This window comes from Castor canadensis, chromosome 15 (assembly GCF_047511655.1).
Source record: "Castor canadensis chromosome 15, mCasCan1.hap1v2, whole genome shotgun sequence".
In the NCBI taxonomy this organism is placed as follows: Eukaryota; Metazoa; Chordata; class Mammalia; order Rodentia; family Castoridae; genus Castor; species Castor canadensis.
Window position 1 is genome coordinate 3910495 of NC_133400.1, and position 142293 is coordinate 4052787.

The following is a 142293-nucleotide window of genomic DNA, read 5'->3' on the forward strand; positions in this document are numbered from 1 at the left end:
TATGCATAACTCTTAGGGTCTCCATCCTTAGGCTTGCACTGTGCACCGTCCCATGTTCTCTTTGGCTTTTCTTTAGCTTTCCTAAGGCCCATGTTCTCTTTGGCTTTTCTTTAGCTTTCCTAAGGCCCACGTTCTCTTTGGCTTTTCTTTAGCTTTCCTAAGGCCAATGTATGAAGTTCTTTTTCCACTTTGTTTTCTGAAGCCTATGTTAAAGTTCTCAGTGCAGACTTTCTATCAACCCCTCTTTAGCATTTTCCCTTCGATAATTCTTTTCCCTTCTAAAAGCTTCCCACACCAAAAGGCCCAAAGTAAAAGATTCTTCCCAATATTCAAAGTAAAAAGCCAAGCAAAAAGCCCAAAAGCCCAAAGTAAAGCCCCAAAAGGCAAAAGCAATAAAGCCCCTCTTCCTCCTTCAGGGGTCTTTTATAGCAGCAAACAGGTGGCGCCACGGGGAGGGGCGTGACATTGCAACAGGAGAAACCTGCGTTCCTGCTTCTCTGAATGCCATTTAGGAGACACAGCTGTTCTGCCTCTCCCTGTTTCGTGGCTGGGGCTGTGCCTATCTTGGCCTACAGGTAAAAGCAATTAACTGCATCTGTCTTGCTTGCATCCAGTTCTTGTAGGATTTAATCTGCTCCCCATACCCCCTCATGGCACCATCAGGATTGGTATTCTACTCACACCAATGTCAGCTGTCCTGAATGGCGAGGGGGCCCCAAGGTGACTCTCCTCTCCGCCACAGTTAATGTCATCGCTTCCCTTCTGTGCTATGCTTTGTATGAATGCCTCAAAACCCATGTGCTAAGGGCCTGGGCCCCTGCACGTGGCACTCCTGGGGATGGTGGGACCTTCAGGAGGTGGGGCCTAGTGGAAGGAAGTTAGGGGTCATTGGGGGCATGACCTTGAGGGGGGTAGTGGGACTCTAACCCCTTCTTGTCCCTCTTTGCTTCCCAGTTGTCAAGAGGTGAGCAGCCTCTTTTGCTACGTGTTCCTGCCATGCTGTCACCATGGACCCAAAGAAACAGGACCAAATGATTGGGGACTGGAGCGGGAAGCTCTGTGTAAGTTGTTTATCAGGTATTTTGTGATAGAGGTGGAAAGCAGGCTAACACACGACAGGCCACAATCCGCCTCTCTGAGGTCCCTTCCACGCCACCCTCCACTTTCCCAGTGAAGAACAGAACTAAATTCTTCCAAAGCACAAAATGTGGACTGAGGCCAGGAATGCACACATGCCCACAAAAGCTCAAGTCCTACAGTGGAATCTAAGACGTAAAGGAGAACAGCTTCTGAGAGTTAACTCTGATGGCTGGGTCTCACAGTGCCAGGAGGTGCTGAGTTTTGCCAGACCACAAGGCCGCCGGCTGTCTCACAGTCACTGCCTTTAAAAAAAGAAAAGACATGGGCCGGGTGTCAGGGGCTCATGCCTGTAATCCTGGCTAACTGGAGGCTGAGATAGGGAGGATGGAAGTTCGAGACGCACTTGGGCAAATAGTTCATGAGACCCCATCTTCAAAATAACCAGAGCAAAATCGACTGGAGGTGTGGCTCAAGAGGCAGAGCACCTGCTTCACAAGCATGACGGCTTGAATTCAAAACTCCAGTCTCAACCAAAACAAAAAACAAAAACAAAAACTTTGGAGCATGGGGCTGGCTCAAGTGGTAGAACACCTGCCTAGGAAGTGCTAGGCCCTGAGTTCAAGCCCTAGTACTGTAAAAACAAACAAACAAAAAAACCTACGAGCCAGGAATGATGATGGTGTGTGCCTGCCATTCCAGCATTTGGGAGAGGCCAAGGCCAGCCTGGACTACACAGTAAGACCCTGGGAAGAGGAGAGAAGGATGGAGGAATAGAGGAAGAGTGGCAGTTTGGATGACAAGTTGGAGTAAGCACAGTACATCCTGTCTCTCCTACCACATGTGCCCACACACGCACACACACGCGCGCGTTAGAGGGAACCACTCTGTCTGTGGACACTGACAAGCAAATGCAGCTGACAGGCCGGGAAGCTCCAAAATCAAGAGCTACTGGGAGCCAGGAGCCACTGGCTCACGCCTGTAATCGTAACTACTCAGGAGGCAGAGATCAGGAGGATCATGGTTCAAAGCCAGCCTGGGCAAATAGTTCGCAAGACCCTATCACAAAAAAAAAAAACCCATCACAGAAAAGGGCTGGGAGTGGCCTGAAGTGTAGGCCCTGAGTTCAAATTCCAGTACTCCAAAAAAAAAAAAAGCTGCTGGGGTCAGCAGGTAACCGTGTCTCGCCCTCCACGGTCTCCTGGTCTTGACTGAGACAGCGGGAAACCTTCCAAAAAGGAACCTTCAGGCTCAGAGAGTTTCTGGTGACTTGTGCTGACACTTCAAGGAGAAAAGGCAGCACTCCACACAGTGAAATCCAGAGAACTAAGAGGAGGGGATGCTTCCCTGTTCGTTTCATGAGTCCAGTGTTACCCAGATGCCAGATCGCACAAGGTATGAAAGAAAAGCATGCAAATCAAAGTCCATGGGAGGCATTCAAACCCACCAATATGTAAAAAGTGCAGCATGCCATGACAAAGCAGGTGTGTCCTAGGCATGCAAGGCTGGGGGAGTCTTTTAAAAGCGAATCGGCACGGGCATATTAATGACGGACACTGAAAACTGACACGGTCATGGCCACTGGAGTCACATTCTGTGACTCGCCATTCCTGACAAAAGCTCTGGGAGGCTGGTGTGGTGGTGCACTGTAATCCTAGCACTCGCAATGCTGCGGCCGGAAGGTGGCAAGTTTGAGGCCACCCTGGGCTAAAGAGTGAGGCCCTGTCTCAAAAAGCACAAGCAAGCAAACAAACTCTGGGAAAACAGGGAGAATGGGAGAAGAAATATTTAAGTCTGATCAATGGACAGCGTCTGTGAAACCCCAGCCAGCAGTGGGTTCACGGGCAAAGACAAAGCCATTCCCCAAGGTCAGGAACCGCCATTTACACGCTCGTCCCCTTCCTATCCGGAGTTAAACGGTTAGGCCTAGTCACTGAAATATCCAAGAAAAAGACCAAAAGCATCACTCACAGAGTGGACAGGGGAAATAAGACTCTCTCTACTTGCAAGCAACATGGTCGTCTCTGTAGACTATACATATGTATTTTTTTTTTATTGTTTTTGGCTTTTTGTTGGTATGGGGGTTTGAACTCATGACCTTACTCTTACAAGGCAGGCACGCTACCACTTGAGCCACTCCACCAGCCCCTGTGGAATGCATTAAAGATGTTAATTACACTTGCTCTTAGCCAAAAGGCCAAAGTGGAGTAAAATATATTCAAGAAACTAATAAAATTGGCTGGAGGCATGGCTCAAGGGGTAGAGCAGCTGTCTAGCAAGTGTGGACGGAGGGAGGGAGGGGGAGGAAGGAAGGGAGGAAAAAACGTCAAAAAACACCTAAATAAATGGGGTAATAAATTCTCACGGACTGGAAACTCAACCATACTTGGGGATAAATTCTCCCCAATCTGATGTACAGCTTTAAAACAGCTTCAGCTGAAATTCTTGCCTGAGAATTTCTGCAGACACTGAGGATGGAGGTGGAAGGGACCAGGCCCAGCATCGGTGAACTGAGGAGGAACAGAACAGGGCTGAATGCATGCGCTGGTCAGCCCCTGCTTTGGCTGCAGTCTGGGACTTGAACTCCTGCACTTCCTCCCCAGAAGCTCTTCAAGACAGGAGTGGTCAAAACTCCACCTCCTTTCAGTGTTGGACTCCCCACAAGTATAAGAAAAACCTGGCAGTCAGTACTGGAGAACCATTTGATGAATGAATAAATAAATACACTTGAAATTGGCCTGAGACCTGATTCTAGTAGCTGTTGACAGCAGACTGGGGTATTTCTTTGTGTGCAGTGGAGAGAGCCTGTTGAATGTACCACTGGTGGTCTCAAAGCCAATTTGTACCCCCTTAAGCTCTGAGGACAGATGTCAGTCACTTACATAATGACTGGTCTGTTATTACTGTATCAATTAGGGCTCAGACTGGAACCATGGAGGGTTTGGAACTGTTCTCAGATTATTTTCTGAGTGTTTGATGAAACCCCAAGACATTTTTCCCAGGCATACTTTCCCCTGAAGTTGGAAACCCAGATGTATTTAAAGGAGAACTTAATCCTTAGGTTAAGGGTCTGTTTGTGCTGAACTCATCTGAATGGAACGGCCGGGCGCCCAAGAAGTCTGTTCTGTGGGCTTTCGACCAGGATTAATTAGACTCAACCTCGCACTCTCTCTCAAGCCAGTGCTGGAGTTTCAGGAGGGTACCAACTTGGTGAGTGCCTTCTCTGTGATGGGTTCAAGGTAAGCCTCTTGGGTTGTCACCCAGCCAAACCACAGGTCTTGAGTCTCCCGTGAGCAGAAGGAGGCTGGAGGGAACAGAAGCTGCACCAGCCGCCCTGCAGTGTGGAGACACAGGAGACAAGGTTTGCAGATCTATAAAGTGAAATGTGTCCACCGTAGAAAACTTGGAATACACACACAAATGGACTGAAAATAAGCAACCAGAGGTGGCTGTGGGGGCACGCCTATAAGCCAGCAGTGAAGAGGCCGAGGCAGGACGATGGAGAGCTGAAGGCTAGCCTGGGCTGGGCTACATAGTGAAAACCTGTCTCAAAAAACAAAAGCAAGCCAGGCGCTGGTGGCTAGTGAGTATAATCCTAGGTGCTTGGGAGGCTGAGATCAGGAGGATTATGGTTCAAGGCTAGCCTGGAAAAATAGTTTGAGAGACTCCATCTCCAAAATAAGCAGAGCAAAATGGACTGGAGGTGTGGCTCAAGTGGTAGAGCACGTGCTTTGCAAGAGTTCAAATCTCAGTTCCATCCCGCCACCACACCCTACCCCCTCAAAAAGGACAAAATACACAAAGCCCCAAAGAAAACAAGGAGCCAGGCCACCCCACAGAGACACCCGGTGCAGTTTCATGCTGGGACCTTACCACTGTCATTTCTCCCCTGCACTCTGGGAGGTTGCTCTCGAGGTGGGGGGTATGGGGCTGAAACGAAAGGCAGGGTTGTGGTTAATCAGCCGTAGCACCTCCTGGCAAAGAGTTGGAGGTGTAGAGAGAGGGGCTGGGTGGCCCATGTGTGTGAAGACGGGGCCAGGGCTTACCAGGAGTCAGAATTCCCACATTGACTGACCTGCCACCCACGCCGCCACCGAGCCTTCCCCAGGAATGCGCCTCATTTCGGTTCATGTCAGAGGTCACAGAAGTGACGTGGGGGTGAATGAGGGCAGAGCTAGGACATCACGGTGGGCAAATGTGGTGACTGAAAACCAGCACACCACACACCTGGGACCAACTGTCCCTCCCGAGACTGGTGAGCGTCAGGAGGGTGCTGTGCAGGCTCGCAGTGCAGCCCAGCCAGGCGCGTGATCACTGCCTCACCACAAAGAAGGGGCATCTGACAGAGGGGATCAGAACCGAGGGCTGCCATTTTGGGGTAACTTAACAAAACTGCTCTTATCAAAACTGGTGGGTCTGGATGTGTTTCTGATGGCATGCCCTAGTCCTGCAGTGGTACACTTGAAGTTGTGACTACAGCTCACTCCTGGCACCTCTCACAGGCTGGCAGAAGTGGAAACTGGAGACACTGTGTGACAGTGCTACCCCAGACCCTGTGGGTCCACTCCTAAGCATGTGCCCAGGAGAAACGGCACGCGTCCCACAGATGACACACATGCCTTGAAAGCCAGAGCGTCCATCAACACAAAGTGCACAGACACCCTGTGGTCTGCATGGAAACCCACTCAGCCATGGATGAACAGGATGGGGAGAAAAGAAACCAAGCAGACGCACTGGGACCTGACTACAAGTTCAAACTGAAAACCACGTCCGTATGACTGTGCTTCTCAACCAGGGCCACTGTGTCCAGGGGGATTGGTGATGTCTGGCAATACTTCGGGTTGTCTGTTGCACTGGAGGTGCTTCTGTATGTGTGTGTGTATGTGTGTGTGTGCGCGCAAATGCACAACTGGCTTCTAGCAGTCCCAAGCCTGGGATGCTGACATCTCACAATGCACAGGATGGCCACTGCCACAGAGAGGCTTGGCCTCCACTGCCAGGAGGGCCCAGCTGAGAGCCTAGCGTACAGTACTGAAGCCAGACCCACACCTCCATAAGGCACCCGAGCATAGGCTCATGGCTCTGCCGTCTAGATTTTGCAGACAAATACGAACCATATGGACACGCTCCACTTCATCTCTTTCACAGTATTTTCCAATCCACGGCGTCACACAAGCAAGCACCATCACCTAGCACTTAACAGGCAGCCCTACCTTTCACCGCCCTGGCCTCCTGCCTGCCAAGAGCATCTTTCCCGTGGAAAAAGATGCCTGCTGCCCGGCCCCTGACACTCAAGCCAGCTGCCAACCTGTCTCAGGGGTGTTAGAGACTGGTCAGTATTGTAAGAGCAAGCGAGTCAGTTCTGAAGAGCTGCGGTCGTGGCATGTGTGCGCACTCCGAGCGAGGGCTAGGGCACTGCTCAAACCAGCATGAGGCAACGTGGCGTGTGGGAGGCCCTGCCGCTGTAACTCCTGCTCAGTGAGGAGTAATCAGGCCTCCAGCTGAGTGGGGAGCTGGCCAGCCCTGTGTTCTCATGCTGCCTGTGGGTCTTTCTTCTTCTTGGTTCGCATTTCACGCCATGACCATCAAGACTAATGCAACCAAGACACTGGGCCAGGATTGGTTTCAGGAGTCACAGACTGAGTCTGTGATGGGTTTCACAGTGTAACGTCAGGCCCCCAAGTCCTGAGCAAGCCAACACCCCAGGTGAAAAATAAGGCACTCACCAGATGTCAACACCCAGCGGGCCTTCAGGCCAAGTGGACAGACACCTCCAAACTTCTAAGATGAATTTCTAAAGCACATGGAGACTTCTGGAATTCAGGAGCAAACTGTTTTAAAATATGAATTCCAAAAAAAGAGTAACAGAAGAGAAATAGTGACTAAAAGAGTAAGTAACAGAAGAGAAATAGTGACTAACATGTCCCAGTGGCAGTCAGAGAGTTAAGGAAGCCGATTCCAGCAGTTGGTGATGACCACGTGTGGCTTTTGCTGTAGAGCCAGCCGCCTTCAGTAGGACCCAGGCTGGACCCAAGCGCCCCACCACACCCCTGCTTCACTTTCTTCCCTCTTCTCGGCTCTTCCTTCTGCTGTCCACCCAAGCCTGGCCATCTGCTGTTTCTGCCCACAGACTCCAGCCTTCTGTCCCCTCACGTGGCCTGTGTAAGGACCACAGCATATTCCCCGGTGTTCCACACATAGGAAGCACACGCTTCTCCTCGGCTGGAAAGGCAGGCAAGCCAAAGCTGTTTCTGGTGCTGTGCCTCCAAATCTTAGTCCAAGGCACACTTGCCTGGTTTATTCTAGTCTCCAGAAAGCTCCCGCTGTGGCTGCAAAGGAGAGTTTGTCACAGAACACACCAGGGAAGTGAGCTTCCATCTTGACTGTGCATCTGCAGGAGAGGAAAGTAGAGGAGCCCTAGAGCCTGGTAGGGCTGCCCAGCACACAGACCCTCCCGTGGCAGAGCGCTTGCCTAGCATGTGTGAGGCGCTGGGTCCCATCTCCAGCACTGCAAAAAGAATTGTGTTTGAAGATTGTTTTTTTTTTTTCAGAAATTCACCCAGCAGCCAAGGTCAGTCTCTCTACCCTGGTGGTCCCAATGCTGCCCCAATGCTGACAGACTTCAGTGGGAGTACTGAGAACAGACTGCGGCAGGAACAAATGAGGCAACAGACAAGCAGGGCCCCAAACACCAAAAAGCCAGGTGCCGGCTGCAGGCGCCCCAGCTCAGGTCCTGTGACGCACGTGCTCCCAGCAAGGGTCAGGCCATAGCCACCACTCCTGCGCCACTCGTGAGCTAGCCGCTGAGGGCCCATTGTTCACATGAGAGCACACACCAGTGCCTGCGACGAACCACGTGCCTTTGCAGTGGCATGTTGTCTCCTCTGCTGAATGAACTGACACTACCGTCACCGATGACTCACTCAGTGAGACTGGCCTACAGGACAGTGTCCCCCAGGTGCGAGTGCAGGTGGCTTCTGAAGAATGAGGAACATGGGTGTCCAGGGCCCGCCCTGTCCTGGTGCTAACAGGTAACACTACCTGCTTGCAGACCAGGAGGGCGACCCAGCTTCTGAGCACGTGGTGGGGTGAGGCTGGGGTGCTGGCAGTATGGCCTCTGCACCCATCTTTGGAGGTCTTGTTTGTTTTGCAGTGCTGGGGGTGGAACCCAAGGCCCTTTGCATGCTAGGCAGGCACTCCGCCCCTGAACCACACTCCTAACTGCACTGTTTTAAGTCATTGCTCTCCCTGCTGTTTCTGTGTTGGCATGTCACCCTCATGTCCTCCTGGTTCCTCTACAGTACCGGCTGGCTCTGTTTGCCACGTGCTCACTCCTAAACACCAGTGGCTGCTTGGTCAGCGGGGCAGGCTATCGGCCTGAAGGGTGTGGGCCCCTGCCCTGTGCGTGGCCCTGAGTGGGTGCCAAGACCCCACTGCACACTGTGGATGGCAACTGCTCAATAGGCTGTCAGGGAAGAAGGCCAAGAAAGAGTTCAGAAGCATAACTGGTCTGCAGGAAGCTGGGGGGGTCTCAGCAGTCATTAACATCCCTAAGGTGTAAGCAAAGAAACAATGTCCTCAAGAGGAGAGGGGACACAGGGATGCTAGGAGATGCTGGGGAAACAGGCAGAAACCCACTGTGGGCAGCCAGAGGACACGAAGGTGCATCATGACCCAACATCCCAACCCCCTCAGCAGTGGGCAGGGTCACATCCATATGACCAGGGTATTTCAGGTCACAGGAAACAGAATGTCTTCTTACCCACTTACTATGAAAAATGTCCCATGACCATGCCACTCGCTTGCCCCCATGGTATCAGAGGTACACATCTCACTGGGAAGCTGGGGCCAGAAGAACTGCGGAGGATGAAGTAAGGCTAGCAGGCCAAAAGCTTTTACTAGGCCAAGGCTATCAGAAGCTGGCTTAAGGAGTGATAAGAACCTGTGCAATAGACCGTGTTGGCAAGGTGCTCTCCATAGAGAGCAATAAGGAACTGGTGCTTCCCAGGTCACTAAGCAAATCCACGTCTCACACCATAGGCTTTCCAGCTTCGTTTTATAGCAGAGGAATAATTTTGACTTAAATCAAATAGCAAATATCAAGATATTCAGGAAAAAATACAAAGAGAGCTGCTTTCTTTAAGGGGCAGGTTTACCAGACCCAACCCCAGAAATCCAGGGCTCCATGGACAACTCTGAAAGCTAAACATACAGTCAATGTCAGAAACCGAAACACGCTCCAGACGGCCTAAGGAGGTTTGAAAAACAGCAAACCTGCTGGGTGCTGGTGGCTCATGCCTGTAATCCTAGCTATCCAGGAGGCAGAGATCAGGAAGATTGCGGTTCGAAGCCAGCCCAGGCAAATAGTTCAAGAGAACCTATCTCAAAAAACCCATCACAAAACAAGGGCTGGTGGAGTGGCTCAAAGTGTAGGCTCTGAGTTCAAAAGCCAGTACTGCAAAAAAACAAAAAAACAACAACAAAAAAAGAGCAAACTTCCAATTCCTTTCTTTAGAAAGACACAGGGTAGGAGCCTCTATTCAGTTCTGAGATGCGTAACAGGCACCCAGGCATTCCTGCAAGCGATGGCCGGGACTTCCACACACGAAAATTTCTTGCATGCTGGCTTCATGCAGGTGGGTAACACACCACCACCCTGATGCTTCCACGTGTTACAATACCAAGCGATAAATACACTGTTCTCAGTGATCAGTAAGACAGAACAAGCACTTACAAAGGGAGTGGGAAAGAGAAGTTGGTAAAAATCTTATTTATTTTTTTGGCGGTACTGGGGTTTGAACCTACAGCCTTAACCTTGCTAGGAAGGCACTCTACCACTTGAGCCATGCCTCCAACCACACAACTGATGTGTTTCCTGTAGGCTAATGCAAACTGAGTACAATTTACTCCTAGTTAGCTTGCTTAATTCAAGTAATTCCAAAGCAACTGACTTGGGCTGAGTGCAGTTTTCTAACCAGTCTGTTCCCAGCAGTACCAGAAATGTCACTCAGGAAAAGGCTTTCCTGCTCATGCTGCCAGGCATTAGGCCATGATGACATTACCGACAAGAGCTGAGTGCCCTGTGAGCCGGACTCTTGCCATGGTTTTCCAGCCGGGATCCAACCCACAGTGGCTGATGATCCTTGGCAGATGGCACAGCAAGCAGGCAAACCTCAGCAGGCTCTGCCCCTGTACAATGTGTCTAGCAACACCTCAGCACTCACTTCCATGTAAAAGCCACCCATAGATGTGGGAAGGACAATGGAGGACAATCATGAGACCCGCAGCCCTAACACCAAGGTCGTCCAGAGTGAATGGCCTTAAGCCAGGGAGCCAGCACCATGATGCTTACAAGAGCACCCAGTTTGTGGCACAAAATACAAACGCTGAGTGCAAAATCTCAAGAACTGACAACACGGACAGGCCGCAGTTCCCTTGGGACCCTGGCAAATTCTATTTGCTAGAGACACCCAGTTCTCTACTATGGGCCAAAGACTGCCATCTTCTTGGCACACACTGCCATTCAGGGCCTTGCTCTTCTGTCTGCAGCTGAATGTGTGCTGCTCCTACGTGGGCAACATGAAATTGAAGAAGCTACATCTCCACTGCAAATTCTATTTCAAGTTAACTGGTGTGGGGGCTACCATAGTTAAGCACAACATGCATGTTCACCCAATATTGACATGCTGAAACCCTCACCCTATGGCTTGGTAATAGGAAGTAGGGCCACTGATGAGTAACTGGGGTTAGATGAGGTTAAGAGGGTAGAAGACAGCCAGGCATGGTAGCTGATGCCTGTAATCCCAGCTACTCAGGAGGTGGAGACTGGGAGGATTGGGGTTTGAGGCCAACCAGGCATGAAGTTAGCAAGACCCCATCTCAACAAATAAGCAGGGAGTGGTGAGGCAAGCCAGTAAATGTGAATGGGAAGGAGGAATGTGGCTGTAGGTCAGCTCTGAGTAAAAATGTGATGCCCTAAAAATAAAGCAAAAAAAGGGCCGGGGGGTGGGGGAGCACGGCTCAAGTAGCAGAACACCTGCTTAGCAAGTGCAAGGCAAGGCCCTGAGTTCAAAGCCCAGTACGGTCAGAGAGAGACAGAGACAGAGACAGAGAGAGAGAGAGAGAGAGAAAGAAGGCTCCAGGGTGGGATCAGAGAAGATGATGAGAACACAGTGCCAAGCCCAGAGGCACCTTGGCCTTCAGCCTGCACTCACCTTTCTAAAAAACAACACAACCACATGAGAGGTGACAAAGGACTCCCTTGCTGGATGGAAGGTGAACTAACAACCCAGGAATGCCACACAAGGGACAACAACCTGAGAAGCAGATCACAAGGTGACCAAGACACCCAAATGCCTACTGGATCTAACTCATCTCTAACCACTCTTGAAGAAGACCTGCAACCCGTCAAGAGGGGTTTTCTCCACATCTAGTCGTTCCTGACCTAGCTGCAGCTTAACAAAATACACTCTGCAGGAGCGCTGAGATTATGTAGAAGCTGCTGAGTGAGACACAAGAGGAGGGTTTTCTTGTCTGGATACACAGACTATATTTTAAGCCTGTGCCCCCAGTATCTGCATCTTTGTTCTGGCTTCCTGCGAAAAAACACTCCCACATCTGAAGGCCTTGCTCCTGGGAGGCCTCAAAGCCACTTCACACTGCCAAGGGTGAACAATCAACTACAGTTAGAGTGGGCTGCACTGAGGTCAGGATGGATCCAGCACAAACAGCACAACCTAGAAGTGGCACCTGCTTTAGATTGAAGCCATCTCAGCCATCCCAGCATTCAAGGCAGGAGCCACTCATGTTGGAGGCCAGTCAGCCTGGGCTGTGTACCTCAAGACCCCATCTCAAAGCATGGCTGCTGAATGACAGCAGGGCTCGCTTCACCTGCGGCTGTGCAGCTATGGATAGGAGTGGCTTACTCCAAACCTGACTTAGCTTCCAAACCCTGTGTGTCCCATGGGAACTGCACAGTGTCTTGATGAGAAGCTGTGGCTGTGATTCAGCCAAGCAAATCAGAACACAACTGATAGCAGACTTGAGAGGGTGGCCTGAGAACTATGACCTACCACGTAAGCTCTTCCACAAAGAGTAGGCACCAGGTGGTAAAAGGAAGAGCTTGAGGAAAAGGCTCCCATCACTTGGAAACCACCTCTCTGTAAATCCTGGCACACAGCTATGAATTGTCTGCACAAGGCCAGATGCCAGGGACACACGTGGCAGAGACCCCACTGTGGTGGCCTTTCTCTGGCACATGACTACCTTCCTTTCCAGCAGCTAGGGTGGCACAAGAAGGCACTGCTAAGGATGCTCAGCCTTGACTTGAACCACTCTCTCACCGTGGCGACTGAACACTGTTGGACGCAGGAGGACTCCAGGACTCGTTACCCAGGTCGGCACAGTCTTCAACTTGGGAAACACGACTGGAGCAAGCCAACATCCTGGCTCAGCTTCCAAACACCAGGCTGCTCGCACACCTGCTTTAACTCTCACAGGCTGAAAAAGGATTCACAGTCCAAGAAGCACACCAGGCTTAAACCAACTTTGTGATTTTTATTGATGGGCGACAACTTTATACTGTTAAGCATCGCATCACTGAACTGCACAATCATAACTGCAGACTGAGGGAGAGGAGCGGGCAGCAGACTCCAAAAAACCGCAGCTTCCCCGTTCTGTCTGTTCTCCCGTGTGGACACAGAAGCATGAATGCAATTTGAAATCTTTTAACGGCAATAAAGTCACAATCACCCATCTATGTAGACTAACATCTTAACTCCAAACATCTGATTTGCAATGTGTGTGTAAGCAGTTTTCCTTTGCACAGTTATTAAAATGTGTTTTTCCTGTTAGGAACCAGCAACATATTTTTAATGTTTGTTTATCTTTTTGAAGTAAGAACTATTTCTTCTCTGATAACTGGCTCATTTTTATCATTTATCAAAAACTAAAGGGGGGGGGAGGAAAGTATGATGGATTAAAAAATTTAATTTTTCAGGAAAGATAAAATTCATTTTCACAAATTTACAGTGTTGCTGGTGCAGGGTTCATTACTAAGCAAGTAGAGAGTGGGATTGAATGCCACTTTCCTTTTCTCATCTCAGGAGTCAACACCATCTCGCGAGAACGGGTCTTAAATCAAGTGACAGTCTATTTCCTATTTCAACCAAATGATTTTGATTTGGAAGTTAGAGGTCAGCGTCAACTGGCTGCACACAAACCCCAGGCGTCTCCTTTTCATTCTAGCCCATTTGCAAGAGGGAGAAGTTTCTCTCTAGAGCACTAAGAGAGGCAGGAAGTTAGTGAGTCGGGGTCTACGAAGCGGCGTCAGGCACACACATGGCGCACAGCTACAGCAGGTCCACACGGCGGTAGTACAGGAGGTAGGCTGTGCGTTCAGCGGTGGGCTTCACCACCTGGTACTGGTTAATCACCTTGACCGTCTGGTCATCGATGCGCAGCCAGCCATTCAGCCCAATCTGGAAGACATCTGTAGTGTAGTGGCCGCCCGTCGCACTGTTGCCGTGGTGATACACCACTGGAAGAGAGCACCAGGCAGATGGCCCGTGAGAAGAGCCCTGCACACAGTTAAAGGTGCCCACCTGATCCCCTCCAAATGCAGGTACCTCGTCTGGAGCCTGAAGCTCTGACTTAAAAGACAGACATGCTCACTTCATGTGAGGCCTCCCTCATGCCAGGCCTAGCTCAGGGCCCAGTTGACAGTCTGTCAAATCCCAAGTGTGCCAAACTTCAGGTAAAACACACTTTCTCAAACGCTTTCCAGACTGACATGCTCCTTTGGATCCCAAATAGAGTGAATGGTTCTGTGACAAGTGTATTCCAGCACAGCTGTACACAGCAGAGCATACACTCACTCACTGTGTTAACAGAAGAAAAATAAATGCACTCACCTGCAAATAGCCTGTAGGTTCTGTGACATTTAAAATTCTTATTTTTAACCCCCGGAGAAAGCAGTTCTGAAAAACAAAACACCAGCTCTTAGAGAAAGGCCCTGAGTCACAAAAGCAATGGCTGCTATAGCCTCTCCCCAAGCAGCAGCCATAGGGCAAGAACACAGTGGAATCCCATCACCTTGGTGGGTCCCTGAGGACAAGGAGCTGTACAATGGGATGCAGACATTCGTGGATGCCCAATCCAGCTGCCAAAGAAATAATCCAGCTGCCAAAGAAATAATGAGCAACACAGAAGCAAGGAAGCTTGTGCTGCAGAACGCTAAAAACATAGGCTATAAAAATGGAAAAGATAACAAGTGTAAATCAACATACAAGAGACACCCGCACACCACGTTTATAGCAGCTCTGTTCACAATAGCCAAGCTGTGGGATCAGCAGAGGTGCCCACCAACTGATGAATGGATAAAGAAAATGTGGTATCTATACACCATGGAGTATTACTCAGCCATAAAGAAGAACGACCTTATGTCATTTATAGGAAAATGGGTGGAACTGAAGATCACCATGATACACAAGATAAGCCAAGCTCAAAAAGACACTCATATGTGGAATCTAGACCCAAAATTATGATGATGACAATGACGATGATGATGGGACGTGAGTACAAAAGGGAAACTGTGTGGGGAGCAATTAGAGAGGGGATGGGAGAGGACAGGCCACGACAAGGATCAAGGTGCAGTAAGTACATACATCTGTACACACTAAAGAGAGTGAGATGAAACCCACCACCTACTGCTTGAGAAAGGGGAGGAAGGCGGTGAAGGGAAGGCAATGGAGTGAACATTTTCAAAGTGCACCCTGTATGTCTCTGGAATTGTCACAATGACACGAAACCCCCTTGTAATATTAACGTATGCTAATAAAAATAGTAAAAGAAAGGAAGGGCCGGAAGAGGTGGGGAAGAAGGGGGAGAGAGAGAGAAAAGGAGAGGAGGAAAGGAGGAATGGGGAGGGGAGGAAGAGAGGAGCACCAGAGTCAGCACATGGGCTGATGGGCAAAGTGAAAGGCAAAGGTGTGAGTCACAGCATTCTGCATTCCAGGTTTCCTGACAGACAAAATGGTAAGAAGGAGCACTGCGTGACTCTTTCTAGCATCTTCCTTCCCCTTTTTGGTCCTCAAATGGGATCAGACCTCACTGCTGATGGTCAATGCCACACCATAGCTGAGTGCAGGAGCAGAGGTTGGACCAGTGCTGGCCAGGAGGCTGAGCTGGGAGTTGAGCCTGACTGCACATAGCACTTGCACTGGAAGGAAGGGCCGGGGCAGACCGGGCCTGTTGGTTTCCCAGACTCTGGGGCATTCTGAGGCTCTCCGGGGCCTGCCCTATGCAGCTGCATTGGTGCCCTGCCACATGCTCTTCTCACACACTCACCAGCTCTCAACCAGGCTTTCAGCGCGGCGGCTCTAACTCGAGCTCTTTAAAACTGCTTTCAAATGTGCCGCACTGCTGAGCACAGTGACCTGTGGAGACCTGGTGACACAGGAACACAAATGCATGTTCCTGTCATGGCAACTGGAGGCAGAAGATACCCCACTGCCGTCAGCCACAATGGGTACCACAGCTGTCAGTGCTTGGCTGGAGACAGGAGGATCTGCTAGTAATTCACACGCACATACAGAAAAATGACACTCTTTTGAATGGACAAAGCCTCCTATTTTTCTCATCTAGTAAAGTTAAGGGTTTATTTGCCTTTGCCTCTATTTTAAAGGGCACTTTAACAAGATTTTTAACATATGTATATCACTGTCAAGAAATTTAAAATGAAAGAAGCCAACAAAGACTTTGCTGGCCCTGACAGCATGCAATGGGCTGCAGGAGGCACTGTGGCAGTCCACAGCCTCAGCCTTACCTTTGCTAATTTCCAAGTCCACAGGATAGTCGATGTTTTTGATCAGCTTCTGACAGCCGCCTGTCTTCTCATAGACGAATCGCTTCAGGTGCAGCACAAGGACAGGGGGCAGCTTTTCCAGAGTCACTCTCCGGCTGATCTCCACCTGGGACACAAATACTAGCACTTGCTGTCCATCCAACTGAGCGGCACCCATCTCTCCACCTCCGCTCAAGGCTTCCTGAGCTGCAAAGCCCGACACAGCCGTCCTGTGCCCTGGCCAGTGCTGAGGTGGACCGCCTTGGGAAAGTGCATGTGGCTATAGAGGCAGCTGCAGAGGACCCTGGGTCCTGAAGTCCATCTCTGATAAATCAGCCTACGAATAAAAGCTAGTACTTGCAGCTGGCACTGGTGGACTCATGCCTGTAATCCTAGCTACTCAGGAGGCCGAAAATCAGGAGGATCACGGTTCAAAGCCAGCCTGAAAAAATAGTTCACAAGACTCTATCTCGAAAAACCCTTCACAAAAATAGGGCTGGTGGAGAGGCTCAGGTGTAGACCCTGAATTTAAGCCCAGCACCACAAAAAAAGAAAGAAAGAAAAAGCTTGTATTTGAACTAGGGATGTGCTAACCTGCTTCTCCGTAACTTTCACAGTGTCAACCAACTGGTGTATGTTTCTTTAATCATGATCTGAATAACCCGAAAGCTGTCTGCCATCATCATGAGACTGCAGCCGTTAGGTTTATCAGTTTTAACATGCCCATGGAGCACTTTCACAGCTGTAATGAATGATGCTTTTAAGTAACACTAGGTTACTTTCTTATCGTTAACAGGAAGCAACTGTAAACATCAACAGGACTCACGGTGCAATTCCCAAATGTGCACATGGCGGGCGTGCAGCCATCTGACCCATCCTCCTCCTGCCTTCGCTCCCTGGCCCTTCCGGGTCCAAGCTTGGTGCTTCCTTTTTGTTTCTCCCAAAAAATGCATCTTCAGTTTATTTGCCATTCCCCTTTGACACTTCCCAGTATTTATTTGGAGAATACTATTGGTAGAAATCTTTTTTCTTAAGAAAAGCAGAGCTGCAGAGGCTATAGCCACAGGAGGCTCAGTGCAGCCTATCACGGCTTGCATTCACAGATCCCCAGTCCCTCCACATTAGCATTCCCCGAGACAAGACCTCAGGTGCACAGATGACCCGAATTTAGATACTGGTCTAAACAGAAGCGGTGAGCAAGGGCAGGTCTATCCCAGCAGTGCAGTGTGGCAGTGTGGAGACAGGTTTTCTGTGTCAGGACTGTTTTTTTCTTTTCTTTTCTTTTTTTGACGGGGGAGGATATTGGGGCTAGAACACAGGGCCTGATACTCATCAGGTAAGCAGCTCTGCCTCCTTAGCCACACCCCAGTCCTGCATTAGGACATGTGTCACCACCATACACTGCCTGCTATTCAGGTGCTCTTTTGGTTTGTGTGCATGCGGCGGCAGGGGCGAGGGGGTATGGGGAATGGAGGGGGGTGCTGGGAGTCAAGCATGGGGCTATGCCCATGCTAGGTTAACTGCTCTATAATTGAACTACATCCCAACCCCAAAGACTTGCTCACAAGACTACTATGAACTGCTCAGACAGTGCCGTCCTACCTAGCCCACACCCTATGAACTCACTGCCACAGTCTGACACATGGAATAGAGACATTCTCTACTGAAGAGCCAAAGACAGGAAGAGCCGGGACAGAGGGAGAGCCAGGAACCAGAGACCTCTCACACAGAATAACACAAACCTCTTCCAACTGAGCCGTAACCTACTTACTCCTAACTCCTGAAAACAGAAAGACTCAATAGCTCACCCTCCTCAGTTCAAACCAAAGAGCAACAGGAGTCTCAACAGTGACTTCCTGTCTCTGTAACCTTGGAGAGCTACGACAAATGCAGAGCAGATGTGCTCAGAACCCCTTTCATGTCCTAAGTGACCTGAGAAAACTGTGCTGCACACCATGAATACAGACAAGCTATGGCCTCTGCTAGACACAGCACTGACTCTGTGATGCCAGGACTAGACTGCTCAGGACCAACGACAACAGGTGGATCCTTTCCTGGAGTAACCTGTTTGTACCACTCCATCCTGGAAAGGTAGACATTTTCAGTCCAAAAAAAGCTAAGCAACAGAAGCGAGAGGCAGAATTGAAGTCCATTTCCCCTCATCCCGATCCCACACTCTTTCCTGTCGTGAACGTACCTCCTGCCTGGTTTTGGTGGTGTAACCCTGCACAGACTCTCGGGCCACCAGGCTCTCCAGTGCATCCTGAACCGTGCGAATCTTGTCAGACTGGATGTCCAGCTGCAGCGTGAAAAATGGCTGCAAAGTGGCAGATTCTTTTGAGCTTTGTTGGTAAACCACAGACCTGAAAATTGAAAAAGAAAAAACAAAAACTTAAGACACCACTACCGGCCACTTTCTCCTAAAATAAAACAAAAGAAGAGGAATAAAACAATGATACTTGATTCACCTTCAGAAGACCAGGTAAAACCAAAAAGCCAAAACCATACAGAATTCAAAAATGACTCTGCTAACACCATCTCCCAAGCATTAGCAACTAAATTGCGCAGGTGATGCTGCCCAGCTCAGCACTTCACCTGCATACCACACCATTATTTAAATGCCCCGGGAGTAAGGGTGACCATCTTGCCATGACTTAAATTTCTGACATGCATTGTTTTTCTCAAAATATCACAGTTTGTTCTAATGACAGAGGTAATCCCCAAAGTAAGCAGAGTTTTGTTTTTTTTTTTTAAAGTGGCACTTCCTCTACAAAACTGGCACAGATAAAGAAGGGTAGTGGGGACTGGATAATAAAAACCAAATACGCATTCCAGGAAGAAGGACCACCACCCTTCCCAGAAGGGCACCAACTGAACATTTTTTCTTGTTTCTTCATTTTTCTTTTTCTAAGTTTCCTGAGTGAAATTTTTATGTTTGGCCCACATCTCATTTATCCACAGGAAGGAAGCATTCCAGGAGTTCAACAAAGGTTTTCTGCAGTTGGAGTGACCTAGTTTATGAACGGAGTAAACCGGGTTGTGGACAGGTTCTCAGACTTCATGGCAGAAACCATGGAGAAGTGGCAGCGAGCTTTTCCTGCAGGTTTAAGAAACATGGCCACCATCCTCCTAGGCACAAGGGTTTCAAGGGTCAGCGGTCAGCGGGTTCCAGGGGAGAGTTGTGAGGACCAGGAATGGAGGTAGTGAAGGAACCAAGGATGGTCCTCTTGGCTTAGAAGTCCGGGTGTCAGTTAAAAAAGGCAGATGCTCGTTTTGAAAGCACTTAAGTTTCGAGAAGACTGTCAACTGGTCAGAATACAGAACCCTGTTTACAGATGGCTAAAAAATTGTTGCTACGCTGTAGGAATTCCTTATCTTTACCTTTTTTCAAAAAAAGCAGCAACGGTCAGCTTCAACACAAATACCCCAGAGACCAGGGCCAGCGGCTATAACAGCCACGCAGGTTGAGCCAACAGTTTCTCCAGATTGGATTCTGGTATTTTTTTTTTATAATTTTTATTTTTTTATTATTCATATGTGCATACAATGCTTGGGTCATTTCTTCCCCCGTCCCCACCCCCTCCCTTGCCACCTACTCCACCCCCCCCCACCCCTCAATACCCAGCAGAAACTATTTTGCTCTCATCTCTAATGTTGTTGAAGAGAGAGTATAAGCAGTAATAGGAAGGACAAAGGGTTTTTGCTGGTTTAGATAAGGATAGCTATACAGGGAGTTGACTCACATTAATTTCCTGTGAGTGTGTGTTACCTTCTAGGTTAATTCTTCTTGAACTAACCTTTTCTCTAGTTCCTGGTCCCCTTTTCCTATTGGCCTCAGTTGCTTTTAAGGTATCTGCTTTAGTTTCTCTGAGTTAAGGGCAACAAATGCTAGCTAATTTTTTAGGTGTCTTACCTATACTCATATCTCCCTTGTGTGCTCTCACTTTTATCTTGTGATCAAAATTCAATCCCATTGTTACGTTTGCCCTTGATCTAATGTCCGCATATGAGGGAGAACACACAATTTTTGGTCTTTTGGGCCAGGCTAACCTCACTCAGAATGATGTTCTCCAATTCCATCCATTTACCAGCGAATGATAACATTTTGTTCTTCTTCATGGCTGCATAAAATTCCATTGTGTATAGATACCACATTTTCTTGATCCATTCATCAGTAGTGGGGGTTGGCTGTTTCCGTAACTTGGCTATTGTGAATAGTGCTGCAATAAACATGGGTGTGCAGGTGCCTCTGGAGTAACCTGTGTCACAGTCTTTTAGGTATATCCCCAAGAGTGGTATTGCTGGATCAAATGGTAGATCAATGTTTAGCTTTTTAAGTAGCCTCCAAATTTTTTTCCGGAGCGGTTGTACTAGTTTACATTCCCACCAGCAGTGTAAGAGGGTTCCTTTTTCTCCGCATCCTCACCAACACCTGTTGTTGGTGGTGTTGCTGATGATGGCTATTCTAACAGGGGTGAGGTGGAATGTTAGCGTGGTTTTAATTTGCATTTCCTTTATTGCTAGAGATGGTGAGCATTTTTTCATGTGTTTTTTGGCCATTTGAATTTCTTCTTTTGAGAAAGTTCTGTTTAGTTCACTTGCCCATTTCTTTATCGGTTCATTAGTTTTGGGAGAATTTAGTTTTTTAAGTTCCCTATATATTCTGGTTACCAGTCGTTTGTCTGATGTGTAGCTGGCAACTATTTTCTCCCACTCTGTGGGTGTTCTCTTCAGTTTAGAGACCATTTCTTTTGATGAGCAGAAGCTTTTTAGTTTTATGAAGTCCCATTTATCTAAGCTATCTATTAGTTGCTGTGCTGCTGGGGTTCCAGTGAGAAAGTTCTTACCTATACCTACTAACTCCAGAGTATTTCCTACTCTTTCCTGTATCAACTTTAGAGTTTGTGGTCTGTTATTAAGATCCTTGATCCATTTTGAGTTAATGTTGGTATAGGGTGATATACATGGATCTAGTTTCAGTTTTTTGCAGACTGCTAACCAGTTTTCCCAGCAGTTTTTGTTGAAGAGGTTGTCTTTTCTCCATCGTATATTTTTAGCACCTTTGTCAAAGACAAGTTGTTTATAGTTGTGTGACTTCATATCTGGATCCTCTATTCTGTTTTACTGGTCTTCATGTCTGTTTTTGTGCCAGTACCATGCTGTTTTTATTGCTATTGCTTTGTAATATAGTTTGAAGTCAGGTATTGTGATACCTCCTGCATTGTTCTTTTGACTGAGTATTGCCTTGGCTATTCGTGGCCTCTTGTGTTTCCATATAAATTTCACGGTAGATTTTTCAATCTCTTTAATGAATGTCATTGGAATTTTGATGGGAATTGCATTAAACATGTAGATTGCTTTTGGGAGTATCGACATTTTTACTATGTTGATTCTACCAATCCATGAGCATGGGAGATCTCTCCACTTTCTATAGTCTTCCTCAATCTCTTTCTTCCGAAGTTTATAGTTTTCCTTGTAGAGGTCATTCACATCCTTTGTTAGGTTTACACCTAGGTATTTGATTTTTTTTTGAGGCTATTGTAAATGGAATTGTTTTCATATATTCTTTCTCAGTTTGTTCATTATTAGTGTATAGAAATGCTAATGATTTTTCTATGTTGATTTTATATTCTGGCATTTTCCATTGGTTATTCTTAGCCACATTTGGGACCTCTGGGTACCTCATCTCGGGGGGGTGAGGGTTCTCACTGCCTGCACCACCCTGCAAGCATGCTCTCATGGTCCCACACCAGGCTGCGGGGCTGGGTCATAGAGGGCGAAGTTGCCCCTCACTGCCCCTTGCCAACACAGCCCATCCCAAGGACAGGACTGCCAAGACACGTCACAGTGGCAGAAGGGTGAGCCGTTCCCCAGACCATATGGCTTGGATCTAGCTAGCAGCAGTGTGGCAGTACTCCCCTCATCCTTCTCTTTTGAGCACATGTGGCTTTCTTGTCTAAACTCCTCCAATCCATCCACAACCATCACCAAGACATGGAACAACATGGAGAAAGACATATAGAAACTCGGTGCGCACATACAATGGAGTATTACTCTGCCTCTAAAAAATCTCAGCATTGGCCACAGCATGGCCATTTACTGAGTGAAATAGTCTAAACACAGAAAAACACTGTGCTTCATGCTATTTATGAAATCTTTTTAAAAAAAAGTCAAATACAGGGAGACAGAGAAGAAAGCAATGCTAACCAGGGGCAAGGTGTGGGGAAGGAAATGGGAGCTGCATAGGCAGCAGAAGCACACGGTGAACAGGTGTAGAGCCCTGACTTTAGTAATGGTGCACTGAACCCAGAGTCTCGCTTAATGAGTAGATGAAAGCTGCTCTTGCACAAGAAGCGCGTGACTGTGCGAGATGAGGAATGCATGTGCTCGCTTGCTTCTCTATGTGACCATTATACTAACTGTACTTCCTAACGTGCTGTGGACTTCAAATACATACAATAAAACTTACCAAGATAACTAAACAAACACAATGTCCCAGCCAGGCGCATTCATTCCTCTTAGCAAAGCTTAGCTGGCTTGCCGTGGAGTACTGAGGCACACAGAGCCTGGGGACAATGCCCTGCAGAGGTGCTCAGGAGCAGAGGGAGCGCACGGATACCCCTGGAAGGGCAAGCACAGGGCAGGGCAGGCAGGGCGTGCCAAGGCATACCAGTCTGCAAAAAGTGTCTGGACAGAGCACACACCTCCTGCTTTAGCAGTCAGGGGAGCCCAAAGGCAGAATTATTCCAGAAAACCACAAACCTGATATGTCCACCAAAAATGCCAGTGATCGGCGTCTGGACGAAGTCCGCCTGGCGGGTGACAGAGGTCTTGTTCCTGGGACCCACCTGCTCCCACTCATCCTCACTTCCTTCGCCTTGTTCTTCCTGCTCCTCGTCGTTCACCGAGTGGCTTCTGGGCCCGTTGGAAATTGAAAGTTCTGAAAAGAAGAGGATCTGCTATTCACAAGAACAGCAAAAAATAAAAACAGCCAAGCTTCTCCATGAACCACTTCCACAGCTCTGCCAACCATACTTTTAAAATAAAATTTGCACGTGTTCTACAGCAACCAGTTGCAACAAACTCAGCTTCATCGGATACTCATTTGCATTAACTTGCAATAAAAGGTATTCTTTGGGAAAGCTGGGCATGGTGGTGCCCACCTGTAATCCCAGCACCTGGGGAGGCTGAAGCAGAAGGACCTAGAGCCCCAGCTGGCCTGAGCTACACAGCAAGCCCCTGTCTGACACCTCCTCACTCCCACCCCCCCCCCCAAAAATCATTCCTGGAACCCCTGGAGCAATTTGAAGGTGCTCTGGAAAGATGTGGCTGGGGGGTGGGAGCGCTCATTGATAGAGCGATACCTAGCATACATGAGATCCTGGGTTTGATCACAGACAGTGGGGGAAAAGAAAAAAAGCAGAAGGAAAAGAGGGGCTCTGGAGAAACCTAAGCTTAGGTAATATGACAGTCGTGGGCATGTGAAAGGCAGCGTGAAGGCCATGAGTGAATGAGCGATCCCTGTCTCTAAGGAACGATGACTGTGGGAAGGAGGGGCAAGTCCACGGAGCACACACTGATGGAAGGAGGACCCAGGGAACCCAGTCCCACCGGTGGAGGCCAGCAGCCCTTGACCTACTTTCGTTGTCTGGGGAGAGGAGCTTCTTTAGGTTCAGCATCTCCTCATGAAGTCCGTTGAGGATGAAACCTAGGTACTCCTCGGCATCTTCCTGTCGGCCCTGAGGAGTCACACACGACCGCGTTAATTTTAGTCACTGCTGTCCAGACTGCAGGAGCCACAGCTCCCACATGTTAACTACACCTCTGCTGAAATTCTTAAGACTGCATGTTATAGGAGTTACAAAAATAGAAGTTTTTCTTTCAATAGTTGAGATCCTAGGGCACTACAGAGGATGGGAGAAAAAGATTACTTATTCTCAAGAAATAATGACGACTTTTATTTTCTTATGTATGCTGTGCTGGATTTTTCCAAACAAAAAAAAAAAAAGAAGGGGGAAGAAGACGTGGAGGAAGAAGGGAAGAGTGAGATTATTTAAAACTTGGTTTCAACCAGGCATGTTGTCACACGCCTATAATCCCAGCTGCTCTACCAGCAGAGGTAGAAGAATCAAAGTCTGAAGCTGGCCTCAGCAAAAGTGAGATCCTATGTGAAAAGCAAACTAAGAAAACAAAAAGACTGGGGCATGGCTCAAGATGGTACAGCGCAGGCCCTGCCTGGAGTCAATCCCCAATACTGCCAAAAGAAAAAGGTTGCTTTTTGTTTTTTAAAACAGTACTGGGGTTTGAACTCAGGACTTTATGTTTGAATTCAATCCCCAGTACTGCTACCCACCAAAAAGAAAGAGCAAAGGAAAAGGAAAGGTTGCTGGGTACGGTGGCTCATGCCTATAATCTCAGCTACATGGGAAGCAGGACTGCAGTTTGCAGCCAGTCCAGGCAAAAATATCAGTGCGACTGTATCTGAAAGAATAAGCTAAACATGTGGTGCACAACTGTAATCCCAGCTACATGGCAGACAGGTAAGAGGATCACAGCCCAACCAGGCAAAAACATGAGAAATTATCTGAAAAACAACTAAAGCAGAAAGCTTTAGTGGTAGAGTACCTGCTTAGCTGAATCCAAACTCAGTACCATCAAACAAGAAGTGGGGTGGCACGGAGTTCATACAACAGACTGGGGCTGCTCTCCCAGGAAAGGCCCACAAGCCAGCTTGGCCCTGGGCTGGCTGGGATTTGGGAAACTTGGATGTCAGAAAGATTTCCATCAGTCAAGAACTGATAAGGGCCTGTGCCTAGACTCTGCAAGCAAAATAGTTTATGCTGAAGACCTGGGCATTCAGGATTTCAGCTGGAGCTCCCATGGAAGCCCTGGTGCTGGAGGCTCGAGTGTGCTGTGCCGCAGCCCTGGGGTTAAGAATCAGCATGTTTTCCCTGGACTGTCTTGTCCCTTTCCTGAGCTTGTTCTGGATCCTTCTGCCACCATGACCCAAGCACACCAAACCTGAGGCTGCTCTTGGGGGCCTCAGCCCCCTCAATGCTAATGTAACTTCAGAACAAGTCCTGAGAGTGATCCTCGAGGGGCTGGGCTGCAGGAAGGCCTCCCTGGACGGCCTGTCCCTGCCTCCACTGCAGCGGGGGCCCTCCAGGCCCTCAGCGCCTGCACACCACCTGCCTTTACTGATCTGTTGGCTTGGTTATGAGTCTAAGTCTCACATTGGACAGTGAGTTTTTGAGGGCAGACAGCACAGACTTCACTGCCTTTCTGCATCCTAGTGCTCTGCAAACCTGAGTCAACACCAAAGCTGTATTACAGGCATTTAAAAAGGTCAGAAATCAAGCTGGAGGCGCGGCTCAAAGAGTAGAGCACCTGCTTAGCAAGGGTGAAGACAGGTTCAAACCCCAGTATCTCTGAATTGCTGCCACCCGACATGGACAGCAGGACACTCACCCCTCTTCAAAGCACTGCAGCTGCAATATGACTTTACTTAGTTTATTTTAGGGTGGGTTTGAACACTATTGTTGTTTTAGTCTTGGTTTTTTGAAACAGGGTTTCACTGTGTAGACCAGGCTGGCCTTGAAGTCTTGATCCTCCTGCCTCCACCTCCCCTGTGCTAGCATTACAGGTGTGTGCCACAACACCAGGAGAACTTTACTTAGTTGAAATAGCATTTTCTTGACTTTTTCTTGTCTGATTAAGTCTCCCTCAGTATCACTTCAACTGCTGTACTGATTCACTACAAATGCAGGCAAGGACAAGGAAATTCCAGTCAGCTGTGCTGAGGGTGCCCCGGGTCACTTGCTCCCTTGGCCTCATGGCTGCAGCAACAAGTATGAGAAACACCGAGGTAAGAGCCAAGGACGCTGAATAGCTACCACAGCCCAGACATGAAGAAGACAGAGGCCCCAGGAATTTCATCACCATGCCAACTCCAGGACCCAAAAGCAGTGCAGTGCACGACCTTGAAAGCCAGGCTCTGCCACTGGGTAGCCACGTGACCTCCCTTTCTCAGCGGTGACGGGGACAATGGTTCTACGTTACTCCCAGGGGTAGCTAAGGTAGCTAAGGTGGCAAAGCTCAGTGCGCAGAGCAGTGCTAGGAGCACTGCGGAAGCTCTATTAGCCAGGTCTAAGGGGACAACAGTCACACTCTTGAAATTCATCCAAACAGCTTGACCCCAACATAAAGCCGGGTCTCATCCTGAACACACAAATCCCAGTGCTGGAGAAAGAGGCAGGTGCCAGGTCAGCAGCAACTGCCAACACAAAGGCAACATTCTCCCCAGGCTACACAGAGCGCTCCACACCTTTTCAGACAGGCTGGACTTGATAACCGTCAGCAGTCTATAGATGTACGTGGGCTCAAAGGCAGCTCCCGGCCGGATATCCCTCACAACTTTGTCCCCGAGAGCTGCAAGAGAACAGGACACAGCTTTGTGTAACTAAAAGGATGTAGCTAAGGATGGACAGCAGTCACCCCTCACCCCTCACCCCTCACCCCGACCAGGCTGGAGACTGAGGACAGCACAGGCATAGTCACCTGTATTTAAAGACACCTCTCTGACTTCCCAGTATGACTCACCTTGCCGGGGTTTGGGAGGTACTGGCATGTTAGTAAACTCATTCATTAGCCGGACACTAAACATGGAAAGAATAAAAAATGAAGCAGTGCATTTTTTAAAAGGTATATGGTATTTACATCTTGGTTTTTTAATCACCATCTTAGATGAGTTATTTAGCAGTTGTCACACATCTGTTTTCTTTTTGATATTCTAATGGTGGTGCGGTGGGGCTTGAATTTGAGGCCTCGCACTTGCTAGTGAGACACTCAACCACCTGAGCTGCCTGTGCAGCAGAGCAGTGCATTTAAGATGTACTTTAACCAAAGAGCACTGACGCTCGAACAACATGAATTAGTATGAATATAGCAGGTTTCAGGTAGTCCATGTTATAATAACTATGAATTCTTTAAACTTTTCCATATGCATTTTTGGTCTGGTTTAGTGAATTTTAAACTGGTAAACACTGTAATGTTTCCTGCTCCATCTGAGGAACACAGATAAACAATGATCCAATTTCCATATAAGTTTCTAGCAAACTCCCATATGAGACTATGAACAGTACATTTTTTTAAAGACTCATCTGTAGAAAATCAAGAACTTTGTTAACTATTTACATTTTAATTATCTCAGGGCAAAATACCCACCCACTAGCCTATTTTGAAGCCCTTACTTACAAGCTATCAATCATAGGTGTGGACGTGCAGGGCCTTTGCACTCTGGAGTACAGAGGGATGAACTTCATCAGGTGATACATCGGAGGGCAAGCCACCAGTGCCTGCAGCGTCTGCACATCGGCAGTAAGGAGCGTAAAAGAAGCAAACAGACAGCACGTTTCCTAAAAGCACCTTAGACACAAGCGAAGTAGAAGCTGAATGAGCAAAAGGCCACTGAACCACTTGGACATGGAGCACAAAAAGGAATAAACTAAATCATCGCAAGGACCACTATCTTGTAATATCCACGTGAGCATCCATGAGGTCAGGTTTATGTTCAAAAACTTCATTCAGCTGGGTAAGATGGTGCAGCACACCTGTGATCCAGTGCTCAGGAAGCTGAGGCAGGAGGATCACAATGTAAGACCAGCCTGTGCTATAAAGCGAGATCCTACCTTCAAACACAAACAAACAAACAAAAAAATCAAATTTATTCCTCTGAGATACTCAAATCAGAACAAAATCTGCAGTCCCACGTGGACACTCTCTTTTGGTCTCTATTTGGGACCATTCCAATGAGAATAAAACTTGCCTGAGCCTATCATTCACAGGTCAACAAACTCTCCTTTTTGAAGGGTTCAAAGGTTGGGGGTCAGGAATCTCCATCTACAAGGAGGACAAGTTTCTGGATTCAAAATTCCCTAGCAGCCTTGGGGAAGCTGCAGGAGGTGTAATGCAGGCCAAGAGAGACCACTGCCACCAGCCTGCTCTGGGGACACGTCCAGGAAGGATACAGCATTGATGTAGCACCAGTTGCCTTTATTGATCAGCCCACGGGGCTGCAATGACACTGGCTTATGTATCAGGGTTACATTCTCCAACAGCTCTGAAAGAGTGAAGAGCACAGTTCAGAAGTTAGTGACATTCTCATGAGTGACATTAAACCATTCATAGACCTTAGTCAGGGAGCATCAGCCAACCCCTCAGCAACACATACATCCTAAGAAAAGTCATCTCGCTAAAGCCTCAGTCTATTCAACATCAAGTATGTTATTTGAAGATGAAAACTTTGCAAATTATGCTTTTCCCCCAACACCATCATTATGTATTTATCTTCCTGTGGGCATATACCAGGAATCACACTAGCCAAAAAAACATGTAGAATGATGTATTAGAGAATAGACTTCAAAGACACACACTTTTTTCCTTCAAGGCTAAGAGTGAGGCACACCTCATTAACTGCAAGGTTGCTCGGACACTAAACACAGGCGCTTTCCATCTCTGAATCTCAGCAGCTGATGCGGGGCCCGGCACACGGCAGTGGATGCCTGATGGCTGCCAGTGAGTAAGACAATCCTTCTGGTGACAGTGCATCCTGCTAACTAATTGCACTGCTTTTCCACAAGCATTCCAATCCGGAGACTGCTTTATACACTGTTTTATTACATTCATAAGCAAGCTTCTTATCCTCAGAGTCACCCTCTGACATCGTTCTCTCTAGCTGGCATCATTCTCAGCCTTAAGAAAACTATGAATGCCAACTTTACACAACTGACCGTCAGAAAGGCTTTACAACCAGTGGCTCACGTCTGTAATCCCAGCTTCTCAGGAGGCAGAGATCAGAAGGCTCCAGGTTCGAAGCCAGCCAGGGCAAATACCCAACACAAAACAGGGCTGGTGGAATGGCTCAAGTGGTAGAAAGCCTCCAAGCAAGCATGAGGCCCTGAGTTCAAACCCCAGTGCCAACCACCACCACCCCCACCCCCCCAAAAAAAGAGAAAGGCTTGTAATAGCAATAGCTGCACTTTTACAATCAGTGAGTTCTTTACCACTCACAAGTATTAATTAGCTATACTTAAATCCTACTAATCGAGGAGTACTGCCCTTGTCCCAGATGTACTATAAGGAAACTGAGGCTCAGAAAATTGAACTAACTTGCCTGTGACCACATAGGATCTAGGAAGCATGGTAGGGTCTGAATTTACAATCTCTGGCCATAGCACACCACCTGCTTTAGTTTCTAATCATGTCGCAGGAAAAAGTACCCATCTAAGGCATACCCTTCCCTACAACACAGCTGTACGGGCAGGTCCCAGACTCCTGCACAGGGCTCTCTCACACATACCCTTTCCTGCCATCTTCCTGTTTTCTCCAGTTAGGGAGCACAGGGATATTTCTGCATTGTTCTGCTTTTATAGAAAGTAAAGCACTACAGACTCAGAGAACCCAGGGCAATGTGTCCCATTAGGTTGTGCATGTGAGATTCTTCTCACTTACCTTATTAAAGGGCAGAGAACTGGGCCTTGAATGAAAATAGATCAGGTACAAAACTGAACCCCAGCACTGACAGTGCCTGTCATATGAGGGACCCCGTGCTACAAGCTTTATCCGGAATTCATAGTCATCATGGCAACCCCATCAGACAGGAGCCATTATGTCCCCATTCCACAGATGAGAAAACTGACACCACGTAACTGAACCAACCCCTGAACCCAGATCTACCTGACTCCAGTGGCCAAACTCTTTCCTCTTTAATACATAGTGGGCTCCACTTAAACAATCCTTATACTGGCTAGACATGGTGGCAATGTAACTGCAGTGCTTGGGAGGCTGAGGCAGGGGGATCGTGTGCTTGAGGCTAGCATGAGCTATAACAGCAAGACCAAATCAAAAATACACAAACAAAAACTCCCTTACTCCAAAGCTTCAGGCACCTGATTTTCCCCACAGGCTTATAGTCCTGTACTTGCAGTGTTACGCTTGTCTTTGAGCCATGTTGTCACAAGAATCTACAGTTCCAGTGTGCCAAGAATACTCACTCAGCATCATGACTAAAAGCCTGTGTATTTTTAAACACACATCACCACGGTCTCAAAGCATCACACCCACAAATCTTCACTGGAGTATTTTCACATCTCATTAACAACTAATGTTAAGCTTTTATGTAGCTGTAGTACTCAAAGTCAACAGCCTTCCTACGTGGGCCTTTGTTTTAATGGCATGTTGCCTTTAGCTGACAGCTGATCCAACACTTACTACACCTGCCTGGCAAACAATTGAGGGTGGCCCAGCTCTAGGCCAGCCCATAGGCCATTGGTGGCAGGCACTCGCTGTCCTGCTGCAAGCACAGCACACTACAGCAGACTCAGCAGACGGGCTAAAGGCAGGACATGGAAGCTGAAGAACAGACAGCAGAAGACGATCATGGCTGGGGTTGGTGACACCTGGAGGGACACAACAAAATGAGCTAGTCATGCTGTTTGTGTGGTGATGTGATGGATGAGTCTGGCTTTGGGTCAGCAGGAAGCAGCAAGATGACTCCAGTCAATAGCCTATGACACTCCGACCATGGAGTCACATATTACAGCCTCACCATCACACACACTGACCCTTGTGATTCAGGGCTGAAAGTATGCACTCTGATGACACAGCCAGCCAGAGGGGCAATGGGTCAGAACAGGAGAGAGCAAGCGTGGACTGCTCAGCAGGAGGCCTTGCTGAGGTGAGACAGGAGACAGGAACACACCTCAAGAAGGAAGGGCTAGGGACAAGGAAGGACAAACACAAGTTTCTGTATGGGAGAAGAACTCTCAGTCTTCCTGGTGACATGGGAAAAGACCTGGAGGTGTGAGAAGAGGTAGGGATCGGGCCTGAAGCACTGATGGGAAATGGAAAAGAACCAAGCAGGGCTGGGCATCCCAGATCCGGATTAAACTTCCACTGTTTTGAACATTCGATTCAAAAACATGTCAGTGGGACTGGTGGTGTGGCTCAAGTGGTAGAGCACCTGCTTAGCAAGTTCAAGGCCCTAAGTTCAAACCCCAGTACTGCCAAAACCTATATGGGCTGGCAGAGCGGCTCAAGTAGTAAAAGCATCTGGCAAGCAAGTGTGAGGTCCTGGGTACAAACCACAGTGCTGCCAAAAAACAAAACAAAACAAAAAAGCAAAACACTAAAAACATGTCAACCAATTGCTAAGAGTACTCTGAGTTCAAAGCCTCAATTAAAAAGAAAACAACTCAGGACGAAGCTAAGGCCCCTCTGGAAAGGAACACAGGAGCAAGACAGCGGAGGACTTTCAAGTTCTTAAGTGACTGAGAAACACTGGGGAACAGAGAACCCATCCTACCAAAGTCAGCTACAAACCGATTCTTTTCCCACATGTACCTGGGAAGATGTGTACAAGTCAGAACTGCTAGCTTCTACACCAGCCCTTCCCTTGAAGTAATTTGGCTTTCATTTGCTTATTTGACTATTTGACAAGTAGGCAGTTGGGAAAAAACAAACAAACAAAAAACAGCCAGGCACTGGTGACTCATGCCTGTAATCCTAGCTACTTAGGAGGCTGAGAATGGAAGGCTCAAGATTCCAACCTGGGCAAATTGTTCAAGAACACCCCCTACCCCAAATCCCCCATCTTCAAAATAACCAGAGCAACAAGGATGGGAGCTGTGGCTCAAGCAGTAGAGCACCTGCTTTGCAAGTAGGAAGCCCTTGCTGCAAGTCTCTGTTATACCCCCACCCCCCCAAAAAAAGAGAATAGTTTTCCTGTGTCTTATTTCATGACATCAAGTCCAAATGTCTTAGCATCACCTAGTGGCTGGTTCAATAACCGCACATGACAGAACCCTCCCCACAGACACCTGCAAAGTCCGGAGCAGAAGCCCTGGAACGGGAGCAGAACAAAGGGAGCCCAAGACCCTGAAGCCTCCTCCCTGAGGGTCCCTCAGGGTTTCAGCACTGTGCCTGCCTTCCCTGTACACCAGCATATCCTTCCCTGGAAGAAGTTCCTTTAGAACAAGACCTCACACTGCCAATCACTCAACAGAGTCCTCTGCAACCAGGGTAAGGACCCAATGGCCACCTGTGTCTCCAATCTGTACCAGCATCACTACCGGCTGCATGGTGCACCCCTCCTTTCATCCTGCCCACCCCACCCCACCCTCTGCAAACCACTGTTCTCTTGCTAAGAGGACCTGCTGTCTGTTCCTTCCTTATCTCATGCGTTAGGCTTCCCTCAGGCAAGGCCAGCCATTGCTCACTGCCCTGGACAGTGTGTGTGGCATACAGTGCGTACTCACTAGACCACATACAGGGGGAATTAAGCATCTGGAGAGCCACGTCATCGGTTTCCATGACTCTTTCAGCTTGTTAGAAATGGCCCAACATACTTTAAAGGTCATGTTATCTCACTGTTAAGAAAAACCATGTGAGCAGCCCTGTTCCAAGGGCAGATGCTCAGGCGCCCAAGCCAGCAATACCTGGCTCACACCCAGGCTCTGCTAGTTCATTCATTTTGCTACCTGGAGCTGGTCACTTAACTCTGGAACAGGTAATGAGCTGCCCCGTGCATGGTGACAGAGAGGAGAGTGACAATGTATGGATAGCGCCTGACATGAAGGGCAGCCATTACAGATGCCGCACAAGCCTTATGAGAGGATAAAGAGGCAACAAAAGTGGGAAGAAGAAAAAGGAAGTTAACTTACACAAGCATTTGAGAAAACAACTTTCAGCATCCCAAACAGAAATGTTAACTTGATGTCCCCAAAATTTCAACTTCAGAACATTTTGTGAATACATACACTTCTCAGAAAAGTAGCATTTCAAAAGGAATGTGACTGCAACAAGCATTCGGACTGCACAGCTCATTGCTTAGGATTGTCTAAACATCCTAAAGCGACATCTGTAGCATGCTACACACAGCTGCAGCAGCCTAACACGTCACACAGTTGGCTAGCGTGCCCCTCCTCTGCCACTCACTGAGAGAACACAGGAGCAAGGACTCCTGTCAAGGTCAGTCCACTCTCACCTAGGGGACTTTTTTTTTTTTCTCCCTGTACTGGGGTTTGAACTCAGGGCCTACACCTTGAGCCACTCTGCCAGCCCTTTTTGGTGATGGGTTTTTTGAGATAGGGTCTCTTGAACTACTTGCCCAGGGTGGCTTCAAACTGTGATCCTCCTGATGTCTGCCTCCTGAATAGCTAGGATTACAGGTGTGAGCCACTGGTGCCCAGCTCACTGAGGGGACTCTAACCAAGAGTGAATTCTACTTGCATACTTCACTTATTCCAAGCCTACATCCAATAAACACTATTATCATGGAAGTCAAAAGAATCAAAATGAGGAAGGGTGACCACACAGGACAGAAGGCAGGGTACCTGTGAGGTTGGAACTTGGCTTAGCTATTGTATCTTCCTTTAGGGCAATTGACTAGCAGTGGACTACAATAGCAAACTTGTCACAGAAGCATTCTTTTCAACTGCTGACTGCTGGTGTCATTTATCACTTAAGTCCACTCAAAGAGCTGACGTTGGAAGCACGGTCCCCCAATCCATCTTTCTCCTGAGAGTTAGTGAGGCTGGCCAGAACTGTGTTTATAGAGTAGTGAGAAACGCCAAAATGACTCATAAAAGATACAAAACTGAAACCAGCACCTCCACTTTTGTAAAAGCACAAACACTGAAAGACTGAATTCAAGTTCAACCTGTTGAAAGAGAAAAAACCCAAGGTGCTTAACATCCTGCTTTAGTTCCTAACTAGGTGGAGGACAGCAAGGTGACCAAAACGTACCAAACAAAGGTCTCAGATCAGTTCTGTTCCACAGAGACACAGACCAGCCAGGACACACACATGGAACCAGCGACCTACCACCAGGGGGCCTTTTCAGGCAGGAGCACATTACATTATCACTGCCTTTGCTACTTGAGAATTTTAGGAAGAAGGCAAAATATTTGAGGACATTTCCCACAAAGGGGGCAAGCATGACATGATTTAGAACCCACCAGAACAAAGAGCAGCAGTCCTAGGGCCGGCGCATTGTCACTTACACTGAAAACCCATGTGAACGTGGAGATGGAGTCCTCTGGCAGACGCCACTGTGACCATCACACACCACCTAGCCCAGTCTACAACGTGGCAGAGAGACTTCGGCAGCATGATTTGGGAGTTGCCCAAGACTTGGTTTACCTAGTTCTTTTTCATTGGAATTTTATTTGGGCACTTGATCCAGTCTCTCTTTTGCCCAGCTGATGCATGATTAAAAACACAAAATACAAGCCAGGCATCGATGGCTCACATATGTAATCCTACCTACTTGGGAGACTGAGATCAGGCGGATCATGGCTCAGCCCAGGATATTAGTTTATGAGACCTCATCTCCAAAATAACCAGAGCAAAACAGACTGGAGGTGTGGCTTAAGCAGGAAAGCGCCTGCTTTGCAAATTCAAAGCCAGGAATGCAAACCTCAGTTTCAGCAAAAAACAAGAAAGACATGAAATGCAAAATAGCTCTGTGTTCTTTGGCTGATTTGATAACAGTTTAGTAAAACCCCAGAAGAGGTTTAGTATTGATGAGAAGCAGACACTTTATGTCAAATATCACATGTGCTGTTCGCTCTGGTGTCTGTGCTGGTGGAGAAAGGCAGCAGCGCAAATGGCCCTTCAACTTGTGCACCTGTCACCCTCACGCCAGAGGACAGCAGTCACTGTAAAACACAGACTACGTAAGAGTCTGTTTCCTCTTGCCCCCTTCCTGCCTGAGTTACTCCCAATGAAAAACAGCCATAATGCCTCTAAGAGTGAGGTGTAAGCAAGCTGACACTAGACCCCTCTCCCCCCAGCATGCCTATTTGCTTAGATTCACACTTCTTTTGGGGGAGGGTTAACAGCTCTCCCCTCAAATCCTCTTACCTTTGAGGACAGGGATAAGCTGCACAGAGGAGATGGCCTGGCACCAAGAGGTGAGTGCAAAGGCAGGAATGGAAGGGGGCCCGATGTGCCATCCCTAGTCTTCTCTTACAACTGATTTCCTTCCTACTTTGTATTTCTCTTTTGTTTAGAAAACAGTAAGTTGGCACTTAATTAAGCAGACTTCTTGACAGGGGAGATGATCCAGAAAAATGAACATTTAAAACAAATTGGAATAAAAAACTGACTATGGATATTACCCAGAGAAGAGAATTCAAATCAGAAGAGATGTGTGATAAATTCTTCTCTTTCCCTCTTTCCCAAAAGTTAACATAGTGACAGAGTAGAACCAGCTAGACTCTAAGAAAGTCAAATTCTCTTATAACCAACATAAAAATATGTTTTAATGGAAATAGAACTTTACTCAGCTAAATGCTGCTTAAATAAATAGGTTAAGGCACAGTGGAGCATGCCTGCAATACCAGCACTTGGGAGGCTAAGACAGTCAAAAGTTCAAGGCCAACTTGGGCTACATAGCCAGACTTGTCTCCCAAAAAATAATAAAAATAATAATTTTAATTAATTGATTTTAAATTAATTTTTTAAAGTAGTTCTATACTTAAAAGTATGCCATTATGGGGAAACTGTGGTACTGAAATTCGACTTATGACACACTGAGTATATATATCTCGCCATTTCTTTACAGAAATCCACACGTACAATATGATGAAAAGAGAACAATTCCAAACAATCCCCCTTTCCCCAAGCCCTGGATGACCCCAGCAGTATGGATACAGGAGCAATGCTGAAAACTGTCAACAAGCAGGCTCAAAAGAATGATACTTCTAAAGAAGAGTTAACAAACCTTTCTAACTGCCTAATCAACACAGGATTAAGAAAGTAAGTGCTGGAGAAGGCAGGCAGGCACCTAGGGCACCCACTAACAGTAACTGTGTCTGCATGGCTGGGCTGCGTGGCAACACTCCCCTGTACTGGCTCAAGTAGGCAGGAGGTATCTACTTGCCATGTTACACAGCATGTGAACTGTCCACTTTCATCACAGGCAGAACACAGCAGACACATTTAAACTCCTAAGACTGGGTAGAATGCTCCAAAAAAATTTTGTTAAGTTTTTCTGTCTTATTTTAAATAAGAATGAGAAAATTTCTCAAGGATAGGAGGTTTCCGTTGTGAAGTAACTTTCAGGAAACAAATGCTCTCATGACTCTGAACTCAGAATGCACATTTTAAAAACACGCCCCCCCCCCATGCAATTTGAGTTACAGGTTAAAAATAAATAAAATTGTGTATTAATCTATACAAAGGCCAACTCTTTGTGGAAGTGGGCTCTTGCGATGAATATATTCCAAAAGAAATCTATAAAACATACATTAAAAAATCAGACCCATTGTGGCACACACACATACACAACACACATACACTACACTACACTACACTACACAACACAACACACACACACACACACACACAAAGGGTGCCCTCCGAATTCTTTTCCCATTTTAAGAGGCCTCCAGAACACCAAGATTATTCAGAATGTATTTCGTATAAGGAATAAAATGTTGTTATTGTTTGTTTTGTTTTAATAAGAGAAGATCTTATTACCCTTGCTATTAGCCAGGCAGGCCTCACACTCACGATCCTCCTGCCTCAGTTACTGGATGCTGGGATCACAGTGTGCACCAGCACACTTAGCTATAAATGTTCCCTTTTTAAAAAACATTACGAGCTGCTATCCCCCTACTATCAAAAGAACATGTTTTTATTTCTGATAGAATTCTGAGTACTCATAAAGGCTATGCACTTTGCAGCTTGCTACTGCACCTGGTAACGAACACTGTCAGGTGTTCTGAAATGTCCAAACAGAAAGCACTGCACAAGAAGACCAGGGTGGTGCATGCCTGTAATCCCAGCAGTTGGCTGAGGTGGGAGATTCACAAATGCAAGTCCAGCCTGGGATAGACACTGAGACCCTGTCTCTAAACAAGCAAAGAAAAGGGGATGTGGGGTTCAGTCCTGCTGTTCCTGTCATCCTGACTTCCTATTCTCTCTTAAACACAGTCTGTGACTGCTAGTTATGCTGCTTTCTATATTTACTGTGAATTCAAACATTAATCTTGGGCTGAACTCGTATTTTTCTTTCCTGTCAAGAGCACCTCTTCAACAGAAAGTCACCAAAGTGAAAAGGGCTGTACTAGTCACAAAATGCCTTCTTAAAGCTTAAGAAGTATAAAAAAGAAATAGTAGAAAGCGAGCACCAGCTGGGGGTTACCTTAGAAAAGTACAAATAACAAGTATAACACGGAATAAGCTTGCCACACGTTCAACAATGGAACAGAATTATTTGATCAAAAAGCAAGAAATGGAATTTGTCAATAGAAAAGGACTCAAAGACAGATGGATGCTACTTAACCCCTCCTCCCTCTTGTTCTCCCAGGCCATGTGCACACTAGGCAAGCACTGTACCTGAAGGGCGACTCCAGCCCCCGTTTTTGTTTTTATATAGCCTTACTTTTAGTGGCTAACAGTCCACATGAGCGGGCAACCCCAGATGGTGAGATGTGCTCATCCTCCACTGGACTTGATCCTATTTAACTATACCTGCAATCTTGATGGCTGCAGGATCCTCTGAAACTGGAACAAGCCCTTCTTTGACTTCAACCTGCTTTTCAGAGACCAGGGGAGATGGAGCCGGAGGGGAACACTTAGTTTTCACATACGCCATGGGCGAGGAGGAAGAGGGCACAGAGTCGTGGAAAAGGCTGGCCCAGGACTTGGTGGGCTGGCTAGTGGGAATGGCGCTCGACGCAGAGCCTGCGCTCTCTGGCTTGACAGGGTCCATGTCTATGCCTCCCACTGTGTGCAACTCCACACCGTTGGCAGCTGTGCCCTCGCCTGAGGATTCAAGTATCTGCCCATTAGTGACTGGAAGGTTCTCAGTAGTATGGGTGCCAGCGTATGGCTGTAGCACAGCTGTCCTTAGCAGGCCATCTGCAGGGAGGCAGGGCTGCTCACACTCAGTCTCAGGGGAGCCCCCAGGCGCCCCTGCAGTCCTCGCATCACCGTCCAGAGCTCCTGGGAACAGGCTGTCAGGCACAGTGTCACTGATGAAGTCCATGGCGTTCTGGGGGCTGTTACAAGTCCTGGGCGAAACCGATGTGAGCATATCCCCCACAAACTCTGCGTCCTCTACACAGACATTGTTTGGGACTGCTGAAGTGGCATGGCCGTTGACCAGGGCTTCTGGGGAAACGCTCTCATCAGTGCCATCTTTCAGGTAGCTGTAATATCCAGGTGGCCGCTTTTTCTTCTTTTTGCGCTCCCTTTGTCCAAGGCCGCCGGAGACCCCATCATGCTCCAAAGCTTCGACCTCTGCACTGGAACTGCTACCCAACGGGAGGGCAGAGCCTGGGTACTGGCAGTCGATGGAGCTGTAGCTAACTTCTTTATCTATGCCATCAGCAGCCTTTTTGGAAGTTGCACAGCCAAGGATAAATTCAGGGGCCTGAGGGTTCAATGTGCTTGAAATACCGTAGCTGGAGGTTCTGGGCAAAGTGCCACTGGGCTCAATTACTTCATTAACACCAAACTCAATTCTCTGATATTCTTGTCCTGTTTAGAAAGAAAACAATTAGTAGATATCCTATCAGTTAAGAACACAGCTCTAAAAACTATAAAAGGACCAATAATCACTCATTTTCTTTTCGAAATTCTTAATATATTGTTTTGGGCTAGAGATATGGCTCGAGCACTAGAGTCAAAGCCCTGAGTTCAAACCCCAGTTCCACAAAAGAAAAAAAAAAAAAAAAACCCGTCTCTGTGTTGAAAAAAACACTACTGAAATGAGAAACAGAAGCCTGCATCTACCTTCAAGTCTCTGGAAAGCTAATGAAGACTTTCAAAGATGAGATGCTAACATAAACTTGAAGTGAAAAATAGTTTTTTGAGGCAGGCCCCAGTGGCTCACATCTATAATCCCAGCTACTCAGGAGGCAAACATCAGGAGGATCGTGGTTTGAAGCCAGCCTAGGCAAATAGTTCCTCAAGACCCTATCTTGAAAATGCTCAACACAAAAAAAAGGGCTGATGGAGTGGCTCGAGGTGAAGACCCTGAGTTCAAGCCTCAGTACTGTAAAAAAAATAATAATAATAATACCCAACAAAAAAAAGGAGTGGCAGAGTAGCTCAAGTGGTAGGGTACCTGCCTAGTGAGAGTGAGGCCCTGAATTCAAACCCTAGTACCACCAAACATAAATAAAATAAATAGTATTTTGCCTATTTAAAAATACCCTCTTAGGCTGGAGGCATAGGTCAGTAGTAGAGCACATGCTTACCTGGTGCCACAAAGAAAAGCAAACAAACAAACAAACAAAAAAAACAGGCACAGGACTGGAGATGTGACTCAAGCAGTAGAATACCTGTTTTGTAAGCATGAAGCACTGTGTTCAAACCCAAGGCCCACCAAGAGAAAGAAAGAAAGAAGAGAAAAAAGGCACGGGGCCTCCTGATGAAAAGCGACTTTATGCTTGGAAGAAGGTGCATACTTAGGACAAGGTAATTTTAAAAAGTCATGATGACTGAGAACTGAAACACTGACACATGGCTTCTCTATTAGAGAGGCCTCACAGTCGGCTTCCTTGATGTAGCCCAGTGTCCTCCTCTTGGTGTCTTCCACTGAGCACCTTACCCGAATCTGCAAATGGCAGTTGTATGAATGGAATGCCTGTCCACTGACTGGAGTCACGTGGCACTGACTGCATGGGTGGTGGAGGCACTCTCAATGGTAACGAAGTTAGGATTGGGCTTTCCACTGTCCTGGGAGGCCGTCAATGTCGTCCTATAGTTAACCAAATTCCCTCTGCTAAGGTGCATGTTTTTATGACTTCACATCTCTGAAATTAGGATGGATACTAGAACCATGTTCTTCAGCTTTCAGGGAGCATCAGTGTTATTTCATGTTTGACGAGAAGGTTAGAAATTTGGAGCGCGGGGATGGAGGCTACAGTGGTAGAGTGCCTGCATAGCAAGTTCAGAGCCATGAGTTCAAATCCCAGTTCTACCAAATGGGAGGGAGGGAGGGAGGAAGGAAGGAATTTAAAATACAAAAAGGACAGGTGCCTTAGGATTCCTTTTTCACACATAAGTCAAGATCTCTTCAAGTCACTATGGGGGCAATTTTCTCAAGGCACACATTTCAAGAAAAGAATCATAATGGCCCAAGAATGGTGCTTAAAAGTCCTTTATTGTTTTGTTTGTTTGTTTGCTTTTGCAGGGGGCTGAGGGGGTTGGCAGTACTGGGGTTTGAACTCGAGGCCTCACATTTGGTAGGCAGGCACTCTACCACTTGAGCATGCCCCAAACTTTTTTTTTTTTTTTTTTTTTTTTTTTTGCTTTAGTTATTTTTCAGGTAGAGGAGTCTCCAGTTTTTGCTTGAGCCTGGCCTCAGACCATGATCTTCCTACTTATGGTCTCCCAAGTAGCTGGGATCACAGGTGGTGGCCACCACTATGCTCACTGAAATGTGGTCTCACTAACTGTTTGCCTGAGCTGGCTTTGAACTGCAATCTACCTGATCTCTGCTGGGATTACAGGTATGAGCCACAATGCCTGGCCTTAAGTCTTATGAGGCAAGAACAAGTATAGACCAGAGAAGGCCAGTTACATACCAGTTACAGTGGGAAGGTGGAGAACAGGGGCCTAAAGTGTGTCCAGACCTGAGTTTTCATTCGTTCTGATAACCAAGCTAGAATGGGGGATGAGGGGCAGGGAGGCACTGAAATCCAGCTCACAACATAAGAAAGGTCTTAGAAGAGAACACTATGACTGACTAACAGAATGTTTTCCTGTAAAGCTACCCCTGACCCCTCCACTCAAGTATTTATTTTATGTCTCATTATGTTGGAAAGCATTACAAAAAACAATGAATTTCTATGTGATTTGACTGACTGCTCACTGCTTTGCTCCATGATGGTTTGGAGCTGCAGTGCCACATGGGCTGAAGACATGAACACTACACACCAAGGATCCCTTGTGACTGGTGTACACTGTGGTGTACAACATTACAACTTGTTGGGCCACTTAACGTAAGACTAGTTATTTCCAACAGACACAGCATCTTCTACTTTTCAACTCTCAGCCTTATGAGCACACGAACCATTCTAGAATGTGATATGACACTGTTCCAATACATTACAGCCACTGCCAAAACATTCAACCAGCAGGTATGTGACCAAATAACTGGAAGGCAGGCTCCTGGCTGGGACAGGTCCTCTTATGGAGGAGTGCTCTTGGGGGGACATACGGGCATTGCACGGTAATAACACTCAGACAGCCCACTCTGCCTGGCTGTAGGAGCAGGGGAGAGTGGCTTTTAGCAGCCCAGGTGAAGCACTGGGAAGATAGGAACTCAATACTTAGGTCCTACAAGCAGAAGGTTTGATGAAGGGAAGGAGAACAATCTCAGATAAAACATCAGCATCCAGGGCTAGGTGTTGTGGCTCACACCTGTAATCTCAGCTCCTGGGGAGGCAGAGATGGGGAGGGTCATGGCTGGAGGCCAGTCTGGGCAAAAAGTTAGCATGAATCCATCTTAATCAAAAAACCAGGCATGGTGGCACCTGCATGTGGTCTCAGCTATGCAGGAGGCTACCACAGGAAGGAGGGTCACAGTGTAAGGCCAACCCTGGGCAAAAGCATCTGAAACCACTGGCATTCTAAGGTAGCAATTCTCTAAGGGTTCTCAGTGCAATAACAGTGCAGTGGCCCGGGATTCAAAGCAGGGGGTGGAGGCCTCCAAGGGAGAACAGAGAGGATAATAAGGCAAGGTCCTTGCTTGAGACAAACAAATGACTGTGGATGACAGTGCCAAAGGAGGACAAGGGAAGGCTGTGAAGAGCTTCATCAAAAGAATACTGCTGAACACATGAAAAGGTGGTCGGCCTCCATGAGAAGCTACAATTAGTTAAGTCAGTGGAAGTTGAAGTATGACTGGATGGGAGGCGAGTAAAGACTACATGAAACCTGTAAGAGGCAGGAGTACAAAATGTACCTGCTGTGCTGAGGTGCCTACAGGGGGGGATGCTGCAGCTTAGCTGCCTGTGGTGGGAGGTAGCAGAACAAAGTCTTTGAAATTGTTCATCCCACAAACGTACTGAGGGTTTACAAACTCTCCGCATCTGTGCCACACAGCTGACAGACATTTCAGAAATCAACATGGTCCTTGCCATCAACAGCGGGGCACAGTGTAAAAGGGCACCGTCATTACCACAGCGTAGGGCAGGCCCTGCAAAAGGACAGAAGTAAAGAGAGCAGAGAACTAAAGACCTCAGAGAGAGGGGCGGGGGAGATTCCAGGGTTTCCAGCAGAATAAAAGATGGACAGAGGGAAGAAAAAACAAGAAGCAGTGACTGCAAAGGGATGCCAGTCTGGAGTGGACAAGAGAGTTCAGAGCCTGAATACTGAGGGTAGGTGTGAGGCCAACGCTGAGATCACTAACAAAAGCCGAAAGAAAGAAGAGAGAAGGGAAACGAAGGACTATCACAGGCACCAGAGGTCTGCTACATGCTCACTACATGCAGAGTAGCAGCAGAAGGAAGTTGCACAGACCCAGGGCACCTGGGTCTGACACTAGCAATGGGAGAGTGTCTCAGGAGGCTTTGGGGTCCCTAGAGCTCCATTCAGCTTATTAATTATCCTGAACTATTACTAGATCTGCTCTTTCCTTTAAGGTCCTCTGTTCAAACTGCTAATAACTTGAGATATAACCACTTTCAGATGAGACTGGATAAAGGTTTGGGTTTTGAAGCTCACATATAAACCTAAAATATAACTAAACCCCTTCACATGACTGACCATGCCAACGGAACAGGGAATCCAATCCCTGGCTCTTTAAAAAAAGGTTTTTCTCTCTGCTTCTTGGAGGCTAGTGAGTACCTGCAAGGCTGCATGGCCACCATTTCAACCCTGGTGCTGAACACAAAGATGTCTGGTCTTAGTAAGCACCATCCCCATGATCATGCCAGATCTGTGACAGGCCAAAGTGGACAGACTAGGGGGTGAGGATGTTACCTGGATCCCCAGGAGGCCTGTGACATGAGACATGAATATAAACAGCAAGAACAAAGCTGCAAACTGTCGTGGCTGTGCAGTCCCCAGCCCAGAGCCCAACAGCCTGGGACCAGGAGGTTCCCCAGCAGCAGGACAAGGAAGCCCTTCAGAGATGGGGCTCACACCTGCAACATCCGCAGCACTGAGAGCTGCTAAGAAAATACTGATTTGAGAACCTCGATGGTCAGCCTATTGATAGCTAGCACCAGCTTTACAGCACATCCAGCAGTCAGACAATGCTGTGAGTTAATGCTTTAGTTCACTCCAAGAATGTCAAGCTGGAAGGAAAGGCTGATTCAAAAAGAATGAAGCACCAGGAAGACAATGTCTGCAGATCACCCACCAGCCCAACACACATGGCCAGAACTCAGTGTGAAACAAAGAAAGACAGCTTACCATCCGGCAGGTCATCTGTAGCCTGTGCACCACACAGAGGCGATCCACTGTAGGGAGGGAGCTGTGCAAGGAATCAGAAAACAAAGTTTAATTCCACACAATGGTGACACCCAATGCACACTACTGCATCAGGCCACTTTCCTGAGCACTCTACCTTCGAAGCTCTGAAAGACACTGCTTTATCATAATGACACACCTGGAATCACCTTCATCTGACATAAGGGACAAAGATCAGATATTTATCATAAATAAACAGATCCTAAAAACAAAAGGGCTGGCTGGGGGGCAGGGCCCAGGTGGTAGAGCACTTGCCTTGCTAGATTCAATCTTCAATACCACAAAAAATAAATAAAATAAAACTTTAAAAAGCAGAAAAGTGCTATGAATCTCTCAAATAGTTCTTCGCTGGTCCATATGTATTTAAGGTGGACATGTTTGGGATAAGAAGGCTTAGGAGAAGGGATAAAGGTAAGTAGACAGATGACAGCTCCCTAAAGATAGAACAGTAACAACAACAACAAAAAAAAATGAGGTGATAATGCACACCTGTAATCTCAATATTCCAGAGTCAAAGGAAGGAGGACTGCAAGTTCGAGGTCAGCCTGGACTATATATGAAGACCTTATAACAAAACCCCAAGGACCAGAAACACAGCCCTGTGGTGGAGGGCTTGCATAGCATTTGCAAACCCCAATTCAATTTCCAGCATTACCTCCCCACCTCCAAAAAAAATCTTGGTGCAGCACATCTCCACGTTGCTTGCTGCAGACCACGCAGGACAAAGGGCAAAGGCGCAGGGCCTGGACTGACTCTCAGGGGCCCAGGCCTGCCAAGCTGAGGCTCCCAGGCGGGTCTCACACCCATGTTTGAGAGCTGCAATTTCAGTGGCTTCCTCGGACAATGTCTCCAAAGAATTCATAGAAAGCCAATTAGATAATTGCAGAGGCAAGTTTATCTCCCAAGTAACCCAGTAAGTTCTCTACCAAGAAACTAATGACAAACAAGAAACGAAAACCAAGAACCCAACACCTTCAGAACCTGACACTGAATGAATTTCCACCACCAGGGGGCACTGCAGCACTCAGCACAGTGACACAGCACCTTGTGGCCGAGGCTGGCTGTACTTGCAAATTCAGAGGCAGGTGTGTGCATCCCGGGAAATGGGCACAGTGGTGTCCGGGGAAGCCATGAAGCCTGGTCTTGTCATTCTGCAGCTTAGAAATGGTACACAGAATGCCTGCTTTTTCCCTGTCAGTGACACTAGGGTGCCCCTAGAGTCAGAAGCCTCTACTTTTGAGGCACAAAAGCATTCAGGATCACTGTACACAAAAATCACTTTCACATCAAGAAATCATCTTTCTCTGAGCCAAAACAGTTTCATAATCCCACACAGAACAGCAAAGTTCTCTTCACACTTACTGTATTCTGTCCTTGAGGAACAGTGTACTGAAGAAAATCTTCAGCCCTGAGTGAAGTGGGAGGCTGGGAAGACACACATGGGGAAGAGACCTCAGCACTAACTCACCTCAAACCCTAACCCTAAGAAGAGTGCTGTCAGAACTGTGCTAGTAACTGTCACACATTTAACATTCAAGGGTAGGCAAGGCTCGTCTCAATCACAGACCACAAGAAAAACCTCATCAATTCAGAAGAACCAGTGGATGAGGTTGAAGTTGGAACAAGCAAGTGGAGAAGATGGACCAGGGACAACAGATAAAGCTGAAAGGACAGAAATGACAGACGCCAGACAACTGAGAAGACAGGATAGTGACACAGACAGTGTTGACTGAGAGGAGGGGTGAGTACTATGGTTTGAATTGTCTGTGCTCCCCAACCCCCACCAAGGTCATGCAGTTTAACCCTGAAAGTCATACAATGTATTTAGAGCATGGAAACTTAGTCTGACTATGGTGTTTAGAAATGAGGCCTCTGGACAGTGATTAGGACCACTAACCATTAGGGTGAAAGCCCCATGATTCAATCCTTGTGACTTTGTAAGAGGATCAGGGACCAGATGCAGACACAGAGAGGCCCCGCTCTTCCTGGGCCTCTCCAGCAAGAAGGCCAGCACCAGACAAGGCCTCAGGCATTTTATCATAGTAATGAAGAGCTATGTAACATTAGAAAGTGCTGACTGAGAAGATGGGTGAGTGACATTAGGCAACACTGCCAAGTGCTCCCAGCACACTAGCCACACATCCTCCTCTTCCTCAGTGACCTCCGCGACATCAGATATGCAAGCCAGGTGATTGCTCCAGGACAAACAGCCACAACTGGTACAGGAAGGACACAGTTACTGACCAGCACTGAATTCTGGGGCAATGCTGCCACTTTCTGTCACTGATGGCCAATCTGAAAACAGTGTAATTGTGAGAAGTACCAAGTGCTGGAAAGGGTCTCAGCACTGTGTGACTGTTTCTATTCTTTAAGCATGAGGCACTGCTCATTCAACAAATCTCTGCCACACATAAGATGCTTCTTGGCTGCTCAGCACCAGTGCTCACACCTGTAATTCCAGCTACTCAGGAGGAAGCGATCAGGAGGGTCGAGGTTCAAAGTCAGCTGGGGCAAACAGTTTGTGAGACCTTATCTTGAAATAAATCCCAACACAAAAAAGGGCTGGTGGAATGGTTCAAGCAATAAGAGCACCTGCCTTGCAAGCAAGAAGCTCTCAGTTTAAACCTGAGGACCACCAAAAATAAACAAATAAATAAACAATGTGAAAGAAAAAACAAGCAATAAATCTTTCTACATGTTTATAAGCTAAATCACCTACACAACTCTAAGAAAAAAAAAAGGCGGGGGGGTGAGGGGGGGAGGGCAGGGGCAGCTTAGAATTTAAGCAGCTAAGGTGTAGAGGGTGTATACTTGCCAAGGTCACATGGAAATGATCCAGCCAGACCACAGCCCTGGCCTCTGACTCCTTCTCTAATGGGTTAGCTCACCCTTCCCAATTTACTCAATAGAAGAATTCCACACATAAAAAGTTAATGTACACTCAAACATAACACTTGCTTGCATTTATCAGCTAAAGATCCAAAGGGCTAGCGAGGCTTCATTAAAAGTGAACTAAGAGCTGGGTGCTGGTGGCTCACACCTGTGATCTTAGCTACTCATGAGGCAAAGATCAGGAGGATTGAGGTTCGAAGCCAGTCCTGGCAAATAGTTCAAGAGACCTATCCCGAAAATACCTAAAACACACACACACACACACACACACACACACACACACACACACACACAAAGGGTTGGTGGAGTGGCTCAAGGTGTAGGCCCTGAGTTCAAGCCTCGGTACTGCAGAAAAAAAAAGTTCACTAAGATTTTACTTGATACACACTTCTCCCCTTTTTTCCTCTTTCAATAGCTTTTGGTTTTGTTTGGGGGTTTTTGTCCCATCCCAACACCCATCTCATCTTGGAACTGAACTTGGTCCCACTCCAGTCCTCAACAGCTTCATATTTAAAACACAAACCTGAAAAAATACCCCAGGTAAGTATTTAGAAACAGAGATTACTAATCACACAGAGTGGACTTTTTTTTTTGGTGGTACTGGGGCTTGAACTCAGGGCCCTGTGTTTGGCATGCCGCCAGCCATAAGAGCAGACATCTTAGAAGAAGCCCTGGGCCAGGCATGGTAGTGGGCCTGCAATACAAGCTCTGGGGAGGAAGGTCTTCAAATCCAAACCCAGCCTGGAGCACACAGTGAGAGCCTGTCACAAAAGTCCTGGGAGGGCTGGATGGAGGGGGAGTAATGTGCTGGGGGTGTGGCTCAGTGGAAGAATGCTTGCCAGCATGCATGAGGCCCTGGGGTTAACTTCACACACGCACAGACCTGAATGAATAATAAAATATACCAATCATTTTCAGGAAAACTCATCACCATAAAGATGTTAATTCTCCTACAAATTAGGATGTAATTTAATGCAATCCTAGCCAAAATTTCAATAAGGTTTTATGGAATCACATATTTGCAACAAAGAATGAAGGTTTTCAGGACAAACACCAGTGGGTTAGGATGACAAAAGGGTGCCAGCTCTACCAGAGGACTGACTCTAAAGCTATAGCAATTCTGATGTGTGGCATACAGACATGCACAGGCCCACAGAACACGGCCCCACCTGGAGCTGTGCTGCTTGACAGGGCTGGCCTGACAACTAAGGACAGAAATAGACAAACCACTCGATTGAAAAATACACATACACGAGAGATACAGATCAAGTAATGCACAGACATGAAAAATAATGAAACAGTGCTCAACCATTTGTCATCTGGGAAATGTGTACTCAGTCAATGAGAATCCATTATCACACGAGATGAAAAAAAAATCTGATCCTATTAGTGAGGAGCACACGCTCACTATCCTCTTATTAGTGAGGATCTTCTCAGAAACAAGAGCAAGACGACTCTGGTGCACCACTGCAGGGAAGGCAGGCTGGAAAACCTAGAGAGTAGGCAAATGGCCTCTGGTAAAGCTAGGGGTGCTCAGCCCTACAGAACCCAAAAGTTCCAGCCCCTAGTCCATTCCCAGAGAGGCACAGGGCAGCATAAGGAGCTGTGACAAGGGATGTGTACTCTAACATTTTTAATTAGCTGAACCAGACACGTCACAGTCCTTAACAGGAAAACACATAACTCAACTGTGGTACATCTGACCCAAGCACTGAGCAACTGAAATCAAAAAACAAGAGCAGGTAAACATGAACCACAAAAGGATGACCACAGTGTGTTGTTCCCGCGGTATTTAAGCACATGAAACATCTGATGTGCATCCACACATAAAAGGTAAAGGCTACTTCTGGGGACAGAGGGGAATGAGACAGAGAGCGGCAACACAGGCTTCACCTGTGCACGCAATGTTTTATTTTGCTCTTTAGAAGTCCAGAGCAAACACAACAAGATGGTAACACCAGCCAACTCTAGATGGCAAGTGCGGCATTTCTCCTACTAGCGGTCTCTCTACTGCTCTGTGCATCAGAATTCCTCATTAAAAACAAATTTAAAAATTGAAATGGAAACACAAACATTAATTACAACTGCATAGTTTGTCTTACCTCAACTGAAGAACGAGGAGTCACAAAGAACTGAGTGAATTCATCAGGGCTAAAATCTCCAAAAATATACTGAAAAAAATAAGAAAGTATCAATCACATAAAACATACAAGTTATTTATTTTCCCCAAAATGCTATACATTATAACAAGCCTATGAAACGCTTGGGTCAGAATCCCTAAGTCCTTTCTCCAGTAAACAAACGGAGAGGCTGCAAATTGAGATTTCTCCAGCGGGATTTCCTAATTACAACCAACACTAGCTAATTTTTCCATCAACTATCTAAGAACACTCTGGAACGATAAAGCTTATGTGGAAACAAGCCAGTTGTGTATACAACTTGCAGTCCTGCTTGCGGGGGAAATGTTCTGGGTCACCCATTCTTCCAGTCCCCTTTTCACCTCCGTTCTGCTTTCCACTGACTCCACTTCCTGCCAATGCTACAGCAAGCAGAAAACAGGCTCAAGAGGGAAGGGAAATCCAAAAATGATTCTGATTAGTGAGCTTCAAACACACACGTGTATTTTTATTTTAAAAACTGCATTTGAACATGATGCACAAGCATACACTAGTGCTCACTAGTTCATGTGCTCCGGGAGCCTCACAAAGCCAGGCACTGATAAGAATCACTCAGAGATCTCCACACAGTCCAGCACTGAATGCCACATGCTACAATTAGGACCAAGGGTAAAATGAAAGCAGAGCTGTGGCTCCTCCACTCTAACGTAGCTTACAGCCTACTAACTTACTGGGAACCTTACAAGCATGTAACTAAAAATAGCCTGCAAATTGGGCATCAGTGACTCACACATGTAATCCTAGCTACTTGGTAGCTAATACTGGGAGGATGGAGGTTCAAGAACAGCCTGAGCAAATAGTTCCCAAGACACCATCTCCAGATAACCACAGCAAAACGGACTGGAGGTATGGCTCAAGCAGTAGAATACCTTCTTTGCAAACATGAAGGCCTGAGTTCAAATCCCAGTCACAACAGAAATAAATAAAAAATAACCTGTAACTAAATAGTATAGAAACGGAAAACACGAGGTTTGGGGCATGGCTCAAGAGGCAGAGCACCTGCCTAGTAAATGGACACTATGCCTTACTATCACAAATGCAGAACCTGGCACCGACTCTCATACTATGTTAATGAGGATGCACAGGGGAGAATGTTTCTGGAGGGCTCTTTGGTGATGTCTACCAAAAACAAAAATGGGGCTGGGGGCATGGCTCAAGTGGTAGAGTACTTACCTAACAAATATGAGGCCTGAGTTCAAACCCCAGAACTGCCCCCTCCCCAAAGAGGAAAAAAAAGCAGAAAACATAAGCTGTTCAAGTCAGTGTCTGAGTGTCAATCAACACTGCCCTGCTTCTAACAGGTATTTATATAATCAGCTGTGTGCCGGCTACTGGAGAAAACATTTTCCAACGCTCAGAGACAAGACCAACATGAATACCGAGATAAAAATAAAGATGAACTAACATTTTGCCAGGCCCAGTGGCTCACACCTGTAATCTTAGCTACTTGGGAGGCAGAGATCAGTAGGGTTTGAAGACAGCTGGAGCAAATGGTTGAAGAGACCCTATCTCGAAAATATTCAACACAAAAAAGGGCTGATGGAATGGCTCAAGTGGTAAAGCACTTGCCTAGCAAGCATGAGATGAGGTCCTGAATTCAAACTCCAATTCTGCCACATAAATACATAAATAATACATAAATGCCAAAACAAAAAAGGGCTAGTAGTGTGGCTCAAGGTGTAGGCCCTGAGTTCAAGCCCCAGCACTGCAAAACAACAACAACAACAAATGCAAAAAATCCGGGAGAAGAGCACAGATAGTCATGGGAAAGGCGCTATTAGAGAACAGGAAACTAGAAATTAGACTGCTCAACTTAAAAACTCAACAGAAGCTTGTTTATTTATTTGTCTGTTTTTGGTGGTACTGGGGTTTGAACTTAGGGCCTCATCCTTGTTAGGCAGGCACTCTACCATGTGGGCCACTCTGCTAGCCCTTTTTTTTGTGTGTATATTTTGGGTCTTTGAGATAGAGTCTCACTTCTCCCCCTCCACCCATCCCATGGCCTGGAACATCAATCCTCCTGATGTCTGCTTCTGAGTTGCGAGGATTGCAGGTATAAGCCCAGCTCAACAGAAGCTTCGGACAGCAGAAGCAACATGGCAATGAAGCAACAGGGTGATGTTTTGGAAGTTCAAGGAAAAGTATTTTATTCCTACAATTCTAGAGTAGTTTTTCATAGAAGTCTATTCTACAATTAGATTATTGCTCCAATACAAAAGAAAAGTAACATTTTCAGGGGCCGAAGGTGTAGCTCAGTGCTAGAATACTGTACTTACTAGCAAGTCTGAGACCCAGCACAGAAAGAAAAGAAAGAAAGAAAGAAAGAAAGAGAGAGAGAGAGAGAGAGAGAGAGAGAGAGAGAGAAAGAGAGAAAGAGAGAAAGAGAGAAAGAGAGAAAGAGAGAAAGAGAGAAAGAGAGAAAGAAAGAAAGAAAGAAAGAAAGAAAGAAAGAAAGAAAGAAAGAAAGAAAGAAAGAAAGAAAGAAAGAAAGAAAAGAGTAGAAGGAAAATAACACTCTCTGGTGCCCATACACCCCTTTCTCTGTGTGTGTGGGGGGGGTTGCTCATAAATTCCAGAAAATGAATTCTAGAGATACAAGAGCAGTGAGCAGGGCTGGGGACCTGGCTCAAACAGAGTGAAAGAACAGAGCTGACAGTCAGACAGAAAGCGCCCCCTGGTGCTCTCTTCAAGTGCTCTGACATCAACCTCAAACACCCGCAGTCAGGAGAATGTGTGACAAGGCAGCAAGCTCTTACATTCCCCCTTTGGGGAAGTAACAACTTGGGTGTGGTGGAGTGATTACTTCCCCTGTCACTAGGAACAAAGCTGAGTACCCCTCATATCTGGCCCCACCCATCTCAAGCTTTTAAAACTACTGTTCACATGTTTATCTTCCCATCCCTTCTAAAAAGGACATGAAAAAATATACCAAGAAATACTTCAGAAAAGAGGCCAACACAGGCAAGAGCACAGGACGTTAGCTTAATCACTCTTGATTTTACCTTCTGACACAAATTGGGGGTTACCTCAGTTAACTAAGGGTCCTGAGGAAGGCAGTGGGCAGGCCTGACACTCCAGTGTTTGTGCCAAAGGAAAAGCAAAGACACTGTGCTCAGAAATAATGGTACATTCCTCAACCTCAGCCCAAGGAAGGTGAGAAGGCAAGATGTCTACTGCTCACCTGCACATCCAGACATCAAAAGGAACCACAGGAAACCTTTTTGTGGGGATGACAGGAGAAAATGATCACCACTACAGCTTGGCACTAGAGGGCGCTGGAGCACACCACCCTGAGCCCTTAAACTTAACAAAGGCTTCGATTCTCTAGAAGTTCAAATAAATAAATAGGTTGTCCAAAATTAGTGTTGTCTTCAAGGGACTAATGGCAATAGATGTGGAAAATCCTTTGCATGTGTTTCATACCTAGCTAGACAGCCAGCACTGAGCTCTGGACACCTTCCCAATTATAAATGCAAAGCTAGGCCAGGGAGGTCCAGCTGAGAAGTGTGGGCCCCGCTATCACTTCCTGATCTTAGCAACTGAATTTGGAAGATGGGGGAGTACTGGATGACACGACCTACAGAGTGCTTCCCAGCTCCAAAAGGACCTCCTGGATCTGACAAAGATTAAAAAACAACAGTAGAGCTGGGGTTGTGGCTCAGTGGGAAAGCCCTTGTCTAGCACATGTGAGTGAGTGAGGCCCTGGGTTCTTCTTTTAAAAAAAAAAAAAAAAAAAAAGAACAGAAAAAAGAAACAAACAAAACCAAAAACCATAAATAAACATCATTACATTAATACCCTACAACAAGAACCATGAAAGGATGACGCTAATTGAAAGAAGCCGGACAGAGCTAGACAGAGTCACTAGCTGCATGACTCCCTTCATAGCAAATGTCCACAATAGGCAAATCCACAGACACAGGACGTCTACTGCAGCTAGCCAGGGCTCAGGGAGGGGCCATGGGGAGCAGCTGCTGATGGACACAAGCCTTCTTTGGAGGTAATGAGATGTTCTAAACCAGAGTACAGTGGTAGCTGTACAACCTGTCAATATAGTAAGCACCACGCATACTTACTGAAATGGATGAACAGCACAGCAAAGTGAGTATCTTAATAAAACAACACAGAAAGAGCAGGCCAACAGCTGCATCACAAGGAAACCTATGCTCATTGACATCAACTCAGTTCCCAGTGATGTGGGTGGTCTGGGGGACATCTGAAGATGGCACTGTTCAAACAGTCAATGGGAAGCAGGAATTTCACTGACGTAGCAATATTTACTGAGCACCAACTGTCTGCAGTAAACTGGGCGAGATTTACCAGAATAAACAGAGGGTTTATCAAAATATCTGCAGCTGGGTTACAATGCAAGTGAGCAGCATGTTGCAGTCTGTTCCTCCACTGACAGAGCTGTAGCAGTTCTGCTTTGCTTTCCTGGGACATAGAAGGAAATAAAGCTGACACCAAATGACCAAGCCCCTCAAGCAGCACCTCTCCTGCTTAGTGAAACAGTTTGCTTTCTACTTCCATGTGTTTGTATATTTTGACTATTAAAGTCCTATCAAAAACAAATTATCTCACCTTTCAAAGTATGGTTTTCAATAGGTAAGCTGCATGTTTTTAGTGCTTGCTTGGAAACTGGGAGCTAAAACTTGTCTCCACAGACTACATCTCCAAATTAGAAACTACAATTCAGACTGAGGATGTGGCTCAGTGGCAGAGTGCTGCCTGATGTTCATACATTGGGAGGGAGAGAGAAAAGAGGAGGGAGGAGGGGAGGCAAGGGGAGATTTGTTCAACAGAAATCTATTCTTTCCACTTTTTCAGTTCTGTGCCTAGAGGGAGCTAAATCACTCAATGCTTTTGCTAGTACTACATAGCAGTACAATATACAAAGCACTCATACAAGAGTTTGCTAAATGAGCCAGGTGTAGTGGGACATACTTGTAATCCCAGCACTCAGAAAATAGAGGCAGTAGGATGGAGATTTTGAGGCCAACCTGGGCTATGAGATCCTCTCTCAATCATCACCACAAAAAAAAACTTGCTATGTAGAATTTTCATCACATAGAACAGAACTGGCAAATGAATCAGCTAAATCAGGGAGTAAATCAGTAACTGTTATCAAGGGTAGCCCTAGTGAAAGTTCAAGATCACACCCACTTTCGTGTCTAATACAGTCACCTTGGAGCCAATCTTAAAGAGGAAGAGGAAATGGAAAAGAAGCTGAAGAGCAGGCTTTTATAGCCTGTAGCAGACACAGTTCTATCCTTGCTGCGGCCAGCTGGGGGGTGCAGAAGAAAGGAGTGGCAGGCAGACCTACCCACCTGAACTGGGTGGGTACACAAGGCAAAGGGCGTGAGGGAATTCTGGGGGCAATGGAAACTTTCTTTATCTTGACTGTAGGGAGTCAGAATGGGCACATTTACTGTATATCTCTGGAAAGTGGATTAAAAACAAAAACAAAAACTGCTAGACAGGCAAGGCAGGTGAGGCAGCTATTAGAAGGAGGAAAAAGCTCTTGAAGACAACACACTGGGGTTTTCTAAAGAGTTCTTTGTCCAAAGATTTAACCAGTGGCCCACAGGGACTCCTGGAAGGTTTCTGTCTGTCTTCACTGTGGTGACCCCACCCTCCTTTCGAGCTCTCCACTCATCACCTATTCACCTCAAATCACTCCTGCCTGGCTCCACCTTTGGCCAGCAAGACCTCCAACGGTGTAAAACTCCATGCTACACAGCAATAACTATTGCCAAAAACACTGGAACAAAGCTACAGTGTTTCGTTAAACTGAGTGCTGCATGGGCAGAAACTTGCTAAGTGCCATCTGTTCTACAGAACTTTCACTTAATGGAACATGCTGGAACCAAGCCAACAAGGCTCAGTATGGAAGGCCACCTGCCAGGAAAGCAGGCACATTAAAGCTGAGCGTCATTAAAAGGACAACCATGAAAAAAATGGTTTTCTTCTTTTTTGCTGACAGTGCTCTGGAAAACTAGATCTGCCTGGTGAGAAAAACCAATCAATGTGCTTGTATAGAATGTTCCCCTTTTTGTGGGGATGGGACTGAAGCTTGAACTCAGTGCTTGCCACTTGCAACCAAGGCACTCTACTGCTTGAGCCACACCTCCAGTCCATTTTGCTCTAGTTATTTTGGAAAAGGGGTCACATGAACTATTTGCCCAGGCTGGCCTCCCACTCTCAGCCTCCCAAATGGCTAGAACTATAGTCGTGAGTCCCTGGCACCTGGCTCCTTAGAATCTTCCCTGAGTTGCTTTGGTTGCTAATGAAAACCAAAAGGGCTGGCAGAGTGGCTCAAGCACTAGAGTGCCTGCCTAGCAAGTGTGAGGCCCTGAGTTCAAACCCCAAGGAAAAAAAAGAAAAGAAGGGAGGACAGAACAGAACAGGAAAGGAAAAGGAAAGAAGAAAACACACAAATCTCAGGCAATTGAGAACAAGGATCTCAATGGTTCAAAGGCAGGAGAAGTGCCTCTTAAACCCATGTAACTCAAAAAAACAAAAACAAAACCTATGTAACTCAGTAAGATCACATTTTAAAGAGGACTTGGGGGCATGGCTCAAGAGGTAGAGCACCTGCCTAGCAAATTCAAGCTCAAGGACTCCCGAGTTCAAACCACAGTACTGCAAAAAAATTTTTTAAATCTTTGAAAATGTTGATGGCTAACAGACCTAAAGAATTCGTCACCAAACTGATGAGATATTTACTCACTAGTTTGGCATAAAAAGACATAACCAGACTCTGGCGGCTCATACCTATAATCCTAGCTACTTGGGAGGCAGACACTGGGAGGATCGAGGTTCGAGGTCAGTCAGAGAAAGTAGTTTGAAAGACCCTCATCTCCAAAATGACCAGAGCAAAATGGAGTGGAGGTGTGGCTCAGGCAGTAGAGCGCCTGCTTTGCAAGGGCCAAGCCCTGAGTTCAAACTACACTCTCACCAAAAAAAGACATTTAAATATGTAAGCAACATTTCCTGCCTTCAGAGAGGAGGAAAAGGAGGACAGAGCTGTATCTGTAACACACAGACTGTCTGGCATGGTCTACACTGTGCTAAAGGGCATTCAATACATATTCCCACATCATTTCTGAAGCAGTGAGTGATTCCTAGTCACTTTTCACCCTTAACAAAGGGATACATGGAAATCAGCCCTACCAAGAATGCACATACATATGTTTTTTGCATGACTAAGAACTTTACAGACCCTCTGAAGTTCCCAAAGCCCTACAGTACCTGCTATTCAAGAGTATGGTTGCCAGGCCAGCAGCACAGGCATTACTTGGGACCTTATGCATTCTCAGAGCCCACCCAGACCTATGTAGGGCTGGTGCATATTAACAGCTGACTTTTTTTTTGAGACAGGGTCTCACTATGTGTGTAGCCAGGCTGGGCTGGGGGCTTGGCTCAAGTGATAAGAGAGCTTACCTAGCAGCCCTGACTTCAATCCCTAGTACTGGGGGAAAAATCAAAAGAAAAACAAAAGCAACAACAGACTACCCTTGAACCTATGACCCTCTTGCATCAGCCTCCCGAGTGCCATGACTGCAGCTGGTCGGTTTGTTGGTTTGAACTCAGGGATAGTTCAAACTATCTACATCAACCACATCCCAGCCCCAGAGCAGCTGATTCTTAATGACTGTGAAGTCTGGGAAGCACCGCTATGCTCCATCTTGTGTATCCCAGGGTACTAAGGAGAGCGCGTTACCCTGCACACGGCTACAGAAAATTCTATGGCTTTCAACTCCTGTAGTGGATGACCACTTATCACCAAAACGAGTACATCTCAAAACGGAAGAATCACTGTTAATCACGCTGGGACGATGAGTGTGAACTAGGACACCTGGTCACTCCTAACTGTAAGGTCCCTAAGATGGCATCTTAACTCCTTAGCTTGGTGTGCTGGGTCAGTCCTGCCTACAGCCCCATGTCCTTGACACCTTTACTCGGCACACACACTGACAGCTCTCGTCTTGCCAACTCTCTGATGAGGCGGCACACAGGCATCAGCTCAGGAAGCGCTCCCAAGCCCGACACGCTTGCATAAGAGCACAGCTTGCATCTCATGGTAACACCCATCCACCTGTGCTTTATTTTCATTTTTTTGGCAGTACTGGGGTTTGAATTTAGGACCTCGCTCTTGCAAGGCAGGTGATCTACCACTTGAGCCACTCCACCAGTCCCACATCTACCTTTGTAATTCCCTGTGTCTCTTAGTTCTGGACTTGATATCCACTTAAGCACAATACTTAGGATCTAGTAAGTAGCTACTGATTCAAAAATAAGGATGAAAAAACCTTGAGGTTCAGAGAAACCAGCCTTGCCTGAGATCCCATGAACAGAAAACAGAGTAAGAGAGCACAAATAGGACATGGGGCAGGCCTCAAGGCACAGACACATGGACAATTACACAAAGTAACACTTAAGGATGAGGAGCCCAGGAGAAGGAGTGGACAAACCTGAGAAAAGACAGGAGGAGGGACAATGCTGGGGTGGCACTGAAAGGGACTGGACAGCCCCCTTTCTCCCAGTTGGGCAGTGGTTGCCCAACTCAGAAGACCAGAGGGAAGCCCAGCAGCCACACCATATTCCAAGCCACAGCTCTTGATTCACGAGTGACCAAAGGGCACAAAGCTCAGGACCCTGCCTACTCAGGACACACACTCATGCTCTTCTTCTGGCTGCTGTGTGGAGACTGTGCCCTACATATTTGAGGCCTGCGACTGCCATGTATGGAAGCCAACTGGTCCTCAAACATATCACTGAATGGCTGAACCAAACCAACTTTGCAGCCTGACTTACCTCTGGAATTTCTAGTCATAGAAGCCAATGAATCTCTTGTTAGTGGTTCGAGCCAGTTAGAAAGCAGGTTTTTGTTGTTGTTGTTGCTGTTTTTTAAACACCTAAGTAACACAGTTCAGTAGCAGCAACCAGAGGCTTAGATCGACTAAGATCAGGTTACTCTAAACTCCAAGCCCTACTCACTGTCTGCCTAGCTACAACGTCCTTCTCTCTCCTCTCCACTTGTCGAAATCCCAAGGCTAACTGCTTAGCCATCTCCACCACCACTGTAGGAGATCCTGTGTATAATTCAATACTTAATTATAAATCCTGCAGTGTGCCCCACTTATTTGTCTTAGTTACTATGATGAACACAGGGTCTAAGCAGTAGCTAAAACAACTGGCCTTCACCAAACACAAGGCAGCTCAGGACAAATATTTTTAAGTAGGTCTTTCCCAATATTTTTCAAGCATTCACACGTATAAACTTGTTTTTATCACATGTGCAGGGCCATTTTTTTTTTTTTTTTTTTTTTTTTGGTGGCGGTACTGGAGTTTAAACTCAGGACTTCAAGCTTGCTAGGCAGGTGCTCAGCCCATTTTTTTTTTATTTTATTTTTTTATTATTCATATGTGCATATGATGCTTGGGTCATTTCTCCCCCCTGCCCCCACCCCCTCCCTTACCACCCACTCCGCCCCCTCCCTCACACCCCCCACCCCCTCAATACCCGGCACAAACTATTTTGCCCTTATCTCTAATTTTGTTGAAGAGAGAGTATAAGCAATAATAGGAAGGAACAAGGGTTTTTGCTAGTTGGGATAAGGCTAGCTATACAGGGCATTGACTCACATTGATTTCCTGTGCATGTGTGTTACCTTCTAGGTTAATTCTTTTTGATCGTACCTTTCCTCTAGTTCCTGGTCCCCTTTTCCTATTGGCCTCAGTTGCTTTTAAGGTATCTGCTTTAGTTTCTCTGTGTTGAGGGTAACAAATGCTAGCTAATTTTTTAGGTGTCTTACCTATCCTCGTATCTCCCTTGTGTGCTCTCGCTTTTATCTTGTGATCAAAGTTCAATCCCCTTGTGTTTGCCCTTGATCAAATGTCCGCATATGAGGGAGAACATACAATTTTTGGTCTTTTGGGCCAGGCTAACCTCACTCAGAACGATGTTCTCCAATTCCATCCATTTACCAGCGAATGATAACATTTTGTTCTTCTTCATGGCTGCAAAAAATTCCATTGTGTATAGATACCACATTTTCCTGATCCATTCGTCAGTAGTGGGGCATCTTGGCTGTTTCCATAACTTGGCTATTGTAAATAGTCTGCCAGCCCTTTTTAATGTATTTTCTAGATAGGGGCGCATGAACTAGTTTCCCAGGCTGGCTTTGAACCATGATCCTCCTGATCTGTGCTTCATGAGTAGCTAGGATTATAGAAGTGAGCCACCTGTACTCAGCTCAAATTGGCAGTTTTAAAATCCAAGAACATGCCAGGACCAGTGGCTTACATCTGTAATCCTAGCTACTTAAGAGGCTGAGGTCAGGAGGATTGAGGTTCAAATCCAGCCCGGGCAAATAGTTCAAGAGACCCCATTTCCAAAATAACCAAAGCAGGGCTGGCAGAGTGGTTCAAGTGTAAAAGACCCTGCCTAGCAAGCTTGAGGCCTTGAGTTCAAACTTCAGGCCTACCAAATAAATAAAACCAAAGCAAAAAAGGACTGGAGGTGTGGCTCAAGTGATAGAGTGCCTGCTTTGTAAGCACTAAGCCCTGATTTCAAATCCCAGTCCCCCTCCCAAAAAAAAAATCCTAAAACATAAAAATGTCTAGGTTTAAATAGCCACTATCTTCTTCCTTTCCCCCTTTTTTGCCTGTTTCTGCTTTGTTTCATTTTTGGTGGTAGTAGGGTTTGAACTCAGGGCTTCACACTTGAGAGACAGGTGCTTGCCCTACCCCTTGAACCACACCTTCACCCCTTTTGCTCTGGTTATTTTGGGAGATAGTACCTTGCTTTTTGCCCCAGCTGACCTGGACCACGACGTACGTGTGTGTGTGTGTGTGGTGTGGTGTGGTGTGGTGTGGTGTGGTGTGGTGTGGTGTGGTGTGTGTGTATTACTGTGGCTTAAGCTCAGGGCCTTATGCTTCCTATTCAGGCAACTCTATCGCTTGCGCCACTCTATCGCTTGCGCCACTCTGCCAGCCCAATCCTCCTATCTTATACTTAGCTAGGACTACAAGAGTGCAGCACCACGCCTACTATTTTCCCATTGAGATAGAGTCCTGAAAACATTTTTTGGGCCCAAGCTGGCCTGGAACTGGATCCTCCTGATCTCAGCCTCCAGCATAGAGTGGGATGACAGACCTGCCACTGTGCCCAGCTACTGGTTGAGATGGGGTCTTGTGACCTTTTTGCCTAGGCTGGCCTTGAAATGCATTCCTCCTAATCTCAGCCTCCCCAGTTGTTAATGTCATAGGCATGAGCCACCAGTGCCTGGCTCTTCCTTTGTTTTTTGAGACAGTCTCACTATGTAGCCCAGGTTGACCTCTTGCAATCCTGCCACTACACCTGGTTACAGATTCTTCGCTTTGGGTATCTTTTTTTTTTTTTTTGGTTTTGGTTTTTGTAGCACTGGGAATGTAACCTAGGACTTTGTTACCACTGAGTACACTCCCAGAAAACCTCCTCTTCTTGATGTCCACACAGGATCAGTCTAGCTGTTGTGGTCCTGATCTTCATTCCTAGGACTAGAACTGCCAAGTTCATATGCAGATCTCAAAACACTGGATGATCTCCAACCAGATCCTCTCCTTGTTATCTCCTCCCACTGTCAAATAACTCAGGCACTGGGCAAACACTGGGATGCCCACCATGCTGGGCAGCAGGGTACTGGAGAAGCCAGACCACACACCTTCCTGACCCTGACCAGATGCAGCAGGCCAATGGTCTCCCCAGATGTCTGCAGAGTGTTCATCTTGCACACTACAGGACCTCAGCAGGCAGGGCTATATCCTTCCACTGCTCTCAGCTGAGAGCTAGCACATGGCCCCGAAGATGGCTCCTGGAAAAAGATATGGCACCTTGGGAATCGAGTCTACAAGACCTGAGAGGCTTGCTGAGCATATGAAATGTGGGAGATGTTTCCTTTTCCAGAGAAAAGTAATTGTCTAATCACTACAACTAACTCAAATCTATAGTGCCATCCAAAGAAGCCATGGCAAAGCAACAGACGGAAATGGACTTTGCTTTCTATCCACCTTAAAGAAAAAAATAGTTTGCCTAACACATGCCATGGGATAAGATGCCAACTCTTTCCAAACGCTGCTTGGCAATGGGGTCCAAGACCAGTGTTTGCTAGGGTAAGCCACAACATTACTGTGTGTGAAGTTCCCACCACGTTCGACTAAGCCTCCAGCCAAATTTGAAGAGAATGCTTTTCAAGATTCACAAATGTTTTTAAAGGGCTAGCTCTTTGTCACTAACTGGAATGTTAAGTCACAGATGGAAAGAAAACTTATGGCAGGAGTGTAGACTTACCTTACCCTATGTTGCTGTGGCCTGGAAGAGCCAAGAGTCAGATAGAAAGCAAAGTAGAACCACAGCAACAGCCTGTGGAACACAAGAGGTAACAATTTTCTCAGATGACAATCCATGACAGAAACTAAAACAGAAGGAATTTCTGCTGGCAAATTGGCTTACTGCTGTGCACACATCCTCAGAAACTTACCAGACCACCGGCTAGGACTGGTTCTTTGTTTTTTTTTTGGAGGTACTGGGGTTTGAACCCAAGGCTTCCCACTTGCTAGGCAGCACTCTACCACTTGAGCCACTCCACCAGCCTGAATCAGCAACTAGTTCCAATGGTCACAGTAACAATATTCTTGTTTGGGGTCTGGAGTTCTATTTCTAGATGTGCAAGCCAGAGTCACCAGTCAGAGCAGCTCTTTATGGCTTTGAGGAACACAATTACACTGACAGTTTAAAAAGATAAAAGCAAATGTAAGCCAGGAGTGGTGGCACATGCCTGTCACCCAATCACTGGGGAAGCTGAAGCAGGACAATTCAGAGTTCAAAGTCTACCTGGGATATAGCAAGACCCTGTCTTAAAAAAAGAGAGGGAAGGGAAAGGGAGGAAGGAAGGAAAATATAAGAAACATCCTACTTTCTTCCATCAAAGCTATGAGGTAAGATGCTTGGGGTACTAATGTGAATTGAGCAGGTTCCCAGACCTGCAGAAGAACCCCAAAGACAAGAGTGCTGTGCCCAACACTGCACTGCCTCCTCAGACCTGTGACTTCCCACAGATCCCAGCTGCAAGAGGCCTCAGGCTTGACCATCAAGGTTCCTTACCTGTGCTCCCACACTTGTCTCTCCATGTCACCCTACACAGCATCTCAGCCACACCAATCCATTTCTCAAGTGTGCCACAGGCTTGAAGACTTTGTTTCTGTGCGTATTCTCCCCCACCTCCATGTCCTTGTCCTCTGCTTCTCTGCCTGGAAAACTCGGACTCCAATGTCACCTTGCTACAAGAAACATCTTCCCAGCTCAGTCACTTTTGCCTTTTTCAATTCATCTTACACCAGCCATCTCTTAGAACAAGCCACTCCACCTCCACTGCACCCTCCTAGTCACAAGTCCAAGAATCCTCTTAACTGACCTCCTATGGACACTGTGACCCATTAGTATATTCGGTATCAGGCAGAGCATGACCCCCCCAACTATAATCTGATTACAAGGTTCCTCAGCCAAACATCCTACCACCGCCTCTCCCGCCCCTCCAGCTCAGAGCTAGAGACACACAGGCTCCAAGTCTCCCTCCAGCCACAGGGCCACTGCACATGCCACCCTATCTATCTCCTGCTGTAAATCTCAACATGCTGTACATCTCCTGCTGGTATGTCCCAGCTAAGGTGTCACTTCCGTGAAAACCCTCAACTTCTCCAGACTATGCTAACAGATCCAGTCCCTTCCTGAATCAGCAGCTTCTGTGTTTCAAATGACATACATACACGTAACTGTGATTATGTGATCAGCAGCCGTCCTTCTCACTAGGCCATCCACTGTGTAAGAGCCCCTATGAAAGAGGCACATCTGGCTTTGCTCTCAACTCCATCCTCAGGACTATGTGATAGATGAACACCAAAATGAGTGAAAGTTCTCAACTGTGTGGGTCCGTTACTAGAACTACTACACTAAAGCCAGATTCACCTACAAATTACCCTGCTTCTTTCCCCACTTTCCTTGCAAACATCTAAAGCACATGAACTCTCTTTTCGTCTCTATATTCCTAATGTCCCGGCATCAAAAATCTCTAAATAATCACAAGACATAAGGTCCTCTACGTGTAGCTCTGAGTGTAAGTGACTAACATCGTACAAATTAATTCCAAACAAAGTAGGATGTTACCCATGGAAGACCAGATTTTGTATTTATCAGAGTCAGAAGTAGTTAGATGTGGCTGCTCTGGAGAAAGGGCCTGAGTTGGGGAGTGCAGAGTGTTCTGTTTTAGCCATTGCAGTACTTTGATAAAGTGAGAGAAGAAAAGATGACTTTGAGGATGGAAAAAAAATTGAGGTTAATTACTCAATTCTCCACTATTCATTCACCCAGGCATGCCATTACCAACCTCTCCAACTAATGAAAGATTTGTCCTTTGTAACTCTCTAGTGCTAAGGCAATGAACCAAAGGAATTTGAATGGGAAGCAGCTCTTTACAACACGAAAACTGGAGCATGGCTGCAACAACAAAGGCTGAATGTCTTCAAAATATTGGGGTTGGGTATTGTTTTTGGGGTCTGAACTCAGAGCTTCATGCTTGCTAGGCAGACTCTAACACTTGAACCACATGCCTCCAGCCCCAAAATACTGTTTTTAAAATTGTTTTGGGCACAGTAAAATGGTGCACACCTGTGGTCCCAGCACTCAGGAGGCTGAGGCAGAAGGATTGCAATTTCAAGACCAGTCTGAGCTACATAGTGAGATTCTGCCTCAAAAGAAACTAAAGGTTATTTGGGCAACATTTTATTACTCACAAATGTCTCTAGCACCTCCACAATCTTCTTGTATACCAGACCCTGACAAGTTATGTTAGCCTCTGAAATAACTGCTCCATTCCCTAGCAAAATGAGGTAACAATTAAAAAAAAAAAAAGAAAAAAGAAAAAAAAATGAGCAGATGCCTTAAATAATTTTGAAAACAAAGTACAGGCACACCCTTGTAATCCCAACACTCAGGGGTTGAAACATGAGGACTGAGAGTTTTAGGCCAGCCTGGGCTACATATTAAGACCCTGTCTCAAAAAACAAAAAGCCCCAACAGAAAAAAGTGTAGATGAGAAACACCAAACTGGAGTTCAAGGGTCAGAGAAGTGGATGATTCATACTTTTTATTTTCAATACTCAACAGAGGAACAGTCAGTTGCCAGTTGAAAGCAAGTCTAACCTGGTCATAGCAGTGCATACCTGTGATTCCAGTTACTTGAGAGGCAGAAGATTGTGAGTTGAGGCCAGGCCAGGCAAAGTTAGTGAGACCCTGTCTCAGGAACAAATACAAACAAAAAGCCTGACGATGTAGCTCATGCCTGTAATCCTAGCTACTCAGGAGGAAGAGATCAGGAGGATCACAGTTCAAAGTCAGCCACAGCAAGATAGTCTGGGAGATCCTATTTTGAAAAACCCATCACAAAAAAAAGGGCTGGTGGAGTCACTCGAGGTGTAAGCCCTGAATTAAAACACCAGAACTGCAAAAAAAAAAAAAAAAATGGTAGAGGACTTGCCCACCATGCACAGGACCCTGGGTCCAAACCAGTACCACTGGGTGTAGCTATGTCTTTATCTTGTAATTAAAAACAGTGGAGCTGGAAGCATAGCTCTCAAATGGTAGAGTAAATGCCCAGCAAGTACAAGGCCCTGAGTTCAAACCCCAGCACCACTAAATTAAAAAAATCTGTAAGGATGTTTATCAAAATGGCCAGGTACCAATGGCTCATGCCTATAATCCTAGCTCCTTGGAAAACTGAGCTTGGGAGGATCGGGGTTTGCAAAGAACTGCAATGGCTAACTGTTTGACCTGGCAAATAGTTCTCAAGACCCCATCTTCAAAATAACCAGAACAAGGGTTGGAGGTGTGGCTCAAGTGGCAAAATAACCAGAACAAAATGACTGGAGGTGTGGCTCAAGTGGTAGAGCACCTGCTTTGCAGGCACAAAGCCATGAGTTCAAACTCCAGTCCCACCAAAAATAAATAATAACTAAAAATGTACTTCACACTAAATTTAGTAATTACTAATATAATTAAAATATTTGGGTTGGGAGCATGGTTCAAGTGGTAGAGTGGCTGTCTGACAAATTTGAACTCAAACTCTAGTACTGAAGAGGGAAAAAAACGAAAATATTATAATCTTTGAGGGACTGGAGATGTGGGTCAGGTGGTAGTGCCTGCTTTATAAGCGCAAAGCCCTGAGTTCAAACTCCAGTTCCACCAAAAAAAAAAAAAAAAAAGTTTAGTCTTTATTTCACTCATTCCTTCATCACTTTCACTTAGGAACCACTACGAGGAAGAGCATGTGAAACACTGTGCTCTTTACTGGTGTCTTCCAGAAAAGCAATTCTGTGAAACAGAAAAGCAGCATCTGGAAAGACCAAAGACCCGTGTTGCATTTCAGGCCCCACTCACTTGCTTATCACTGTGTGACCCGGAGTCCCCACCTCTCAGGGTCATGCTCCACACATGTGTAACGTGATGATAAGAATCCACGACAGGTTGGGCGCCGGAGGCTCAGGCTTGTAATCCTAGAGACCCAGGAGGCAGAGATCAGAAGGATCGAGGTTCAAAGCCAGCCCGGAAAAGAGTTCATAAAAAAGGTCTGGTGCAGTGGCTCAAGGTGTAAGCCCTGAGTTCAAACCCCAGTACCGCAAAAAAAAAAAATTCCTGACAGTCACACTGGGATTATACAAGCCATGCATTCTTCAAATGCTGATTACCAATGCTTATTGCTCTGCAGTGAACATGGTTTCCCTGGTAGATCAGGTCTACCCAGAAGGCCTTCTTCAGGTCTGAAACAGACATGCTCTTGACAGACAATTAAGGGAAATTATTACTTGAAATACCAAAAGAGGGGATACTGCTTCCTTTCAATTTTGCTCTGCCTCTAAAATTCCTCAAAAAATTAGTGTTCAAAAAGGTTTTTGTAAATATATCAAGAGAAGACAGGTGTGGAGGTACACATCTGGGAGGCATGGGTAGAAGTGTGAAGTCCCAGTTGCCCTCTCCTGGGAAAAGTGTGAAGTTCAGGCTGGCCCTGGGCAAAAATGTGAAACTCTGTCATCAAGTAACTAAAACATGGGCAGGGTGGGGATCAAGTGGTAGAGCGCCTGCTCAGTAAGCATGAGGCCTGAGCTCAAACCCCAGCACTGCCCAAAAAAAAAAAAAAAAAAAAAAAAATCACCCACACACATGTATATGTACACATATGTATATAGGTTTGGAACTGTCATAGTAAATCTTTTGATACTTTTAAGACAATTCTGTCAGGAAAAAAAAAGCAAGGGCCTACCAATATGTAAGTACTCAACACCCAGAGATAAAAAGGACCATCTCTTCATAAAGGAACCAAAAATCTATGACCCCCAGAAGAGGGCAAGCGAGCCATGAAATGAAGCTACAGCGGCATGAGAGTAGTAGCAAGTCTGCCTTTTGTTAGAGACACTTCTAGTTCATGAGCATAGGAGATGGCTCTGGAGCTGATAAAGTAAGCTGAGAATTGACCTCAAGACTGGCCACCGGAAGCCAGCCTGGGCAAACAGTTCACAAAACCTTATCTTGGAAAAACTCATCACAAAAAAGGGCTGGTGGAGTGGCTCAAGGTGTATACCCTGAGTTCAAATCCCAGTACTGCAAAAAAAAAAAAGCCACTAGAAAAGCTGCTACAGAGGTAAACCCAAGGGCAGGGGTGTCTGAGGGTGCTAACAAGCAGCCTCCCTCCACAGACACTCTGGGAGACGCTGCGCATGCACCTCTCACAGCTCTCCCGTGAGCCAGAGAGGGACACTCCAGGACCACAGGTTTGAATCGCCTCTGACCTCACCTCCTCTCCCAGCCTACGGAAACACCTCACCTGCGATTTTCCCAGGAGAGGGCAACTGGGACAAGACAGATGTCAAGATGGGGCAGAACGTAGTGGGCAGCTTCCCATTTCCCATCTTCAGATGGAAATGGGATCATGGACAAGGACCTTTCAAACAGTCAGAAAACAGCTGCTCATCACTCTATGGTTTATGACAAAGGATGTCTTTTCTGATCCTTGAGACAAACACTATGAACACAACCAACTGGCCATCTTTATGTTGTAACACTAGTTTTGTTTCGACATCATCTCCCTCTATAGCCTAGGCAGGCCTTGAACGGCCGCTCCTGAGTGCTAGAATGACAGGTGTGTGCTACCATGCTTGGCCTCCACTAGCTCTTAACCCCGTGCGGACCGACAGAGAGGGTTCACAGGAAGGCCTTTTGGGAGACCACTTCAACAGACAGGAAAACTGCAGTCCAAGCACATGCAATTTCGTCTTTGGAAATTAACATCTATGCTGAAGTGGCACTAAAGTGACAAATGATGGCAATCCAATGGCCCAAGGCCAGCAAATTCCACTGCAAACTCATTTGTCTGTTTTGTGCGACAGTGATTCTCCCATGTGTGGTAGTCAGTAGCAATTTAGCAACCTAATTACAAGTTCAAAAGCAAACTCTTCCTAGGATTTTCCACACTTTGGTGTGAACTAAGTCGAGTCCTCAGCAACCACCACCATTAACGTGCCACTTGAAAACTCAGATCCACCAAGAGGAAGGACTAACACATGTGAAACCTGTAAGTAATTATAATAAAGCTCTAATGTAACTAGGAGGTGATCCAGCTCTTCTCAATTCCTTGCATCTTACATGAGCACAGCAGAACACAAGCAAACCACTTCGGTCTACATTTAAACAATCACCAAGCTGTGGAATTCTTTTCTCCTTGAGGATTTCCTAGGTAAGTTCTAGTATAAACGGAAATGTTTGTCCTAATGCTTTTGCTCTAGGGAAGAATTTAGAATTTGTTGAGACCACTTAGGGTTCACCATCATACCTAGCTCATACTACTTGTTACTGGAAATAACAAGTAGGTTTCTAGAACATGAGGGTGAGGTCCTAAGACACTTGGAGAGCCCTCAACTCATAGACTTCTAATATCACACAGCATCTCAGGATATGCTTAAATAGCTTACTGTCTCTATGCAAAGGAAAGCCATTTCCAAATATCAGCTCAACATTTCAAATTTTATTTACTTCAGTTGCTCATTATGAGATTAAAATAAAAATGTATCTTTCCAGTTATCAGTTACAAACACATATTCAATGATACAGTAACAGTCTGCTATATGCTATAAATTGGATCCAAGAAATTACAGCAAGTAAAATGCGGGGGCCCCCATCTCAAGGTAATAAAAAGAATGAGTGAGTCTGCCCAAAGGAGGACAGAAACAGCAGGACATCCACATCGAGTGTAGGAAGCATTACTGTGGAGACTCCACTGTGGACTTCAATGACAATTCCATCAAGAATGAGCAGAACTGGCAGCTTCAAATTAATTATCTAAAGTGAGTTCATCAGTTCTCTCATGAGGACATTCACAAATAGAAAGTCACTTACATTGCAACAAAGTCCATCATCTGCATTGGTTGAAGAAACAACGACAGTGGCACTGGAAACATTTTTGAGTTCTTCACTATAGCAGTTCAATCTGGTAGCAGGATTCAACCAATTATTTCCAATAATATCAAAGTAGGCTACAATCTATATGAAAGTTTTAAACCATAACCTTGACAAGTCAAATTTTAAAAAATTTCTTTTTCTAATTTTTTTTTGGGGGGGGAGGTTTACTGGACTTTGAACTCAGGGCTTTGCACTTGCTAGGCAGGTGCTCTACCACTTGAGCCAAGCCCCTAGCCAACTAAGTCAATTTGAAAATGGGACCTTTACACATAACTTGTGGTTATTTCCAATAACAAACAAGCCAGACAATGTCACATCTGTGATCCCAGTACTAAGGATGAGGCAGAAGGCCTTGAGTTCAACTCCCAGTACCACCAAAAACAAACACACACCAAAAAACAAGACAGAAAACTAGTAGTATGTACGTGGTAAGCAACTAATACTTGCTGAATAAATTACTGAATAGCCATGAAGAATACAAGACCCCTAGGACAGCAGGTAATCGAACAAAACTTACTAAGATGCTTAGAAAGACCCAGGCAAGAGCCAATAATTAAATCCTGTCATATTTGACACTATTATTTCCATTACTATCTTTTTACAAATAAAACTGCTCAGGGTAGGGTATGGTGGCTCACGCCTGAAATCCCAACTACCTGGTAGGCAGAGATCAGGAGGATCGGGGTGGGCAAAAGTTAGGGAGACCACCCCCTGTCAACAGATAACCTGGGCATGGTGGTGTGTTTGCCTGTCATCCCAGCTACTTGAGGAGTAGAAGGTGGGGAAGAGGGGGAGGGCAGTAGAGCAGCACAAATAGAAGGATCAAAGTGCAGACAAGCACCAGCAGAAACTCAAGACCCTATTTGAGAAATAAAGCAAAAGGCCTGGAGGCATGGTTGTTTCAAACTCTAGTGCCATCACAAAAAAAAAAAAAAAAAAGAAGGGGGGGAGGGGGAGGGGCGAGGTTTCAGACTGCTGCTTTTGCTCCCCTTCCATGCTAGGCCTTGAAATTAAAGCTAAGTCACATTTCATGAGAATAAACCCAAGGTGTTGCACATATGTATGTTTTTGTCTAGCTGACACAGACCAATCCAACTTTCTGAAGATGTGCATACTCAGTATTGCAGTGTAAAACACAAATACTGGGACCATAAACGAAAATTACAATTATGTTTACAGATTATCACCACTACCTAACATTTCAATTAATTTTGCAATGTGATCGGTGCTTATTAAATAGAGTAAATTATGCCTAAATATGCTTCATTTATTTCAAAACCACAAACACTGCTTTACACACTAGTTCATACTGAACCTATTCTTGTCCTAACTAACTTTAAAGACATATAACTAGTATTTAAGTTGAGCAAAAGGCAAATACCAAATCTCTTAAGAAAGTCTGAATAAAACATTTCTGTGGGACTGGGGTTTGAACTCAGGGCTTCTCACTTGCAAAGAAGGCAGCGCTCTACCACTTGAGCCACATCTCCAGTTGCCAGGGCTGGCCTTAAACTGCAACCCTCCTGATCTCAACCTTCCAAGTAGCTAGGATTACAGGTGTGAGCTTAAGTGCCTTTCTGATGCAAAGAACTATACTAAACTTATAAAAGCTAAATGTTTGAGTAAGAAAAAGGTCAAACGGGAAAACAGGTCAAACGGTAGTGCACACCAAAGTTACATACCACAAATTTAACAAAACTGCAGCTTCTTGTAAGATCTGATTTTTAAAAAAGCTTTCAAGCTTTGGATCCCATGTCACATATTAATTATAAGTTATTAAAATCACTACTTAGAGCTAGGTGTGGTAGCACTTCCTATAATCCCAGCACTCGGGAGGCTGAGGCAGGAAGATCTCGAGTTGGAGCTCGGCCTGGGCTACACTGCGAAACCGTTTCAAAACAAAGCAAAAACCAACAAAAAGAACTGGCTGGCGGAATGGCTCAAGTGGTAGAGCACCTACCTAGCAAAGCATGAAGCCCCGAGTGCAAAATCCAGTACCGCCAAAAAGAAATATTTAAAAGAGGCTTAATCAGGTCGACTTCCTCTGCCCACAGACAACAAAACCCAACTGCTTGTGAAGGGGCTACGATTTTTTACTCCACGTCAGTTTCCCAAATAGCGACTTTGTTTCATTTCCCCCAAACTTCAGATGAAAGCACACTCCAGGGCTATGAGGGCGTGCAACAATTTCTAGGGGTCAGATGTCAACAGATCAAGGGTCTAACGCTACCCTGACACGGTGCTACCACGTGCTGACTTCTGCCCAGGATGACTGCGATTTGGGGGAGGCAGCCAGGAGCTCAGCTCTGCAAGCCTACCTCCCCAGACAGAAAGGTCCGTCTCGCCTTCCCCTCCCCCGCCCCAAATGGACTCTAAGTTACCCCGAGGCTGGAGGCAGGGCTGCCGGTCCGCGTTAGGGTCAGCCCGGCTGGCGTGGATGTGTGCAAAAGCTGTCACTCAAAGGCAAGTTCAAGTGTGGTCCTCGCTACTTATTTCGACTTTTCTCTGCAGCAGTAGCCGAGGCTGCTGCTCACTGACTTAAGGTCTGAGAACCCGGGCAGGCGGGGAGAACCGCCCGGGAGCGTGGGCCGGGGACACCGCACACCCCGCGGCTGTCCCCGCAGAGGCGGCCGGGCCAGCGCGGCGCCCAGGGCTCGGCCGCTGTCCCCGGGACGCGGAGGCCCCGCCAGGCCCGGCGCTGCCCGGCCTGGGAGCTGACCCTTGGCGCCCCCCGCCCGGGGGTCCTGGCGCCCGGCCTCGGGGCTGCGGGAGGCTCGGGCGTGCGCGGCGGTGAGGGGCGCGGCGCGGGCCTAGGCCGGCAGCGTGTCCGCGCCTCCCCCACCGCGCCGCCCGCCGCGCACGCCGCGCCCGCCGCCCACCGCCGAGGGCCGGGCCTTCCGTCCAGGCCGCGGCCGGGGTTACCTGTGGATTGTGGAGGGCCATGGCGGCCCGTTTCAATGGGGCTCGGCGCTGCTCCGGCTCCTCACGCCGCGTCCCCCGCCGCCGCCATCTTCTCGCCGCACGGACTCTCGCATCGGCCGCCGCGCCTGCGCAGTGGCTGCGCCGCGGGCGGGGAGGCGGCGCTCTGCGCATGCGCGTGACAGGTGGGCGTGCGCCCGGCCCACGACCTCCCGCCGGCCAGGGCTGCTCCGGCCTCCAACTCCGTGGGCTCTGCAGCTGCCCGCCCGCCACTCTTGCAGCGCGTGCACGCGGGGCTGTGGGCCTGCCAGGGGACGATCGTGCAGGTGCAGGTGACGAGGCCACCGAGTCCGCGGGCCCGGGCCTCTTCCCTCACCTGCTGGGGCCAGCCGGTGCCCACGGATGACTCTGTGCGCCCCGGAGCCCTAGAACACTCTCTACCCGCTGATCGCCCCCTCCCGACCCTCACGCTCCAGAGATCCCCTGGTCTATGGAAGTCCTTTCTCTATCCATTCATTCATTTATTCACTCTTCACTCCAAATGTTGCCTGGGCGCCTACTCTGGGCCACGCCTTTTGGTAGGCATTAGGAAAGAAAACGAAAACAAAACGTAAAGCCTGAACGTGCATGCTGAGTGCTAGGCACAGGGCCTGGCAAACACTCAGTAAGTGTTACCTATCACACACAAACGTGGGTGTATGCAGACTGCCCAGCTTCTGGGTCACTGGGCCACCCATTCACTCACCATTCCCACCTGGACCCCCTTCTTTATTTCTTTCTTCTTCTTTAGCGGTACTGAGACTTGAACTCAGGGCCTCACCCTTGCTAGGCAGGCACTGTACCTCTTAAGCCACTCCACCAGCCCTTTTCTGTATTGATTATTTTCAAGATAGAGTCTTTCCCCGGGCGCCCGTGGCTCACGCCTGTAATCTTAACTCCTCAGGAGGCAGAGATCAGGAGAAGCTAGCCTGAGCAAATAGTTCTCTAGACCCTATCTCAAATAAACCATCACACACTCTCTCTCTCTCTCTCACACACACACACACACACACACACACACACACACACACACACAAAGGGCGCCAGGGTGGCTCAAGGTGAAGGTCCTGAGATCAAGCCCCAGAGCCACCCTCTCCCCCTCCCAAGAAAAAAAAGTCTCTAGAACTATTTGCCCAGAGCTGGCTCTGAACTTTGATCCTCCTGATCTGTGCCTCCTGAGTACCTAGGATTACACGTGTGAGCCACAGGCACATGGCAAAATTTTTAAGTATTTATGTATTTATTTTTTTGTATTTGTGTGCAAGTGCGTGTGTGGTCCTGGGGAGGGAACCCAGGGCTTCCTCCCTGCTAGACAAGCGCTCTACCGCTGAGCTACACCTCCACCCCCTCCCAAAATTTGGGTGAGTATCAAGTCAGATGTGTGTGAGCACAGAGGCCAAGAGAGTGCTCAGTAAAAATTAGCTACTGTGATTAATTCTTCCTAACCGTGAGTCTGGTTTCTCTTGTCCAGCAAATACCTACAGGCAGCCGGCTGTTGCCAGGCCCCTGCTAGGCAGGGGCGGCTAACCGTAACTAGACCCATTCCCGCCGCCCATCAAGCAGACCTGGTTGCTTCAGAAGTGGGAAAGCCATGAGAAATAGAAAGTGGCAGGGAAGAATTGTTCTAAAACAAATGAGCTGAAAACATGTAACAAGCAAATACAATGTGTCAACCTTGATTGCCTCAGGGTGCCTTTTGTCTTTTTTTCTTCTTTTGGCAGTACTGGAGATTTGGACTCAGGCCAGGTGCTGTACCATCTAATCCCTACACTCCCCTCTCCCCCTTTTTTTGGCAGCACTGGGGTTTAGAACTCAGGGCCTCTCCTCTTGCTAGGCAGGCACTCTACCACTTGAGCCACTCCACCAGTCCTTTTTTGGTTGTGTATTTTCAAGATAGGGTCTCAGAAACCATTCGCCCTGGGCTAGCTTCAAACCCAGATCCTCCTGATCTCTGCCTCCTGAGTACTTAAGATTACTCCCCAATCCCTTTCTTTCTTTAGTTATTTTGCAGGTAGAGCGTTGCATTTTTTGCCTGGGGCAGGCCTCAGACTGCAGTCCTCCTACCTGTGCCTTCACGTAGTTAGGATTATAGATACGCCCCACCACACCCATCTTATTTGTTGAGATGGGCTCTCACTAACTTTTTGCCTGAGGTAGCCTCAAACTTCCATCCTCACTATCTTCACCTTCTAAATAGCTGCGGTTACAGGTGTGAGCACTTCATCCCACCCAGGGTGAGTTTTTTTAACTAGTTTTACATTTTGTTTGTCTGGGGGTTTCTGTTTTATTGGGTGGAACTGGGGTTTTAACTCAGGGCTTCATGCTTGCAAAGCCAGCCTTCTACCGCTTGAGCCACTCCTCCAGTCCAGCTTGCTCTTCTTGTTTTGGAGATGAGGTCTGTCGGGCTGTTAGCGCAAGTGTCCAGCTTAGTTTTGTTTTTTTAGTTTACTTTATCTTTTTTCAGTACTGGGGATTGAACCCAGGGCCTCCTGCATGCTAGGCAGACCTCCATCCCTTGCCTTGTCTTTGTTTTTGTTTTGTTTGAAACAGAGTCTCTCTATGGTCTCAAACTCTTGAACTCTAGTTGTCCTCCTGCTCCAGCCTCCAGAATTCTGGGATTATAGGTGTGCACCACCATGCCAGGCTTAGTTTCACTGCTTATTTTCTGATATTTGGATAAATTTGAATATGGATTCAATGTAGATGATTACTGAAATATTGGTAATTTTCACAGCGTAAAAATGATTCCTAGCACTCTGGAGGTAGAGGCCAGAGCAACCGCAGGTGTGGGAGTGACACAAGTGGTAGAGCTCCTGCATTGCAGTGGGAAGCCTTGAGTTCAAATCCCAGTCCACCAAAAAAGAGGGAAAAAATTATAAGCTCCAGGCCAAACTTGGCTATATAGCCAGACCCTGTCTCAAAACAAACTAAAAAATGAAAGGGGGGGAGGGGTATGGATATTGTGTTCATTGACAGACTATCTGTTGTTAGAAGACTCCTGAAGAATTCAGGGATGGGGACGGGCAGGATTGTATTCTAGCTACTTAGGAGGCAGAGACTGGCAGGCTAGAGACTCAAGGCCAGCCTGGCCAATACTTCATGACAACACATCTCCAAAATAATCAGAGCTAGCCAGCGCCAGTGAGGCTCACACCTGTAATCCCAGCTACTCAGGAGGCAGAGATCAGGAGGATCGAGGTTCTAAGCTAGCCCAGGAAAGTTGTTTGTGAGACCCTATCTCGAAAAAAATCCATCACAAAAAGGGGCTGGTGGAGTGGCTCATGGTGTAGGCCCTGAGTTCAAACCCAAGTACTGCAAAATAAACAGATAAATAAGTAACCAGAGCAAAATGGACTGGAGGTGTGGCTCAAGTGGTAGAGCACCTGCTTTGCAAGTGGGAAGCCATGAGTTCAAACCCCAGTCCCACCCCCCCACCCCTCACCAAAAGAAAGAAAGAGAAAAGAAAAGAACATTTGTGTTTGGCAATGTGACAGAAAATATCCACCATCCACCACTAAAAATGACCTTCCCTTTTAGGAATATGCTTTTTAGAAAAATAACTTTCCTTCCCTTTCCTAAGTATGTTATCTGTATAAAGCTGAATTGTCTTCATATACTTCAAAAAAAAACATGGTACCAATGGAACACAGCAGCCAGTATCAAAATTCAGCTGCTTTTCTCATTAATTCTGATATTAAAGTAATTTGAAAAAATACAAAATATTGCTGCTCTTCTCGCTGAAATGATTTATTTTGGAAAACAGTTATTTTTAACAAAAATGTTTTGTTTTGTTTTGGCTTTGGTTTGGTTGAGACAGGATTTTGATATATAGTCCAGGCTGGCCTTGAACTTGTGAACCTACTGTATCAGCCTCCTGAGTTCTGGGATTATAGACATGCACAACCACACTGGATTAAGTGGGTTTTTTTTATTTTTTAAGTTACATCGTGATGGTCCATGACTGTAATCCCAGCACTTGGGAGGTGGAGGCAGGAGAACTTAGAGTTCAAAAGCCAGCCTAGGCTACATGGTAAGACCCTATTTCAAAAAAAGGGAGGGCTAGTAGAGCGAATCAAGTGGTAAGAACACTTGCCTAGCAAGCATGAAGCCTGAGTTCAAGCCACAGTGCTACCAGTAAAAAGTGAAAAGTCAAGTCCCTCCCTCCAAAACCATTGATTCTGGGGCTGAGGGGAGCAGCTCAAGTTGTAGAGCACCTATCTAGCAAGCATAAAGCGCTGAGTTCAAAACCCCATACTGCCAAAAAAAAAAAAAACAAGGTTGACTCTGTAGGCCAAGAAATGAATTTATTATTGCTAATAGCTATACATATTTCATTACCTGTTCTCATTTTTAATATAAGAAACAGAAATACATATAATGCAAAAAACCAGAAGCATATAGAGTCAGCAGTGGCATGCGTGTGCGTGTGCGTGTGCGTGTGTGTGTGTGTGTGTGTGTATATATGCGTGTGATGTGTCCCTGTGTTAGGGACAGAAACTGAAGCCTGGAGCTGAGCCACATCTCCGAACTTCAACAGTAAGCTTAAGAAGGGAAAGAAGCTTGGCACCAGTAGCTCACGCCTATAATCCTAACTACCAGGGAGGCTCAGATCAGGAGGCTGGAGGTTGAAAGCCAGCTGGAGAAAATATCCTCCAGACCCCATCTCCAAAATACCCAGAGCAAAATGCACTGGAGGTGTGGCCCAAGCTCAAAGTCCTGAGTTCAAACTCCAGTCCCACAAGAAAAAGAACAGAAAGAGACCAGAGACCATGAAGTGTGTGACCTCCAGCTCTGGGTGCCTGCTACTTCAACTTCAGTCCCTCTGCCTGCTGGAACTTGCTTTCCCCTGGGGCACTAAACCCTTCCCCTGCTCACATCCTTCTCAGAAGAACTCCCAGACCAACTAGGCTTTGGGGAATCACAGTTTCCTCCTGTGATTCTGCTTGATCTCTCTGCTGCCCTGGTCCCCAGCTGCCATCCTGTGATGCACCTATTTCATGTGTTGTATTTCCTGCTCCTACCCTGGGATCCAGGCTCGGGGAAGTTAGGCATGTGCTTTTGTGCCCTGAGATGTCTGCAGCACCTAGACCAGTTCCAGGTGCTTGGTGGGTACTCGATAAATATTTGTTGAATGAATAGATGACCTCATTTAAGTCTTACAGGATCTAACCAGGTGAATACTACTGGTTTCCCCCCTGTAGAACATGAAAGAGAACAAGGGACTTACCTGGCACTCAGAAGTGGCACAGATTCTGATTTTAAAATGCAGATTTGCCTAATACAGATTTTCACCTTGGAAATTGAGCCAAACCACGTTCCATAAAAAGACATTTCTGCTGGGGGCCAGTGGCTCACACTTGTATCCTAACTATTCAGCCAGCCCTGGCAAATAGTTCTCAAGACCCTATCTTGGAAAAAAAAAAAACCCATTACAAAAAAGGCTGGTAGAGTGGCTCAAGGTGTAGGCCCTGAGTTCAAGTCCCAGTACCATGAAAAAAAAAAAAAGACATTTCTGAGATATCATGAGGGATGCTGGGTAAGAAGGCCTGGAAGAGGGGGAGGGGGTAAGGGAGGTGGCGGGGGGGGGGGGGGGGGAAGGGAGGAGAAATGACTCAAACATTGTATGCACATATGAATAAAATAAAAATTAAAAAAAAAAAGAAGAAGGCCTGGAGGACACATTGGCAGCTTTTCATTGCTGTGACAAATCCTTGAGAAACTGACTTAGAGGAGAAAAGGTTTGTTTGGGCTCATGGCCCCATTGTGGTGGGTCTGTGCTGAGCAGAACATCACGTTGTCATAGTGGGCCAAAGCTGCTTACTTCATGGCAGCTGGAAAGCCATGAGAGAAAGAGAGAGAGAGAGAGAGAGAAAGAGAGAGAGCATGAGGCATGAGAGGGCCCCAAGGGCACACCTCCAAAGACTCACTCCCTTCAACTAGGAACACCTCCATAGCCCATCAAACCATGAACCCATCAATGGATTAATCAGGAGGTCAGAGCCCTCATGAGCCTATCCCTTCCCCAAAGCCTTGCCTCTGCCTTTCAAACCTTCAACATGAGAGTCCCTGGGGGACATTTCAGACCCAAAACATAGCAAGGATACCAATGAAATTTTTTTGTCAGCACTGGCGTATGAACTCAGGGCCTCATACTTGCTTGGCAGGTGCTCTTACTGCTTGAGCCAGCTGTTTTTTGCTATGTTTGTTTGTTTCAGTACTGGAGCTTGGACTCAGGGCCTTGACTGCTTGCTAGGCTTGCTAGGCAGGTGCTCGACCCCTTGAGCCCTTTTTCATGTTGGGTATTTTCGACTGGCTTCAAACTGATCTTTGCCTCCTGAGTAGCTAGGATTATAGCTCGTAAGCCATGAGTGCCTGGCCAATAAAATTATTTACTAAATAAGTATGTTAGATGTGATAATGGTGGGGTAATTTATGTAAGAAGAGACAGTTTCTTGTTTTATGAAAGATGTAGAGAATGAATGACCTCACGTATGGAATTTGCTTTAAAACATGTAAGGACAAACCAGGAAGACGATTAGATGGAGCAAATAAGGCCTTGATAGCTGTGGCGTCTGAGCCCTGTGTTAGCTCTGCTCAGTTGAGCAGCAGGCACAAGAGGGGAAAGAAAGGCCCATGGGGGAGAAGAGGAGGCAGCCAGCAGAGGCTTGGAAGCATCAGATAGGGTAAGTCTGCCTCCTTTGGAGGAGAAGGAAAAGCAGGAGAGCCGGGGAGAGAGGCATGCACTGAAGAGCATCCCAGAATTATAGCAAGGCCACTGGGGAGTCATAGAGCCACAACTGCCTAGTAGAGAAGCCCCATGTGTCTTAGAAAACAACCAGCTGTATTAGTGTCCTGTGACTGCTGTAACAAATAAGCCACAACATAGGTGGCTTAAAACAAGAATTTATTCTCTCACAATACTGGAGGTTGGAAGTTCAAATCCAGGCATTGGCAGGGGGATGGTGTCTTGAGAGGCTCTTGAGGGAGCCTTAGTCCATCCATTTTGAACATTTATACAGATAGAGGTTTAGGGCTGGAGGTGTGGCTCAAGTGGGAGAGTGCCCTGAGTCACTTCCCAGTTCTGCTAAAACCAGAACAGAGGTTTATGTAGCTTAGGGCTCTGCCAGCATCGATCTGGTGCAGTCCCCTTCCTCCATGGCAGGAGTTCATGGGGAGACAGAACAAGCTCAGAGCCCTCTTCCTTTTTTTTTTTTTTTTTTTTTTTTTTTTGTGGTCCTAGGGGGTGGGAGGGATTGAACCCAGGGCCTAGTGCATGCTGGGTAAGAGCTATAAGGTAGAGCTACATCCCCAGCCTCTTCCTCTTCTTATAAAGCCACCAATGCCACATTGGGGCCCCACCCTCCTGACCCTCTCTCATCCTAGTTATCTTGCAAAGTCCCTACCTCCAAATATTATCATCAGCGTATGAACTGTGGGAGACACATTCAAACTACAGCAGCAGGACCCTCCCCCCCACCCCGCTACTCCCTGCTCTGGGGCTTGTCACATCATTGGTCCAGCCTGCCTGCCTTCTTTCTGTCTGTCTGTCTCTCTGTGTCACTTAATGAGGACAACACAGACCATTTTCCATACACAACCAAATTAGCTCTGTTTTGTTTTGTTGAGACAAACCCAAGCTACATGAAGAGGCTACATAGAGGAGGGCCAAGACGCTCCAGTCCTCAACGCAGCCCAGCTGAGCTTCCTGCTGATGGCCAGCACCCCCTCCCCTCCCCCTGAGAGCTGATAGCAGTTACCTGTTGTGTGGAGCTGCCTGACAGGCCAGCTGTACCCCCACAGACACAAGACATTGTTCATGGGAGTGGTGACATGGGAATGGTGGTGGTGGTGACAGTGGCATCACTACGGTAGTAACTATGATAGTAGCAGTAGAAACCTTCTGTATTGGTAGAAGAAATATGCCTGTCTGTTCTGCACTCCACTCCCAGAACCTTTTTTTGGTGGTGGTAGTGGGGTTTGAACTCAGGGCTTCATGCTTTCTAGGCAGGTGCTCTACCACTTGTGCCACCATTCTGCCAGCCCTTCTTTACATTGGATATTTTTGAGATAGGATCTATTTGCCTAGGCTAGCTTCGATCCTCCTGATGTCTGCCTCCTGAGTAGCTAGGATTATAGGCGACCAGCTGTCAAGTACTATTTATTTCACTTAATAACCATCAGTCACTGGCAAACAGGTTCTTCTATTCCAATCTTAATTACTAATGGTAACTCTTAGATCACACAGTACACTTCATGCAGTGATAAATCAGTTACAACATGGCTGAGGAAGGGTTAAAGTGACTCTAGGGTTCAAAGGGACCTTGCTGAAGGCAAAAGCAGAACTGATACAGATGCTAAGAGGGTCCCTGCAGGTGGTGAGATAAGAGATTAACACAAGGAGCCTAGTCACAGAGACTGTGGCCCTGGGGTGTCAAAATGCAGAACTGATTCCAGGTGCAGAGCTGGCTCCAGACTTATTGGGTCCAGAAGAAGAGGATGGCGTGAGTGACAAGGGGTCGGAGCTGAGCTGAAGCTCATGACACGCACACAGATGGCTGATGACTGGTCGGTGTGATGACTGGTTGGTGTGATGACTGGTCAGTGTGTGTGTGGTCATCCTCCAGCATCAGGTGTCCTTCCTTTTACATTGCCTAAGCGAGAAATTTCCATCATTCCTTGCTCTGGTGTGTTTGAGAAATTCATAGGCCTGGTTTTTCTGATAAGGTTATGATATGTCTGTGTGTCCATGTGTTCCTGATTTAGTTTGATAAGTTCACAGGTGGTAATATTTCATCTGTGTAAGTTATCTACAGTCTGTCCATTGGGGCTGGACAGATGGGGCTTGTTCACTTGCACGAACATGATGTAGAGTCGTTCTGCCTCAGCATTTGCACTCAAAACAGAGCACATTGCTGTTTTATAAAATGGAGTTGCTCAGGGCAAGGACCAGCCTGAAAGCCACTGCTCCATACTGTGTGGAGGAACTTGGAACAGCACAACTTGATCTCCATCCTGGGTCTTTCGGGCTCCTCCCAGGAGGCTCCAGAGCCACTGAGGATGGTGTGTGTGTGTGTGTGTGTGTGTGTGTGTGTGTGCGCGCGCACCACACAATTGTGGCCTTGGAAGAAGCCAAGCAGATGTAGGCCCAGGCAAAGAGAGAGACAGACAGACAGACAGAGGGAGAGAGAGGAAGAGACCTGGTGAAGTTACTTAAGGCCCTGGACGCAGCTCACCTGGAACTGGGGACAACCCACAAGCTCCCACAAAGGCCATCTGAACAAGGCCTTTACTACCTCATGCCCCACCCCCAGATCTACACTACCTTGGGTTGGGGTTCTATTAGTTGCAATCAAATGAAGGTCATAAATACAGACTGTTGTGGACAGTGGCTGTTCTGCAGAGCCATTCTGAAAAGTTAAAAACAAGACTTTGTTGACAGTAACAACTCTGCTTTAGAAGAAACAAGAAGATAGTTTATTCTGAGCCAAATCTGAGTAACCACGGCCTGGGGAACAGGGACTCAAGTTACATCGAATAACATGTTCTTCCATGGGAAAGGGTCCATGATGTCCTACAGTCACTGAAAAGGAAATTATGAACTGGCAGAGTGCCTCAAGAGGTAAGAACACCTGCCTAGCAAGCATAAGGCCTGGAGTTCAAACCCCAGTGCTACCAAAAAAAAATTCAAAAGAAAATCAATGTGTTTACAAAACATGAGTGGGGTCATGATTGGTGGGCTACAGCAGGCCTGGAAAGCTCTTCTATGGGATTTAGATGGTTTGGGGTTTTTTTGTTGTTGGTTTGGGCAATACTAGGGTTTGAACTCAGGACCTTGTGCTTGCTAGGCAAGAATTCTACCACTTGAGCCATGCCTACAGCCCAGGCTTGTTTTTGTTGTTGTTTGTGTTGCTATGTAGCCCAAGCTGCCTTTGAACTTGAGATCCTCCTGCTTTGGCCTCCCCAGTGCTGGGATTATAGTCTGGGATTAAGGCGTGCACCACCACACCTGCCTGCCTCTCACATTCTAAGCCTTAGTGGAGGCTACTAAAGAAAGCTTAGCGATTTCCAAGAATTCTAAGAGTCACAGGATGGGTTAGATACCAAGGTTAATATAAATGACAATTAAAGACAGGTCAAGGAAGCCCCAAGGTAATTTTGGCTCTTGACCTACTGCATTCCATCTCTCCACAATCTACTTGTTCAGGTCAAGGTCAAGCATTCAAGTCAAGGTCAAACCACTGCAGGATCTCTAACAGAGATGCAGCTTCTTCAGAGAACTTCAGTTCACAACAAAGACTTCTGGGTCCAGCAGGGCATAAAAACAGGAGTCTGGGGCATGTCTACTTCACCTTAAACTACTTCACCTCAGCAGGGCGCCGGTGGCCCACACCTGTAATCCCAGTTACTCAGGGGGCAGAGATCAGGAGGTTCAAGGTTCAAAGCCAGCCCAGGCAAATAGTTCACAAGACCCAATCTCCAAAAAAAAAAAAAAATCACAGAAAAGGGCCGGTGGAGTGGCTCAAGGTATAGGCCCTGAGTTCAAATCCTAGTACTGCAAAAAGAAGTACTTCACATAAAAATCTAAAGCCCAGCACAGGAAGCTTGGTGTCCTCCAAGGAGTGAGATGGCAGCATCTAGGCTCCTGTTTTTTTTACTTAGTTATTTATTTTTGGCAGCACCGGGGTTGAACTCGGGGCCTCACACTTGCTAGGCAGGTGCTCATACTGTTTGAGCTATTCTGCCAGCCCAGGCTTGTCTTTTTTTCCCACAGGAAATCTAGAAAGCTTCCAAACCCAGCTTCTGGTTTGGTAAGGTAACACCAGCCTGCCCCTGTGGCTACTTTGTGCAACCTCAGGAGGCCATGGAGACCACAGGCGGCAGACACTGGCCCTTGCCCTTGGGCTATGACTTTTAAAGTGGGGTCCCTAACCCTTCAGTGGGAGTTGTTAGGCTGTCAGGAAGGTAATCACCTGGGCCCCATCCCCCAACCTCCTGGATCAGCAAGTCTGGGAGCAGATAGGCAGATAACCCCTTGAGGGGTTCTGCTGTGCATGTAGGGGAGAACCTCAGATGGCCTTTGAGCTAACTCGAACTCAGGGCCTCCTCTTGCTAGGCAGGAACTCTACTGATTGAGTCACTCCTCCAGCCCTGTTTTTATATTGGGTTTTTTTGAAGTAGAGGGTCATGAACAGTTTGCCATGGGCTGGCCTTTAACCTTGATCGTCCTGATCTCTGCCTCCTGAGTAGCTAGGATCATTGGTGTGAGCCACTGGCACCCAGCTGGTATAATTTTTCTGTATGTGGCACATGGGGAAATGGCGGAAGGTGAGATTGTTTTCCTGAGTACATACAAATTTCTACCCTGTCCTAATCCCATTTATCTTTGAGGACAGGATGGTTGCAGGTCAGAAGACCCTCTTCAGGTGGCCTGGCACAAACTGGATCTAAGATGGCTGCCAGAGTGACAGCCAGACAGCTTCAGCTTCATTGTGATCCTCCTGCTAAGTGTCACCACCCCCCCCCCCAGCGCTGTGACAGTCAATTGCCCTAGCTATGACTGGAAAGAAACACAAAAGAAGTAGGAAAAAAGCAACACTGGATTTTCCAGAAAAATCTCCATCCACTCCCAGAAAAGTCAGGAAACCCCTCTAGTCTATTGGCCTATTCCTCTCCTCATTCCTCTCACTCCATCTCTAGACCTCCAGACCACCAAGGGCTGACAAGTTGACTTAGGGCTTTCTCTACCACTTCTACTTTTGGCCACAAATGAAGGTCTCCTCTGATGCTCACTTTGTACTCAGCCTTGTGATTGGTTCCACAATTCTGAGGGGGTTGGGGGAAGGACCCAATTTGGGGGCAAAAACTAAGGTTAGGGCAAGTTCAGGACTCATAGAAAATATGTAACTTTCGCTGGGATCACGCTCATGGGGCCCAGGAACTGCCATGCTCATTGATTATTGGATGGAATCCCCTGGCTCCTCCCTTCCCATAGATTAGCATAAGTTTTAAGAGCACCTAGAGAAGAGAAGCACCAAATTCCACCTGTGCCCACCCTGCTCTCTTTTATAATTCCCTTCCCTAACTTCTAAACTCCCTTTACATCTGCGTGTCCTGCCATGGATTCTTCCAAGTGGGACACAAAGAATTTGGAAGTCTTCTCATTACAGACTGCACTGTGCTACTAACAGTGTGAGGCACTCGTGGCTCACATCTGTATCCTAGCTACTCAGGAGGCAGAGATCAGAAGGATCACAGTTCAAAGCCAGCCCAGGCAAATAATTCATGAGACCCTGTCTCAAAAAAATCCTTCACAAAAAAGGGCGGGTGGAGTGGCTCAAGGTGTAGGCCCTGTGTTCAAGTTCCAGTACCACAAAAGCAAATTTTTTTTAATGATCTGATGAAATTTTTAGTTTATTCTTGGACCATGGTTAACAGAGGGTAACCAAAACCACAGAAAACAAAATCATGGCTAAGGAGGAGCTCCTGCTTTTTTTTTTTTTTTGTAGTATTGGAGTTTGAACTCAGGGCCTACACCTTGAGCCACTCCACCAGCCCTTTCTTGTGATTTTTTTTTTTTTTGAAACAGGGTCTCATGAACTGTTTGACCAGGCTGGCTTTGAACTTCGATCCCCCTGATCTTTGCTTCCTGAGTAGCTGGGATTATAGGCATGAGCCACTGGCACCTGGCAATACCTGTTTATCTCAGTTATTTTGTCACAGTGGTGGAAAGCTAACACAGATGTAGATATTTAAAAACAGATAGATTGTAATAATTGGGTCATAGAATTATGGAGTCGGCAGTTCCAACATCTGTAAGGGGGGCCAGCTGTCTAGAGACCCAGGGAAGAGCAGTTGACTGCTGGAAGAATTCCTCCTTTGCCCAGGGGAATCTTAGTCTTTGTTCTCAGAAGGCCTTCAACTGATTGGATCAGACCCACCCAGATCATGGAGGGGAATCTTTTTTTCTCAAAGTCTAACAGTTTGAATGTTAATCACATCCAAACACACTTTCTGAGAAACTTTTAGAATCATGTCTGACCCCGGTAACTGGGTGCTGTGGCCCAGCCAAGTTGCTACATAAAATTAGCCATCAGAGATACAATAACTAGAGGAAGATGCTAGGCCTGAGAAATTGAAAGCCAGACCGTGAAACATAGTAACCATCTCGAGCCACTGCCCTGCAGGAGAATGTCCTGAACAGTCAGCTGGCCACCCTCCCTGCCAACTTTCATATATATGTGTGTTTTATTTTGGTGGTACTGTGGTTTGAACTCAGGACCTTGTAGTTTCTAGGCAGGTGCTCTACCACTTGAGCCACACCTCCCTGCTATCTTTGTGGCATCTTTCTAGGTGGTGACCAGACAGTTGTTGAATCTTGGGCTGTCAGGTAAAAGACACAGAAGTCTTCTTTCCCATTTCTTAGGAGTGTTGTGGGGATACACTTATCCCTAGTTAATAACAGAGGGAGCTGGGCACCGGTAGCTCGTGCCTGTAATCCTAGCTACTCAAGAGGCAGAGATCAGGAGGATCATGGTTCGAAGCCAGGATGGGCAAATAGTTTGTGAGACCCTATCTCAAAAAAAACCCATCACAGAAAAGGGCTGGTGGAGTGGCTCAGGTGTAGGGCCTGAGTTCAAACCCTAGTACTGCAAAAAAAAAAAAAAAGAGTAACAGAGGGAAAGGGGGGAGGGAAAGCCAGGCCACAGAAGTGCAGGGGATCCTGGTTTAGGCAAAATTAAGTCAGTGTCTTTTATGGGACTCTCAGATTCATATCCTCTCTCCAGACTTCCCCCAACACTCTCCCATAAGGCCACTGGTGGCAGGCCCCACCCGAAGGAACTCTGATCCCCAACCATCTCACCTCACAGTGCAAGGAACTGAAACTTAAAGACATGACGGGGCTTGCCCAGGTGTCCTTCAGCAGAGCCAAAGCTAAAAGCTGCACGTCCTGACTCACAGTCCCAGGCTCCAAGAGGCGGTCAGTCCCCATTCTAAAACAGGGGACACTAAGGAAGGCCTTGCTCCATGCAGACGAGAGCTGAATTGAATTTCAGCCTGGAACAAGCAGAAGCCGAGACACTGGTGGGCTTGGGAACCTAGAGCAGCCTATAGAACTCATCTATTTTTAGCATCTTTGGGTGACTGCAAAAGAGCAGCCAGGGCCCCTGGGGGCATGAGTCACTATCCCAGCCTGGTAAGCCATCCTGTGGAACTCAGCCAGCGGATGCTGGAGGCCCCAGTCAAAGCCTGGGCCAGGCCCCAGGGCTTCCTGCTACAGGAAGGGCACCTGGGAGTGTGCTCCCCCGAGGTGCAGCAGGTGTGAGTGCCTATGGGGGTGGCTCCACCCTTCCCTGGCTCTCCAGAGCTGGGAGCTGTGTCCACTCCAGAGCAGGCAATGCTTAAGCAGCAAGAAGCCCCATGGCTCAGCTTCTGAACAGAGCAAACCCGCAGTTGTTGGCTGTGGATTGGACTCAGCCTGCGAAGGGCTGTGCGAGGAGAAAAAGGCCGGAGCACGGTGGTCCTCAAGCTTGAGTCAGCATCAGAATCAGCCCAGGAGTGGCTGGTGCGTCCGACACAGATGGGCTGATAGCACACATTTCTTTTCTTTTTTGGTGCAGTACTGGCATTTGAACTTGGTTTGAACTTGGGGTCCCAAGCTCCTGCCACACCTGGTCCAGTCACCCTTGCCCTCTGGAGTGTGTCCTGGTCCCAGCTCTCATAGGTCTGAGGTGAACCCTGCTTCCACAACCTGTAATTCTTAGGAGACCCATGCAATTGAGGAACCAGGTGGAATATTGTTTTAGTATTTTAAACAGCTGTACTGAGATGTAATTCAGATACTTTTTTTTTTGCGTTACTGGGGCTTGAACTCAGGACCTTTACCTTGAGCCACTCCACCAGCCCTATTTTTGTGAAGGGTTTTTCAAGATAGGGTCTCATGAACTATTTGCCTGGGCTGGCTTCGAACCTTGATCCTCTTGATCTCTGCCTCCTGAGTAGATGGGATTACAGACGTGAGCCACCAGTACCCAACTCTTTGGCTTCTTTTACTTAACATATGTGTTCCAAGTCCATCCATGTTGTAGACCTGTCAGTGCCACATTCCCTTTTAGGGCTTGAATGAACCAATTTTGTATTTCCATCCATGCACTGGTGGACTTTAATGTTTGCGGTGAACAAATTGACTGTCTTGAAATTCATGAGCCATAGACACACTGAGAGTAAATTTCACTGTATGCTAATTAAATGAAAACAAAGGATGGGGCGGAGGGTGCAGCACAATGGCTGAGCACTTGCCTAGCATGCTGGAGACCCTGGACTTGATTCCCAGTGCCACCAAAAAAAAAAAAAAAAAAAAACCCATAGCAGCTTTGTATGAACCAGCTGTCACTGTAACAAGTACTTGAATAAGTCCACCTGGGAAGAGATGTTTACTTTGGCTCATGGTTTTGGAGGAGGCAGTGGCCTGTGGCAGTGAAGTACAGACCTGTTCATATCATGGCCCAGTGTGAAGGAGAGGAAGAGACTAGCCCCACAGTCACCGTGACCTAGGATCTGCCATGAGGCTCCACCTCTCAAAGGTGACTCTCCATGACAACAGGTGCCTTTGGTGTCAGAGCCTCAGTCCTGACTCAGCCACTTGGCAGTGGACTGCCAGTGCGGGCTCAGGTGACAGCACCCCCATTACAGCTTTCTAATTGTTGTAATTATCTTTTGCACTGCTTGGGATGGAATCCAGGACCTTGCACATGCCATGTGAACTTGCTCCACCTAAGCCTTGCTCCAGCCCACTGGGCATTTGTTTTGCTCCACTCATAGACTCCTGCACAGACAGCTGGAGTGCAGGTTTGCCAGGCCTTCCTAAGGGGCTGGGTGAGGACGGGGAGACACGCTCTGCTCTCAGCAGGCAACACTGGCAGGGCTTTTACATAGCCCTGCTGGCCGGGGCAGCAGCCTCTGGACACATGCTCCATTGTGGTTTGGAGACAGGACTGCAGAATCACCAACACACCTTCTAGCAACAACTGCCATCCTTTTGTGAGGATCCTAAGGAGTGGAATAGTGATGGTTTCCTGAAAACCACATGGCTTCTGCTATTACACTGGGGACATTTGCTCTGGTTGCCTCTGACTTTCCCTTACTGGGAAAATGCTGAGTCTTCGGACGCGCTCAGGAAGGAACCCAGGTGAGGAACAGCAAGTTGTGGCCGAGTTAGGGGCTGTGGGCTCACACACAAATCTTAACCCAGTGGCCAGGTGGGATGGGTGTGCAAGTGCCTCTCTCCACCCCCAGGGTGCTGCGTGGCCAAAGCTGTGCAGTGGTGACTGGGGTTGTCTGCGGGTGGCCTTGAAAACAACCCAAGGGCAGTGGAATGAGCCTGCTTTTCTTGGGACAGAGGAAGATGTGACCTCTGTCCTCACAGGCGTGGCCTCTGTCCTCACAGGCGTGACCTCTGTCCTCACAGGCGTGGCCTCTGTCCTCAAAGGTGCCCCTGCACCTCTGACACAGATACAAACTGCTTGTCTGAAGTTGTTTCCCTCAGTTTCTGGTCTCCCTTCCTTCCTTCTTTCTTTTGTGGTACTGAGGCTTAAATTCAGGGCCTATACCTTGAGCTACTCCACCAACCCTTTTTTTGTGATGGGATTTTTCGAGATAAGGTCTCTCAAACTATTTGCCCAGGCTGGCTTCGAACCTAGATCCTCATGATCTCTGTTTCCTGAGTAGCTAGGATTACAGGCGTGAGCCACTGGTGACTGGCTCTGGTTTTCCTTTCAAGCCAAATTATTCCAATCAACACAATTCTTTTTGGTGGGATTGGGGTTTGAACTCAGGGCTTGAGCCACGTCTCCAGTTCACTTTGCCCTGGTTATTTTGGCGATGGGGGTCTTATGAACTAGTTGCCTGGGCTAATCTTGAACCTTGATCTTCCCAATCTCTGCTTTCTGAGTAGCTGGCATTACAGGCATGAGCCATGGCACCGGCTCAACTAACAACAGATTTAAGCAAATAGTTTGATTTCAAGTCACAAGGTCTCAGAATGAAATTCCTAGATAAACACAGTAATTAGATGCACAATAAAAGCAGACTTGAAATATCCCAGCCCACAACACTAAAAGGAAGCCTGGATCATTTCCAAATTATATTTGGGTTTAACATGCAAGGGGCTCATTTTTCATACGGGCAGAGAAAACAGAAAATAGAAAGAATCACACAAGGCAAGGAGCGTCATTAGAAAACAAACCACACCCTCACAGGCAAATCCGTTTTAATTCATTTCAAGAATTGAACACTCTGTTTGGAATTGAAAGCAAAAGCAACATGCAGAAAATTAACTAAGGAGCTAAAACAGAAAAACTCTGACTACTGTAAAATTACAAATACAAAAGCAGAAATAATAATAATAAAAAAAGACGCAATTACAGGTTTCAGTGACATTACTTGCAGAACACAGCCAATGCATCACTTACCCTCAAATAGTCTAACTTGCTTTGAGAGGAGCTGACACGGAGCCTCAGTCAAGCAGGAGGCATTCTGTCCTCTCAACTGCCCAAGAAAACGGCCAGGGAAGGGCTAATTCTCCCCCTCCCCCAAACGTTTACATTCATTCCATTCTTTTAACTAAGGCAACCAAAGGACAATTTCTTGAGACACCCCCAGCCCCCTCAGAAGCCACCAATTCTATCCATAAAAAAAAAAAAAAAAACCACATTGAACACAAAGAGATGAACACCTGCACAGCTGAGGACAGAGCTTATACAGAGTGCAGGGATGGCTCGCTGTTCTAACGTCTGCAGATATCAGGTTAAGATTTCTTTAAAAGATGGGTGGACGGGAAGAGACCAGGGCCTAGCCATCCATTTGATGGAGAAATGACCCGTATGAGAAAGGTGACACATGGATGGGCCCGGTGGTGTCTCTGCAACTCTGCACACCAGTGAGGTAGGAGCTCTGAAGAATGAGGAACCTTGAGGGCATTAATGGTCCTACTCACGGCTGTGTGTGACCTTACAAAATTTGGGCTGTATTAGGTTAGTCATGGAGAAGGACAAGATCGAAGACAAAGCCACAGGAGTGGAGGTCCTGGCACTGACCCAGGGGCTGTCGTTGTTCAGACAAATCAAGGGGCTGAAGGTAGGGATGAAGTGGAGAGCCTTGGTGGACATTCTACAAAATGGTCATTAGCAAATTGTATCAAAAAGTATCAAAACATTTCAAAAAACTCTAAAAACACCAGCTTGGCAGATGCAGGGGCCAGGGCCTCAGGTGCCAGCCAGCAGGGGAGCTGTCCACACTCCAGGTTATCCTGGAGGCCCGTGCCTCTTGCTCCCCTCCAGGGCCCCCCATACATCCATGGGTACATCAGAAGGTCCAGAGACCAGATGAGCTGCGCCCACAGGTTTGAGACCTGAGGCTGAGTCCAGCCAAAACCTCAAGAGTCCAAAGCCAGTGAGCTGCTGCTTGGGTTGGTGTTGGCCAAGCCCCAAGCCCCATCCCATCCCCATTTACCAGGGTAAATAAGGTCGGTGCCTCTATAAGGGGGTGGGGTGGGGGTGGCAGTGGCCTATCACTTCTTGCACTCTCAAATCACTGAAAGGGCCTCTTGGAGCCACCGCTAGCACATCTGAATTCACAGAGTTGACCCGGTCCTGGGAGGAGGAACACCCTCTGGTATTTGGCTTCCCACCCCATAACACCCTGTCAAGTTAGCTTCTGGGCACCTTATCACCAGGGGCAGGTAGAGATGCATTCAGGACACATACACACCTGTGGTTCTCCCAGTCTCGCCTGGCAGTGTTACTTTACTAAAACGGCAGAGTGTGAGAATTGCCAAGTGAGGGCTGACACCGTAATGCTGATCACGCAATCGATGTGCATTTTCTTTTTGGGGACAGTGTCTCACCATGTTGCTCCGGCTGGCCCGGAACTCATGAGTTCAAGGAGTCCCTCCCCATCCTGCTCGGCCTCCCCAGTAACCGGGGGCACAGGTGCCGCTGGCCGGGGAGCCCTCAGTTTTTGCTGTCCTTCCCTTTCACCGTTACATTTATGTTTTATGCAAATGAGCTCTAACTTGGCTGAGGACCAAATCCCAAAACCTCTAACAGAAAGCTAAAACCCTTGGGCTGGTGGAGCGGCTCAAGCGGGAAGAGTGCCTGTCTAGCAAGCGTGAGACCCTGAGTTCAGACACCAGTGCTGCAAACAAAACAAAAAAAACCCCTCTCATTTTTTTCAAAATGAGCAAAACCAAGACCTGGATAGAAGCCTGCCATGCTTATGCTGAAAGTGCAAGGAAAACTTCCACATGTTCCCAAAGCTGCAGACAGCAGGAAGCATGGATGGGAGCATGGTTGGGGGGGCGTGGATGGGGGCATGGATGGTTCAAAACATGATGCAGACATGGCTGTTTTCACTTTGGGTCGGTTTGATGCACAGTGTCACAACAGGTCTCAGGCTCTGCCCTCCTCGTGAAAAAGGGTTTTCTTCCACCTAGTTGGGTTGCACAGTGAAGTGATTTCCAATTTAAAGATGCAGACACCCAAACCCTAGCCCAGGTACCACCACCGGGCTCTTCACCTCTCCACTGACACCACCAGCCACCAACAGTGTGAAGGTGGCCCCCACGATAAAACTTACATGTCAGCTTTTAAAGGAAGGTGCTCAGCCTTAGTAAGATTAGAGGCCAAGCCATGTAAATTACAAACCACATTATGGTCAGAAGAGATGCCACCAAACACCAGGTGCCGGAGCCCACAAGGCACGACACAACCAGGACCCAGGCGGCACCTCGCCGTTCAGGGCAAGCCCCAGCAGGAAATGGTGGAGAGCTGGCTTCGGCTTGGATCCATGACTCTTTTTGAGGTCAAAGCTGTCCTGCTCTGAAAGCACTAGGAACCTTTTGCTGTGTGACTGCCACCTGCCCCGACTTCTGGTTGAACCACCTCTTGTGGTTCACGGCCTGGGCTGAGTTGGGGAGAACTGACCTCTGGTCTCATATGCCACCCTGTGCCTTCTACAGGGCCTTCAAGTAATCAAACCTGTCCTGGGATGGGACAGGGCTGAGCTCTTCAGGAGCTGGTCAAAGCTCTGCAAAACGTTTCTCAGAAGTCTGGGACTAGGCATGAGATCAAGAAAAGAGTTTCAGGCTCAAAAAGTTTGGAAATGCTGGATTGACAGAAGGTTAATGCTTAGTTGACCTGGGAGGGACCCAGTGGCATAAGAAAAGAGGGGACAAAAACTTGTTCAACAATCTTCCCAGCATTGCAAATCCACCTAGCAGCAGGTAACCAGGGCCAGGACTTGTTGCTTCAGTCGGGGGGAGGCCCTCGGCCACCTTCTGAGGACCAGCATGCTCATTTGTGTGGCCACAGTAATGGGATATGGCTGCAGGTTGTACCACATCCACTTTTTCTTTCCTGAGAAATTCATGAAGATTTTGAGAACTCAGTACCTGGGTTATATAAGAGACGGTGGGTTCCAAAAAACAAAGAAAAAAGAAGAAAACAAAGCAGAAACTTCAGCATGTGTACGAAGAGCTTTCTGCTGGTTTTTCCTTCCTTTCTTTCTTGGTTAACTTCTTTGAATTGAGAAAGATTATCACACCAGCCAGGAAAAATGGGATTTTTCAGCAATAAATCCAATGGCACAGAAATCCCAACGAGAGGTCCAGGTGTTGCCCCTGACTGTCCAGGAGGCTGCAGGACCCCTGGCCACTTACTCGACCCTGGGGGGCTCCTGCATCGTGGTTTGTAAAACAAGTAAAACAAGTATGCTTGATGTTGATGGTGACTGCCAAACACACTGGTGCTCAGAGTTCAGAGAGCTGGTTGAAGATGGCGCAGGGCTGCTTCCCTGCTCCTCTTGGAATTTTACATTTGCTAATTCTCAGGCGGGGCCCCAGGTCTATAGTTTATTTTATTTTTTTTAAAGCTCAGTCAAAAATGCAAAGAAAGGAAAAAAAAGACAAAAGAAAAGCTCAGCAGGTTTGTGAAGTCTCATACTATGTGGTTTGAAGTGTTCCTTTGAGACCCCAAGTTTCACTACAAAAATCTCTGTATAACCTGTGTGCTAGCTACTCTCAGGGGATAGTTACAGGGACCCTTGGGGTCTGTCCTCCAGCCCCAGCAAGAAGGCCTATCAGACACTGCCTGGGCCTGGGTTTAACTGTCCAAGCAAGATAGTATGTAAAGTTATGTGGAATATTTTATCAGTTACTGTGATATCATAGAAATACTAAGAATCATAAAAGTCCAAAAAGCTGCTGAGGAGTGTGCACGCTACGCTTCCAGGAGCCGACCTGGGGCTACTGGCCGCGGTCCTGGTGCCGCTTGCCCTTGCCTTTCTTCTTCTTGTCCTCCAGCCTCGGCTTAAGGGCACAGACGCAGGCAGACACCCCAGCGATGGCCTTGGGCAGGTCGGGGCCCCTGCTCCACCTGTCGGCCTCTCGGTCGTACACCTGCACGGCCCTGGAGAAGGCGGTGCTCTCCCAGCTGTAGCCACCCAGGATGTAGATGCGGCCTTCCCACACAGCCACGCCGGACTCGCTGTTAGCCTGTAGCAGCGGTGCCACGCGGGTCCACTGGTTACACTGAGGGCTGTAGGCCTCCACGCCCAGCACGTCGAAGCGCTCCATGGATTCGATGTGGTCATCACTGCCGCCGATGGAATAGATGCTGTCACCCAGGCTGCACATGCTGTGCCAGCCGCGTGCTGTGGTCATGGGCCGCCGCTCCTCCCACACATCCGTCCGGTGGTCGTAGCACAGCAGGTTCTTGCGGTACGGGCCTATCTGGTAGTCGTGACCCCCAGAGATGTACACAAAGTCTTTGTAGATGGTGCCGGCATGGCCATAGGTGAACCTGTAGAAAGGCAAGGGGCAGAGGGACAGAAGGGTTCAGTGCTGTGCCAACTTCACCTCCATGAGCCAGGGCCTCAGCCTTCTCTGAGAAATGGGGGCAGCGGGCTTCTTGGAGGGTTAAGAGGAAAAAACAGGGAGCAGGCAGCCCATAAGCACCTTATGGATGGTGGCTGTCACTGGACAAGGGCAGCACAGGCAGGTAAATGGATGGCCTGGCATCAGGCCACCTTGGTACAACTCCACTCTGCCCTCCTCTGAATCTTCATTTCCCTGCCTGGGAAACTGTAATAGGGCTGTTACCTGTTGTAGTGGCTAGGGACAACTAACGTGACACGAATAGCCATGTACACGACCAAGACATCATCAGAGGGAAGAAAGCAAAGTTCAAGTGCAGCTGTGAGGACATTCTGAGAACAATGGCAAAGACCACGAGATCCATGGTTGCCAGGGGGTGGGCAGAGCAGGAGCAAGGGGACACAGGGACTTTGGGGCAGTGGATGCTTCTGTGATACTGTCATGGTGGGCAGATTACTGTACATTTGTCAAAACCCACAGGCCTGTGTGGCACAAGGGTGGACTCTGCGGTCAGCCAGGGTCTTCGGTTAATAGAAATGTATTAGTGCAATGGTAACCAATGTTCCAGTGAAGGTGTTAACAACAGGGGACGCTGGGAATGCTGTACTTTCTGTCCAATTTTCTATAAACCTAAGACTCTTCTGAGGTTTACTAAAAAGAAGAAAAAATAAACAAAGGCTTAAAACAACAAAGGAGTGATGAGATTCCGGGGAGTGGCGACACAGCTGGGCTGCATAGAGGCAGCAGCGCAGCGTTCACAGCAGAAGTGATCAGCCAGGCTCCTGGCTATGGGCTTGGGCCGTGGGCGCACAGAGGTTCCGTTATGAAACAAGGCAGTAACTCAAAAAAGGTCTGACTAGCCCTGCATGTGAGCAGCATGAGACAGTCTCGCTCCAGCTGTTTAGAAACGAAACCATAGTGTGTCTGCTATAGTGTGCGGTGTGTAGTCGCACTGGCTGGCCCAGACACAGTGGTGACAGCATGTTCTCTGGACTCTTTCTTTTTTTATTGTATTAGGGTTTGAACTCAGGACCTTCTGCTTGCTAGGCAGGCGCTCTACCACTTGAGCTGCTCCACCAGCGCCAGCACTTGCTCTGGGCACTGTAATCAGGCTTCATGTCTCCATCTAAACTTAGGGTCCTGGCCAGCCCAGGGCAGACCTGCCCCATTTGCTGTCACCCTGGCTTACATGATAAATCACACAGTACACCTGCTTCTCCACCGCTAGATCATTGTGGACACCCAGGGACTCCTGTCAAAGCATCCAGCCAGAGTAACACAATAGCTATTGATGATCAGGAGGGTCACCTGCTTCCCATCAGGTGTCCAGAACTGCTCAGTGGGTTCCTGACTTCTGCATGAAGGTGGTCATCTAGGAGCGGAGAGGTACACTCATGTCTGACATGCCCTTAACTCTAGGGTACAAAGTCCCCAAGATATCCACAGAAAGACTGGTTCAGAAAGTATGTGTTCAGGCAGCAACAGGGAATCTGTCACGCAGCTGAGTGACCTCTGCTAACTCCATGAACGCGTGCTTGGCTGTAGGGCCAAGGAAGGTGAGAGTGCTGCTCTCCCTGGGGCCAGATGCCATCGAGGGCTTCCTCAGCTGCACCTCACCCCACCTTCCCAGTGAGGCTGGGGGGTAGCTGTAATCATGCTCACTCTGCAGATGGGGGAGGGGGATGCTTGTCTTAGAGGCAAAGCTGATGCTTGCACTCAGTCTAAAACCAGAGCCCAGTTCTCCCCATGGGCTACCCAGTGCTGTGCATAAGCCAAGAGGCTTTCCCCGAGAACTGGACCAAACCTCATCCCATGAACACATTCTGCTGGAATACGGCCACAAACCCACCAGTCACCTTGGCAGGCCGGCCACATAGGACCAGGAGTCAGTCTTGGGACTGTAGGTCTCTACGGAAGATAGCGCTCCATTCTCGTTCCGGCCACCAACGGCCACCAGCATATCCTCAATGGAGGCCAGGTAGAAATCCACACGGCGCTGGTTCATGGAGGCCACCTGTGGGGGTGAGACACCTGAAGCTTCCCTTCCCCACACCCAGGCGGCATCATCACCCAGCACCCACTCCCCAGCAGTGTCTACAGAGTGCACGACACAGGTGGGTGAGACAGTGGCCAAGTGAGCTGGGGAAAGGAGGAGAACTTGAGGAGGAGGGTCTTCTGCTGGGACTTCTGAGTGTCCCTGGTGCTTCTTTAGGACGCTTGAGTCTCCATGAGGTGGGGAAGGGGGCACATCGTTCCCCAAACTCATGTGGCCAACTTCATGGACTAGGACACAGTTAAAAATTGCCAATGAAAAAAAGTAGTTTTACGAAATAAAAAAAATTATTCTTGGGCTGGCAGAGTGACTCAAGTGGAGGATCACCTGTCTAGCAAGCTTATAAGGCCCTTGGTTCAAACTCCAGTACTACCAAAAAAAAAAAAAAAATCTTTCTCACTGTTAGAGCTCTCTTTTGTTGAGGTGCTGGGGATAAACCACATGCTAGATGAGTGCTCTACCACTGAGCTACACCTTCAAAATACGGCCTCCATATTTTGAAAAGTTAAAGCTAGGTGGGAAATGGTGGCTCACGTCTGTAATCCTAGCTACATGGGAGGCTGAGATCAGGAGGATCATGTTTGAGGCCAACCTGGCAAAGAGCTCATGAAACCCCATCTCCAAAAAACCAGAGCAAAATGGAATATAGGCATGGCTCAAGAGTGAAGTCCTGAGTTCAAACCCCAGTCCCACAGAAAAAAAAAAATTAATGCTGATTGCGTCCAAGTAACACTGTAGAAAGTGGGGCTCAACGGAGTTAATAAGTCTACCCAACCTTAAAAAAAAACAAAACAAAAAAACCCTAGCAGAACACACACGAACATGGTCCTGCAGGAGACACACCTGTGTGGCCACCATCACAAAGCCTTTGCAGCTGGACTCCATGGTGGGAGCCTTCTTCTGGTGGCGTGATATTGCCCATGGATTTAGATTTTGGGGGGCAGAATGAAAAGGCCACCTGCAATCCGTACTGAGTGTTAAGCTCAGCAAACATTGAGGTAAGTAGTAACTCGGAGGTGTGAGAATAAAGACAGACAGGTTTTCCTGGGTTGGGGTCTGGAGAGGGGTTTGTGGGAGAAGGGGGACGTCTTCCCTAAGCTAGGTGCATGCCAGTCAACACAGGTTACAACCTCCCTGACCCCTAGAAAACCACACGCGTGGGAGTATGAGGTTGGAGAAGGTGAGGAACCAGCTTGAAACCTCCCAGCCATGCTGCAGCCAAGCCAGGGGCTGTGTCCAGGTCCCTCTTCTTCCCAGAATCAGGCTTTGATACCTGCCCTGGGCCCTGGTGGGAGAGGGGCTTGGTGGCTGCCTTTGAACAGCTCCCCAAACCTCTCCAAAACAGGACACACTCAGTAGAGACTCTGAGGCCCAGAGAAACTTGTGTCAACTACAGTCTGGCAGCCTGGGCCTCGTGTGGCCATTTATACTCAACATAACTTAAGTTATAATTCAAGGAATCTGAAGATTTGGGTCTTCAGCCGCTGGCCACATCCGAGCGCTCAATTGCCACATGGGAAAGGTGACGAATGTGTCAAACACAGGACGTTTCTGGGCCCACCAGAGGATGATGCTCTAGACAACAGAGCCTCCAAACCAGGGTGTGGGCACGGGGAAGGTGGGAGCTGTGTGGCTTGTCACTTTATGGTCACACCTCGCTCAGGAGCAGGACAGTCATGAAGGCCCGAAAGAAGGAAGGGGAAGTCAAGACTAGGTGAAGGAAACCAAAAGAGGCCTCAAGAGTAAAGAAGTAATCCGGCTTTAACCTCACCTTGATCCACTGTTTACAGCGGGGGTCATACCTATAAAGAAGATTGGAGGCTGCATCCCCTCCGTTGTCCCGGGAGAAGCTGCCACCTGCGATGAAGATGAAGCCACCCAGCACAGCGACGCAGTGGTGGCTCCGGCGGGCTGGCAGGGGCGTCTCCTTGACCCACTGCTCGCTCTTGGCGTCCAGGTAGCAGGTGTCATCGCTGAGCTCCAGACACCGCTCGGAGACCTCGCCGCCCACGAAGAGCAGGCGCTCCTCGTTGGTGCGCAGGGCGGTGCGTTTGGTCTGCATGACGGGCTGTGCCGCCAGGCTGTTGTGGTAACGCACGGCCTCCTCGATGAAGCCCTCACAGTCGGCCTCCCGGGGCAGCAGAGAGCACACGGCTGGCTTGACGCGGTGCAGCAGGTCGTTCTTGGGGATGAGCGGGAAGTGGATGTTCTCCAGCACGTGGTAGGCATGCGCCTCGCGCTCGGGCTGCTGCGTCAGCCACTGCAGGGCTGCCTGCAGCAGGTCGTGCTCGCACTCCCGCTGCACCTGGCTGCTGCTCAGGTACAGGCAGAGCTTCTGCATGGAGATGTTCTGCAGGAAGTCGGGCGTGAAGGACAGCGTGCCGAAGTGGCTTAGAACAAAGCCGTCGATGAAGGCGTCCAGCCGCTTGAGGCTGTAGATGGAGGCCACCTCCTGCAGGTATAAGTAGTTGTCCTCGCTCACCTCCTGCTCCAGGTACTCGCAGCAGAAGTCCACCACTGTCCAGATCTGCAGCAGGTGTGCCGTCTCCAGGACATAGTCGATGTTGCCCCCGTCCAGCGCCAGCTCCCCGCCGTACAGAAAGTCCACCACAGCCTTCAGCCCGATGTACGAGGCGCCGATGAGCTCCACCTCCTTCTGAAAGGCCTCCCGCATGCCCAGCGTGAACATGGAGTTGAAGTAGTCGCTGCACACGGCCAGCAGGTTGCGGTGGGCTGGCACACGCTGCTCATCGGCCACCAGGACGACGTCACAGAAGAGGCCACGCAGCCGCTGCTCGTTCAGTCGCTGCAGCACTGTGGCGGAGTGGTCAGCCCAGCGGTATACCTGTGCAGAGGAGGGTGTTAGGAGAGAAGCACCCACCCAGGGCCCACGACCAGTGCGGCCAGAAAGATGGAGTAAAAGAACACAGGAAATAAGACAGAGCACATCATGGGACAGGAAGGTGCTTGTGTGTTTGTCTCTTTCCTTCCTTTCTTCCTTTTTTTTTTTTTGTAGTACTGGGCCTTAAACTCAGGGCCTACACCTTGAGCCAGCCTGGCATTGGCTTTGAACTGTGATCTTCCCAATCTCTGCCTCTTGAGTAGCTGAAATTACAGCTGTGAGCCACTAGGCTCACCCAGCACCTTTCTTCCTTTTTGATAAATAGAATTCCTGAACACTTTCTTGCCTTCTCTCTCCCTCTCATCGTCTTCCTTCCTTATCGTTAGAACTCGAAACATTTTCTTTCTTCTTTCCTTCCCTCCCTCTCCCTTCTTTATTCCCCTATTCCTTCCTCTGGCCCATGACAAACAGTTTGGAAAGTGCCCTCCTATTAGAGAAGTGGAGTTGTTCAGGAGGAAGCCCCTCAAATCAGTTGGGTCTTGGGAAAGCTACAGAACCTCTCTGAGCCTCCGTTTCCTCATCTTGGAATGAGAGTGAGGGAGTTTACAACTTAGGTTTGGGGACTCAGTGGACAGAACATGTCAGAAAGCTGGCCTGTAAGAGCTTGAGAAGCGCTGTCAGCCCCACCCAGGAACTGCTCTGAGAAAGACAGCTGTTTTAAAGAGGGCACAACCCTCCATCTTCTACTGCTCTGCTCTGGGGGAGGTGGCAGATACAGCGATATATCTAAGGTGCTCCCGGGATCCTACTATGAGAGCTGTGGCTTTGCAGATATAGTGCAAGGAGCCATCTTTTCCTGGGGGCCCTATATGCTGGCACCTTTCGTTTAGCATGGTAGTAACCTCCCCAAGGAAACATCTGCTTCAACTCCACTTTCCAAAGGGGGAAAACAGAGGTTCAGAGAGATGAAGAAACCGCGCATAGACAAGTGTGAGACTGTGTGGCAGGGCCGAGGCTTGGACCTATGTGCAACTCCAGAGCCCAAAGCTTTCATCACCATGCAATAGTGGAATTAATAAATCTACTATGAATAATCCAGATTCACTTGATAAATCCCAGTGGCAGTCATTTACTGAGTGCTACATGTCACCATATTGCAAAGATGAATCAGATACAGACATGAGCTTCTGAAGTCCTGGAGGACTCACAGACTGTGCTCCTGACACTGCACACTGCTTTATCAGAGAAAGGGAGAAAAGCCAGGCACGGTGGCTTCTGCTTATAATCCTAGCTACTCAGGAGGCTGACGAGGGAGTGTCATGGTCAGAGGCCAGCCCAGGCAAAAAGTTAGTGATACTCTATGTCAAAAAAAAAAAAAAAAAAAAAACCCACCAAGCTGCAAGTAGAGGCTCATGACTACAATCCTAGCTGCTCAGGAGGCAGAGGCAGGAGGATCTCCAACCAGGCTAGCACTGGGAAAACTGCAAGACCCTATCTGAAAAACAACTAGAGCAAAAAGGACTGGGGCGTGGCTCAAGTGATAGACCCTTGCCTATCAAGTTCTAACCTCTTCTAGTTCAAATCCCAGTTCGGAAAAAAAAGAAAAAGAAAAATTGACATAGAGAAAAAACAGACCATGCAAGAGCATCCAGTAGTAGTTGGTCTTCTTGGGGCAACTGAGGGGATCTGGCTGGGCACTACACCTGAGCAGGGCGAGTATGGAGAGAGAGGGGTGTGGACCGAGGGTTCACTGGGTCTCAGTGCTGTCCCTACCTCCCTGAATTCTGACAAGTCACCTCTCCACGTGCACACCCTTTTTCTGCCCTTTCCCCATGCTGGTGCATTTGTAATTGGTTGTTCTATCTTTTGGTAGTACCTTTACTTCCGGCCAATTCCAACCTGATCACTCTGTCTTCGTCACAGTAGACAAGGCCCTTACAACCTGTTGAGGATGCTAAACAGGTCCAACCTAAGGTTTCCTTCTCTTTCCAGCTCAGGGCCAGGCTGCTCCTGTTCACAGGCTTCCTGTGTGGATCTGGTGTTCACGGAAATACCCAGCTGGCCTAGCACTGGCCTCTCATTAAGCAGGAATGGGCCGGGCTCCTATGACACTGGTCTGGGCCCTGCTTGGGTGTGGTCTCAGGTCAAGATGCAGTAGGAGTCTGCCTCATGTAAAGGCGTACTGCTCCCAGGTAAGCCAGTGGGGACAACAGGTGGATCTGCCTGGCCCCTGGTGGTTTAGACCAGTGAGGGTGCCGGGCCTACCATACTCAGATGGGCCAGGGTGGGGGAAAGCGTGGCTATTGTTTCTGATGCTGGGCTCCACGCTAACAGCTGTGTTCCCTCCTCAACATGGCCTTGAGAACAGCCCATTCCTGGCATTTTGGCACAGCTGCAGAAATTACAACTTTCAAGACACACCCGACATCTCCAAACTCTCAAAGGACACCAATGGCAGAATTTCAGATAATTTAGAAGCATCAGCGTCCAGTGGCCTCTGATGCTACCGGTTCTCATCATCCTTTAGATACCACTTTAGGGCCTCATCAAATGCAAGGCCAGGTGGCAGAAGGAACGCAGGGGTCAGGGCCTAACGTGGGGACAATGCAGCAGGGACGGGAGGTTCCCTGTCTATAAGGAATCTGACTGACATGGATCAACTCACTTCACTTCAGGGTGGCGAAGCGAGCAGAGACAGCAGACAGACCACCGTGGAGCACAAACAAGTACCATGGCTTGCCGGCAGCCCCCCAGGGAGTCTCAGAGGCTTCATGCTGAGTGCCAGCAGCCAGCCAGACGAGTGCCCACCACAAGATCTCAACTCTGTGAGTCACAGTGCGAGGAGTGGGAGAGGAGCCCACTGAGCACAGACACTGCAGGCTTTGGTCACTGTCTTTGTATTCCACCTGGGTGTGGGTAGGTGGGGGTTAGTATCCACACATGATGCCCTTCCTAAAATGAAGTGTCAGGGCATAGAGCCTTACTCCTAAGAGCTTCCATTCTGGCTTTAAAGGACAAAGACTGCCAGTGCCATCAAGCGTACAAAGCCACACTGTCGCTGCACCAAGGCGGGAAACAAAGCGCCTTTGAGAGCAGCCGGACCCTTCAGGCTTTCACATGAGAGCAGGACTGGCGGAAGCTCCTCAGTCAGCTCAGATGGCACCAGGGGGCTGATTCTCGGAGGACCTGCCTCTTCTGCAAATGATGCCCACTTTTCTTTTATGTGCATCTGCAGAGCCTCCCCGCTTCTCCCACTTCTCCTGGCTGCTCACTCCCTGTGTCTAACACAGAGTTTCTCTATCTTTTCTTCTACTAAGAAGCCTTTTAGGGTATTTTATCCTAAAAGCTTCCCCCTCACATAGGAAATTTTACCAGCCTGGGCATAGCGTATGTCCACCTAAGTAATGTATGTGCATTTATGCTGTATATATCAAAAGTAAAATGCCTTCTGCACCCCTGAGAACAAATTTTCACCCCTCTGGGGGCAAAAGCACCCTGAATGAGAAAGCTCAGGAAACTCAGTCTCCACAAGGACACTTGAAAGAAATGACATCATCAGTATTTGTAATTAGGAGACAAGTGGTCATGGGGACTGTCCCACACCTGAGTCCCCAGTCTTTAGCTAGAACAGTGCTGGGGAATGGAGGCTGCTGAGAATCCCCAAGGAGTCTGCTGAAGGTCCTGCTCTCAGAGTTGAGCTGAATGGGAAGCAGGCAAAACCAGGCCATCCTATGGCCAACTGCACTTCTCCCTCTACTTCCCACTGGGCAATTCTGATGCAGCCATCTGATGTGGGCTGGTTGCCCAGCTCTGGGGAACCCACTATCACTCACTCTTGGGATCCCATAGAGTCATGAGCAGGGACCTTGGGTCCTTAACATCAGGTACACAACGAGTTCACCATAAGGCCAGAGGCTTGGTTCTCATGGAACCTGTCCTTGCAGTTGACATCCCCTGGTTCTACCCAGTTCCATCCACCTCTCAGTGCTGATACACAGAAGGAGTGAACGGAGCTGTGCACAGAGGCAGCTCTGCAACACCACACTGAGAAACAGAGACATCTGGCCACAGCTAAGGAGATTCACATCAATAGCCAAAATCAGCGTATGCACAAGAATGAGTCAACCAGAGACTGCCACAGGACTAAGGCGGTTCGCACAGGTGGTGAGTGACTGTACACAGACCTTTGAAGACTCGCTGATCTTGTACGGTCGGGACACGCGTGTCTGCCTGCTTCCCTCCATCCTAAGTGGTCACAGGATTCCTGAGCAAGTGTGCAGCTTCAACTCCTGGTCGTTCATTAACTGCAGATCCTGCTGGCAGATACAACAGACAGCAGGTGTGGAAACAGTCCCAGAGGAAGGATGGGCCAGAACACTGTGCTATGAAGAACTGATGCTGTGAGCTGAAAGAGTCCAGCGTCAGAACTGTTGAGAACATTTAAACTCCAACATCTAAACATCATCTAATATATGACAATGTTGTGTCACTTAGCCTGTGTCCTACAAATCCTTACCTTTTGATGCCTAATCCGAACCAGGTCTTTTGGCTAGCTTAAGTTTATCATGATAACTCATTATCACTTGGGTACCAGACTATGGTCCTAGAGCTATGCAAAGGGACTTCTCTCCCTCTGTGCCTTCTTATTTGACCCCTGAAACAAGTTAGCCTGGCTGATGTCACTTGTCCCATTTCTCAGATGAGGATACGGAAGCCATGGTCATGGGGACTGAGGGTTTAGTTCAGGGGTAGCGAGTGCCTGCCTGAGTTCAAAACCCCAGTACTACCATAAAAGAAACAAATCGTGGTTGCAAAGCGAGTAAACAGCTATCAATCCAGCTTCAGAACCTAGGCCCTTCGCCTGAGCACACTGCATGCAGCCCAGGCTTGGCGAGGATCATTCTTTGAAGTATCACAACGAGATGAAGGCTGTGGTGCAGCAAAATGGCCACATGCAGACAGGTAGTTTTAGACCTGAGGGTGTCTGGGTTCTTCGCTCATTTACTCCCACTACAATGCCACCAGGCCAGCACTACATTCTCCTCATTTTACAGAGGAGGTGGTGACAGCAGAAGGAAGAAGGAACCTGTCTAGCATCACAGACACGTGACCATGTGGGATTCTGACCCAGGGGACTTCCAACCCCCTCTGAATCCCAAGGCAATACTGACTGGGCATGGGGGAGGAGGGCTGCCCACAGTCAGAAACTTCAGCTGGGGCCTATGCCTTTTACCTAGAACAAGAACTTGAGCAACTGTGTTAACCTAACTGGACGTCACGGTCAAATCTATAGAATGAGCTGGTGTACCGGGCAGTGTTAAGGTTTCTACCAGCACTGAAATGCCAAGCAACTCATTAATAGCTTGGATCCCGTGAGGATGGGGGAGGGCTTGGTGGACTGGGTGAGCGCAACCAGGGAAGGACAAAGCCAACGGTGTGGGCACAAGTCACACAGTAGGACTGAGGGTTTAAGGAGGAATTGCTGAGTCGAGGAGAAGAATCAATTTGTTTCCTACAGAACAAACTTTTGCTAGAAGTCAGCACTATTCTAAGATAAATGGGGACAAAGAGAAGGGGCTTCACTGTTTCCAATGGGAGGAATAAATTCAGGGACATCCCATCCTGTTCAACTCCTCCCCAAGAAAGGAAGGGACAACTAGATCCCAGGACAAACTAGCAACTTTGTGACCTCGACAAGCTGTACAACCACCCACCCCCACCCTTCTGACTGCCCCTAGGCTGCTGGGAGGCCCCGGAGGAAAGGGAAGAAAACCGGCATTCATGCAGTGCCTACAGCATACCCAGCTCCCTCATTTCACCTTGGTCCTCTGAGACAGAAGCATCACCATTTTCAAAGCGGGATAACCTGGCAGGTGGCTAAGGGTCTGACCAAGGTTACAACCAGACAAAACAGGTGTCCTTTCCCAGTTCTCCCCCCACAGGCAGCCAGCCAGGGCTCCGTTTTGCCCTCAAATGCTAGAAGCTTTCTTTTCTAGGCCAAGATATCTAGACAGAGTTCCCAGTGCTGGAGGCTGGGTCTGGTTTGTACCGGGGTTTTGGAGGCCAGTTGTCTCCCATGCTTTTTGAAAGCAGGTGAGGGGTCAAGGCCATCCACAGACACAGTGACGATCTCGTTACGTGTAAAGGTCTCTCAGTAAACAAGGGAACAGAGCCCACGTCCGGGGCGTAGGAGTCCCCGGGGAGCCTTCCGATCTCGGCGCCGGAGGAAATACCACGCGGCTGGAGTGGACAGGCGTCCAGGCAGCACTCACCCGTCCCGGGTCTCGCCGGCTAGGTCTCCGGGGACGCAGCGGCGGCTCGCTGGGACCCGGCACCCCGTGGCGGAATTGCGGGCACAACCGCCGCCAGGGCAGGCTCGAGCCGCTGCGAGGAAGGGAGGGGGATGCAGGCGGTCACCTGCGGCCGCGCGGGGGCCGGCGCACAGGCCGCACCTGTCTCAGCAACGGGGATGCCGGCCGCGCCCTCCCCGGCGCACCCCAGCGCGCCACCAGGCACAAAGGGACGCGGGACCCTCCGGATCCCACCCGGCCCCCACCTGTCCGCCTCGAAGGCGCGCGGCCGTGTCCAGCTGAGCGGGCGCGTGGAGGGCGCTACGCGCACGGCGCGGGCGACGGCGGCGGGCGGGAGAGGCGGCGAGGCGCGGGAGCGGGCGCCGGGGCCCCTGGGCTGGCCCGGAGCGCGGCCATGGCTTCGCCAGGAAGTGCGAGCCGAGGGCGGAGGTGGAGCGGCCAATGGCGGCGGCCGAGGGGGGTGGGGCGTAGCGACGCGGGGCGGGGGCCTGCGGACAGTGGGCGGGGCGCGGGAGTGGGGCGTAGCGGCGTGGGGCGGGGCCTGCGGACAGTGGGCGGGGCGCGGGAGTGGGGCGTAGCGGCGTGGAGCGGGGCCTGCGTGCAGCGGGTGGGGCGCAGTGGGTCGCAGCGACGCGGGGCGGGGCGAAGTGGGGCGTGACCGCATGGGGCGGGGCCTGCTAGAGCGGGTGGGGTGCAGTGGGCGGGGCCTAAGGATGGCTGCTGGGCACCCCGGCCGGGGGAACCGTGGCAGGTGCCCCTTCGGCCCAGGACTTTGGGCCGAGACCCCAGACTCTGGCCGCCGCAAAGCAGGCCGCGATTTGCGTCGCAGAAGCCTGCCAGTGTCCCCCACCATCGCAGGCGCTGGGACACCGCGTGGACCGAACAGTGCCTCGTTGGACGGACCCGGCTGCCGGCCACAGGGTTCCAGTGATGGCCGCATCTCCCCCTTCTCCTTACTATGGGAGCGATCCCTGGACGCTGATCAGTCTTTGATGACTACTCTGTTCAGCTACATTCCCTGTCATCACCCTGTGTCCAGCTTTCTGTTGTACTTTACCTCTTGTGATGGTCTACAGTTAATTAGTTAATATTTGTGATGCTCCAGTCTTCTGATTCCCAGAGCAGCCCACGGTCCACTGCACCTGCTCTGTTCACTAGGCCCTGAACTCACGGGACTTTTAAGATTTGTTTATGAAATGTTATTAAATATCTTTCATTTGTTCAGAAACAGAAGTACTGATCTTTTTAAATTAAAGGGAATTAGGGTAAAACTGTCCTAGAGGATCCTTTAAAGTTCTCACTGACTGTTGACTCTTCTCTCTTCTGCAGGGACAAATTCACTTTCACCCTTCAAAACCTTGCGCAGGCATCGTCGTTTACCTGAACCTTACTGCCCACCTTGGGTTTTTCCTTGACCCCCTCCCCCACCCCAAACAAAGCTAGCATACACGCTGCCCCATCTCTATACCTTGATGTTTGCATCTCTGTTGCTAGGTGAATTCATGCATCTTGTTTTTTTGTGGCACTGGGGCTTGAACTCTGGGCCTACACCTTGAGCCACTCCAGCAACCCTTTTTTTGTGTGTTAGGTATTTTTAAGATAGGCTCACAAGGAACTGTTTGCTTGGACTGGCTTTGAACCTTGATCCTCCTTATCTCTGCCTCCTGAGTAGCTAGGATTACACGCATGAGCCACTGGTGTCTGACTGAATTCACGCATCTTGTTCATTCATTCAACAGACTTCTAGGGAGCCTCTGCCATGTGCCAGGCACTGTGGTAAGTATGAGGCTTATGAAGAAAGTTGCAGGCATTTTAAAAAGACAGGCAAACAACTGAGTCAGCAATTACCACTTGATGGTCAGTCCTGTGTTAGGTTATGAATGGGATATCATTTTCATAGTCAAAGAGTCTTCTGTGTTTGTCGTTCTATCTGTATAGACAACACTGGGTAGATTAGTATATGGCTCTCTACATATGTTTCTAGATCATCTATTGAGATTTACCTAAAGTTTTTTTTTTGTTGTTTTTGTTTTCGGTGGGACTGGGGTTTGAACTCAGGGTTTCATCCTCGCAAAGCAGGTGCTCTAACTGCTTGAGCTAGTCTGCCAGCTTAAAGTTATTTTTATTTTATTTCATTTTATTTTGTGGTACTGGGGACTGAACCTATAGCCTCTTGAATGCTAGGCAAGCAGTCTAGTACTTGAGTCACACCCCCAGCCCTTTTGTTTTTATTTTCTTTTTGAGACAGAGTCTTGCTAATTTTTTTTCCTAGTGTCTTGCTAACTTTTGCTCAGCTGGCTTGGAATGGAGATCTTCTTGCCTCAGCCTCTCAAGCGCTAGGATTACAGGTATGTACCACCACACTTGGCTAGTTGTTTTCTTTAGACAGTGTCTTACCATGTAGCTGTATTAGATACTTTGTGTCACTGTGACCGCACACCTGAGAGAAAAACTTAATTTTGCTCATAGTTTCAGTTCACCATGAGCATGAGGAGGGCATGGCAGAGCTGAGCTGTTCAACTCAGTGGCAGCCAGGAAGCAGACAAGACAGGAGGCAGACAAGACAAGATGTGCCCTTCGAAGACACGCCCCATATAGCTCACTTTCCTCAACTAGGTCCTTCCGCCTTCTGATAGGCTATTAAATTTTGACTCCATCAGTAAATGAAGCCACTGATTAGATGAGAGCCCTCATGGTCTAATGACCCTCAGCATGCTCAGTAATTTCCTAGGTATCTCTCAACCCAGTCAAGCTGATGACCAAGATTAACTGGCACAGAAGCCTGGGCTACCCTTGAACTCAAGATCCTCCTGCCTCAGCTTCCCCAGTGCTGGGATTATAGATGTGTGTCATCATGCCTGGCCTAGCTGAAGATATTTTATGATCCTCTAACTCAGCATGGGTGTCTGCCTTTCAGGTGTTGGGTTCTTGTTGGGGGCTAGAATGAGGGTGTGGGACAAACTCAGGAATCCACACATAACCTTGACCTGAAAAACATGCAGCTCAGCTCACCTGGCTTCATCCTGTCTCCCCAATAACACTGAGTGAGTGAACCACCTTTCACCTTCTGTCTTTCAGTAACATATTCCCCCGATTGTAAAAGCATTGCATGCTTCACTTGACTTGAAAATCCAGAAGATCCAAAAGATAAAAAGGTTAACTGCCGTCCCTCAATATTTTCCCTTACGTATTGTGTGTGTGTGTATGTGTGTGTGTGTGTGTGTGTGTGTGTGTGTGAGACAGAGACAGAGAGAGAGAGAGAGAGAGAGAGAGAGAGAGAGAGAGGGAGAGAGAGAGAGACTGAGGTTTGAATTCAGGGCTTCGCTCTCACAAAGCAGGTGCTCCAGTCCATTTTGCTCTGCTTATTTTGGAGATGGGGAGTCTCACAAATTATTTGCCCAGGCTGGCCTGGAGCCTTGATCCTCCTGATCTCAGCTTCCCAAGTAGGGAGGATTACAGGTGTCAGTCTCTTTCATAATTTCTTAAAAACAGCAATAATAATAACAGAGCTTACTATGCATTAGATATTGCTCTAGGCTCCCTGCACAGATGAACTCATTTAGCCCCCTTGACCCTTGAAGAGATCTCCTACCTTCCCTGCTTACAGACGGGAACACTGAGGCCTGGAGCATTAAATCCTTGCCCAAGGTCACAGTGATGTAAGGAGTAGAGCTGGGCTCTGACCACAGGCAACCAGTCTCGCCCTTGGCTCCCAGTGCCTCTGTGCACTGATCAAGGCTGTGTGCTCTGTGCAGGGAGCTCACAACACAGACGAGCACAGCTGGGGGGCGGGGGAAAGCACCACCACATGTCCCTGAGGAACAGCTGTCAGTATTTAAGGATAAATCGACCCATATTTCCCTATGCGTCTATGCAAATGAGATTGTGCCCTTCGGCAGCTCACTTTCCCCGGTTTTGCAAATATCAAGAGTTTTTCCTCAAACCAATAAAGTCTCTTTTATGATACAGTCTTAATGTCTTTATCCGGTCCTTCAAATGGATTATGCACTTGGCCTTCCCAGTCATAAATAACAGCAAGGCAAACATCCTCACACACTTCCTGGTGAACCCCTCTGATGATAAGTGGAATTGCTGGGTCAGGAGTGTGTATTTGTAAGGCTCTAAGCCTTGCCCTGATCCAAAAGGAAGGTCAAAGTAGGTGTCTCTGACAGTGGCCCTGAACTGTCACCTCTGACACACAGCCGCTGTCAGATGGGACCAGGGCTAGCTCTGTGATCTGCAAGGCCCAGTGCAGAATGAAAGTGTGGCTTTCTCCCTTGCTCTCCCTTGCTCAAAAAGCAGGAAAATTGGTGCCTGCCTATAGTTCCAGCACTCAGGTACAGGTGAGGCAAGAGGATAGCAAGTTCCAGGACAGTCTGGGCTATGAGACCCTGTCTCAAAAAACAAACAAGTGTAGCAGGGTGCTTGGTGGCTCACACCTGTAATCCCAGCTACTCAGGAGGCAGAGATGAGCAGGCTTGTGGTTTCAAGCCAGCCCAGGCAAACAGTTCGCAAGACCTATCTCAAAAATACCCCATACAAACAAGGGCTGGTGGTGTGGCTCAGGTAGAACACTTACCTAGCAAGTGTGAGGTCCTGAGTTTAAATCCCAGTACCACCAAAAAAATAAATATATAAAAAGCAGGAAGAATCTGTTCTGGCTTCTGCATTCTCCCTCTCTGGGCCTGTCATGTTATCATTCCTAGCTACATCATGCCACTCTCTCCTGGACAGGAGGAGACGGTGGAACTCATGCTGATCCTCACTGGTACCTAGGCCACAACATGTGATTTGGTGGGCAGTGCGCACCTGTGCGCAGGTGATTGGGAGGCAGGGCTGAGGGAGCTGAGAGGCCAGGAACCATCCTGGGGAGGCAGAATGCTGATGGGGGTTCAGACCCAGTGACAGCTGAGAGGCCAGCTCACCCAGCACCTGCGCTACCATCCCAGTGTGCTCCGTGTACACAGCTCAAGTGCAGGGCAAAATTATTCCAGGTTCCAAGAGACCGATCTTTGAGAGTTAAATCCCCAAGCTTGGGCCTTTCTGAGGACAGAGCCTTGTGTGACTGCACTAGCCACGGATCCAGGAAGCTGGCCGTAGATGGGCCATTGGGACTGTCATCAAAGAGGCCCCCTGGAACAAGACACTTGTCATTTCTTCAGTCGATACCTAAGATGTTCAGTGTGAAGGGCTTGCCTAGCATATGGGAACCCTTGGGCTCCATCCCCAGCACTACATTAAAAAAAATTAATTAAGAAATAAAATAAATAAAGGAATGTCACAGAAGAGGACCCAGGGTAAGGAAGCAAATCATCTGAACACATAGAATGGCAAAAGATGAGGAGGGTGAGAAGCCAGGCCCAGGTGAGTGCTGGTGAATGTGCAGGCCCCATGTGAAATGCTGTGATCCTCAAGGTACCCTGGTAGGTCAATGCTAACCCATTTTACAGATGAGTAAGCTGAGACTGTGAACAATGGGACAGCTCACCCAGCATCACAGGGCTGGTACTTGATCCGGGATGAGTGCCAGGTAGCTCACAAAGTGCACAGAACGCTGCAGGGACTCTAAGCCGGGTAGGCCAGGAGAACTGTGGCTCCCTCTCAGAGCATGTGGACGGGGTGTCACCACCGAGCTGATAGCCAGGGGCCCAAGACCAGCTGGACCTTCAGGGGTGGAGGCCAAGTGCTAACTGCTGCGTGCAGTGTGCTGTGGCAGCTTTGTTCCCTCCAGGGGTGTTTCCAGGTTGGCCAGGCTCCTGGAGGAGGCAGCTGCACCCAGGAGGCGGGACTGCCTCTCTAAACACCCTGTTCAGTGTGTCAAAGGTTTGTCCTTGGCTCGACTTGCCTCCCAGAGGCCAAGTAATCTAGAAAAATCACAGCTCGGCAGAAAACATCCCAGGCCTGTGGGCCAAGCTGGATCGTGTTGGCTGGTGGAATTCTTGGCCCACCCAACCTGTAAGTTTGTAACTATGAATGCAGAGGCCAGGAAGCACTGGGAGTCTCCAGCGGATGAGAGAGGCCATCTGGGCAGTCCTGGGGTGGTCCCTCATCTCAGATCAAAGAAAAAAAGACCTCCCCTCAGGTGCACTCCACCCAATCCTCCTTCCTTTCCAGCCTTTTCCTCCCAGCTCTGCCTGGGTTTGAGCCTTGGACTGGCTGCTCCCTAGCCATGTGAGCTGTACCAGCTACTTAGCTTGTTTCTGCCTCAATTTCCCCACCTCCAAGTGGGGTAGCACCTGTTCTGCCCTCCTGGTGTCATCAAGGGAGTTAAATGAATTAACACTTAAATGACCACTACTTGGAACAGTGCCCCGGCAAGAATTAAAGCTGTGTAAACATTAACTTTTGCTGATGACATGGACCTATGAATCAGAGGACCATCTTTTGGCTGAAGCCTTGGTTCCTACTAACATGGACAGGCTGTGCAAGCTGGCACATGCTAGTGGTCGCCTGCACTGCCAAGGTCACCAACTTCAGACATTACTCAAGCTCACACTGTGCCGGGAGGGAAGAGGATATCAACGGCCTGGACAGAGGCTGGAGGAGGTAGGGGGCAGGCATCAGTGGAGGGGTTTGCTGCACAGCTTTTCTGCCTGAGCTGCTCTTGTCTCTGAGCCTCTGGGGTCAGAATGGCTCCTGAGCAGTCACCAACTAAGGTCCCTAACCAACTGCCAGTGCCCACAGCCTGAGTCACCCACAGCGTGCTGGACCTGACACTGTTTCTCTTTCTGTCCCCTGGTAAACGAACTGACACGAGGACTTAGGATTCCAAAGTTGCAAATGTGGCTGAGGTCCAAGCTCTTTCAAGTTGCAAACCTGACTCAGGTCCAAGCTCAGCAGATAGTCCTAGTCACACGTAAGACCAGTCCCCTGGATAAAAGGCCTCCTGGAACTGTCGTGGCAAAGAACTCAAATCCACTTGCTGTGACCCCTGGCCTCCCTGCCACAGAACTGTAATTATAAAAAGTCCCAGTGTATTTATGCGAAACCAAGGGAAACCTTGGTTGTACTTCCTCAACAACCCAGCGTCTGGCATTAGACTAGGGTGACCAAGCCCTCAGGCTCCAGACTGAGAGCAAAGTGGTCACCACCAGTCCCGTGTTGCTATCGCAATTTTAATCAGCCAAGATTTACATAAAATGATAAATTCAGTTTTTCAGTCACACCGGTTACAATCCAAGCCCTCAGGAGCACACATGGCCGGTGGCTGCTGTGAGGGACAGTGCAGATTACAGAACATTCTCTTTCATTTGGGAGCATCCACTGGCTACATGACTTTGAGCAAGCTACTGACTGTGCTGGGCCTCAGTTTCCCCATCTGCAAAGCGGGAGTTCACCTAGTCCTGCATGCCCATGTGGGGAGGGGGGCTCTTTAGGAACTGAGGGCTCCACAGTAAGCAATGTTGAGCAAAGTCACAGCCCTCCTGGAGCTGAATGTGTACAGAAGGGACAATGATAGCATTTATCTCTGAGGGTTAGTTTTATTTTTGGCAGCACTGGGGTTTGAACTCAGGTCCTCGAGATTGCTAGGCAGACACTCTTACTGCTTGAGCCACTCCACCAGCCCTTTTTTTTGATGGGTTTTTTCAAGATAGGGTCTTGTGAACTATTTGCCAGGGGCTGGCTTAGAACAGAGATCCTCCTAATCTTTGCCTCTTGAGTAGCTGGGATTAAAGGCATGAACCACTAGTGCCTGGCACTGAGGGTTATTTTGAAGATTAAATGAGACAGAGCAGGAAAAGCATTTAACATTTCAAGTGCTTAATAAGCAGTAGCTATTATTATTAGGATTGTTATTGTAATCCTGAGACAATAATATCTGGCTATGTATCCAAGACGGCCTTGAACTCTCCACTCTCTTGCCTCAGCCTTCTGAGCTCCGGGATTACACGCATGCATCACCATGCCCATTTTAGCTGCTATTATTACTGGTAATCTGCCCTGCGGTCTTCTCCCACAGTCCTGCTCCACAAGATGGTCAACACGTAGCACTTTCTATCCTGCACCCATGGCAGACATTGCTAACTGATCACCGTACACTTCTGCCCGGCTCAGAGGTAGCTGTGGGATCCTAGAAGCTGGGCATCAGGCAGCACTAACAGACACACATTCTGAGAACTCACATTCACCCTTCCAACATTACCTCCAGGTCCCAAGAACTCTTTGAGGCTGGGATCCCTTCAGAACTATCTGCAGAACTCAAGTTCAAACTCCTGCCTCTCTTTGGGGAAGTGACAAGTGTGTGGCCAGTACCTTATCAGCTGAGCGGCTGTTCCTTTCTGACCTGGTGCCAGATGGCTTCTTGCTTGACTGCCTTGGGAGTGGGGTCTCACCAGGGCTCCTGGTGTCCAAGCCTTTTCCTCTGCTTTCCTCAGGAAAACCTGGTTGTTTCGAGGCTGGGCGGTCGGCTCTGGCCAGAAAGGGCTGAGTGCAGATGAAGTGGGGGAGACAGGCGCTGAGCACAGTTGCAACATGGCAAGATAAGGAGGGCAGAAACCGGCCCTTGCTGGGGGAACTGAAGGAGGGAGGAACACTGGGTCCTGGGGAGTCTGCTTCATCAAGAGTTGTCCATTCACCCCACGTCCACCTTCTGCAGCCAGACCCTGTCCTGGCTCCTACCCTCCCCACAGCAGGGGACACCTTGGGGTTTCCTCTGCACTTCAGGTCGATTTGGTTTTGCTGGTCACATCCACTCCATCAATCACTCAGTACAGCAGGCGGTACCAACGCAGTGTGCAGATAGTCTCAGCCCAGCGCTAGCTCCTGGCCCCTAGCAGCTGTGTGACCTTGGGCACATTTTGCAGTCTCCTCTGTGAAATGAGGGTCACAGTGAGCCTACCTGAAGATTTAGTGTGATATTTCATGGAAAAGCCTTAGCACAGTGACTGGGATGCTATAAATAAGTGTCCTACACTTGCAGCTACACACACACACACACACACACACACACACACACACACACACACGTAGCCATGTGACCCAGGACTAATAGCAGCCTAGTCCTTGGGTGTGTCATCCGAACAGGGCCAATCAGAGTCCTTCCCTGAGATTTCCATATTGTTGCTGGGAGAGAGAAGGTCTTTCTGTCCTGTCAGTAACTGGGGATGATGTTAGCTCAAAGTTCTCTAATGGAAGTAGCTGTCCTGCAAAGAAGAGGAACGGAACAGAGATGAAGGAGGCAGAGGAGAGAGGGGATGCAGATGACCAGGTGTAACCCCTGTGTCCTGCTGTTCTTTTCTGTCTTTCTTTCTTTCTCTCTCTCTCTTTCTTTCTTTCCTTCCTTCCTTTCTTTTCTTTCTTTCCTTTCCTTCCTTCCTTCTTTCTTTCTTTCTCTCCTTCCTTCCTTTCCTTCCTTCATTCCTCCCTTTCTCCCTCCCTCCCTCTCTTCCTTCCCTCTTTCCCCCTCCCTCCCATCCGTCTTTTTTTTTTTCCTAGTACAGGGGATTGAAGCTGGGACCCCTCACATGGTAGATAACTGCTCTCCATTTGAAGCCACATCCCCAGTCCTTTTGCTTGTATTTTGTTTTTCAGACAGGGTCTCACTAATTGTTCCCAGGGTGGCCTCAAACTCAAGATTCCCTCCCTGCCTCAGTAGCCGGGGTGACAGGCGTGCGACACTGTATCTGGCTTGCACCTCTTCTCTCTGTGGGCAGTTACGCATGCCAGTGCATTTCCTCTCTTCCCTTTCCTCCCCCAGACTCATGCCTCAAGCTGGCGTGGTCTCTGCTTGCCCCCTCGAGAGGGCTGTGTCCCAGCTAAGGCAGGGTCTGTTGCTATTCCAGTCTGTCACACTCTGGGATGAAGACGTGTTTGTGACTGTCAGTCTGTGTTCAAGGCCAGGCCATCCCCACACTGTTGATCCCTTTCATATTTTTCTTTCCAAGTTACAACACGCATGTGATCCCAGGATGTAGGAATATAGGATAGGGGTGTAGAACAGGGAAACGGGAAGCCTGTCTTGGAATGCAGTCACCACCACTGCCCAGTGCTCTGCGGACTGTGGTCAGCCCTGTGCGACCTCTTGGGCTACTGTATGAAATGGATCTCACCGATGATCCATCCAGGAGACAAGAGGGGGACACATTGGGTACTGGCTCCTACACCCCCACTGGTCAAGGGCAGCCCATGGGTGTTAACTCCCATAGTCATTGTCTGGGTTGTCCAGGGCTGAGTCCCTAGGGGGCGTGCCGTGGAGTCGGACAAGTCCCGGGGCAGTCAGGGAAAGTCAGATGATTCCAGGCATGGTCTCTGTTCTTTTGTTTTTGCCCAAAACATTGAGACCTGTGCCAAATGGCTGGAGAAAGACGAGGTGAGAAGAGTGGGCGTGGTGGCACACACCTGTGGTCCTGGCTACTCAGGAGGTGTAGGTAGGAGGGTATTGGTCTGAGGCTGGCAAAAACTTGAGAGCCTATCAGAAAAATAACTAAAGCAAAACAAGGACTGGGGGCATGGTTCAAGTGGTAGAGTGCCCACCTAGCAAATATGAGGCCTTGAGTTCAAACCCAGTACCAGAGAGAGAAAGAGAGATGTGGGAGAGAGGACTGGAAGGGTGTGCCTTCACCAGGCAACTGTGTCTCACCTGACGATTGATGACTACAGTCCCACCTGTACTGGAGCTGCATAAATCTGGATGGGAACCCTAGAATCGGGGTGGGTGGAGTGGCTCAAGTGGTAGAGCACCTGTGTTGCAAATGTAAGGCTCTGAGTTCAAACCCCAGTGAAACCAAAAAAAGAAAGAGAACCACAGAATGGCCACTGGCATACCCTTGGCACCTTGTTGGCTATCAATCTCTTGCAAAATCCCTTTTCTGGTCCAGATGTCACCCCTTGGGTGTTAGGAGAGTTGGCATGCCTGGTCTGCAGACAGATTCCCTGCTCCTGTCCCCTCCCCGATTATGCTGGCAGGCTGGCACTGGCTGCCCTGCACATTCCCAGCCATCAGCCTCAGAGAATTTCTGACTCTCTCTCTGCTGGGGATCAAACCCAAGATCTCATGCATGCTAGGCAAGCACTGTACCACTTTAAGAAGTGTTCTGGCCGCATTAATTAAACACAGCCACACAAGTCATCAGCTAGTAGGGCGCCCTGGCTAATTCCCACAGGTTTGATCTTTGAGTTCTCTGTAACTGGAAGCTAACGTTGACAGATACTTGCCTAGTCTACTTCCCCATGACTTCTTGTTGAGTTCAGCCAATGGGAGGCACCGGCAGCAGATGTGTGCGTGTGCGTGTGTGTGTGTGAAGCTGCCCCCTCCCTGCTTCAAATGGCTACTCTGCAGGTGACTGTGTCCCTCCTGACCACAGCAGCAGGCCATCTGTAATGCAGAAATTATTCTGACATAAGAGAATTATGCTGACTCTTTATTCAAGACAATTGCAACAAGAGAGAGAGCTAGAACTCAATTGCAAATGTAGGAAAGACAGCTGAGGGTTCATAGCTGACAGGCAGAGAGAGGGTGAAGAATGGGAATTACTAAGAGGCAACGTCAAGATGACTGGCTCACACCTATAATCCCAGCTACTTGGGAGGTGGAGATTGGGAAGATCGTGGTGTGTGGCCAGCCTCGGAAAAAATTTAGTGAGACCCTTGTTCTCGGCCAATAAAAGCACGGGTGTGGTGACTGGAGCCTGTCATCCCAGTTATTTGGGAGGCATAGGTAAGAGGATCAAGATCCAGGCCAGCCCAGGCAAAAAACAAGAGATGCTACCCGAAAAATAACTAAAGCAAAAAGGGCTGGGGAGTGACTCATGTGGTAGGGCACCTGCCTAACAAGTTCAAGGCCCTGAGTTCAAACCCCGGTGCCACAAAAAAAAAAAAAAAAAAAAAGAAAAGAAAAGGAAAAGGGCGTGTGATTCTTGCTCCTATGGACTGCCCAGGGTTCTTTGCTAAAACTGAACAGGGGCTGAGGTGGAGGAGAAAGCTCCACTGAGGCTGACTGAGAAGTGAAGGAGGGACCTGGGGCTTCTCCATGGCCTCCCAGCCTCCAGCAGCTCATTCCCCATCCTTGCATGTTCAGGCCTGGCATGGTACCAGCTCCTGCTCTGGGCACCTCAGGAGCCAGTGCTGGTTTTTCCAGCACAGCCCTCAATAACTCCAAATTCTCCTTAAGGCCAGACAGTGGATGCACCTGTAGTCCCTGCTGCTTAGAAGGCTGAGGTAGGAGGATAGATAGACCCTGCTTCAGAGTAAACAAACATTTTCCTGTTCAGTCCCCCTGATGTGCCTTCTGTCTGCTCTCAGTGCTCTGACTTCCTCCGGGGGACACTTTCATTTTCAATCCGTTTATCTCTCGTTCTCCAAGCCAGCCAGTGCAGTTGGTCCTGTCCTCCACACAGTCTTTTCGAGGGACTGAAATTCTGCTTAAGATCAGTTGGAACACACAGCACTGCACAGCAAAAAGCACGGAAAGACCCACAATCAGATCAGGAGACCTGGTCCGAGGCCTGGCACTCTTACATCCCACATGTGTGACAATGTACAGATGGACAGGCCTCAGTTTCCCCATCAATAAAATGGGCAAAAATGTGCTCAGCAGTGCAGTGCTCGCCTGGAATGCTCGAGGCCCTGGGTTCCATCCCCAGCACTGTAAAAACAAACACAGTAATTCTTGGCCCTGCCTGTCAGCCTGAAAGCGCACTGCCTGGTATTGTGAGGCCAGGAGGAGTAGTTATTGATCAAAAGAATGAGTGGATGATTGAGATGAACAATGCCTGAAAGACACCTGCACCTTCTGATGTCTAAGCAAATTTGAATTTTTCTTTTTGACAGTACAGGCGTTTGAACTCAGGGCCTACACCTTGAGCCACTCCACCAGCCCTTTTTTGTGAAGGGTTTTCTCGAGATAGGGTCTTGAGAACTATTTGCCTGGGCTGACCTCAAACCATGATCCTCCTGATCTCTACTTCCTGAGTAGCTGGGATTACAGGCATGAGCTACCGAGCCCTGCTGAAGCACTCACTTTGTAAAGATGCCCTCCTCACCAAATTCCACTTCCTTGCCCCATGAGGTTAGCAGACATGTCCCCTTTCTTCTGTGCGACACTAGTCCGAGGTGTGCTGAGCCTTCTTCCCGTGTGCTCCTCCCTTGCTCCTTGGCGTGAGCCACGTGCAAGTGCCATCAGTGTCTGTGCAGGGCGGCTGTGTTTATTATTGTTGCTCACTGATTGCAGTAAACGCCATGTTAATTTCGGGAGTGAGGGCAAGAAGAAGGATTTTGTTTGTATGAGGACGCAGATGAAACTTCGGAGGACTTGATGCAGTGAGAGATTTGAGCGGGAGGAGACTTGGGAGTCAGGGCCGGCTCTGCTCACGGGCTCCACTCCTTTGGACCCTCCGCGGCTGGTGCTCCAGGAAAGAAGGAATGGTCATATACGTGAGGGCGAGGAAAACCCAGAAGGTGCATAATTTTGTGCAAACATGGAGGAGGAGACTTAACAATTGTTACAGCTATTGATGCAGTCGGCGTTCGGTGATGCTGATCTAGTCACTGACCAATGCTGCGGCCTTGGGGCTTTGCAGATTGTCTTTCACCTCTCCCTCTCCGTGACTTTCTAGCATACAACACATTTCCCTAAAAAATCATATATAAGACTGAAGTTACATTTTACTTATTTCTTTACTTGTGGGACTGGGATTTGAACTCAGAACTGCATGTTTGTCGAGTAGGCACTCTACTGCTTGAGCCACACCTCCCATCCCAAGTTTGCTCTTATTATTTTGGAGATGGTGTCTCTTGAACTACTTGTCTGGACTGGCCTCAAACTGTGATCCTCCTGATCACAACCTCCCAAGTCATCAGGATTACAGGCACAAGCCACCGGCACCTGGCTGAAATTACATTTTGAATGTTCTGGGGGGATCGTGTGTGTGTGTGTGTGTGTGTGTGTTAGTTACTAGGATTTAAACCCAGGGCCTCATGCTTGCTAAGGCAGGCGCTCTACCATTTCAGCCACATCCCCAGCCAGATGTTTTTTTGGTTTGGTTTGGTTTTGGTAAAACTAAGGACCCAGGTTTCATAGATTGTGTTTGCTTCAAGTCAGGCAGACACAGGAACACCTCCCTGCCTACGAGGAATTCACGCTGATAAGGGGAAAGAGGACAGTCTTTTGCAAAGCAAGTAAAATTCAACTGACAACACAAGATCCTCTTTGTGACTCAAATTTCTCTGTCACAGCAAAAGCAGGAAGTAGCTCAGATCAGGAACGGTCACTAAGTGAAGAATGGGCTTCCACAGCCCTTCACTGTGACAGGGAACTTACTACCTGTTTCCACTGGAAAGACCCCCTTCCTCCATCCTATTGAATCCCCACCTGCAGTGCCTGCCACCGCGCTGCAGAGTCCCTGTGGGAATTCCACCGTCTGTGGCGAGACAGTGCTCCCGGGGATGGAGCACCTGCTCCTGTCTCAGGAGCACCGTGAACCTCTCTCCTGTGCATAAACTGTCCCTTGGTTACCTGCCCCCCTTAAGCGCTGTGGGGCCCTTTTTGGGTACCAGTTACCATGGTGGAGCACATTTTTTTCTTCCCTGGTTCTGAGTGAGAGTCCTGCCCTGGAACTTGCTAGATCTACCCTTCCCCCTGGTGGGGGAACCTGGTGGGGCTGGGGGAAGAACCTCACCTTGCAGGTTATGTGGTCAGTGGCTTCCTGCAGGGTCTGCCAACCCAAGACTAGTGGAGACCCAAGACTGGCAGGAGGGGGAGAAGAAACTCCTGATGCGTTGCCACCCTCTCCAGAGCACACGTCCAGCAGCCGCACCTCCTCTGGGCTCCAGCTTTCCCTGGGAGGCCCAGTCTCTGGGTTGTAGTGTTCCCCTCTCCTCACTCTGGTTGCTAATCTCTGTGCTGAGAGGCCTCACCAGTCTGCCCGCCTGTCAGCAATCCCATCCCAGGCAAGACTCAGCACTCATTTCCTCCCAATCTACTCAGATGTGCAGATGATCGCTACTGTTTTCAACGAGGAGTCTAGCACTGGGTGTGTGTTCTAGCAACGCTTTTTTTTCCTTTTGAGATGGGCCTCACTCTATAGACCAGGTTGATCTTGAACTCTTGCTCCTCCTACCTCTGTCTCCTAAGTGCTGGGATTAAAGATGTGAACCACCACTCCTGGCTTCAGTAATATTTTAAGTCATGAACAAACATATAGATTTGAGGGGTGAACTTAAAACACCAGCTGACCTGTTGACTTTCACACACCTTCTCCCCATATGATCTCATACCCTCTGTGGGGTGCTCCTTCCTCAGAAGAGGAAACTGCAGCTAAGAAAGGTATAAAACAGCCAGGGTTGGGGTGAGCTCCTGCTCAATCCTTACCATTAGAGCGCTCTGCCCTGCACAGCCACTGGGCCTCTGCCTAAGACTCCTGGCAGCTGGACCCTGGGTCACACAGCCTGGCCAGCGGCCACTCAGCCACCCTTTTGTGCTCCCTCAGCCACAGCTCTGGAGCTTCCTCATTCAGATTTCCTGGGAGCTGTTTGGCACTTTGATGATCGGTGAGACCGGCACAAATAGCCTGTTCTACAAATAAATGTCTGCAAGACACCTGCCTCAGAGTGACAACCACCTTGCTGAGAAAGCAAGTTTCAGGGTTGTGTTTTATCTGTCTCTCATTTCAGCTGAGGTGGGATTTTTTTTTTTTTTTTTTTTTTTGTAGCCTCAAGGAAAATGTGGAAACCAGGACTGTGACCTCGAGGAGTCTGTTTGGTTTTTGCAATGATGGTGCAAGTCCCACGCTCTTACAAAGCAGCAGAGATGCCTCAAGGCCTTGAAGCTGAGCTACCTGGCTCAATGTCAAGGTCTCCAAATCCTGCTTCTTGGTGTAGAGCCCGAAACCTCTGAGGGTGGACAGCCCGTGCAAAGGGTGTCTCCACAGTGTTCCACCCCAAGGGATGGCTTGCCTCCTCATCTGTGTTGGTGTAGGAGCAGTGTCTTCTGCTGATGTGCGAATTAACAGAAAATCCTAGGAAGGCACTTAGAGGGTACCTGTCTCACTGGCATTAGTTCTATACAGCAGAGTCCCGAATTGCACACAGGATGTGAGCTAGACTTTTATTAACCACACATCATACCGTGACAATTCAGCCTTTGTCCGTGGCTCATCTCCTGTGTCAGTATCAGATTTAAAAATGTCCTTCAAGCCAGGTGCTGGTGGCTCACCCCTGTAATCGTAGCTACTTGGAAGGCAGAGATCAGGAGGATTGCAGTTCAAAGGCAGCCCAAGCAAATAGTTCATGAGACCTTATTTTGAAAAAAACCCATCACAAAAACGGGCTGGTGGAGTGGCTTAAGCAAGGTGTAGGCCCCGAGTTCAAACTCCAGTAGTGCAAAAGAAAAAAAAGTCACTACCCAGCAAAGGCCAGTCTGGCACAACTTGCATGTAGTTACATGAAATGTTTAATAAGCTGAATTTTATCCCCAATGTGTAAACATGGCAAGACTAAACCTGTGCCTAGTGATATCAATCTACCTGTGAAGCCACAGGAACACAGACACATTTATACTTCACCTGTCAGCTGATCATCTTTTTATCCTTCCCAGGTGGCAGGAGGAAGGGCCAGGTAACAGTGCCCAGGAAAGATGTGGGAAGCAGGAATACTATACACTAGACAAAAAGTCATGGAGACAAGAAAGCCTCAAGCACTGCATGGCCTAGGGGGAAAAGACTCACAGGATAGGGAAGGAGTTTAAGTAACTGCAGCTTAACATGGAGAATGGAGCCAACGGGATTCTAGACTAAGAAAGAGTAAATCAGCATCTGCATTTTTTTTTTTTTTTTGCTATTCTGGGATTTGAACTTGGGACTTAATTTTTGCTGTGGCTACACTTGAGCCACAGCCTAGCTCAACTTACCTGGCATTCCTCAGACATCAAAAACTTGATGATGAGAATTTCTTTTCCTTAAAGGAGGTCCTAGTCTTCATAGAGGGCTGAAGGTGTGGCTCAAGAGACAGGGTGCCTGCTTTGTAAGCTGAAATCCCTGAGTTCAAACTCAGTCCCCCACAAAAAAGCACAGATTGCTGACTGGAGGCCCAGGGCTTGCTAAAAATGATCTTAAATGTCAACGTGCATTTCTACACCAGCAATTTAGTGTATTCTTGAAGTTGTGTGACTGCCATCCCTAGCTAAGTCCGGGACGTTTTCCTCAAGCTCCACACCTGTTCTCCACCCAAACTGATCAGCCCGGCTCCTGGTGACACCAATCTGTCACGTGGACATGTCACATCAACAGAGGCACACGTTGTGCCGCCTTCTGCCTGGCTTCGTGTTTACATGGTTCATTGTGTTACAGCACAAATTGGTCCTTTTTTCCTCCCCACCCCCCTTTGAGATAGAGTTTCTATCATGGCCTTGAACTCATGATCCTTCTGCCACCACCTCCTGAGTGCTGGGATTACAGGCGTGAACTACCATGCCCACCCTAGTCTCTTCCTTTTATGGCCCCATAATATTCCATGGCACGAATACATCACATTTGCTCTATCAACTCTTCAGCTGATGGAAATTTGGGTTGTTCCCATTTTTTTGACTATTATGCACAATGCTGCTATTGAGGATTCAAACACAAGTTGTTATGTGGCATGTTTTCCTTTCTCCTGGATGAATGCCGAAGAGTGGAGTTACTGGGTCACACGCTAACTCTGCATTTGACATCTCAGGGAACTGACACACTGTTGTCTAAAGCAGTCTCGTCATTCATATTCCCACCAGCAGTGTGCGAGGGCCCCCGCCCGTTTCCCCATTTCTTCACCAACACTGATTATTGTCTGTCCCGGTGGGGGTGAAGTTCGTGGTGCTTTGGATTTGCATTTCTCTGATGACTAATGTCATCCAGCATCTCTCCATGTACCTGTTGGCCACTTGTACAGCTTCCTCAGAGAAATGTCCCTTGATCCTTTGCCTAGAGCCAGGCATGACGGTGCATGCCTGTAATCCCAGCACTCAGGAAGCAGAAGCAGGAGATTTGTGCATTTGAGACCAGTCTGGACTGACAGTGAGACTGTCTCAAAAAACCCCAACAAATTAAAAATTAGGAAAAAATCCTTTTCCTAATTTTTAATTAATTGATTGCCTTTTATTGTTGACTTGTGAGAGCTCTTCATATATTCTCTGTAGACCCTTTCCAGATAATCACCTGCTCAAGCTTTTCCTATTCTGTGTGTTGTCCTTTCTTTCTTTGGTGTTTTCTTTCCCCCTCCCTCCCTCTCCCCTCCTTTCTTTCTTTTATAGCTCAGGCTGGCTCTTAAGTTTACAATCCTCCTGCTTCCATTTCTGGAGTGCTGGGATTACAGCCATGTACCACCATGCCTGGCTTCTGTGCAGTTTCTTGAAGGTGTTCTTTGTTTGTTTTTTGGTGGTACTGGAGTTTGAACTCCTGATCTCTGCCTTCTGAGTAGCTGGGATTACAGGTGTGAGGCACTGGCACTAGTCTTGAAGGCGTCCTTTGAATCACAAATTTTTTAAATTATGATGAGGTCCAATGCATGTAATGTTTTCTTTTGTCACTTCTCATATTTTGTGTCACATCTAAATCATTGCTTAATCCAAGGCTATAGAGATTTATGTTTTTGTTGTATTTTTTGGTGGCATCGGGCTTTGAACTCAGTGCCTTCCTCTTGCTAGGTGGATACTCTACCTCTTGAACCACACTGCCAGCCCACTCTAGTTATTTTTCAGGTAGGGTCTCAAGTTTTTGCATGGAGCTGGCCTCAGACTTCAGCTCTCCTCCCTTGACTCCAAAGTACCTAGGATCACAGATGTGCACCTGCATTCCTGGACTCTTTTTTTTTGAGACAGGGGCTAGGTATGTAGCCCCAGCTGGCCTTGAACTCGAAATCCTCCTGCTTCAGCCTCCTGAGTGCTGGGTAAGTCTGTGTTCTCATCTGAGATTAACTCCCACCCTTACTTCTTTGGCCCATTTGAGTTAATTTTTGTACACAGTGAGAGGCATGAGTCCAACGTCATGGTACCCATTTCTCCTGTCACTGTTTGGTGACAAGTATTCTTGTCCTCTGAACTGCCCTGGCACCTGGGTTGAAAATCAATTGGCCACACATGAAAGATGTCATGCTGGACTGTCAGTTCCATAGAGTAGATCTGCCTGTCTACGTCTTGGCCAGTTCCGTCCTTTTTGACCCTCTTCTCCCTCCCTCACTTCAGCCTGTTCACCACAATGAGTCCTGCACCTGCTGGCAATCGGTGTGGCTCCTTGGAGCTGGGCACACATGGTGGCTGAGTTGAGCATTGTCTCTGTCCTTGTGGCCCTGACGTTCTCCTAGGAGTGGGCAGACAGAAGAGAATAAAGATATAAAAAAAAGCAATTTCAAGGACCGGAGGAATGGCTCAAGCCTTTCTAGCAAACACAGAACCCTAAGTTCAAACCCAAGTACCCCAAACAACAACAAACATCAAATAAAAGGCAACTTCAGACTGTGATTAGTGAGAGCCATGGAAGGAAAACAGAGGTGGGCGGTTGAGAGTGACTGGCACATGGTCACAGAGCGGCTTTTTTTTTTCACAATGGGATGCTGGGAAGGGCACTCTGAGGGGGCAATGTTTGAGGTCCCAATGAGAAGTCAGCTGTGCAGATCTGGGGGTAAGGTGTGCCAGGCAGAGGGGCAGAATTTGCCTGAAGATAACACTGATACACTAAGGAGGGGAAAACAGACACAAAGAGCTACCAAGGGCCAAGCCTTGATTAAACCAAGCCTGAGTTCTACCTGATCCTGACTCAATTGTTGTTGGGCCTCTGTTCAGCCTATCGGAATCGAGTCTTCTGGCCGATGACGGACAGCATCCACACTGGAGTAAGCCTGTCCTTGTGCCCCACCAGGACCGGGAGAGATTTCTCTAGCTCAAGTTTGCACACTGCATTGGCAAAGTTTAAGAATAAGAGGTCCAGATGTTTTGCGTCTCTTGAACAACTGGGAGACTTTGCACTCTGTATGTGGCAATGAGGTCAGAACTGAGGGCCAGCCCTAGCTGGATGTGCAAGATGACCTAAAGGGGAACTGATACCAGAGTCAGGCAGGACAGACAGGACCGCCTTCTCCAGAAAAATCGACTTGCTGTGCGTTTGGCTTACTTATGTTATACGCCTGCCCCCTGCAGGCGAGGGGGTTTATGGCCAGCCTTAAACACAGGCTAGGCCCAGGGCCAGGAACGAATGAATGAATAAGTGAACTCCTGCCACTCTACTTCCCCAATTCTTTTTGTTTGCTGATTTCCTTCTTTGAGACATGGCCTCACCACATAGCTTAGACTGGCCTGGAACTTGCAAGCCTCCTACCTCAGCCTCCTGAGTGCTGGGATTACAGACACCCCCCATCATGCCCAGCCTACTCACCCTGACTTTAACAGAACATAGTGTCAAATATTTTGAGCTCTCTTCTAAGGAAATATGAACTTAATTCAATTATTTTCTATATTATGTGGATTTCCAATTGAAGCAAATCTGAACACAGGTATTTATCTTGTTTTATTTTTACCTGAGCTGGACCGCCGGATGGTAGGGTGTGCTTTCAAAGCAACTCTTTTACCAGTTCAGTCCAGTAGAGGGCGTCCGCAACAACGAACAGAGGGAAGAGCTGCAGGCGGTGTGAAGGAGGGATCCCCAGTCCCCAGCCACAGCACTCCTCCAGCAATGGGGACCACGACACGCAGCTCAGACTCCTGATGGGAGCCACTGTCTGTGGCATTTAATATTCTGAGGAGGTAATGCATTTACATGGTCCAAAATGAAATTTAAAAAATAGTACAATCTCCCTCTTACTCCACCCCTGGTTCCTGCATTACCACCTACAGGTACTGCCAGAGGTTTTCATGCACATACAAACAGGCACAAATATCTATTTTTACCCCCCACATTTTACCCCAGAGGTAGCACTGCTCTGCACACACCGTTCTGTACCTGGCACTATTTACTCAGGATACCTTGCATGTCAGCACACAGAACAGCTCCTCGCTCTTTCTCTCTTTTTCAGCTGCATGGTGCTCCACGTGTCCTGGTATCATTCTCCACTCATCTGGTCCCCCGCTGATGGGCACTCAGGTTATTCCTGACTTTCTGCTACTGGAAATAAAACAACATATAACCATGGCTGTATTTTGCATGTGTGCGAAGACACCTATGACCCAACTGTGCACAAGAATCACTGGTGGGTTTTAAAAACTCCCAGCCTCCAGGGCACAGCTTGGATCAATTCCATCAGAATATCTGAGCACTGGTGACCCCAGTGTCCAGCCAGGGCTGGGCACCACTGACCTCTAGGGAAAATTGGTTGAGACCATACAGATTTGAGGTTTTGCTGGATTTTGCCAACTGGCCTTTATAGGCCATTGTGTCAGTATTACCCACCTCCCCTCCCCACCCAAGAAGACTTTTTGTATATTTGAATGTATTTATCTTTTTTATGGATTCTGGGTTTTGAGCTTTGGTCAGGAAGATTTTTCTCATTCCAGACTTAAAGAGGAAGAGCACATGTCTTTTGGGGTTCCTTTAATTTTCTTCTTTGATTCTTTGTGGAATTTGCCCTAATCAGTGGTGTGGGGTAATGAACCCATCTCTGGTTTTCTTACCAATGACCAGTTTTCCCCACCTTTACCAGGCAGTAGGACCCATGGTGGGCTGTGTCAGGCAGGAATTTCTTTGTTTTTCTGTTTCTTTGTGGCAACATCCATTCCAACTTGTCTGCAATTGTGGCCCTGCCCACCCTTTCTTTTTGTTTGTTTATTCATTTATTTATTTGTGGTGCTGGGATTTGAACTCAGGGCCTTGCACTTGCTAGGCAGGTGCTCTACCACTTGAACCACTCTGCCAGCCCTCTTTTGTTTTTGCTTCCCTAGACCTCTAAGCTTTTTTTCTTCCCAGGTGCTGGGGATGAAACTTAGAGTTTCCAAATGCTATAGCAGCACTGCCACGAGCCACAGATCCAGCCCCAAGAACGCTGATATTCACTGGGCATTGCTCCTCTTGGGCTTCTATTTAACACTTATTTTTTAAATTTTTATCTTATTTTTGAATTAGAATACATTGACAATACAAGGGGGTTTCATCATGGTGATTTCACACATGTGTACAGTAAGGTTTTTTTTTTTTGAATGTCTACTATGTTTTTTACACGTATCCTTTCAATGAAACATTGACCAGGCAAGTGACTCTGGCGGTTACTGTTCCATTGGAGGAAAGTACTCTCAGACGGGTTCCAGAGCTTGCCCAGTGGCCTGGGCTGGAAAATGGCAGTGGTGACAATTCAAGAGCCTGGTCCCCAAGGTCCAGCGTTTTACCTGTGTAACTGGTCTGGAGGGATGAGGATGCTAAAGGAGGAGTGAATGAATGACAGCGGAGGAATGAGGAAGACAGAATGAGTCAGCTCTGGCTCTGACTGGAGGGGAGGTAGGACATGAATGCAAATAAGCAGAATACAAAGTATACAGTGAGCCCAGCAGTAGCTGGAAGCAGGCCACTTTCAACCCCTCCTGTTAAAATGCTGCATTCTTTCCAATCCTTCCCCACCCAGAATCCACAAAACCAAAGGCTGGGGTGGGGGCGGCGGCCAGCCTGTCTCCTCTGGTTTGCTGCATTCTGTAGTTCACTCGGAGGTCCCCTGGGGACCTGGGGGGCAGGGGAGGAGAGAATGAGGGGGGAGGAGGGAGATGCAGGGAGGGGAAGCGGAGAGGAAAGAAGAGGGGGGAAGGAGGAGGGGAGAAGAGAGTTTAGGGAGGAGGGGAGAGGAGAGAGAAGGGGCTTGGGGTGGGATAAACAGAGAGGATGGGAGGAGGAGATAATAAGGGAAGAGAGGGAGGAGAGGAGGGGGAAGAGAAGGGAGAAGGAGTGAGGGAGGGAGAAGCAGGGGGAGGGGAGAGGAAGGAGGGAGAGGGTGATTAGAGGAGGGTGGAGGGAAGGAAAGGGGATGGGGAGTGGGAAATGGACAGGAAAAAGGGAGTTGAGGGAGAATCAAGGGGGTTGGGAGGAGAAGGGGAGGGAGAGGAGTGCGAGGGCAGAGGGAGGGAGGACAGCGAGGAAAAAGCCCTTCCTACATTTGCCCCCCCACGCCGAGTTGCGCAATCCACCCGCGCTGGGATTGGTCACTGAAGAATTAACACGCCCCGCCCCCTCGACCGAGAAGCCAATGGCGATGGTGGGCGGGGCGAGCGGCGGCCCGTGTGGCCAATGGCGGTTGAGGGGCGGGGAGGACCGCGGACTAGGGTCCCCGCGCGCGCTGGGTCCGCAGTCACCGCCGCCACCGCGCTGGGAGCTCGCCGGCCTCGTGTCGCTGTCGCCGTCCTCCGCTGCCCAGCCGCCTTCGGCGTGTCCCCGCCGCCTTCCGATCCCTGCAGCCGGCCTGTGGCGCGCTCAGTCGCTTCTGGCAGTGTCCCCGCTGCGGCCTCGAGGCCATGGCCACCAAGATCGACAAAGAGGCTTGCCGGGAGGCGTACAACCTGGTGCGCGACGACGGCTCGTCGGTCATCTGGTGAGGAACTTTTCATTGATGTCCACGCCCCGAGCTCGCGAGGGGCCTAGCACAGAGGCCTTTTCCAAACGGGACGGATTAAGGGCCATCCCTTGCCGTGTTCTGCATCCCTACGGCGGGGACCCCGGGACGGCGCGGGAGGCCAGCGCTGGCTTCGTAGCCGCAGCGTCGCTAGCTTGTCCTGCTGCAGGTGCTGCACCTGGCGAGCACCAGCGCTGATGTGTGTGTTTTTCTCTTCTCCCAACCCAAAGGGTGACTTTTAAATACGACGGCTCCACCATCGTCCCCGGCGAGCAGGGAGAGGAGTACGAGCACTTCGTCCATCAGTGCACAGGTAGGGGGCGATTTGCGTCTTCTGGAAGATCCCGGGCACGGGTGGGTCGGGGGGGAGACAGAGGCCAGACTGGTGCATCTGGCACTGGGTGTGGGAGGCACCAGATTTGAGCTTTTGGAAGCCTCCTCCTCGCTGGCCACCAGAGCAGCCGAAGTGGCCTGGCCTGGCGTCCCGGCTCCAGCAGTGGCCTCTCCAGGCAAGCGGGACGGCTTCTTCGCCCTCTGTGGATCACTGGTTTTCCAGGGTCAGCTCCTGCAGTTCCAAACTCCATGTGCAGCCTTAGCACCATCCCCTTTGGCTAGTCAGTGAGCCAAAATAAAAATGACCCTCGGGCTGCTTGCTACAGAAAGGAAGGGTCAGCCGTACCCTTTCTCCCACTGAATCATTGTCCCTGCTCTGATTATGCACGTGGTTTTAAATATGAAGAACATAGAGCCAGATAGAAGAGAACGTCCAGCCTGTGGTTCCATTTTTGTGAAATTCTAGAAAAGGCAAAACTAATCAGTGGTGTGAAAAGTCCGAATAGTGATTCTTTGGAGTAGGTGACCATTGACTGGGGGAGGGGGCATGCAGAGGCTGCTGGGAGCTGGAAATGTCCCATATTTTGATCGAGAGCAGATTACACATGCGTGTATGTAAGGAAAAGATTTATACATAAGATTTGGGTGTGTTATGCACTTCCCTGAGGTGTGTAACCATAAAAAGAAAGAACACATGGCGTGGGTAGCTGTAAGCCCCTCAACACAGGCAAAAGGCTTAGCATTGTTAGTAAGACCTTTAAAGAGCTGGTCTTGGTGGTGCATGTCTATAATCCCAGCACCCAGGAAAATGAGGCAGGAGGATCATGAGTTCAAGGCTAGTTTAGGCTACATAACAAATCCCCTGAATGATTCCTTCCCCCTCTCTGGTCTTTAGCTTGGGAACAAACCCTTAGACAAAGGCAGGAGCCTGGAGGTTGGGGCGTGGACTCTGAGCCAGATGGTGTGAGTTTGAACCCCCCAGAGGCCACTTCCTAGCTGTGTGTATTGGGGCAATTCACTTACCCCCCTGGGGGGGGTTCCTTACTGGTGATCTCTTAGGGGTGTTATGAGATTGATTGGGTGTGTGAGTGCTCAGGCCAGGGTCCTTTGTGAGATGAAGTACAAAATAAGCCAGACATCATGTGACTTCTTTCCTTAACTACTTTTTAAATTGAATTACATTTTGTATTTAGTACAATTCAAATGATACTTATGAAATGTGTACTATGCACCAGGCAGTACTAGGATTAGTGTGTCTGTTCTCTCAAGTAAAACAGCTTTCGTGAGTAATTTGCTTCATATATCAGGAGCAGAAAGTAATACAAGAGCTCAGTTTTAAAAGGTGCACAGGGCCAGGGTGTGGAGAGTTGGCTGGACTGGAGCACGGGCCTGATTCAGGAGCCCTGTCTCAGCCACCCTCTGCCCTTCTGCCTCTGCTGTGACCGTTTTTGTACTTTTGGAACAAGTGCAAATTCTTTTCTCCCTGCTTTTTGCACAGCCAGGAGATCAGCAGAATGTTGGCCTTGCTGGCTTTGTGGGTGAGCTGTCCTCCTGTGGGTCACCCAGCGCCCCTCCCCACTCTGCCTCCGCCTCTGAGGCTATTGTTTTCTCCAGCAAGGGGAGAAGGTGACCCAGGAAGAAAGGGCATCCTGCCCAGGATTCCTGACAGATGCTCCTGGCCTTTGGGCAGCTGGCCCAGGGCTGGCCTACGCTGGGCCAGTGGTCAGGGAACACTTCCTTCCTCCACAGGGGTGGGAGTGGGGAGCGTCTGTTGGGGGAGCTAAAAATGCTTTGCCTGCTGCTTGTTGGTCCTTGCATATGGATCTGAAGGCTCGGCTTCTTCAGTTAAGTCTGTTTCCTCTCCCAGCCATCTGGGGGACAAATGCACAAGCAAGGTCCTTGCCATGTCCTCAGAAAGCTTGTTCCTTCCTGTGCTGTGTCCTCATAAGCCAGAGGCCACAGACTCAGAACTCCATCAGTAACGTTCTGGCACTTTCTGTGTGGCAGTCACTGTGTCTGACCTGCCTCAGCTCTGTTATGCCTCAAAACAGCTTTTGTGGCAGGTACTTGTTCCTCTTCTGCACCCCTCGGAGGTGAAATAACTTGCCTAAAATCACACAGCTAGGAAGTGGCAGAGGAGGGACTTGAACCCAGGAGTCTGCTCTGGGGCCCACGCCCTCTACCACTAAGGAAGTGGTTTTGGTTCTCACCTCTTGTGGGATTGCTTGCAGATCTGAATGGAGGGATGTATTTGCTCACTGTGATGCACCCCGCCAGGTGTCCTGGCTCAGGCTTCCAAGCATCTTCTGAAGAGGTGCACAGTTACTCAGAAGCCCAGACAGCACTTAGTCTCTCCTTCGGTGAACTGCGCTGCGACTTCCTCTGGCTTGCTCTTCCTACTTCCCCTCCTCTGGCTCTGAACCCCCTTGTTCTTGTCTTCTCCCCTTAGGCTATTGTCTTCCTTCCCTGTCCCCCCTCTCCCCCAGTGTTTTCCAGAATGGAGCTGCCCACCCAGCTGCTTCCCTTCTGTCTCTCCCAGCCCAGGCCTGGCTTCTGTCCCCTGGGGCTGTTTGCTGGGCTGCCAGGCCAGCAGCTCCCCTGCTTTCTTCCCTTTCTGCTACAGGACTGGGTATTTGCAGCCTTCTGCCCAAGGCCCCTTCCTTCTTGGTCACTGTCTCTTCTATTGCTTCCTGCCCTATAGCTTAGTCCACAGGGGAGCCGCCTTTCTCCTCTGTCTCCTTCCCTGGGTGGGGGAAGGGCAGAGGTCTTCTTGACACAGATGGTTGTCAATTGCTCCAGCTTCAGCCCCTGGGGAGAGCCATCCTAGTGGCGAGACAGACCCATCCCCTTTGCCAGCAATTTCAGGGGTCCCACACTCACTGTCCTTGGCCTGCCTGAAGTTATGTGCCGATCCTTGTATCAACCTCTGAGCATCTGGGTGGCCAGGGTCTGGACCACAAGCCTGCCCCAGGAGTGGGCAAGCTCTGAAAGCTTCGAAGGGAAGAGTGGGCAAGCTCTGAAAGTGGAACAGGTTCATTGCCCCTAGCCACCCCCCCCCCCCCCCCACTTTCCTCTTACTCCTGATCTTCCTTGTCTTGATTGTGTTGTCCATCTGCTATGCCCCGCTCCCCCTATAAATCTTTCCCAGGCACATCTGTAATTAATATCAGCTCATGAACCTCTCATGGCTCCCCTCTGCCCATTGTACTAAGCACAGGCTGTCTGATTGGCTCTCCAATGCACTTGTCCCCACCCACACCTCTTGTCCTTCTTTGTGCACCCTCATTCTCACACTGTGTAACTTTCTAGTCCTGGCTGTCTTTGATTTTGGAGGCTCCCTGAACATGGAATTCCCCATATTAGCCCATCTGGGACATAGCTACCCACCCACTTAGTGTGCTCGGGACACTTGGGAATCAGAAAAGCCCTAGGTCACACCCCAACTCTGCTCTCACTCACTGCGTGAGCCTGAGCAGATGCATTCCTTTTTCCTAACCTCAGCATGCATTTATAAAATGAGAATCCTGATGGAGCCCACCGCTGAGGGGGACCAGGAGGGTTCAAAGCGATCATACACCTAAATGCCTAATCACTACTTTTGCAGTGCACTGGTGGTGTGCTTCCGTCCTGAGCTGAAGTGTGTGCACCAGCTCTGTGAACAAGGGCCGGCCCCAGGCTGGGGTGTGATGGCATTTGGCCCACGTGGGTATGCATGGACCCTTGGCTTGGGTCTGCAAGCCATTGCTGCTCCTGCTGTAGTGAGAGGTTAGCGCAGTATTGAATTGGTCTGGGTTCAGAGACATGAGGTTGAGCACACTGGGGCAGGCAAGTTGCTCAGGTAACCCTTCAGTTACAGTTGTCAGGAGGAGGATTAAGGAATTAAGTGCATCATGCCTGGGACACAGTGAGCACTCTGCAAACATCAGTAACCATGCCTGGCATTTTGTTTGGGGACTCAGGTGATGTGGAAGTAGAGCTGACAGCAGCAGGTGCGTGGTCTGTGGTGCGCCCCATAGCACCACGAGGAATAAGGCGGCATCACGGTTCAGCCCACAGAGGTCAAGAGAAGGGGGCCCCTTGCCAGCCAGACCAGATGTGGAACCTGTCGGACTACGGCAGAAGGGGTGCACGGGCCCCAGATGGGTGATGAGACAGTGGCTTGAGCTGCCTGTGAACACATTGGGTTTGCATCATGCAGTTCACCATGCTTGCTGGCGGCGTGGCTCAATTGGTAGAGCGCCTGCCTAGCAAGCGTGAGTCCCTCAGTTCAAATCCCAGTGCTGCCCCCACCACAAAGACAACCCCTCCTACCCAGAAAAACAAATCACAGATCACATTCTTTGTAGAATAGTCAGAAACCAAGTGTAAATTCAAAGAAGAGAATAAAAATCAAATTGGGGTCAGATACAGTTTTACCACTCAGAAACTTGTTCTTTTGTTCACTCATTCACTCATTCTGCTCTGTGGGCCCTGTTGTAAGCACTGGGCAGAAATGCAACGGCAGCAGCAGCAGAAGGTCTCTGTCCTTGTGGAACTGATGTCTTATTGTTATCATCCAAGATAGATCTCAGCCCCGTTTTTATCTGTATGCTTTTGTGTGTGTGTTTGGTGGGTGGTGGAGGGCATTGGGGTTTGAACTCAGGACTTTGCACTTACAAAGCAGGTGCTCTGCTGCTTGGGCCACTCCTCTAGTCCATTTTGCTCTGGTTATTTTGGAGATGGGGGTCTCATGAACCGTTTGCCTGCTCTGGCCTCGAACTCCGAGGTAGCTAGGATCATAGGCATGAGCCACTGGTGCTTGTCATGTTTTTCTATCTGTACTTTTTTTTTTTTAGTCAAAACAGAGTCAAGCTGTAGCCTTTGAGAGCCAGCTGCCCTGTTAATTGAGATTCCTGAGCATCCTTCCTGCCTTCTGGTTTTTTCCTGTAGCTGCTTTAAGATGGCTACATAGTGTTTTCCCACATCAATGCAACATTGTTTCACCAGTCCTCTGATGAGGACCCCAAGTGCTGTGTTGCAGGCAATTTTCCTCTGGAAAGAATCCAGGTGTCTGGGAGCAAATCCAGTTTTCTGGTGCAGATTTTAGAGTGGATGGGTGAAGAGTATCCACGAGGCAACCAGTCTTGTGTATGACTTGGGCAGGTCACCCACACTCTGTTTTTGTGTCTATAATATGGGGCTAAGGATCGTAGGTAACCATAGGGCTGTTGAGAGGATGGTTGATTGACACATAGGGAAAGTGGACAGCACTGCCTGGTGTAGAGTAAATGCCCAGGAAGGTGTTGCATGTCGATGGGTAGAGTTGGTGTAAACTATGGGAAAGAGATTCATGGAGGGTCATGTCAGCAGTGAGGTAGAGTTTGGAGTAGGTACCCTGTAATGTTGGTTGGGAGATGTCTGGCTGTAGGTAATATCCCGCAGTGCTGTGGTCAGCCTGAAGTGCTCAGCCCAAATCCTTGCTCAGAGAGAGAGGGATTGGGGTTTTTGTCTGTCCACTTGGGGGAACCTGTCCCTTCGCTTTAGTAATTCTGCTCAGCCAGTGACTTCCAGGTGGGCACATGGTCAGGCCTGGCCAGTCAGAGTAAGCCCTCCCCTGTGATAACTGATTAGCTGGAGAAAGGGCTCATGTGACTCTAGCCCTTACGGGTTGTTCCTGGGATTTCAGACGGAGTTGTTGGGAAAGAGTTCTTTTATCTTTCTTTGGGATTAAAATTGCTCAGAATAAGGAAGGCTTGGAGCTCACAAGCTCCATCTACCTTTTACAGAGGGAACCTGTCTGACAACTCAGTAACAGAGCCAAAGGTCAGGGACAGGGACCAGGTGACATGGCTTAACCCCTGGATCCAGCCAGCCTGAAGTTGTCTCCTCAGGCTGTTCATTTCCATGAGCCAATTGACTTTTTTTTTTTTTTTTTCTGGTACTGGGGTTTGAACTCAGGGCCTTGAGCTTTCTAGACAGCTGCTCTAATGCTTGAGCCACACCCCCAACCCTGATTTTCTTTTTTAAATTAAACCAACTCTGTTATTTCCATCTAGATTACTCCTGGCTGTTGTTTCCAGGTAAATAGCTGGGATCAGATTCCAAGAGTTGGGAATCCAGGCTGGGAAGGAATCACCTCTCTTGTGGCACTGATGAAGAAATCTGGGCAGAGTTCACCTGGAAGGGAGACACTGGGGGGACATGAGTGCAGTCATCAGATGTTTGAGGGGCTGGCAGTGTGTTCCTAGTTCCCCCTTCTCCACCCTCTCACCCTCCTGCACAACCCCATATTTCTTTGGTTTTTTGTTTGTTTATTTTTTAGTTTTTGATGGTACTGGAGTTTGAACTCAGAGCCTTGAACTTGTTAGGCAGGTGTTCTACCACTTGAGTCATGCCCCTACTGCCTCATTGGTAAAGGGGTCAAAGAACAGAAATGCTGGGTAAAATTTGGGGGAGCTGGGGAAGAGCTATCCTAAAGTTAAAGTGGGAGACCACAGGAATGTAGTGAGACCCCCGCCATAGAGGTGTCAGGAGAGACTGACCAGCCACTTGGCGTAGATGTCTAAGAAAGGCCACACATGGTTCTCTCTCACAGCCCTCAGGGTTTTTGTGCCCACTGGAAGAGTGACAAAATGTGCATTAGCCCAGGCCCCTGCCTAGATGACCAGGACTAAGGGTGGCATAGGATGGGTCCTGAGGATAGCCAGGGTGTGGTTACAAAAGAAGGGAGAAATACCTAGTGACCATGGCTTCTGTGTACACGGGCAGTACAGCTTGTGTGCATTTGGCGCCCTTCAAGGTGGCTTTGCAGCTGAGTATTTTTTCCACGCAGTGAGTGCTGTGCATCTGAGGGATATCAGATCCAAAGGAAGCTTTGGAACAGGGTCAGGGCTTTGGGCACTGGAAAGTGTTAAACAGTCTGTCAGCCATGTGGTCTGCAAACATTTATTGAGCACATGCTTTGTGCTGGAAGCGATACCCGGAGGGCAGCGAATCAAGATCTTAGTAGTTTAGGGCAGCGGTGAGTCTTTACTGCCTCTTTCCCCACACCTGTGCTGGTGTGTGGTGGTGGCTTGGGCCACCCCTCGGGGCTTTTTTATGTCAGAGAGTGTGAGCAAAGTATGTGGGCTTTGCACAGTCCTTTAGGTCTGTGGCTTGGTTGTGTCTGTGGTCTTTGTGTGTGTGGCCATATCTCCCAGACACCTTCCCAGTGGGTGGTGCCCTTGTTCAGAAGAGGGAGGGTTTCATTAATCTCAGCCAAACTGAGGTTTTGCTCCTCAGAGCTCCTTGGAATCAAGTGCAGTTTTGGAAGCTGGCTTGTGGAGTTCACGGGTGTTACAAACACCTCCTGTCCACGCTCCTCTTCCTCCTGTGCATTCGGAGCCCACTCACGCCCAGGTCCTTGGTCATCTCATTGCCAAATTCAGTGGCTGTTTCTCTGTCTTTATTCTTCTTTCCCTCCCTCCCTCTGGAGCCTGTTAGTAACCGTGGTCGGCTAGAAAAGTAATTTCCCTCCCTCGCCACTTCTCCTTTGCCGCTTGTCTTCGCCTGATCTCACTTCCTTCTGCCGGTTCTCCTTCCCCTTCCTGTCCTGAGTCTGAAAGTCTCTGAGTTTCGTTGGGCTCTGCCCTGGGTCATGGCCTTGTCCACTCTAGTGCGTGGATGAACACCAGCTAAGTGCCCAGCCCTTTCCCAAGTGCTGATGGGGCCCTTTCCCTGACCCAGTGACCTGGAGTCCAGGCCAGAGGTGCCTTTCTGAGTCTTACCTTGTGTCCGTTGTTCCCAGCCCTAAGAACATGGTGAAGCTTTTGGTCATGAGGACCCAGTGCCGAGACGTGTCACAGGGCGCCCTTCATGACAGGCACTGGCCAGCTGACCTTCCCTGCATTCCCCAGCACTCTCAACTTTGACTTCCTGAGTGGCAGGTGTATTGGCTCATTGTTTTAAAGGAATGGTGAGTACCAGGACACCTGTAGGTGGGAGCATCTCCATCTGGCCAGTGAGAAGTCAGCCAGCTTCTTCCAAGGTACTGGCTTGAGATGCCGCCAGTGGAAGAGCAGGACCTTGAACTTGCATCTGTGTCTGAGGCTCCTGGCTTTTCTCTGCACCATGCTTCCCTGTCCTCTTCTTCCCAGTACTTTGTGGATGGTCTCCCCTCTGTCTGCACTCCTTTCTCCATTTTGCTTTCTTGAAGGGCTCCTCGCACCTGTCAAGGCCCCGTGTGAATGTCCCCTCTGCTCAGAAGCCCTCTTTATCCTCGTAGGTTGACTGTGTGTGCTTCTTTGGCTCTGTGGATCCCAGAGAGAAGGTGTTGTCTCTTTGGAGAGTCCCTGACATTCAGTCAGCCAGCCTCCAAGTTCTCTTCCCCATGGGTGTGTTGCTCCCTGTGTGGGACCACATCACGGGCTGTAGCCTGGGTGATGGGCTTTCCCAACAAGCACTGGCTCTTCATTTCCTCTGTGTTTTCAGAAGACAGCCCATACTACCTGAGTTCAAATCTCAGCTCTACTACTTCTGCACCGCGTGACCTCAGACAAGTGGTTTAGCCTCTTCAGGAAGGCCTTCTCTGATGACCTGTCTAGATGAGTGGCCCCAGCCACCCTCCCTGCCACCTGTTCTGTTTCCTTCCTGGTCCTGATCAGGACCGGGGTGTGGGTCAGGCGTGTGATAGGATTAGGAGTGTGGGGGAGGGGAGTGAGGCAGGAAGGGAGCATTAGCAGGCTAGTTACTGTTGTGAGATTCTGCTGGGACTCCTGTATCACTGCGTGGGAGGCTGGGCACCTCTCCACCAATGCATGTCCCCATTGGTGGTGGGCCCCCAGGGGCTTTAAGGCTGCACAGCCCCAGCCTGCATCTCTGTGGAATGGAGCAGCTCCCGAGGTCTCAGAGAAAGGCAGAGCCCTGCCAAGGACCATGACACACATGGTGTGCCTAGGTGACAGGCTGCTCCTATGCACTGGAGTCAGAGGTGGGCTGTGGGAAGGTGACTCCGGCTAAGAGGCGTGTCCTTGATGCACTTAGCAGTCCAAGGTCACGTTCAGTGCACATTCATGTCTTAGAATCTAAGCTCTGCTGGGTGGCAGGTCAGTTTGTTTTGTCCTCTGCTGCAGTGGCAGCGCTTGGAACAGAGAGAGGCTGTGACTTGTCCAGTGTACCTGGCATTCCATAATGACAGCTAGTGAATAGATGGAGGAATGACAGTCCCCACACAGAAAAGCCACTGTGTCCTCTGCTGACGTACTAGTCCAGTGGACCTGCATGGATCAGGCATGGCCCTTGGCCACCAGCACTGTCCACGTGACTGGTTCTGGCCAAGGGCCAGGTCTCTTTCGGCAGAGGCCCTGCATCCCCACTGTCCTCTCTCACTTAATTTTACGCACTTGGCTTTCAGATTCTGCTCCAGAGCCTCAGCAATGGAAGGTCCCCTGAGGCCTGTTTCTGAGAGCCAGGATTTTATGTTGGCATTTAATATTTCATGTCACAACTGTATTTTGAAATTAACCTGCCATAGATCCTGGTATTTTTTTTTTTAGATCTGTTTGTTTGAGACAGGGTCTTGCTATGTAGCCTGGCCTGGCCTGGAAGTCATGATCCTCCTGCCTCATCTTCTCCAGCGCTGGGATTACAGGCATGACCACCAGGCCTGGCTTAGAAACTGCTTTCGTTCTGGACTCAGTTTATGCACTTGTGCACGTATTCTTTTTTTGTCTTTTATACATTTACATATAGATGCCAGCAATCAGTAAATCACAACATTAATAACAACAACGAGGTCAGGTGTGGTGTCTCAGACCTGTAATCCTAGCTACTCTGGATTTGAAGATCCAAAGGATCACAGTTCAAGGCCAGCCCAGGGGGAAAAAGTTAGACCCCATCTCGACCAATTAAAGCTGGGCATGGTGGTGCATGCCTGTCATCCCACCTACATGCTAGATGGAAGGTAGGAGGATCTAAGTCAGTCTGAACCCTGGGCAAAAAGAAGACCCTATTTGAAAATTAACTAAAGCAAAAAGGGTCAGGGTTATAGCTCAAGTGGTAGAGTGCCTGCTTAGCAAGTTCAAGGACCTGAGTTCAAACCTCAGTGCCAAAAAAAAAGTAACCATGGCTAAGAGTATACCTATTTGAGGAAACCCTTATGCTAGATCATTGTATGAATTTCCTTTTGCTGCTGTTCAAAAGCAATAGAAATTTATCATCTCAGGCTGGCGGAGTGACTCAAGCAGTAAGAGAGCCTGCCAGCAAGGATGAGGCCCTGAGTTCAAATCCCAGTGCCACCAAAAAAAAAAAAAAGCAATTTATTGTCTCACAGTTCTGAAATTTAAAAAGCTCACAGTTCTAATAAAATCAGGGTGTCTAAGGCTGGGTACTGCTGGAGGTTCCAGGGGGAAGTTTGTTCCTGGCCCTGTCCAGCTTCCAGAGATGCCAGTGGTCCTTGGCTTGTGGCCCCTTCCTCTGTCTTTGGCTCCTCCTCCTTGTGATTGCAGTTCCCACCTCTGTCTTCCCCACTTAGGGACTTTGTGGTGACATCGGGCCAACCGAATGCCCCAGGACGACCTTTCGCTTACTCATTCCTGCAAAGCCCCTTTGCCATGCGAAGTCATGCTCACAGGTTCTTGGGGGTCAGGACCTGGACGTTGTTCTGCCCACACAGTCATCTACTTGTGGCTTCAGTTAATCTACACCACGGCCCAGTGCTGTCCACTCTCCTGCTACCCCGTTGCACAGATGAGGAAACTGAGGCCCACAGATGTGAAGGCACTTGCTGGAGCCAGCACAGTGGCCCAACAGCTTCTCTGTCCTGGTGTCTGTCCTCTGCTGCTTCCCAACACTTGCATGGTCAGAACCAAGGACGGAAGGCAGCAATGTCCTCGAACCCTGAGGGGCGGGCCTGACGCCTGCACCTCTCATGACACACTTTTTGTATTGTTTTGTTTTTGAGATGGGATCTTGTGCTGTGATCCAGACTGGACTTCAAAAGATCCTCCTGTCCCACCTCCCGAGAGCTGGGGTGCAGGCATGTCACCCCTGCGTCCTGTTTCCGTGGCACCTTTCTGTGGGCAGCCTTCCCCTTTTTGCTGGTGCCGTGGAGAACCTGAGTCCCTGAGAACAACACTCCTTTAAAAGCTCCACTGTTCCCAGAGTGAATGTCTGCCTTCAAGAGGATGTCCCATGGAGGTCATCTGATCTGACCCGGAAGTGGTTTTCTTTTCTTCTGGGGCTACAGTTCTACCCTGCTTGTAAAGTGGAGCTTATTGTTCATGCCTTGCAAAGAAGAGGAGCCCCTGTCCCAGGCAGGCCCAGGTCAGCTGGGGCCCCGGGTCAGCTGCGGCTAGGGGACGGGTGGCTTCAGAGGCAAGAGCCAGGCTTGGCTGCCCCAGGGTTGACCCATGGTTAACTCCCCCTTCCCACTCCACACAAAGTCACAGCCCACCCCACGGGGGACAGAGGAGGGCCTGACCTGCAGTGCTACTCACTGGGTTCTTACATGGCCAGACCCGGCTGCCGGTGCCAGTTCTGCAGCACAGCCTGCTCGCTTCCTTAGAGATGTGCGTCTACTCACTCACCTCCTGTCACCCGCTTACTGTCACCTGCCCATCGTCACCCATACATCAGTTCAGGCCTTGAGGATCCACTGTGTGCCGGGCATTGTGGTCCTGTGAGAGTTTGGGGGTGTGCCTTGTGGATATACTGAACCCCCTGAGTCCTACCCCGCACAAGGGTGGGCTAAACTGTAGCGAAAGCAGAGAGGGGCCGCCCAGGAGGGCGAGGACGGAGGCCAAGCAGGGTCAGGGTCAGGAGGTGGCAGGACCCAGAGGCCTTGGGGAGGAGTCGGGTTCCACTTGGGCAGCAAACGTTTCACCCAGTGGCTTTTGTTCTTTGTCCTCCTAGGATTTCTTCTGTGGCTCTTTTCATGGCTAGACCCCAGGCTTCGTACCACCTTTGCTCTGGGGGGCCTGCCTTCCCCACAGACCACTTGCTGGCCTGGCATCTGGCTTGCTTCGCCCTGCCTGACGCTTTGACGTCGCTCCTCCTCATCCAGCCCTTTTCTTTTCTTTTTGTGTGTGTGTGTGTGTGTGTGTGTGAGACAGGGTCTTGCTATGTTGCCCAGGCTGCCCGGAACTCACAATCCTCTTGTCTCCGCCTCCTGAGTGCTGGAATTACAGGAGTGAGCCACCGTGCCTGGCAAATCCAACCTTTTTCAAAGCTTGCCGTGTGCCGGGCCTAATCCCGAGGGCTTTACCGTGTCACCTGACTTTGGTGAGGAAGGACATGCTGTTTGTTATCCAGGAGACTGTGGGAGGCAGCTTTCCCCATCCCCTTGACTGTTGGTGGCCCCTGAATTTCCCACCAGAGAGAGGACAGAGCTACAGCAATTCCGCTGTGCTCACTGCCAGGGTGTACCGTCCTTATCTGCAGCCTGGCACGGGTGGCGCCTTACCCTGACTGACACCTGTGCTGGAGACAAAGATGGAGGCTGTGACTTGGACGTTTGCATGCTACGGCACGTGTGGGTCAATACAGGGGCAGGTGAGTTAGCTGTGAGTGTGGCTGGGGGGGTGGGGGGTGGCGAGCTACAGCAAGCTACAGGGCTGGGAGGAAAGTCTGTATGTTCTGCCCCCACCAGCCCCCACCATGCACAGGCCCTATGGCAGAGACAAGAGGCCATCCCAGCCTGGGGATGGGGGTCAGAGGGGAGCCACGGTAGCAGAGGCAGAGCTGGGTCTTGACCCCTGGCCTCGTGGCTTTGCTGCTGCTGCAGTTTGGAAGTGGCTGTGCCCTGGGGCTGCACTTGTGATGCCTGTGAAAGACAGAGGGCCCCCCACTCCTTGTCCTCCTTACCCTAGGGTGGGCATCACCTGGCCAGCAGCACTACCCAATGCTCCATCCTTCCCATGTCCTTTACAGAAGGGCGGGTCTGCCCAAACCAGCTGGTTACATTCCTCCGCATTAGGCCTTTCCTGCAGTCTATTCATTCCTGCTCTCTGGGGGTGGAAGTCACTTTTACCTGTGTTCTTGCAAAATGCCACCTCCTCTGACTTGAAGCATAGCTGAGATGGGAACTCAGAGACCTGAGCAGTCAGAGGTGACCTGCAAAGATTCCGTGTGGACTCAGAAATGTTTGTCACACATGCGCTGTGTGTCAGGGTGCTCAAGATTCCGGGCCTCTGAGTAGGGACAAGTAAACTGGAAAAAGCATTCTGAGTTTTGAACTCTTATTCCACACACTGTTATACTAAGCTTGGTTTATGTCAGAGCTAGTGAAGAGCTGGAGGAGGGAGGCACTCTGAGCTCTGTCTGTGGAACGCTATCAGGATCTCCCCCTCATCCCCTTCATCCTTACCTTGGGTGAACTCCAAGTCATCCTTCAAGACCCAGATCAGATATTACCTCCTCCATGAAGCCTGCCATGATCACATTCTCCAGGCAGAATTAATTTTGTTCTTTCTTTGATGTTCCCAGTAACAACTCTCACAGCACTATTGACACTGTCTTCCTATGCTGGGTTTTGTTTGTCCTACTAGACTATTTAATTATTCATTTTTTCAGTACTGGGGTTTGAATTCAGGGCCCCACACTTGCTAGGCAAGCTGCCTACTACTTGATCCACTCCACCAGCCCTTTTTATTTTTATTTTTATTTATTTATTTATTTATTTATTATTCATATGTGCATACAAGGCATGGGTCATTTCTCCCCCCTGCCCCCACCCCTCCCTTACCACCCACTCCGCCCCCTCCCTCTCCCCCCCCTCAATACCCAGCAGAAACTATTTTGCCCTTATCTCTAATTTTGTTGTAGAGAGAGTATAAGCAATAATAGGAAGGAACAAGGGTTTTTGCTGGTTGAGATAAGGATAGCTATACAGGGCATTGACTCACATTGATTTCCTGTGCTTGTGTGTTACCTTCTAGGTTAATTCTTTTTGATCTAACCTTTTTTCTAGTTCCTGGTCCCCTTTTCCTATTGGCCTCAGTTGCTTTAAGGTATCTGCTTTAGTTTCTCTGCGTTAAGTGCAACAAATGCTAGCTAGTTTTTTAGGTGTCTTACCTATCCTCACCCCTCCCTTGTGTGCTCTCGCTTTTATCATGTGCTCAAAGTCCAATCCCCTTGTTGTGTTTGCCCTTGATCTAATGTCCAAATATGAGGGAGAACATACGATTTTTGGTCTTTTGGGCCAGGCTAACCTCACTCAGAATGATGTTCTCCAATTCCATGCATTTACCAGCGAATAATAACATTTCGTTCTTCTTCATGACCACCAGTCCTTTTTGAGATAGGGTTTCACTTTTGTTGCCTGGGCTAGTCTTGGACAGTGATCCTCCTGATTTCTGCCTACTGAGTAGCTAGGATTACGGGTGTAAACCACTGGCACCT

General features: G+C 48.5%; 3 protein-coding genes across 8 annotated transcripts in view; 1 reads left to right on the forward strand and 2 right to left on the reverse strand.

The window, feature by feature from the left end:
• Window positions 1-12613: 12613 nt before the first annotated feature.
• Window positions 12614-71092, reverse strand: Usp10 (ubiquitin specific peptidase 10). 2 transcript variants are annotated; one of them, XM_020158544.2, is made up of 16 exons: window positions 70952-71092; window positions 60818-60889; window positions 60192-60341; window positions 48409-48477; window positions 43358-43418; window positions 37457-38467; window positions 27946-28037; window positions 27173-27282; window positions 26519-26574; window positions 26244-26347; window positions 23559-23658; window positions 22682-22859; window positions 18117-18282; window positions 15902-16046; window positions 13989-14054; window positions 12614-13615 (listed from the first exon to the last, which is right to left on the reverse strand). In XM_020158544.2, the coding sequence occupies exons 3-16, from the start codon at window positions 60252-60254 to the stop codon at window positions 13428-13430; spliced, it is 2409 nt and encodes an 802-aa protein (XP_020014133.1). In that variant the 5' UTR covers window positions 60255-60341; window positions 60818-60889; window positions 70952-71092; the 3' UTR covers window positions 12614-13427. The 2 variants fall into 2 exon arrangements, with proteins under 2 accessions (XP_020014133.1, XP_073911644.1); XM_074055543.1 differs by lacking the exons at window positions 60192-60341; window positions 60818-60889 and having other exon boundaries at window positions 70952-71084.
• A 17144-nt stretch (window positions 71093-88236) lies between these two features.
• Klhl36 (kelch like family member 36) lies at window positions 88237-104482 on the reverse strand. Of its 5 annotated transcripts, none has more exons than XM_020158546.2 (5): window positions 104367-104482; window positions 101995-102123; window positions 96740-97813; window positions 94772-94929; window positions 88237-92841 (listed from the first exon to the last, which is right to left on the reverse strand). In XM_020158546.2, the coding sequence occupies exons 2-5, from the start codon at window positions 102052-102054 to the stop codon at window positions 92286-92288; spliced, it is 1848 nt and encodes a 615-aa protein (XP_020014135.2). In that variant the 5' UTR covers window positions 102055-102123; window positions 104367-104482; the 3' UTR covers window positions 88237-92285. The 5 variants fall into 5 exon arrangements, with proteins under 5 accessions (XP_020014135.2, XP_073911645.1, XP_073911647.1 ...); XM_074055544.1 differs by lacking the exon at window positions 104367-104482 and adding an exon at window positions 104083-104347; XM_074055546.1 differs by lacking the exon at window positions 104367-104482 and adding an exon at window positions 104083-104347 and having other exon boundaries at window positions 101995-102126.
• Window positions 104483-127334: 22852 nt separating this feature from the next.
• The window catches only part of Cotl1 (coactosin like F-actin binding protein 1), a 38524-nt gene continuing 23565 nt past the window's right edge, over window positions 127335-142293 (forward strand). The window contains exons 1-2 of the mRNA XM_020158549.2: window positions 127335-127584; window positions 127836-127918. Of these exons, the coding sequence (XP_020014138.1) occupies window positions 127508-127584; window positions 127836-127918 (160 nt within the window). The 5' untranslated portion in view covers window positions 127335-127507. The remainder of the gene's footprint in view (window positions 127585-127835; window positions 127919-142293) is intronic.

What these genes read in the sequence shown, in the direction of transcription:
- Usp10 (XM_020158544.2), bottom strand. Translation starts at nt 60,254, where the DNA reads ATGAACACTCTGCAGACATCTGGGGAGACCATTGGCCTGCTGCATCTG. An exon ending in CCTCTCCCCAGACAACGAAA is followed by an intron (nt 22,860 to 23,558) that starts GTAGGTCAAGGG and finishes TCTTCTTTTCAG; the next exon opens with AACTTTCAATTTCCAACGGG. An exon ending in GGACTTGGAAATTAGCAAAG is followed by an intron (nt 14,055 to 15,901) that starts GTAAGGCTGAGG and finishes TTTGTTTTTCAG; the next exon opens with AACTGCTTTCTCCGGGGGTT.
- Klhl36 (XM_020158546.2), bottom strand. Translation starts at nt 102,054, where the DNA reads ATGGAGGGAAGCAGGCAGACACGCGTGTCCCGACCGTACAAGATCAGC. An exon ending in AGATCAGCGAGTCTTCAAAG is followed by an intron (nt 97,814 to 101,994) that starts GTCTGTGTACAG and finishes TCCTCTGCACAG; the next exon opens with GTATACCGCTGGGCTGACCA. An exon ending in TATGTGGCCGGCCTGCCAAG is followed by an intron (nt 92,842 to 94,771) that starts GTGACTGGTGGG and finishes GCCTTTCTACAG; the next exon opens with GTTCACCTATGGCCATGCCG.